Source organism: Pantherophis guttatus, chromosome 1 (assembly GCF_059756535.1).
Source record: "Pantherophis guttatus breed Tessera chromosome 1, ASM5975653v1, whole genome shotgun sequence".
Taxonomy (NCBI): Eukaryota; Metazoa; Chordata; class Lepidosauria; order Squamata; family Colubridae; genus Pantherophis; species Pantherophis guttatus.
The window spans coordinates 3936992-4065606 of NC_142063.1; the positions used below are offsets into that span (position 1 = coordinate 3936992).

General features: G+C 42.2%; 5 protein-coding genes across 5 annotated transcripts; all 5 read right to left on the reverse strand.

The window, feature by feature from the left end:
• Positions 1 to 14190: 14190 nt before the first annotated feature.
• Positions 14191 to 15168, reverse strand: LOC132712131 (vomeronasal type-2 receptor 26-like). The gene has a single exon (XM_087883565.1). It carries the CDS (start codon positions 15166 to 15168, stop codon positions 14191 to 14193), a length of 978 nt encoding a protein of 325 aa, XP_087739691.1.
• Positions 15169 to 47975: 32807 nt separating this feature from the next.
• On the reverse strand, positions 47976 to 51400 carry LOC132712128 (vomeronasal type-2 receptor 26-like). The gene is made up of 3 exons (XM_087883566.1): positions 51353 to 51400; positions 51068 to 51194; positions 47976 to 48995 (listed from the first exon to the last, which is right to left on the reverse strand). Exons 1-3 carry the CDS (start codon positions 51398 to 51400, stop codon positions 48091 to 48093), a joined length of 1080 nt encoding a protein of 359 aa, XP_087739692.1. The 3' UTR covers positions 47976 to 48090.
• Positions 51401 to 68875: 17475 nt separating this feature from the next.
• Positions 68876 to 81834, reverse strand: LOC117656168 (vomeronasal type-2 receptor 116-like). Its single transcript, XM_087883567.1, has 4 exons — positions 81602 to 81834; positions 79451 to 79742; positions 74695 to 74913; positions 68876 to 70059 (listed from the first exon to the last, which is right to left on the reverse strand). The coding sequence occupies exons 1-4, from the start codon at positions 81832 to 81834 to the stop codon at positions 69136 to 69138; spliced, it is 1668 nt and encodes a 555-aa protein (XP_087739693.1). The 3' UTR covers positions 68876 to 69135.
• Positions 81835 to 88383: 6549 nt separating this feature from the next.
• LOC132712104 (vomeronasal type-2 receptor 26-like) lies at positions 88384 to 102311 on the reverse strand. Its single transcript, XM_087883568.1, has 6 exons — positions 102247 to 102311; positions 97113 to 97404; positions 95449 to 96285; positions 92801 to 93019; positions 91308 to 91434; positions 88384 to 89474 (listed from the first exon to the last, which is right to left on the reverse strand). Exons 1-6 carry the CDS (start codon positions 102309 to 102311, stop codon positions 88570 to 88572), a joined length of 2445 nt encoding a protein of 814 aa, XP_087739694.1. The 3' UTR covers positions 88384 to 88569.
• A 3888-nt stretch (positions 102312 to 106199) lies between these two features.
• LOC132712123 (vomeronasal type-2 receptor 26-like) lies at positions 106200 to 117174 on the reverse strand. The gene is made up of 5 exons (XM_087883569.1): positions 117091 to 117174; positions 115752 to 116585; positions 109026 to 109244; positions 107959 to 108088; positions 106200 to 107104 (listed from the first exon to the last, which is right to left on the reverse strand). The coding sequence occupies exons 1-5, from the start codon at positions 117172 to 117174 to the stop codon at positions 106200 to 106202; spliced, it is 2172 nt and encodes a 723-aa protein (XP_087739695.1).
• Between the last annotated feature and the right edge of the window lie 11441 nt (positions 117175 to 128615).

Sequence of the window (128615 nt, forward strand, 5' to 3'; positions counted from 1 at the left end):
CCCAGTTTATATGAGTACTTTTGGTTTTTCTTACCTAAGTGTAAGACTTTACTTTTGTCTTTACTTTACTTTTTACTTTACTGCTAAGGTGCTTCCGTCAGGTCTTCTCAGTTCCAAGTCAGGTATCATCCATATGCAGATGATATTCAATTGTACAGCCATTGACTGTTGATTTTTTGTCCTAGTGCCTTCAAGGTGTTGGATGGGGGAGAAACAGTCTCAGTTTGAATCCTAGCAAAACCACACAGCTGTGGATGATTGGTCCCCCCAAGACTGGAACTTTTCATTTTTGGTACAGCATGATATTGCCCTGCCATGCCTGGGACTGTTGTACTATCTGGTGTCTTCCTGGGCATCTATAGTTTTCCCTCAGATATTCGATCTTGTCAAGGTGATAATTTAAGAGCTGACTGTCAAGTTTCCGAAAGATGCCCTATGATGAAAGATTCATGAGCCATGATCCAAACTTCAAAGGAAATATAGTCATTTATTAGGATCACCATTCCAGCAATACTGGGATGCAGTTAGGATTAATTCTACATAGATTTATGTTCCCCTATGACCCTGTCTCTCCCCTCCTCTCTGGCCATGTCATAAATCACATTCTCCAATTAACCACTTTGGCTGACTGTGAAACCTAACGCCCTCCTTCTGATTGCGGTCAGAAGAATGTATGGAATTCACTTCAGTTCTCCCTCCCTCCTGCTCATGGCAACTTGAAAGCTTTGCAAGTTGACACTGACCAGCAGATGCAATGATGGGAATAAATCAGCAGGTTCTTTGGCTGTTATCCCTTTAAGAGCCTGTGTAGTAAGTGGAAGCCCTGCTAGAGTGTTCGGTTCATTAGTTTAGTTTCTTCCCTGCTGTAAATGCTGTTTGTTTAGATATTGCTTGTAGCATGTGTATGTATATTATTCCTATATTCCTATTGTAGATAAAAACCACTATTTGATACAAACCACTGTTTGCTGTACTTGCTCCTGGGTTGATACATGTGGTAGACTTGTGCACACTCTAACAGATCTACTCTCGTGTGCCCTAACCTATTTAAAAATAAATATTCTGAGACGCATTTGGTGTCTGAACTCTTGCTCTCAATTTTATTGGCCTTCTAATTGTTTAAACATTAACTGATGGATGTTTCGTATTAGAAATGAACAAAGAAAACAGAGCTAAAACTCAGTACAGCTCTCCATATCTTTCATTCCTTGCAGACAACACTCTCAGGGAATTGCGCAGCAGCTGCCCAGATGAAGACAGAGACACTAACACAAACTTGTAGCCTTACATGTATTGTCAGACCTGTCCCCAAACAATCAGTCTCTTGACTTCAATTGATTGAGATGAAAAGGACTTTTACTAAAGATGTTGGCTGCAGGAAGATGAGGCAGAATCTGAAGTTCCCACTCAGCGATACAAAGAACCAAACCCATTGTTTCCCATCCATTCCTCCAACATCCGGTCTGTTGCCACCCAATCCCATGTTGTGGTAAATCCTGGCTTGTTTAGGCTGCTGGAATCTCACACCCATGACAAGTGGCCTTGAAGATGCCTGGCATCACTGGTATAAACAGCTCTGGTCTTCTTTACATGCTAGCTCCCCCTCCCCATTTCCCACCATTAGATACACAGTACCAGGGTTCCGACAGATGCCCTGATTAAATTATGAGCCTCAAGCCAAATTTCAAAAGAAATCCAGTTATTTATTAGGAGCTCCATGTCGGCACACACTCAAATGAAGCCAACTCTGATCCCACATAATTTACAGCCCTAATGATAACCCAGGGTATGTCATCAATCACATTAGCCAAAGGAGCAATTTACCAGGTTGTAGAGATCACTCCCCTCCAGCCGCTATGGGTAACCCTGGGAGACAGCCTTGAGAAAGATATGTCTGGAATGTGCTCCTGCCATGTTGCTTCATCAGTTTCCCATCCCCCTTTCCTATGGCAACTCAAGAGCAGGCCACGGATGCTTTGTGAATTGACACACTGGTGTGGATTGCCCCAAATGCCTCCCCCTCCCTTCCCCGTTGATGGCAGGATGCCAGCAAGGCACCAAGCCGATGATGAAGACCCTGACACAAATATACCTGCTCCAAAATCCTGATAGTGAACCCCAACACTGTAAAACATTAACGTGTTAAAAGTTTCTATTAAAAGGATCAAAATGAGAAAATGTCCTCCATGAAATAACAAACACAATTTTAATAGCAAGTTTTATTTCCATTCAAGAACTGGACCTCACTGGGGATAAATAGATTAAATGGAAAATAAAACACTGTATTAATGTTGCTGACACCAGATATATTGTGACCAGTGACACACTTAATAGCCAATTATTAATGGAAAAATGCCTCCTTCATCTCATGAGTTTGTAGAAATGTTATACCTGTCAGCATTCCAGAAAAAACCCAACTCCAAGTAAAGACGCAGAAGCAAACATTTTCCAAAGTTCTCTTTACTAGAATAGGCAAACTGGCACATCTGGGAAAACCTGAATCTGAAAAGCCTGGATTTTCCTTCAGTAAGTCAAAGCTCCCCAAACCATCCCCTTTTCCCCCCAGTCAGTCACATGCTCCAATCAACGTCCGCTCCATCTGGATCCAGCCTCCTGACCACTCCTTCTCCAGATGCTGGATCGCCCTGACCTTGACCAAAAGGAAAAATGCTATGTCTACTAACAACCCCTCTCCTTAATCCCCCCTCCTACTTTCCCACACACGAGAAGGTGGCAGCATTGGAGCTTCTGGCCTAATATGGCCTCCAAGTCTGACAATACCATTCTAAATAAGCTTCAAAGTCAGAAAAGTGGCCAGTTCCAGCATTAGACATTCTTGTTTCGTATCATATTTTCTCTACAGTTAAGATTGGGCCTAAGTAGGATAATGTAGCATTTGGGGAAAAAGATACAAGCCAAGAGACCAGCTGCAGAAGTCAAGATGGAGAAGATCTCCACAGCCACCATGGACTTCCCTTTGGTGCTCAGGTAGGTGGGGAGGAAGGTGATCCAAACACTGCAAAAGACCAGCATGCTAAAAGTAATGAACTTGGCTTCGTTAAAGCTGTCAGGCAATTTCCTAGCCAGAAAGGCCACTGTGAAACTCACAAGGGCCAGGAAACCCAGGTAGGCAAGGACAGCATAAAACATTGAAGTTGAGCCTTCATTACATTCCAAGATGGCCTCTCCTACCAAGGAGTGGAAATCCAAGTTAGGAAATGGGGGAGAAGTTATCAGCCAAATGGCACAAAGAAGTGTTTGGACCAGGGGACAGGCTAAGACAATGGAGTTGGTCAGTGGTTTTCCTAAGAGTTTCCTTGTCTTGTTCCCTGGCTTGGATGCCATGAAGGCCAGAACCACCATGACAGTTTTTGCCAACACAGAGGAAACTGCAAGGGAAAATAGAACGGCAAAGGCCATTTGTCGGAAGAGACAGGTGAGCTTCCTAGGTTGACCAATGAAAAGGAAGGAGCAGAGGAAGCAGAGCAGGAGGGAGACCAGGAGGATGTAGGTGAGATCTCGGTTGTTGGCCTTGACAATTGGTGTCTCACGATGCTTAAGAAAAACCACTAGGATTGCAGATGTGATTAAAGAGAGAAAAAGAGCAAGACATGCTAAAGTGTATACCAGGGTCTCTTGATAGGAAAGGAAGTGGATCTTCTTGGCAGTGCAGTGGTTCTTGCCCTTGTTGGGATATTGGTCTTCTGGGCAGGGATCACAGTGGGCTGCATCTGAAATAAAAACTCTGTTTAGTTTCTTCAGCTGTATCTGCCCAGACGGAATTCTCTGTTTCTCACAGTTGTGATCCCTATCTACAGGGGACAACTCAAAAAGAAAATAATAGAATACCTCATGATCTACCAGAAAGGGCAGATCTTCCTTAGTTCAAGATGAACTAGGAGATGAGTTGGTTATATACAGGAATGTATTGAATTCCAATGGCATTATAAATTGGCTATTGAGGCTAAGGTTAGAGGTTTTCACTTTACATTGGCATACCAATAGATTCGTCAGCCACAAATCCTGATATTTTATTTTTGTCTACATTCATATTTCTCAATGTCAGCAGCTTTCATATGTCTGGACTTCAACTCCCAGAATACTGGCTGGGGAATTCTGGGAGTTGAAGTCCACACATTTGAAATTGTAAAACATTTGAAAATTGAGAATCACTGAAATACATTATTTGTTTAAAAAACCCAAATAAATACGTACATACAATAATATTTAATAGTGATTGCCATTACTAAAAATTATAAGAACTATAAATAAGCTATAACAGGGGCGTCAAACTCCCAGTGTCCCATTGTCATCATGTGAGGTAGCGTGACTTTTCCCCCCCAGTAAGGGAGCCATACAAGTCCTCTGGGACTACCAGGTCTGATAGTCACAGTTTCTTCATCCCCGGAAGATCTACAATGGAAGGAGGTTTGTTCTACCTGTCTGATTAGAAATGGTTCCTTCTGGACAAGGGTCACATTGGTAGCAGCAAACCTCCTCACCCTCTGGAACTCTTCTCCTCTCTCCTGCATGGCACCTCTTCATGCCACACCTGGCAAAGGGCACCTTCTACAAGAGAAAAGACAAATAACTGAGATGTCCTATGTTTTTCATTTATTCATTTCCACGTTCATATTTTGATCTTCAGAATGTCTTCAAAAGAAATCCCAGGAGAGAATGAATCTTTTCCTGAATTTACAGGATTTCCTTCAATCTCACCTCTGTAGCCCAGATGATTGCATTGGAATTAATGGTGAAATCCTGGCCTGGGGAAGCACCGGGATTTATCTGTCCAATTTTCATGGGGACAAAAGATCGATTGGGGAGGAGAACCCAGTTGAGAAGATCATAACCAGCAGATCCCAGTCCATCTTCTGAGAAGGAGACTTCATCTCCAGCACTGTTGTTGAACTGGACCTTCTTCAAATAATCAAGAAGCTGAAACAAAAGAGACACTAAAAATTGGAGTACCTGACTTAGAACTATAAATGAGACATCAGGGCTTCTATCATTCTGCAATGATCATCATCTTAAGAGACAGGATTTATGGATGAAAAGCTACAAGAGGTTTTTTGTGGAGATCTGAGCAATAAGGAGTAACACCAAACACCAATAGGACAAAAGTTTCTCTTTATTTTGGGGCATTTGTATCCTGGTTACTTCGATTCCACTTTTACCAGTATGATACCTCTATACAAATATTTTAACGTCACATTCCAAATGAAATTGTTTGGCTGTGCTCCTTTGATACTTGGCTATGTACAGTTGTAAATTTTTCTTTCGCCCAAAGTGTTGTATATAACAAATGCATTTTAGGAGTGATTAAATCATTTCTATCACCACAGGGTACAATTCCACTGACTTTCTCTAGCTGATATTCAATGAGAGTAGAATGCAGGAACTGGGTCAGAATAAATGGGACCATATGGAAAGAAGAACCAAGTTTTGCAGTGACCTAGAGGTGGAGCTCTCGCCTCATAATCAGGAGGCTGTGAGATCGATCCTAGGTAGAGGCAGATATTTCTCTCTCTGGGCACAATGAGAATATATCTGCTGAAGAAAACTCCGCATTGGCGACAGGAAGGGCATTTGGCCAGCAAACACTCTGCTGGTCCAGTGGTGGGATTCAAATAATTTAACAACCAATTCTCTGCCCTAATGTTTTCTTCCAACAACCAGTTCACCAAACTGTTCAGAAAGTTAACAACCGGTTCTCCCGAAGTGGTGCGAACTGGCTGAATCCCACCACTGGCCAATTCAGTTGCCCAATCTCCACCACACAAGGGATTATGTGGTCGTTAAAAGAAGAAGATGATGATATTGGAAAAACCTGCCCTGGTATCTACTCTGATTTGTCACTACACTGCCCAGGAAGGTCCATCATTTATCCACTGATGCTGAAACTCTGATGAATTTTAGACCAAAAACCTATTAGGATCACTTGGCATACTGCTGCGTGTGTTCTGAAGTTTACAGAGGCTGCCTTCACACAACAAGCTGAAGTGTAGAACAAATGGTAAACTAAGGTTAAAATGAATTTGTCTCTTTCCAGGTTGGATTCAGGGTACGTACTGAGGGAAACTGAGGTGATTCCATATGAATTTTGACTAGGACTTCGACTGACTTGTTTAAACACCATTGTTGAAACATCATTCACAAACACACCCAGGTTTCTCTCTTCCTGAAAGTTTGGCAATAGCTGAAGTCATTTCAGGACCTTATAGGAAGGTTTTTCCTCTATGGATTTTATGGACATCTAGTCTGCTTTATTTCTCTTTCCCTCTTCTGCCCCTTCTCAATAAAACATTATGTTTAACTCATTTTTAAAATAATTTCTGTTTTAATACGTTTTGACATCTGTTGATAGTGTAGCATATATTTCTTTAATCAGTAATTGATGAAATGCACATGGAAGCTCCCTTTCTAATCATTTGTGGCCTGAGTGAAAAGTCACAGGAATTACCTGCCATGACTGGACATTTGAGATCCTCTTTCCAAGCCTCATCGTGGTTGATCGTCTTCCTGATCTATGCATTGCATGTAGTGCGTGTGCCACAGCATAAACGGCATTGTAGATATTGTAACTTTCACCTGTCATGCTTGTTTCAAATATATAAGATGGCAGATTCTGCAAATTCTCCTTTCCTGTACATAGTTTTGTCCCCTTTGGAGGGATCATTCCCAGTTTGTGGATTTTGCAAATAAAGATTTCTTCCCACCACAGTGGGAGGAAGTCATCTCCTTCTGGGTTCAAAGGGTCTAAAGACAGTAGAAAATTGTTGAATGCTGGGATTTCCCTGGTGTGCTCCCTAAAATGCAAAGCTCCATGGAAATACTTTTTAAATGGCAATATTTCTTTTGATCCCACCATGCTAAAATCACAAAAGGAAGGTAGGAGCCAAACTTTCTGTATGGATTGTCTATAACCAAGCAGGACGAGCAATACCATAGAAAGAATAATGGAGTCTCCAAACAGTGTTATCACTTCAGCTTTTTGGAACATCTTGGAAATAAGTGGTCCCACCACTTTGAAAACAGCAACATCATAATTGAATATTTCAGGGAAGGCCAGGCAGATCTCCTTCTCCTTGAGCATCGGCATCAGAGTTGAGGTGAAATGCTTTCCGCTGTCACTTTCAGAGGGAATAAGTCCGATCCAGTTCCACTGGAAATACAGGAGTAGCTGGACTAAACCCTCATACTGGTGAAATTCATTGGGATTAATCCGGAAGAAGGAAGGATAATCTTTTCTGTCTCCTTGAGAGAAGTCAAAGCCAACACTGAGCTGGAGAAAGTGAGAATCTTCTTTCAAAAACCAAGTAAAGTTTTATGGAGACTTTAGGGATCACAATTGTTTGGTTATTGCGCCACCAATTAGAGTAGCTCACCCTGAGTTGCCAGCAAAAGCTCTTTCCCTTCCTAGGAAGAGCCACCTATAACATATTTTCCATGGTTGTGACAGGTCCGAACACAAGGAAAGAAAGTATTAAGCTAACACAGAAAATAAATAGCACTGAAACGTTGGTTAGACTGTTTGTGAAAGTCAGGAAGGATTTCCCAAGTGCAGCATTTCTGAATTATCCCATTCCCTATGTCTTTGGAGTTGTACTGTATAAAAATGTATCCTGACACATAAAATCTAAAAATGAATTGAACAAAAGCATGGATTCTCTAACTCATATATCCCTGATATGCTACCCACGAGTGGTGGGTTGGCCCCGGTTTGGACCGGTTTGCAAGAACCGGTAGTAAAACCGGCCAGAGGCCCTACCCACCGCCCTGGATGTCATCATCAGCGATCTGTGCAGAAGCAAGGTGCGTAACCCTCATTTTGTGCACAGTGAAGCCCCCTTACCTGTGGCACCTTGAAGATGCTGAAGATGGAGGCCATCTGCCTTGAGGATTTTGGGTTTCCACTTCCAATGACAGAGAGCAGAGGGTTCTTCATGCCACATTTGTAGCCTGGGACCATTTGACCATGAGTGGAGAGCAAGGAGAGGCTGATTAATGAACTATTCCTCTCAGTCTGGTGATTGTCATAAATGTGGAAGCCAAGGGTGATGTTGGGGAGAAGATCCCCATTCCTGTTTACCTCTGTGACTGCAAACTTCAAGGTCAGGAACTGCTGGTAGTTCTTGGGGATGGGCCTATTGTGAGAAAATCATTGAGAAACATTGCATAGCAACTTCTACTACGTGCTGCCTTATTTTGGTGTTCTTTAAAGCAGCAAGTCCCATGTTTTATTGTGTTTGTGTTTGTTTTGTAAAGGAAAGACCTTGATTAAACTTGTGTGGCTTTGTGGAATTGGAGAAAAGCCTATTTATTCATATAATGAACTATTTTCTATCCTCTTCCCTCCCCCCGCTTCTTCACTTTCCTGCAGTGTCTGTAATCCTTCCCAATTGCTGTTCTACAACTCCAATCAATTTGGTTCTCTCTTGGAGTAGCTTCTTCAGGACTGGAAACCACTGCTGAGCAGAAGACTCCATTTTTGGGTCACAGTAGAGATTTCCATAGATATTTAATGAGCACCACTGATTCCAAAACTGTTTTATTTTTATTATGCCATATCAGGCTGAGCTTTTAATATGCCATACTGGACTGAGTTTTATTTGAATTTTGCACCATGTTTTTTTGTCCAAATTAATATTATAAGTCAACTTCTTTCCCAGGCCAGGGCAGCTTCTAATGTCTTATCCCTCTTCACTTTTTACATTGTTTCTCATCTTTCTGATGATGAGTTCTAAAAAAGATTAAGAATTATAGCCTATTTTATTTTATTTTTTAATTTATCCATCTCACTAAGTCCATCACACTGCCACATAGAGGAGGGAGTCAATTTATTTTCCAAGGCACCAGAGGGCAGGACAAGAAAGAATGGATGGAAAGTAATCAAGAGGAGAAGCAATCTGGAATTGAGGAGAAACTTCCTGAGGTAAATTAATCAGTGGAACAGCTTGCCTTCAGAAGTTGTGGATGCCTCATCACTGGAGGCTTTGAAGAAGAGACTGGACAGTCACTTCTCTGAGACCATCTGATAAATAGGGTCTCCTGCTTGGGCAGGGGCTGGACTAGAAGACCTCCAAGGTCCCACCCAGCTCATTCATTCTATTCCGAAAGGTCCCTACCAGCTCTATTCTGATTGAAATAATACTCAACTATCCATCCTTGGTCCTGTCAAATTAAGCAATGCTGTTGATATCCTGTCTCAGTGTCTGGAGCTTTGGAGGTCTGGATGGGAATAAACAGATTTCAACTGAAAACTGGAAAGACGAAGTGGCTTTAAGCTTTAGGCCCTTCTCTTTCCAGGATTTTATCAGATTTTGTGCTGGAGGTTTTGAAAAAGAGGCTCCTCTGAAAAGGTATAGGGTTTCTTGCTTGGGCAGGTTCTTGGACTAGAAGTCTCCAAGATCCCTCCCAGCTCTATTCTGATTGACTACCTAATTCCAAAACTGAGTTTTATTTTTTTTCCCAATATGCCACACTGTAAAATGACTGAACTTTTATTTGAATTTTCCACCATGATTTTTTGTCCAAATTAATATTATAATTGAAGTTCTTTCCCAGAACAGGACAATTTCTAATGTCTTATCCCTCCTCACTTTTTATGTTGTTTATCATCTTTCTGATGATGAGTTGTAAAACGATTGAGAATTATAGTATATTTTTTAATGTATTGGCTAAATTAACATGCCATCCATCTCATTAAGTTCATCTCACTGTCATAAAGAGGAGGGGGGGGGTCAACTTATTTTCCAAAGAGGAGGACAAGAATGAATGGTTGGAAACTAATCAAGGAGAGAAGCAACCTGGAATTAAGGAGAAGTCAGTTACTGCAATTCTGCATTCTAACCACTGCACCACCATGGCTCTGGTGAGTGGTCAACCAGTTGTTTCAAATTGTATAGAATTTCCTACTTGACCAGGTTTTTGGAGTAGAAGATCTCCAAAGTCCCTCCCAGCTCTATTCTGATTGTCTAACAAAGAGGCAATATTTTATGAGTTTGATCTTTATTGAGATAAATACAAAGATTTGAGCTACACAAGGACCTACAAAGATTACTAGAATAAGTATTTCTGAAAGGAGTTATTCAATCTATAACATAACAAACAATCATCTATATCTTTCTGCTGCAGGAGAAACTTACAACAGTGAAGAAGGAATCTTGGATGGGTCGGTTTTAAAGTCTGGGTCCTTGAAATAAGGAATGCTTGACAGGAGAAAATTCCCACCAATAATGAGATCACCGGGCCTGTAATATTCTTGCTGAATCTGGAAAGTGTTTGGCAAAACACCTATCTTTGACGTCTGCTTAGCATGAGCTGGAGGCAGGAGCCAGAAGAGCAGAAGTAGCAGGAGAGGCAGCCCAATCATTCTTGTCACCTTCCCTCCTACATCAAAAATCAAGGATTGTGCAGAAAAGAGCCTTGGTACTACAGTGGTTTAAAGCACCCTGTTATTAACACAGCTGCCTGCAATTTACTGCTGGTTCGAATCTCTCCAAGGCTCAAGGTTGACTCAGCCTTCCATCCTTTCTAAGGTAGGTTAAATGAGGACCCAGTTTGTGGGGGCAATAAGCTGACTTTGTATAAATATACAAAAGTATGAAGGCTATTGCTTAGCACATTGTAAGCCGCCCTGAGTCTCCGGAGAAGGGCGGCATATAAATCAAATTTAAAAAAAAAAAAATGAATTGCAGGGAGCTCCTGAAATCTCAACAGAGCTTTAGCAGAGTAGAAATTGGCCTGCAGCCTGGATGCTCTTGGTGCAAATTTATATCAATCATGTTTTCTCTTATTTTTTTGGGCTTGGACCAAAGTCGAAACTAAGGCCAGCTAAGTCTCACCAAACCCAGGAATTAGTTCTTTGCAAGACAAGGTAACATGACATATGACATAATCCTCCCTCAACAGGAAACCTCAGAGCATATTTTTGTAAAGCAGGTTTATCTTGTAAGAACTTTGTGGGTTGAAATCCAGAGGGAATGCATTGAGAAATACTGTTCTTTCGATAATTGCAAGGAAAAGCAGTATCCTTCTCACTTAAGCATTAAATTGTCCTTGTGCACCAGAAAGGGAAAAATATGTTTATGTGTTTTGTAATCCACAGAGGAAATGGACTTGAGAGTTAAGGGGAAGTTGGGTATTTGACATACAGTCCATGAAACTGAGCTACCAGCTGTCAGTGTTGGTTGGAGGGGACACATTGAGCCCAAATCTCTGTTTTTTGTTTTTTTTTAAATTTGATTTATATGCCCTTCTTCGGAGACTCAGGGCGACTTACAATGCGCTAAGCAATAGCCTTCATTCTTTTGTATATTTATACAAAGTCATCTTATTGCCCCCACAACTGGGTCCTCAATTTACCTACTTAGAAAGGATGGAAGGCTGAGTCAACCTTGAGCCTTGGCAAGATTCGAACCTGCAGTAATTGCAGGCAGCTGGTCTTAATAACCAGCTTAATAACAGGGTGCCTTAGACCACTGTACTACCAAGGCTCTTTTTCAAGATCCCTAGTGAGGCCTTCTTTGTTTGATGTCAGAACCCACCATGACATTAATCAAGCTGAATTAAGCTATTAAACCACATTTGTGAATGCTTACTTTTAGTTTGTACCCATAATAACTCTCTTGGTTATGGCCAAAGCCTTCTTAATTTAGCATTGTCTTTCTGGGTGCTCAACCAGATATCTCTACATTGACTACAAGTGGGAGAAACACAGCCCTCACTCATTATTGTTCTTCTCTCCTGCCTCTTCTATGCCAAGACATGTGGTTCACAACTCACACTAAGTCATCAAGACCAGAGGTGGGTTTCAGCAGGTTCTGACCAGTTCTGGAGAACCGGTAGCGGAAATTTTGAGTAGTTCAGAGAACCGGTAAATACCACCTCTGACTGGCCCCACATCCATCTATTCTCTGCCTCCTGAGTCCCAGCTGATTGGGAGGGAATGGAGATTTTACAGTATCCCCCCCCGCCATGCCCACCAAGCCACGCCCACCAAGCCATGCCACACCCATCAAGCCACACCCACAGAACTGGTAGTAAAAAAATTTGAAACCCATCACTGATCAAGACTGATTACCCTTCCTTTTCAAAGATTTCTCTAATTCCCTTTCAGAGGTTCGTAGCTGATAATACATCTTCTGAGCTGGACTTTGTTTCTTTCCCTGTTGATTTGAATGTTTTCCTGCTTCTAAGTAGCTTCTTCAGTCTGAGAAAGTTGGTTAGGGCAGTGTTCCCCAACCTTTTCGGGTTAGCGGCCTGATGCAGGGGCGAGGGGGAAAAGATGGGATGGTTTTGTATGAAGGGCAGGTGCATGCACACACAGAGAGATTCATTTGTGTGAGGGGCAGCTTGTGTGCCCACAGCTCACATGAGTGGGGCAGTGAATACTGCTGGCTGCTGTCCGTGCCAGTGGGGCTGTGAACACTGAAGCCCACTTCTTATGTGAGTCAGGCTGTGTGTGAATACAAGAGCACCTCTGGGTTAGGAGAATCCTATATATGTCCTCCAGAGTGGTATCATTTTTCTCATACCATGAATAAGCTCATCAGTTGATTGAGCAGAATTGGGATTTAAATGTCCCAACTCCTAAATCTTTTCCCTAGGTGGGTCATTAAGTGAGGCTTCCTTGGTGAACCTGTAGAATGGGGCTTTTAACAAATCATCATCTGGATCCAACAAAGGAACAGCAAACAGAGCTGAGACTCAGAATCAATGGTAGAATCTGGTCATTCCTTACATGGCGAGTATATTGGAAAAGCTAAAACAAATATTTGGAAAACACCACATAATTGTATCTTTCAAAGTTGGAACATTTATACCCTTTACTTAGATAAGCAATGAAATGTTTTGAACAAACAGGAAAAGAAAAAAAAAAGTCCAGTTGCCATGACTCTACTTGACTTGATTTGACTTGACTTGAACTGAATACTTTATTTGCCTAAGTGTGATTAGATACACCATTTTGTGGATCCTTTTCAGTATGGGCTCAGACCAGGGTTCAATACTAGGAAAGCATTGGTCATGCTTGCTCATCACCTTTACAGATCATGGTACAAGAGAGGTGCCATTATCCTGACTTTTCCAGATTTGTCAATGGTTTTCAATATCATTAATATCATTTGGGCCTGGGTGGGTGGGAGTTGAGAAGAAGAAGGAGGAGGAGGAGGAGGAGGAGGAGGAGGAGGAGGAGGAGGAGGAGGAGGAGGAGGAGGAGGAGGAGGAGGAGAAGGAGGAGGAGGAGGAGGAGGAGGAGGAGGAGGAGAAGGGCCTGGTGGCTCAGCAGACTGATAGCATTGTGATTAACACCAGCTGTCTGCAATTACTGTAAATTCGAATCTCACCAGGCTCAAGGTTGACTCAGCTTCCCATCCTTTCTAAGGTAGGTAAATTGAGGACCCAGTTTGTGGAGGCAATAAGCTGACTTTGTATAAATATACAAAAGTATGAAGGCTATTGCTTAACGCATTGTAAGCCGCCCTGAGTCTCTGGAGAAGGGCGGTATATAAATCAAATAAAAAAAAGAAGAAGAAAAAGAAGAAGAAGAATAGTTCAGCCTTAGCAGTTGAAGTATGAGATGCCCTAGGACTCAGATCCCTCGTCTTCCTTCTACAACCACATTATAATCCTGGGTGAGACCATTTAATGCCAAGGGTGCAGTATGATTAGCATGCTAATTGTGCCGTATCCTGGACTTCTAGTTCTGTTCAATGTCAATCATGCCTTAGTCAATTCTCATTTGGAGTATTGTAATATTCTCACCCTTGGGCTGCCCTTGAAGTCCACTTGAAAGCTACAGTTCTTCCAATTGCTTCAGGAATTTATGGAAACATATGTGCTCCAAAACCTTGATCGGGAACCTAACACTTTAAAAGACAAACATGTTAAGCATTTCCATTAAAAGGAACAAAATGAGAAGATGTACTCCATGAAATAAGGTAGACATCTTTAACACCAGGCTTTATTTTCATGGGAGGCACTGGGCTTCACTGGGAGTAACTGGAAGACATGGAACACAAAAGGCTAGATGATTGTTGCTGACAAGTGGTACATTGTGAGTAGACATAGCACTTGATAAATAATTATGAAATAGGCAAAATCCTGCTTCATGATTTTCTTTAGAAATTTGAAGTCCTTTAATGAACTCTCAAAGACAAATATTAATGTGGCCTACCCCTGCATTACTTAGATATTCTTGTTTCTTATCATATTTTCCCTGCAATTAAGATGGGGTCTCAATAAAATAATGTAGCATTTGGGGAAAAAAATACAAGTCAAAAGACCAACCCCAGAGGCCAAGATGGAAAAGATCTCCACGGCCACCATGAACTTCCCTTTGGTGCTCAGGTAGGTGGGAAGGAAGGAGATCCAAACACTGCAGAAGACCAGCATGCTAAAAGTAATGAACCTGGCCTCATTAAAGCTGTCAGGCAATTTTCTAGCCAAAAAGGCCACAGTGAAACTAATGAGGGCCAAAAAACCCAGATAAGCAAGGACAGCATAAAACATTGAAGTTGAACCTTCATTACATTCCACAATGGCTTCTCCAATCAGTGACTGAAAATCCACATTAGGAAATGGGGGAGATGTTATCAGCCAGCTGGCACAAAGAACTGCTTGGACCAGAGGACAGGCTAAGACAATGGAGTTGGTCAGAGGTTTTCCTAAGAGTTTCCTTGTCTTGTTCCCTGGCTTGGTGGCCATGAAGGCCAGAATTACCATGACAGTTTTTGCCAAGACAGAGGACACTGCAAGGGAAAAGAGAATGGCAAAAGTAGTTTGTCGGAGGAGACAGGTGAGCTTCCCAGGTCGACCAATGAAGAGGAAGGAGCAGAGGAAGCAGAGCAGGAGGGAGACCAGGAGGACGTAGGTGAGATATCGGTTGTTGGCCTTGATGATTGGTGTGTCACGATGTTTAAGAAAGACCACCAGGATTGCAGACGTGATGAAAGAGAAAAAGAGAGCAAGAAATGCTGAAGTGCATCCCAGGGTCTCTTGATAGGAAAGGAAGTGGAGCTTCTTGGCAATGCAGTGGTCCTTGTTCTTGTTCGTGTATTGGTCTTCTGGGCAAGGGTCACAGTGAGCTGCATCTGCAATCAAAAGTCTTTGTTTAGTTTTTTCAGCTGCGTCTGCCATGATGAAGAGCTCTGCTTTCGGCCCCATTTGCAGAGGTCTCTCCGTATTTCTTTGTCCTTTTGGAGGAGAGATTTCCCTGCAAAGTTTGGGGGCTGGGTCACAACATGGAACATGTGAGGAAGATTCGTGTTGGATGTAACTTCTACATTTCATTAGAGTTATAAATCCTCAGAAAGCACCTCCATTTCAGAAATCTCACTGAATCAGGGAAGGGATTCGCCATTTGGTCAAATGCATAGAAATGGAGAAGGGGAGGTGGGAATGGAGGAGAAGGAGTAGTGGGAAGGTGGATATTTTATATTTTCAGTCCAGTTTGACATAGTTAGTTCTTGCTGTGACTCTCCCCACCCCCACCTCCAAAAATCCTAACAATCTGATTTTGGATACCATCGTCCATCTCTACATTCTGGTATTCTTTTTTGAATATGAGGCAAATTCATATTCAGTTATTTACCATGTGTTATGCTTTATCCAGGTACAATTTTTTAAATTATCACAGTGCATTTAATAAAAGCCAATTTTTTTTCTCCTGGTTATTATTCCAGCCATTTATTTCTCTTGCCCTGCCAGGATTACAAACAACAGCAGCATAAGAACATAAGTCATGAGACTATGAAAAACCACAGTGATAGCCTAAGCATATAAAACATTTGCTAGACCAATTCTCGAATACAGCTCATCTGTCTGGAACCCGCACTGCATATTGGACATTAATACAATTGAGCGAGTCCAGAGGTATTTCATGAGAAGAGTCCTCCATTCCTCTGCTCTCAACAGAATACCTTATGCCACCAGACTTGAAATTTTGGGCTTAGACAATTCAGAACTATGCCGCCTATGTTCTGATGTAGCACATAAAATTATCTGCTACAATGTCCTGTCTGTCAATGACTACTTCAAGTTCAACCACTACAATACACAAGCACACAATAGATACAAACATAAGGTAAACCGCTCCAAACTCGATTGCAGAAAATACGACTTCAGCAACTGAGTGGTCAATGCTTGGAATGCACTACCTGACTCTGTGGTTACTTCCCCAAACCCCCAAAACTTTAACCTTAGACTGTCTACTGTTGACCTCACCCCATTCCTAAGAGGTCTATAAGGGGCATACATAAGCGCACCAATGTGCCTACCATCCCTGTCCTACTGTCCCCATTTATTCGTATCCTTATCCTGTATTCATAATCATGTTTATATTTATATCTGTTATCTTATACATGCTTGACAAATAAAAAATATAAATAAATAAAATAATAAAATAAATAAAAAAGCAAGCCTTGACCGATCCTGCATTCTGAGAGATTGGCCAGCCGCTTGTCTGAAGTGGTAATGGGTTTTCCTTCTGGAGCAGGGGGTGTGAATAGAAGACCTCCAAGCTCCATTCCAGCTCTATTCTGATTGATTGTTTGAAGTTTTCCCTATATCAGGTTCGCCTGATCCGCCAGTTGCGTCCCTTTCTGGATCGGGACTCGTTATGCACGGTCACTCATGCTCTTGTCACCTCCCGCCTGGACTATTGCAATGCTGTCTACATGGGGCTCCCCTTGAGGAGCACTTGGAGGCTCCAACTGGCGCAGAGTGCGGCCGCGCGGGTGGTTATGGGAGCAACATGGCGCTCCCGTGTGACACCTCTCCTGCGCGAACTGCACTGGCTCCTGGTGGTCTTCCGGGTGCGCTTCAAGGTTCTGGTTACCACCTTTAAAGCGCTCCATGGCTTAGGACCTGGGTACTTGCGGGACCGCCTACTACCACCAATAGCCTCCCACCGGCCAGTACGCTCCCATAGAGAGGGGCTCCTCTGGGTGCCGTCAGCCAAACAATGCCGACTGGTGGCCCCCAGGGGGAGAGCCTTCTCTGTGGGGGCACCTACTATCTGGAACGAGCTCCCCCCAGAGATACGGAGGATCCCGGAGCTGCACACCTTCCGCCGCGCCTTAAAGACCTTACTATTTCACCAGGCCGGCCTGGCCTAATTTTTCCCCCTCTTTTATAAAAGATTTTTAAAATTTTAAATATCTTTTAGTATTTTATATATTCAATTTTAAATTGGTTTTAAAAGTTTGGGGTTTTAAATTTGTCGGGGCCAAAATTATTTAATTTGATTTTATTCTATTTTTAAATTTTGTATGTATGTGTTTTTATTGTTTGGCTGTGCACCGCCCTGAGTCCTTCGGCAGTAGGGTGGTATAGAAATCTAATAAAATAAATAAATAATAAATAATTTTTATTTTATTTTATTTTATTTTATTATTTATTTTTATTTTATTTTATTTTATTATTATTTTATTTTATTTTATTTTATTATTTTTATTTTATTATTTTATATTTTATTATTTTGTTTATTATTTTCTTTATCACATTTGTATATCCCCGTCTATACCATCCATATCTTACTGTGCATCAAATACTTAATTAAAAAGGAAACAAATGAATACATAGAATAATATGTAATAATGATTGCTAGTATTAAAAATTATAAGAACTATAAATAAGATATTGTGAGGGAGTAAGTAAGGGAGTCATCACAGGTCTAATAGTCATAGTTTATTTTTCATATGAAGACCTACAATGAAATGTGGTTCCCCAGGTTTGTTCTACCTGTCTGATTAGAAATGGTTCCTTCTGGACAAGGGTCACATTGGTAGCAGCAAACCTCCTCACCCTCTGGAACTCTTCTCCTCTCTCCCGCATGGCACCTCTTCATGCCACACCTGGCAAAGGGCACTTTCTAAAAGAGAAAAGAGAAATGCTTGAGAAGGTCTAAGCCACGAAGATGTTTCATTTATTCGCTTCCCCATTCATATTTTGATCTCCAGAATGTTTTAAAAAGAAATAATTCAGCAGGATCTACAAGAAAGCAGGAACAGCTCTTGCGGGATGCAGACCAGTGGCACTCTCAGTCTACCAATAGATGCTGCTGATTATTACTGGGGCTTTGTCACACAAAGGAAGGCTTTTGACATTGAGTTAAGTGTCTTTTCTTAAACAGAATTATGATGGTCCAACTGAACAGGAATGGTCCATGAAAAACATTCTTGCCTGCACTTAATGGTACCCTGGGTTTCAAGCGGAAGCCATTTCCAATCCCATTACTTCCTGTCTTTTAATTAAAATTATTTTTGTATTTATCATTTTATTGTTTCTGTACTACCTATAGTTGCATTATTGGTGAGATGGGTGAAATATAAAATTTACAAATAAATAAAAGTAGGTAAGAAGGGTGGATAGATAGATAGATAGATAGATAGATAGATAGATAGATAGATAGATAGATAGATGATTGATGGATGATAGGTAGGTAGGTAGGTAGGGAGAGAGAGATGATAGATAGATAGATAGATAGATAGATAGATAGATAGATAGATAGATAGATAGATAGATAGATAGATAATAGAGAGATAGAGAGATAGAGAGATAGAGAGATGATGATAGATGGATGGGTGGGTGGATGGGTGGATGATAGGGAGAGAGGGTGGGAGGGAGGGAGAGAGATGATAGATAAATAGATGATGGATGGATGATAGGTAGGGAGATAGGTAGGGAGAGAGAGAGATGATGATGGATGGATGGATGGATGGATAGATGGATGGATGGATGATGGGTAGGTAGGTAGGGGATAGATAGATAGATAGATAGATAGATAGATAGATAGATAGATAGATACATAGATAGATAGATAGATGATAGAGAGATAGAGAGATGATGATGGATGGATGGATGGGTGGATGGGTGGATGATAGGGAGGGAGGGAGAGAGATGATAGATAAATAGATGATGGATGGATGATAGGTAGGGAGATAGGTAGGGAGAGAGAAAGATGATGATGGATGGATGGATAGATGGATGGATGGATGGATGATGGGTAGGTAGGTAGGGGATAGATAGATAGATAGATAGATAGATAGATAGATAGATAGATAGATAGATAGATAGATAGATGATAGATATGTAGGGAGGGAGGAAGGGAGAGAGAGAGAGAGAGATGATGATGATGATCATGATCATGATGATCATGATGGTATGATCATGATGATGATAGATGGATGGGTGATAGGTAGGTAGGGAGAGAGAGAGAAAAAAAATGGACCTCCTACAAATGAGACCTCAAAGGTGTTATCTCAGACTTCAGAGGTATGATTCCTCAAAGAATAGTTTTATTTGATATGTCATATTGGCACAGGCTGGTTAGAAGATTGTTGGGCAATCCCAGGAGAGAACAAATCTTTTCCTGAATTTTCAAAATTTCCTTCCGACTCACCTCTGTGGCCCAGATGATTGCATTGGAATTGATGGTGAAATCCAGGCCTGGGGAAGCACCGGGATTTATCTGTCCAACTTTCACAGGGACAAAAGATCGATTGGGGAGGAGAACCCAGTTGAGAAGATCATAACCAGCAGATCCCAGTCCATCTTCTGAGAAGGAGACTTCATCTCCAGCGCTGTTGTTGAACTGGACCTTCTTCAAATAATCAAGAAGCTGAAACAAAAGAGACACTAAAAATTGGAGTACTTGACTTAGAGCTATAAATGAGACATCAGGGTTTCTATCATTCTGCAATGACCATCATCTTTTTTTTTTAAAGTAATACCAGAATACCCAGGAGAAACAGATCCGGGTTTCTTTCTATCTTCTGCCCTGTTATTTCATCCAGCCGTTTTTTTGTCTTTTTTAATCTTGCCCCAAAATTTCCTAATCTTAGGCCAGGTCTACCTCTTCTGCCCCTTCTCAACAAAATATTATGTTTAACTCATTTTTAAAATAATTTCTCTTTTAATATGTTTTGACATCCGTTGATAGAGTAGCATATATTTCTTTAATCAGTAATTGATGAAATGCACATGGAAGCTCCCTTTCTATCATTTGTGGCCTGAGTGAAAAGTCACAGGAATTACCTGCCATGACTGGACATTTGAGATCCTCTTTCCAAGCCTCATCGTGGTTGATCGTCTTCCTGATCCATGCATTGCATGTAGTGCGTGTGCCACAGCATAAATGGCATTGTAGATATTGTAACTTTCACCTGTCATTCTTGTTTCAAATATATAAGATGGCAGATTCTGCAAATTCTCCTTTTCTGTACATTGTTTTTTCCATTTTTTAGGGATTGCTCCTGGTTTGTGGATTACACAATTAAAGATTTCTTCCCACCAGAGTGGGAGGAAGTCATCTCCTTCTGGGTTCAAAGGGTCTAAAGACAGGAGGAAATGGTTGAACGCTGGGATTTCCCTGGTGTGCTCCCTAAAATGCAAAGCCCCATGGAAATACTTTTTAAATTGCAATATTTCTTTTGTTCCCACCACACTAAAATCACAAAAGGAAGGTAGGAGCCAAACTTTCTGAAATGATATGGCTTGTCGATAACCAAGCAGGACGAGCAATACCATAGAAATAATAATGGAGTCTCCAAACAGAGTGATCACTTCAGCTTCCTGGAACATCTTCAAAATAAGTGGTCCCACCACTTTGATAACAGCAACATCATAATTGAATATTTCAGGGAAGGCCAGGCAGATCTCCTTCTCCTTGAGCATTGGCATCAGAGTTGAGGTGAAATGCTTTCCACTGTCACTTTCAGAGGGAATAAGTCCGATCCAGTTCCACTGGAAATACAGGAGTAGCTGGACTAAACCAACATACTGGTGAAATTCATTGCGATTAATCCGGAAGAAGGAAGGATAATCTTTTCTGTCTCCTTGAGAGAAGTCAAAGCCAACACTGAGCTGGAGAAAGTGAGAATCTTGTTTCAAAAACCAAGTAAAGTTTTATGGAGACTTTAGGGATCACAATTGTTTGGTTATTGCGCCACCAATTAGAGTAGCTCACCCTGAGTTGCCAGCAAAAGCTCTTTCCCTTCCTAGGAAGAGCCAACATATTTTCCATGGTTGTGACAGGTCAGAACACAAGGAAAGAAAGTATTAAGCTAACACAGAAAATAAATAGCACTGAAATGGTGGCTAGACTGTTTGTCAGGAAGGATTTCCCAAGTGCAGCATTTTTGAATTATCCCATTCCCTATGTCTTTGGTGTTATACTGTATAAAATTGTATCCTGACACATAAAATATAAAAATGAATTGAGCAAAAGCATGGATTCTCTAATTCATATACCCTTCATATGCCACCTGCCCACCCACAAATAAATTGGCTTTGGCTTCTGTGTGTTTCTTTAGTGTGTCTGCCTCATTTTGTGCGCAGTGAAGCCCCCTTACCTGTGGCACCTTGAAGATGCTGAAGATGGAGGCCATCTGCCTTGAGGATTTTGGGTTTCCACTTCCAATGACAGAGAGCAGAGGGTCCTGCCTGCCACATTTGTAGCCTGGGACCATTTGACCATGTGTGGAGAGCAAGGAGAGGCTGATGAAAGAACTATTCCTCTCAGTCTGATGATTGTCATAGATGTGGAAGCCAAGGGTGATGTTGGGGAGGAGATCCCCATTCCTGTTCACCTCTGAGACTGCAAACTTCAAGGTCAGGAACTGCTGGTAGTTCTTGGGGATGGGCCTATCATGAGAAAATCATTGAGAAACAATGCATAGCAACTTCTGTCTGGAATTTGCATTGACTTTAAATTGGTGTTCTTCAGAGTAGCAAGTCCCATGTTTGATTGTGTTTGTGTTTCTTTTAAAGGAAAGACCTTGATTAAACTTGGGTGGCTTAGTGAGATTGGAGAAAAGCCTATTTATTCATATAATGAACTATTTTATATCCTCTTCCCTCCCCCCGCTTCTTCACTTTCCTGCAGTGTCTGTAATCCTTCCCAATTGCTCTTCTACAACCCAAATCAATTTAGTTCTCTCTTTGAGCAGCTTCTTCAGGACTGGAAACCACTGCTGAGCATGATTGGGGTCACAGCATAGATTTACATAGAGTATAAATGAGCACCATTGATTCCAAAACTGAGTTGTTTTTTTTTTTTTTAATATATTACACTGAAAAATGACTGCGTTTTTATTTAAATTTTCCACCATGATTTTTTGTCCAAATTAATATTATAAGTCAACTTCTTTCCCAAGACAGGACAATTTCTAATGTCTTATTCCTCCTCACTTTTTATGTTGTTTATCATCTTTCTGATGATGAGTTGTAAAACGATTGAGAATGATAGCATATTTTTTCAATATGCCAGACCAGAACAAGTAGACACAAGCACAGTTTTTTCCCGAATGCCATCATTCTATTAAACAAATAATTCCCTCAACACTGTCAAACTATTTACTAAGTCTGCACTACTGTTAATCTTCTCATCATTCCTATCACCCATCTCCTCCTATTTATGACTATATGACTGTAACCTTGTTTCTTGTATCCTTATGATTTATATTGATATTGCATCCTGATTGCTTATTTGTACCCTATGACTATCATTAAGTGTTGTACCTTATGATTCTTGACAAATGTATCTTTTCTTTTTATGTACACTGAGGGCACATGCACCAAAGACAAATTCCTTGTGTGTCCAATCACACTTGGCCAATAAAGAATTCTATTCTATTCTATTCTATTCTATTCTATTCTATTCTATTCTATTCTATTCTATTCTATTCTATTCTATTCTATTCTATTCTACTCTACTCTACTCTACTCTACTCTACTCTACTCTACTCTACTCTACTCTACTCTATTTTATTCTATTCACTAAATTAACATGCCATGCATTTCTTGAATCCATCTCACAGCCACAAAGAGGAGGGGGATCAAATTATTTTGCAAAGCACCAGAAGGCAGGACAAGAAAGAATGGTTGGAAACTAATCAAGGAGAGAAGCAACCTGGATTTAAGGAGAAACTTCCTAACTGTGAGAACAATTAAGCAGTGGAACAGCTTGCCACCAGAAGTTGTAGGTGCTTCATCACTGGAGGTTTTGAAGAAGAGACTGGACAGTCACTTCTCTGAAATGGTATAGGGTAAGAAGACCTCTTAAAATAATAAGAAGAAAAGGTCCCTTCCATTTCTATTGTGATTGAAATGATACTCAACTATACATTCTTGATCCTGTCAAATTAAGCATTTAAACTGTTGATATCCTGTCTCAGTGTCTGGAGTTTTGGAGGTCTGGAAGGGAAGAAAAATGCTTCAACTGAAACCTGGAAAGACGAAGTGGCTTTAGGCTTAACGCCCTTCCAGTTCCAGGATTTTATTAGATTTTGTACTGGAGTTTTAAAGAAGAGACTGGACAGTCACGTCTCTGAAATGGCATAGGATCTCCTGCTTAGGCAGGGGTTTGGATTAGAAGACCTCCAAGGTCCCTGCCAGCTCTATTCTGATTGACTACCTAAGAGACAATATTTTTTGAGCTTGAGCTTTATGGAGAAAAGTACAAAGATCTGAGCTACAGAAGGACATGCAAAGATCACTAGAATGAGTATTTCTGAAAGATGTCTAAAACAAAGCAAAAAAGCATCTATATCTTTCTGCTGCAGGAGAAACTTACCCCAGACTATAAGTAATCTTGGATGGGTCTTTACTAAAGTCTGGGATATTGAGGTATTGGATAGTTGTCAGGAGAATATTCCCACCAATAATGAGATCACCGGGCCTGTAATATTCTTGCTGAATCTGGAAAGTGTTTGGCAACACACCTATCTTTGGCATCTGCTTAGCATGAGCTGGAGGCAGGAGCCAGAAGAGCAGAAGTAGCAGAAGAGGCAACCCAATCATTCTGGCCAATTTCTCTCCTAGATCAAAAATCAAGGATTCTGCAGAAGATGAATTGCAGGGAGCACCTGAAATCTCAACAGAGCTCTAGCAGAGTAGAGATTGGCCTGCAGCCTGGATGCTCTTGGTGCAAATTTATACCTATCATGTTTTCTCTTACCTGTGTTTGGGCTTTGACCAAAGTCGAAACTAAGGCCAGCTAAGTCTCACCAAACCCAGGAATTAGTTCTTTGCAAGACAAGGTAACGTGACATATGACATAAATCTGCCCCAAAAGGAAACCTCAGAGCATATCTTTGTAAAGCAAGTTTATGTCGTAAGAATTTTTGGGGTTGAAATCCAGAGGGAATGCATTGAGAATTACTGTTCTTTTGATAATTGCAAGGGAAAGCAGTATCCTTCTCACTTAAGCATTACATTGTGTTTGTGCACCAGGAAGGGAAAAATATGTTTATGTCTCTTGTAATCTACAGAGGAAATAGACTTGAGAGTTAAGGGGAAGTTGGGTATTTGACATACAGTACATGAAACTGAGCTACCAGCTCTCAGTGTTGGTTGGAGGGGACAAATTGAGCCCCTGATTTTCAAGATGCCTCAGTGAGGCCTTCTCTGTTCAATATCAGAGCCCACCATGACATTGATCAAACTGAATTAAGCTACTAAAACACATTTTTGTATGATTACTTTTAGTTTGCAGCCATAATAGCTCTCTTGGTTATGGCCAAAGCAATCCTAATTCAGCATTGTCTTTCAGGGTGCCCAAGCAGATATCTCTACATTGACTACAAGTGGGAGAAACACACCCCGCACTCACTATTGTTCTTCTCTCCTGTCACTACGCAGGCATGTGGCTCACAACACCAGGGGGCCTGGTGGCTCAACAGACTAAAAGCATTGTGATTAATACCAGCTGTCTGCAATTACTGTAAGTTCGAATCTCACCAGGCTCAAGGTTGACTCAGCCTTCCATCCTTTCTAAGGTAGGTAAAATGAGGACCCAGCTTGTGGGGGCAATAAGCTGACTTTGTATAAAATATACAAAAGTATGAAGGCTATTGCTTAACGCATTGTAAGTCGTCCTGAGTCTCCGGAGAAGGGCGGCATATAAATCAAATTTTAAAAAAAAACAAAACCTCACACTAAGTCATCAAGACTGATCACCCTTCCTTTTCAAAGATTTCTCTAATTCCCTCTCAGAAGCTAGTAGCTGCTAACACATCTTCTGAGCTGAATTGTTTCTTTCCCTGTTGGTTTGAAATGTTTTCCCGCCTCCAATAGCTTCTTCAGTCTGAGAAAGTTGCTTAGGGCACCATTCCCCAACCTTTCCTAGTGACCCAGCGCAGGTGGCTGGGGGAGAAGAGGGGATGGTTTTGTGTGAGGGGCAGGCATCTGTGCCCACCACTTGTGCGAGTGATGCCATGAGTGCCATTGCCCACGGTGAGCATGAGTAGGGCCTTGAACTCTGGATCCGGCTTCTTTTGTGACTTGAGCTGTGCATGCTGAGCAGCCCACCACTCAGCCCAGTTGCAAATAGGCCACATTCCGATAGTGGGCCGTGGTCACAGGATTAGGGGAATCCCATATATGTCCTCCAGAGTGGAGTGGAATGGAGTGGAGTGGAGTGGAGTGGATTGGATTGGATTGGATTGGATTGGATTGGATTGGATTGGATTGGATTGGATTGGATTGGATTGGATTGGATTGGATTGGATTGGATTGGATTGGACTGGACTGGACTGGACTGGACTGAACTGAACTGAATTGCATACTTTATTTGGCCAAGTGTGATTAGACACACCATTTTGTGCAGTGGTGACATTCAAAAATTTTTACTACCGGTTCTGTGGGTGTGGCTTGGTGGGCATGGCAGGGGAAGGATACTGCAAAATCTTCATTCCCACCCCACTCCAGGGGAAGGATACGGCAAAATCTCCATTCCCTCCCCACTCCAGGGGAAGGATATTGCAAAATCTCCATTCCTACCCCACTATGGGCTCAGCTAGAGGTGGTATTTGCCGGTTCTCCGAACTACTCAAAATTTCCACTACTGGTTCTCCAGAACCTGCTGAATTTGACCTCTGATTTTGTGGATCCTTTTCAGTCTGGGCTCAGACTAGGGTTCAGTACTAGGAAAGCATGGTCATACTTGCTCATCACTTTTGTAGATCTTGGGACATTATCCTGACTCTCCCAGATTTCTCAGTGGTTTTCAATATCATTGACAATGGTATCATTTGGGCCTGGGTGGATAGAAGTGATAAGCATTGCCTTGCAGTGGTTTTCCTTTTTTCTTTGCAGTCAGTTCCAGATGGTTTAGAAGAATAGTTCAGCCTTAGCAGTTGAAGTATGAGGTGCCTTAGGACTCAGGTCCCTCATCTTTCTTCTACAACCACATTAAAATTCTGGTGACACCATTTAATGCCAGGGATGCAGTATGATTGGAATGCTAATTGTGCCATATCCTGGACCTCTGGCTCTGCTCATTGTCAATCACGCCTTGGTCAATTCTCATTTGGAATATTGTAACATATTCCCTATTGGACATCCCTTGAAGTCCACTTGGCAGTTACAGATGTTCCAATTGTACAAAGCCTCAGGCATTTATGGAAACATACATGTTCTGAAACCTTGATAATGAATTTAACACTTTAAAAGACAAACATACTAAAATTTACATTAAAAGGAACAAAATGAGAAGATGCATTCCATGAAATAAGATCAATATCTTTAATACCAAGCTTTATTTCCATGCAAGGCTGGGTAATTGTTGCTGACAAGTGGTACATTGTGACTAGACATAGCATTTGATAAATGATTATTAAATAGGCAAAATCCTTCATGTTTTTTTTTTTAGAAATGTTATCCATTTAATGAAAACTCTCAAAGACAAATATAAAAGTGGCCTATCCTTGCATTAGTTAGAGATTCTTGTTTCTTATCATATTTTCTTTACAGTTAAGATGGGGTCTCAGTAGGATAATGAAGCTTTTAGGGAAAAAGATGCAAGCCAAAAGACCAGCCCCAGAGGCCAAAATGGAGAAGATCTCCACGGCCACCATGAACTTCCCTTTGGTGCTCAGATAGGTGGGGAGGAAACTGATCCAAACACTGAAAAAGACCAGCATGCTAAAAGTAATGAACTTGGCTTCATTAAAACTGTCAGGCAGTTTCCTAGCTAGAAAGGCCACAGTGAAGCTGATGAGGGCCAGGAAACCCAGGTAGGCAAGGACAGTGTAAAACATTAAAGTTGCGCCTTCATTACATTCCAAGATTGCTTCTCCTACCAAGGAGTGGAAGTCCATGTTGGGAAATGGGGGAGAAGTTGTCAGCCAGATGGCACAAAGAACTGCTTGGACTAGGGGACAGGTGATAACAATGGAGTTAGTAAGTGGTTTTCCTAAGAGTTTCCTTGTCTTGTTCCCTGGTTTGGTAGCCATGAAGGCCAGAACCACCATGACAGTTTTTGCCAAGACAGAAGAAACTGCAAGGGAAAATAGAACGGCAAAGGCTGTTTGTCGTAAGAGACAGGTGAGCTTCCCAGGTTGACCAATGAAGAGGAAGGAGGAGAGGAAGCAGAGCAGGAGGGAGACCAGGAGGAGGTAGGTGAGATCTCGGTTATTGGCCTTGACAATCGGTGTGTCACAAAACTTAAGAAAAATTGCCAGGACTGCAGAAGTCATCACAGAGAGTAAAAGAGCTAGAGAAACTAAAGTGTATCCCAGGGTCTCTTGATAGGAAAGGAAGTGGAGCATCTTGGCAATGCATTGATCCTTGTCCTTGTTAGGAAACTGGTTTTCTGGACACGGGTCACAGCGAGCTGCATCTGAAAACAAGATATTTGTCTAAGTATTTCAGCTGTCTCTGAAATTAAGATCTCTGTCTCACAAAGTGTCTTAATCATGACTTCTTTCTTCAGAGGCCACCTCAATCAGAAGTTGATACAAGGATCCATAGTGTGTCTTATAATGCACCAGAAAGAGTAGATCTTCTGTAATTCCAGGTGAACGAGGGGATGAACTGTTCCTAGATAGGGATCTGTTGAGTTCTAATGGCCTTAAACATTGGTTATTAAGTTTAAGGTTAGAGGTTTTCGTTTTACATTGGAATATCAATTGATCTGTCAGCCACAAATTCTGCCACTTGATTTTTTTGTCTACATCAGGTTTTTTTTTCTCAATCTCAACAGCTTCGAGATGTCCAGACTTCCAGAAACCATGATATCTGGGGAATTCTGGGAATTCAAGTCCACATATCTGAAATTCAGTGAGGTTGAGAAATGTTAAAGTATATTGTCAGTTGGTTTGTATAACCAGACCATAAAAGGGAAACACACATCAACATAATTATGGAGTGCAGGGGTGGGTTCTAAATTTTTTTACTACCGGTTCTGTGGGCGTGGTTTATTTTGTGGGCGTAGCTTGATGATCATGTGACAATTCTTTAGGATTTAGCAGAGGTACTGGTCTACCAGGCTTTTAACTTCTTGCAGAGCTGTACCGGTCTACCCATTTGTTCTTTGAGTGTCCTGGTCTACACATTTGTTTTTGGAGGCACCGGAGTACCCATTTGTTTTCGGAGGCACCGGTCTACTCATTTGTTTTTGGAGGCACCGGTCTACCCATTCGTTTTTGGAGGCACCAGTCTATTCATTCGTTTTTGGAGGCACCGGTCTACCACCACGCTGCCTTTTAACACTGATCAGCTGTAGGGCGGCCCTTTGAAGCCCCGCGGCAAGAATTTAAACAGATTTTTTCCTTCTAGCCGATCAGCTGGGACTCAGGAGGCAGCAATAGATTGGGGGTGGGGCCAAATAAAAGGTAAGAATAACACGGGGGGGGCGGGGTAAAAAGGTAAGAATAATGCGGGGGGGGCGGGAGGGCCCAGCTCCCGAACAAAGAGAACCGGTTCGGTGACATCATATTGTCACCGCTACTGGCTCAGCTGAACCGGGCCCAAACCGGGAGGAACCCACCACTGATGGAGTGGGAAGTGGGCTACAGAAGGTGCCCTTAGCCTGATCAAAAGTGATTCTTAGAAAAAATGGTTTTAGGAGGTGAAAAGAAAAAAGACCCAGAGGAAGAGATGGGCTGCTGCTGGTTTGGACTGGTTTGTTCGTACTGGTAGTTCCAACCATCGGCTGGTCCCATCCACCCACCCCGGTGCTATCCCGTCCTATATATCTCACTCTCTGGCTCACTCGCCCCACCCATGCAACCAAGCTGATTTCCACACCTTGCCCACTCTACTCACTGCGGCTGCACAAGAAGGTGTGCTGGAAGCCGCGCGCATGAAATTGCCGTGTGTTTGAAGCCACATGCTCACATTTTCGGTTCTGCAGTAGGCGAACCGGTTGTTAAATTATGTGAAGCTCACTTCTGCCCAGAGGCTCAATAAATAAGAGTTTTGTGCCTTGAAGTGTAAGAGTATTTCAAATATGTTCCTCCCATCACTCAGGGTAGCAGAAGAGTGTTAGCAGGCATAGAGAGACTGATCTTTTCTTTCTTCCAAAGATCTATCAATTTATCTGGGACATCTTAGCACTGAAAGAAGAAAAACTGCATTCAGTTTTGGTCGCTACGATGTAAAAAAGATGTGGAGACTCTAGAAAGAGTGCAGAGAAGAACAACAAAGATGATTAGGGGACTGGAGGCTAAAACATATGAAGAACAGTTGCAGGAACTGGGTATGTCTAGTTTAATGAAAAGAAGGACTAGGGGAGACATGATAGCAGTGTTCCATTATCTCAGGGGCTGCCACAAAGAAGAGGGAGTCAAGCTATTCTCCAAAGCACCTGAGGGCAGGACAAGAAGCAATGGGTGGAAACTAATCAAGGAGAGAAGTAACTCAGAAGTAAGGAGAAATTTCCTGACAGTTAGAACAATTAACCAGTGGAACTGTTTGCCTCCAGAAGTTCTGAATGCTCCAACACTGGAAGTTTTTAAGAAGATGTTGGATAACCATTTGTCTGAAGTGGTGTAGGGTTTCCTGCCTAAGCAGGGGGTTGGACTAAAAGACCTCCAAGGTCCCTTCCAACTCTGTTATTCTATTCTAGTCTAAATAACAAATCATAAATAACACAAATTAAGACTTGAGTCCCCAACTAAGCCACTCATTCAGGATAGTGATCAGGAAGAGTTTTCCCATGAATACCTGACATTGGATGGAAGTGGAACGGAGGCCAGGGACTGACCAATTCCAGTCCTGGAACTAATGTGTATTCTGTCAGCGTTCCAAATTAGGCTCTCTTCCAACGCTGACATGAACGGGAGGAAGCAGAGAGCAGGAGCTTGATTTATTGCTGAGATGAACTTTTACCTAGTTTTTTGTATGTTACAAATAGTGTTTCCTGGGTGACGAGGTGGGGGCCACATTCCTGTGAAAAGAACGTGCCGGGATGTAGAGATGGATCTGCATGATGGCCAATGGGACATTGGGGTTGGAGAGCGGAAGAGGAGGGGGTTGGAAGGAGGGGCCAGTTTGGCTGCAACTTGAATCAGGAATGTCGGATTCTGCTATTCTTAAAATAAAAGTGATTCATTAGAGACTTTGTGCTTGAGAATGAAGTTTATTTAAGATAGCACCGAAACCTGACATATTCAATGGTGGGAGGACAAGGCTGCCCAATTCTTGTTCCTCAATAGTAAGGATTTGAAAATGTGGGGGCAGGACAATTTAGGCCCTTATTCTGAAGATTTCTTCTGAAAAAAATTGAGTATTGGTAATAAACCTGCCAAAAGCAAAAAAGAAAATTAAATCTTATGATTATGTTAACTGCTTCCTGGGCTTGGGAATATCTACAGTGGAAGGGAGCATCTGAAGACTGCCCTGTTTATTTACTTTATTATTTATCATATTTGTATAGCTGCCCATCTCATAAGAGAATGACTCTGGGTGGTATACAACACTTAACTAAAAAAAAAGAAACAAATAAATACACGCAAAACACTTGATAATGGTTGTTATTATTTTTTTAAAAAAACTATAAAACTGTGCACATGAAACATGAAACCAAGATGTTAGCCACAGTAAGGGAACTATCACAGGTTTTCTGGAATTCCCAGGCATGATAGTCATAGTTTCTTTCTCCCAGGAAGACCTACAATGGGAAGAGGTTTTGCAGGTTTGCTCTACCTGTCTGATTAGAAACGGTCCCTTCTGGACAAGTGTCACATTGGTAACAGCAAACCTGCTCGCCTTCTGGAACTCTTCTCCTCTCTCCTGCCTGGCACCTCTTCATGCCACACCTGGCAAAGGGCACCTTCTAAAAGAGAAAAGAGAAATGCTTGAGTTGGCCTAAGCAACGAACATGCTTCATTTATTTGTTTCCGGATTCCTATTTCCATCTCAAAAATGCCTTCAAAGGAAACGGTTCATTAGGATCAACAAGAAACCAGGAACAGCTGTTGAGTCAATCCAATCCCTTAAATGCTTGCTTTGTTGGGTTCGTCAGATGGAACCTTGACACTTGGGAGATTCAGGCCAGTGACATTCCCAACCCACCAATAAATCCTTTTCTAAAAACAAAGAATAATGAAGAACCATCCGAACCAGAATGATCCATGGAAAATATATAATAATAATAATAATAATAATAATAATAATAATAATAATAATAATAATAATAATAATAATAATAATAATAATAATAATAATAATAATAATAATAATAATAATTTTATTTCTATACCGCCCTTCTCCCGAAGGACTCAGAGTGGTGTACAGCCTATTTAAAAACACAGACAAAACAACAATATAAAATTTAAAATAATTAAATAAAGTGGCTCAAATTTAAAACCCCAATAAATTTAAATACCCCAATTTAAAACTATTGTGTTGATAGTCCGGCCTGGCGGAACAACAGGGTCTTCAATGTGCAGCGAAACACCCGGAGGTCGGAGATCTTACGAATTTCCGGGGGCAGTTCGTTCCACAGGGCTGGGGCTCCCACAGAGAAGGCCCTCCCCCTGGGCGTCGCCAGCCAACATAACTTGGCTGATGGCACCCTGAGGAGACCCTCTCTGTGGGAACGGACTGGTCGGTGGGAGGCTATTGGTGGCAGAAGACGGTCTTGGAGGTACCCGGGTCCTATGCCATGGAGCGCTTTAAAGGTGGTAACCAACACCTTGAATCGCACCCGGAAGACCACTGGGAGCCAGTGCAGCTCGCGCAGGAGGGGTGTCACATGGGCACAACGGGTGGACCTGCTGAAATTTTCTGATTCAGTAGACTGTTCTGTCCCCGTCTCCACACACACACACACACACACACACAGCCAGCCGAGGGTTAAAGGAAGCATTTGGCACGCACAGTTTGTTATCAAAAACTTGGCAGCAAGTGCTTTTTACTTATTATCCCTTCACCAGATAAACAGAAATACACACAGTTTGCAAATAGTCCAGTTCAAAACAAGAAACCTTCGGTAGATTTAAGCATTGTTCAAAGTGACTAGCCAGAGTTAGTTTTTGTCCGTCACAGAGTCTTAAATGGCCACCACACTCTCTTATATAGTCTCTGGGGTGTGGTCCAGTGACTCAGCCTAATCCCTGGCACACCTCCTCAACTGCTGCAACCGTTTATCACGCCTTCGTTGGCGTGGATCCAGGAACGACAGATCGCCTCCATCGCTATCATCAGAGACACCTGGCTCCTGGCTAATCTCCTCTTCCTCGGCCGGCACCTGAGGCAGAGCCAGAGAGGAGGGGCCTGGAGAGGGAGGCCTGGCCGACTCCTCTCCTTCATGTTCGGAGCCTTCTCCCTCCGATAAGATAGGCTCGGAGGACGGAGCCACAACATAGACCTTCTTTCAAGATAGAAGAATGACTCTTACCTTGATATTATAGCATTTAGCTTCAAGCTCACCTGTGTTGCCCAGATGATTGCATCAGAGTTAATGGTGAAATCCTGGCCTGGAAGAGCCCCGGGATCTATTTGTCCAACTTTAATGGGGACAAAAGATCGATTGGGGAGAAAAACCCAGTTGAGAAGATCATAACAAGCAGATCCCAGTCCATTTTCTGAGAAGGAAATTTCATCTCCAGCATTATTGTTGAACTGGACAGTCCTCAGATATGGAAGAAGCTGAAAGAAAAGGTAACTTTAGAAATAGGAGTACTTGAGTGAAAGCCATAAATGAGACATCACAGCTTCTAGCTGTCAGGATTCCGATGGATGCCCTAATTAATTCATGAGCCTCAAGCTAAGTTTCAAAAGAAATCCAGTTGTTTATTAGGAGCAACATGTCAGCACATACCCAAGTGGATTCATCTGTGCCCCACGCAATTTACGTCCCAACTATGACCCTGTTTCTCCCCTCCTCCCAGTGTGTGTCATAAATCACATTCTCCAACAGAGCACTTTTGTGGGCTGTAGAGAACACACCTCTCTGGCTAGCTCTGGTAACCTAGGCTGTGGCCTTGAGAAAGTAATGCATGGAATGTGCTTCTGGTTGCTGCGATGTTGCTCTATCAGTTTTTCCCCCTCCTGCCTATGGCAACTCGAGAGTAAGCCAGGAATACTTTACGAGTTGACACTATCATTCTGGGATGGTCATCATCTTAAGAGATAGGTGTATATCTGAAGGTTTTTTGGGTGGAAATCTGAGCAATAAGGAATAAAAAAAAATTGTCCACTGTCCCAATATGACAAAAGTTTTTCTTTATTATTGGGCAGTTGTATGATGGCTACTTCAATCCTACTTTTACCAGATTGATACTTATATATAAAGATTTTAATTTCACATAGCAAATTTTACTGAGTGGTTTTGTTCCCTTGATACTTTACTATATACATTTCTAAATGCTCCCTTTGGCCCAAGGTCTTGTTAATAGAACAAATGCATTATTATGAATTATTGAATTATATCTATCATAATAGTGTGTAATTCCACTGACTTTCTCTAACTGATATTCAAGGAGAGCATCATGGAGGAATCAGGTCTGAAAAAATGGGGCCATATGGAAAGAAGTAATTATCCTGGTTTGTCACTCAACTACCCAGAAAAGTTCAACGTTTAGCCATTGAGACAGAAAAATGTGATGAATTTCAGACCAGAAACCTGCTCTGCATTCTGAAGTTCACACAACAACATGAACTATACAACGAATGGCAAACTAAACAGGTGCTGTGGGGTTATGTAGGATACTAAGTCATGGAAACATAAACCATACATAAACCAAGGTTACATTGAACTGGGTGTCACTCTACAGGCTGTCTTCAGTGTATCTGAGGTGGTTCAGCATGAATTTCAACTAGGACCTGTTTAAACATCATCCACAATCACACCCAGATTGTTATCTTGCTCTGGGTTGACATATCCTTTGTGCAATGGTCACCTTCTGGAACTCGAGTAATTCTTGAAGACCTTTCAGGACCTTATTGGAAGCTCTATCCATGACGGATCTTACAGAAAACTGGTTTGGGTCATTTAGAGTTGTTAACCTAACCTTGTGAAGCTTCTTCTCTGGTAATATTGTACTGTAAAGTAGGGCATACAAAACCTTTTCTAGACCAATTCTCGAATACATCTCATCTGCCTGGAACCCGCACTGTATATCAAACATTAATACAATTGAGCAAGTCCAGAGGTATTTCATGAGAAGAGTCATCCACTCCTCACAACAGAATACCTTATGCCACCAGGCTTCAAATTTTGGGCTTAGACAACTTAGAACTACGCCGCCTTCGGTCTGACCTAACTGTAGTACACAAAATTATCTGCTACAACATCCTACCTGTCAATGACTACTTCAGCTTCAACCACAATAATACACGAGCACACAATAGATACAAACTTAAGATAAACCACTCCAAACTTGACTGCAGAAAATACAACTTCAGCAACAGAGTGGTCAATGCCTGGAATGTACTACCTGACTCTGTGGTTACTTCCCCAAACCCCCATAACTTTAACCTTAGACTGTCTACTATTGACCTCACGCCATTCCTAAGAGGTCTTTAAGGGGCGTGCATAAGCACACCAGTGTGCCTACCATCCCTGTCCTACTGTCCCCATTTATTCGTATCCTTATCCTGTATTCATAATCATGTTTATACTTATATCTGTAATCTTATACGTGTTAGATAGATAGATAGATAGATAGATAGATAGATAGATAGATAGATAGATAGATACCTTCTGAAACTCGAGTAATTGTTGAAGATCTTTCAGGACCTTATTGGAAGGTGTATCCATGACGGATCTTACAGACAACTGGTTTGGTTCATTTCTCTCCCCTCAGCCCCATTCCTTTTCAACAAAATGCTATATTCAATATTTTTAACGATTGCTTTTTTAATATGCTTTCAGATTCATTGATAGGGTAGCATACAGATATTTAATCTTTTTTCTCTAAGGATTTGTGGCCTGAGTCCACAAATGGAGGTTACTTACCATGACTGTACATTTGAGATCCTCTTTCCAAGCCTGAACCTGGTTGGTTGAGTACCTGATACATACATTGCATGTAGTAAATATAAATTGTAGATAATGGACCTTATAGATAGGAGTTTCCTCAATGGATCTCACTGACATCTGATTTCATTCACCTCTTTCCCTCCCATTTCCTTTCAACAAAAAGTTATGTTTAATTCATATTTTTTATAATTGCTGTTTTAATAGGCTTTCAGATTCCTCAATACAGGAGAATAGAGATATTTAATCAGTAATTGGAGAAATGCATATGGGAAGCTTCCTCCTCTCTAAGGATCTGTGGACTGGATAAAAAAGTCAGAGAGATTACCTGCCATGACTGGACATTTGAGATCCTCTTTCTGAGCCTCATCATGGTTGCTCCAGTTCCTGATTCATACATTGCATGTAAAGCATGTGCCACAGCATAAACAGCATTGTAGATAATGTAACTTTCACCTGTCATGCTTGTTTCAAATAAATAAAGTGGCAAATTCCTCATATTCTCCTTTCCGGTACATAGTTTTGCCCCCTTTGGAGGGATCATTCCCGGTTTGTGGATTTTGCATGTAAAGATTTCTCCCCACCATAGTGGAAGTAAGTCATCTCCTTCTGGTTTCAAAGGGTCTAAAGACAGTAGAAAATGGTTGAATGCTGGGATTTTCCTGGTGTGGTCCGTAAAATGCAAAGCTCCGTGGAAGTACTTTGTATATTGCAACTCATCTTGAGATCCAATCATACTAAGATCCCAATGAGAAGGTATAATCCAAACATTCCAAAATGATTTGGATCGTCCATAATTCTGCAGAGCGAACACTACCAATGTAATAGTAATGGAGTCTCCAAGCAGAATAATCACTTCAACTTTAAGCAGAAGCTTGAAAGCAAGATGTAACCCAAACACATTAATAAGAGGAATACCAGATTTGAATATTTCTGGGAAGGCCAGGCAGATGTCCTTCTCCTTGAGCATTGGCATCAGAGTTGAGATGAAACGTTTTCCGCTGTCACCTTCAGAGGCCAGAAGCCCAACCCAGTTCCACTGGAAATACAGGAGCAGCTGAACTAGACCGACAAATTGAGGGGATTTCTTGGAATTAATCCGGAAGAAAGAAGGATAAACTGTTCTGTCTCCTTCGGAGGACTCAAAACTGACACTAAGCTGGAGAAAGTGAGAGTTAAAGACAAAGTCAGTTTTATGGTGAGTTTAGGGATCGTGGTGATGAGGTTTATGCTTCACCTGTCAGGGTGGCTCACCCTGAGTTTCAAGATAAAGCTTTTTTCCTTCTTAGGAAAAGTCACCATATTATGCCTGGTTGTGACAGATCAGAAGACAAGGGAAGGAACTATCAACATGATGTTGAGCCATGATGGTGAACCTATGGCACAGCACCCTCCCCGATGGCACACAAGCTGTCACCCCAGTTCAGCTCCACTGTGCATGCACATGTGCCTTCTGCTGGCCAGCTGGTCTTCGGTCCTCTGCCGCGCATGCAGGGTTAATGCAGGGGGGCACATGTAGGGGGCACGTGCGTATGCAGAGGGGCACAGCAATGCAGGAGCTGCAAGTGCATGCACGGGGGTGGGGTGCATGCACGGGGGGCCGTGCACGCATTGCATTTTGGCGGTTTGGATGCACACACATGCATTCACAGACACCCATGCATCAGGGGTGGGTTCTAATTTTTTTTACTACCGGTTCTGTGGGCGTGGCTTATTTTGTGGGTGTGGCTTGGAGGTCATGTGACTAGGTGGGCGTGGCTAACTGGACAGAGTCATTTCTGGAAGGTCCTCGCACTTACGACCAGTCCTCGCACTTACGACCCGACTCATTTGTTTGCTTTTAACACTGATCAGCTGTAGGACGGCCCTTTGAAGCCCCGCGGCAAGAGTTTAAACAGTTTTTTTTCCCTCTAGTCATCAGCTGGGACTCAGGAGGCAGCAATAGATTGGGGGTGGGACCAAATAAAAGGTAAGAATAACGTGGGGGGTGGGGGGGAGGGCGGGGGGGGGGAGAACCAGTTCGGTGACATCATATCGTCACCGCTACTGGCTCGGCCGAACCGGACCGAACCGGGAGGAACCCACCACTGCCATGCATGCTTTGGGCATTCAGTCTGGAAAAGGTTAGCCTTCACTGATATAGAGAATAAACTGCACTGAAAGGGTGGCTACACTTCCATGAAAGTCAGGAAGGAAATTCCTCTTGGCAAGTTCAGCACTTTGGAATGATCTCATCTATCCCTTTTAAGTTATATAAAAATGTGTCTTGATACATAAAAATGAGTTCAACTGTAGCATAGATTCTCTAACTCATATACCCCCAATGTGCCCACCTCCCAAACTTCTTTGGTTTCATCTCTGGCTTCGCTTATATGTTTCTGTGGTAAATCCCCCTCCCACTCCAGAAGAATGAAATATTTTGGGGAATATTAAAAGAGGCAGAATATTGTATTTCCCCAAAGGACAAATGAAGAAACATGTCCTTAAAGGCAGAAAGCAGCCCCAGTCTTTCTTAATAGCCTCCAGCAGATGCCTGAAGTCTTGAGAGATGGATATTTCATGCCCATTAAGAAAGGCTGGGCAAGCCTATTCACAAATAAAACACCTTCACCTCAAAGGACGGGATTAAAATTTACACCCCTCTCCACCAAAATTCTAAGGACAGGAAATGACCTTTAGGACATAATAGGATTAACCTACCACCATTAGAATAGCAGAAGACGCCAGGCTCACTACATTGCACAATCCCCTGCAGCATTTCAGAAACTGTACAAAAACCCTTGCACTCCTCAAGCTAATTTGTCAGCTGTCCCAGAACCACATGCTGGTTCTGCTCATCAATAAATGGAATCCTTCTTCCCAATCAGCCTCCATTTTATTTCTAGTGTCTTTCTCCAGCTTGGAAGTGAACCGGGTGGATTATTCTTCCTACATTTCTTTTGTTTATCTACCTCATATTGTATGCAGTGAAGCCCCTTTACCTGTGGGACCTTGAAGATGCTGAAGATGGAGGCCATCTGCCTTGAGGATTTTCGGTTGCCACTTCCGATGACAGAGAGCAGAGTGTCCTGTCGGTCACATTTATAGCCTGGAACCATTTGGCCTCTTGTGGAGAGCAGGGAGAGGCTGATTAAAGAACTATTCCTTTCAGTCTGGTGATTGTCATAGATGTGGAAGCCAAGAGTGATATTGGGAAGGAGAACCAGATCCTTGTTGACCTCTATGACTGCAAACTTCAAGGTCAGGAACTTCTGGTAGTTCTTGGGGATGGCCCTATGGTGAGAAAATCATTGGAGCTCATTTCAGAACAACGTGCTCTTGATTCTCTTCAGATATAGAACTACTGGCTCAAAATTAATGAAATGGAGATTGATAGACTCCCTAAGATATGTCTACTGGAGCGGTTAAAGTTGCAATCACAAATCTTCTGGATTACTAAATTGACAAATTATATAAAGAGTTGTGGTCTCCCTGCCCCCTGTGTAACAGGAGAACAAAAAAAAAAGAGTTGCCCAAAGAATCACGGAAATAGAAGCTCAAAACTACATAGCCACACTTAGTAAGGCTGGTAGCCTGAAATGGCTGAGCAAATATAAACATACCTTCCAAATGGACAACTATTTAAAATCACAATTGCCAAAACATCTCAGGGAGTCATTTACCCAAGCAAGATTTAGAATAGAATAGAATAGAATAGAAGAGAAGAGAAGAGAAGAGAAGAGTTGGAAGGGACCTTGGAGGTCTTCTAGTCCAACCCCCTGCTTAGGCAGAAAACCCTAAATCATTTCAGACAAATGGTTATCCAACATCTTCTTAAAAACATCCAGTGTTGGAACATTCACAACTTCTGGAGGCAAGTTGTTCCACTGATTAATTGTTCTAAAGGTCAAGAAATTTCTCCTTAGTTCTAAGTTGCTTCTCTCCTTGATTAGTTTCCACCCATTGCTTCTTATCTTACCCTCAGGTGCTTTGGAGGATAGCTTGACTCCCTCTTCTTGGTGGCAGCCCCTGAGATATTGGAAGACTGCTATCATGTCTCCCCTTCTCTTCATTAAACTAGATATACCCAATTTCAGCAACCGTTGTTTATGTGTTTTAGCCTCCAGTCCCCTAATCATCTTTGTTGCTCTTTCTGCACTCTTTCTAGAGTCTCCACATCTTTTTTACACCGTGGCAAACAAAACTGAATGCAGTATTCCAAGTATGGCCTTACCAAGGCTTTATAAAGTGATATTAGCACTTCACATGAATTTGAATTTGAACAGCTTGATACAATGGTTAGATTTGGGAGATTCCATTCTATCCCATACAATGAACGTACATGAATCTGTGGAGTTGAAGAGGTAAAAGATCTGACTCATATATTATTCAATTGCTGTGTATATAAGGGGGTGAGAGATAAGTAATTTTTTAATTTATAATAATAATAAGTAATTTAATTTGTTGATTAGATTTATGTGCCCTCCATTTTATTATCAGTGACACTATTTTATGAGCTTGACTCTGTCAGAGTGCATGACCACTAGTTTGAGACCACTCAGAAGCAAAATACAGGACAGAGAAGTTTGTCTTAGAAACAGTGGTTTATCTATAAGTTATATACACTATGTATACATACGTGTGTTAAGCAAAGCCAGGCAAGCAATCTTCTTCAACTCTACGTGGAGAACTACAATGCAGATACACGAGGAGAGAGAGAGAAAGAGAGAGAGAGAGAGAGGGAGGGAGGGAGGGAGGGAGGGAGAGATGCCCTCTAACAGCCTCCCTTATATAGACAGCCTCTTAAAGGGCAATAACCCTGCTGACTCATCATCAGCTTTAAATGATCATTATCCTGACAGACTCTTTATTGTGAAAAGCACAAAAATTTGAACTACACTAGGACATTGCAAAGATCGCTAGAACAAGTTTTTCTAAATTTTAAACAGAGCAAACATTTACATCTTTCCACTCCAGGTAAAACTTACACCAGCGTATAAGGAAACCTGGATGGGTCTTTTTTAAAGTCTGGGATGTTGGAGTAATGAAAGCTCGCCAGGAGCAAATTCCCACCAATAATGAGATCACCAGGCCTGTAATACTCTTGCTGAATCTGGAAAGTATTTGCAGATACAATTGATGTGCTTTTAGCAGAAGTTGGAGGCAGGAGCCAGAAGATTAGCAGAAGAAGGAGAGGCAACCTAACCATTCTTCTCACCTTCCCTCCTAGATCAGAAATCAAGATTTGTGCAGAAGCTGAATTGCAGGTAGCACTTGAAATCTCACCAGAATTTTAGCAGAATAGAGGCTGACTATGCAACCAGGGTGGTCTCGGACAAATTTATATCAGCCGTGTTTCTTCTTACCTGCGTTTCTCCTGTGACCAAAGTGAAAAATAAGACCAGCGGAGTCACTCTTTGCAAGACAGGCTAACGTGACATGTCCAGCCCCCACTTTGAGAAATAAAAGCATGTTTTTGTAAAGCAGGTTTATCTCATAAGATTTTCCCCCTAAGGATTCTGATAATTGTAAGGACAAGCAATTGCCCTACCCACTTAGCATTAGGTTTTCTTTGTGCCCCAGGAAAGGAAATGTTTATATATTTTTGTAATCTACAGAACAGATGGATTTGAGAGTCCAAGTTAAGTTGGGCATTTGACCTATATGAAATTGAGCATCTGCAAACAAGATAGACTTTGGCCCCTGCCATCATTTGTTCAGACAGTATGGGTGCTAATGGGGAATGGCACATGGGAATGAGTTGTACCCTATTAAAGTGTGAGCAATCAAACCAATGTGTGGATGGCAAAACTGGTATAACAGAATAACAGAATTGGAAGTGACTGTTGGAAGAAATATCCATCTGGGTTGAGTTCCAAGTGGGGAGAAAGACACTGGAAACATGCAGGCTGCTTGGAAGGATGGTTTAATGGGGAACAGGACCACATGGGTTTTAGGTCCTGGGCAGCCGAACACATGGAGTGGAGAGTGAGTGTTATTTACACCTTCTCTTGGGCTTTGAACTTCAGCTTCCTGTTGCTGTGGCAAGGACAGGTATTCTAACTATTTGCTGTAGGGGTCATGTGCAAATCCTAGGTGTTTGTATGATATAAGTATGCTTGAACTATGCTGGGTGATGTAATATCCCCAGATGCCATGTGGTGAGCTAGATAATCCTATTATGTCCTGGAGGGTCATGTCTTAATCCTATCAGCTTCAAGCTTTTGTTTTGTAGATAGGTTGGCCCAGTCTTAATGTGCACCAAATATCTGCTGGGGGCAGGGAGCTGCTCTTTGTCTTTGGAAACCTGTTTCTCCTTTTCTCATCCAGGGAAATATAATATTCTGTTTTAATATTTTCTAAAATATTTCATTCTTCTAAGAGGGGTGGGTGCTAACTTTCTTCAGGACCTTGGAGGTCCTCTAGTCCAACCCCTGCCTGAGGCAGAAGATCTTACATCAGGGGTCCCCAATCCTCCAGGCTTCGGCCCACTACCAGGCCACAGCCTATTTGGCCCACTACCAGGCCACAGTCTATTTGGCCCATTACCAGGTCACAGCCTATTTGGCCCACTACCAGGCCACAGCCTATTTGGCCCACTACCAGGCCACAGCCTATTTGGCCCACTACCAGGCCACAGCCTATTCGGCCCATTACCAGGTCACAGCCTATTTGGCCCACTACCAGATCACAGCCTATTTGGCCCACTACCAGATCACAGCCTATTCAGCTCACTACCAGGCCACAGCCTATTCAGCTCACTACCAGGCCACAGCCTATTTGGCCCACTACCAGGCCACAGTCTATTTGGCCCATTACCAGGTCACAGCCTATTTGGCCCACTACCAGATCACAGCCTATTTGGCCCACTACCAGACCACAGCCTATTCGGCCCACTACCAGGCCACAGCCTATTCAGCCCACTTCCAGGCCGCAGCCTATGTGAGTGTTCGGCAAGCACCACTTGTGCAAGTGTTATGGAATGATGGGACCAAACAATATTCTTGGGTCAACCAGAGACAGTTTTATTGCACAGTTTCAGAACCAGATTTGTATCTGCAATTCTGAACAAAGAAGAGCTCAGATACAACTGCTTTATCTTCAAGACAAAGAATTTTGCAAGCACAGCAGTTTTCCATATATGGTTAACATACATTTGTTACATCATGATTGTGACACTTTCTAATTACTAAATTCTTTCATTATTTTCTAGTTCATAAGATTATCTTAGCTAAACAACCTTCCTCAATTCTGTGATTGCTGATGCGTAGATTCATGGCTGCTTTGGCTTAATAAGTAACTTTTTCTTTCATATGGATGTCCTTGTATCCTTGACAGTTAGGCCCCTCAGAAGATATATATTACCAAGAATGGAATTTAACTGACTTAGTGTAATTTCTAAACAAGCACATTTCTTTCTTTATAATAATGTGAATAAAGAGGGCCCTTCAGTGTTCATATAGCTGACCCTGTACTATTCCTACATCATTCACATTAAAAGTATACACTTGTGCGCATACCACCGCTCACAAGAACTCCTCTCCCTCCTCCTGCCAGTCCAGCAAGTTGGAAAGATTGGAGACCCTATGCCAGTGACCTCCAACCTTTTGGGCACAACAGACCAGTTTTGTGGAGAAAGGTTTTTCTGCGGACTGGCGGAGGCATGGTTTTGTATGCTGTATGCTCTCTCCCCACAGATGGGGCTTCATTTGTTTGCATGGACTGCTTACTGTCATGCCACAGCCCAGTGCTGGTCCATGGACTGGGGGTTGGGGACCCCTGTCCTATGCCATTCCAGACAAGTGACTGTCCAATCTCTTCTTGAAAACCTCCAGTGATGAAGCAACCACAACTTCTGGTGGCAAACTGTTCCACTGGTTAATTATTCTAACTGTTAAGACGTTTCTCCTTAATTCCAGGTTGCTTCTCTCCTTGATCAGTTTCCATCCATTGCTTTTTGTCCTGCCTTCAGATGATTTGAAGAATAGGTGGACCCCCTTCTTCTTTGGGACAGACCTTTAGATATTGGAAGTTTTTCACAGCCACATAACCAGGGATGAAATGCTCCCGGTTTGGACCGGATCGCCCGATCCGTTAGCGATGGAGGCAGGTGGTTCGGAGAACCGGTAGCAAAAATCCCTGCCCCTCCCCATGCCCAGCTGAGCTGCACAATCATCAGAGGCTTTTTTTTTTTACTTTTAAAAGCATTTTTTCTACATTCTCTTTGGTCAAAAAATGCTCAGCTGGGATCGTCAAAGGCTTTTAACCCCCCCCCCTTTTTTTTTCTTTTAAATGCCTCTAACGATCAGGCAACTCAGCTTGGATCGTCAGAGGCATTTAAAAGAAAAAAAGTCTCTGCCGATCAGGCAACTCAGCTTGGATCATCAGAGCCTTTTAAAAGCATTTTTTTACATGATTTTAAAAAATGGTTTTAAAAGTAAAAAAAAAATGGCCATGCCTACCCAGTCACATTACCCCACCACCACCAAGCCACACCCATAGAACTGGTAGTAACAAATTTTAGATTTCACCACTGCACATAACAGGTGATGAATTTAGAAACTAACTTCATTTTCTCCAACTGAAATGGGGAATATAATAAAGACTTATATTCCTAGCAGTCAGTTAAGCTAACTGATTGCCCTACACTTTTCTTTTTCTCCAAGTTGATCTTATCTGCCTGCCTTCATTCCTTCAACATTCCCTTTCTGGGAGATACAGGCCTGGGCAGAAATTTTCAAAACTAGGCAATGGAAGACGGTAGAGGTGGGAGAAATACTTAGATTGAATAGCCAAGAAGCAGTTACAGATAGAGACAAAGATCCCAGAGAGGAATGTGGGAGGCAAATTTAAAAAAACATAGCAACTAAAGTATTGAAGCGGGCAAGAGACGATGGATAGATGATTTTTTTGTTGTTGTTATTGCTCTGATTTGCCTTTCCTTTTCTTTCTCTCTCTCTCTCTCTTTTACTTTTCTTTTTTTTCTAGATAGGTGACACGACTATAAGTTAGGTAGGATAGAAAGAAAATGTTTTTCAGTAAAAGGCAACATAATTAAAAGTTAGAATAAGTGATAGAAATAAGAGAAGGGGGAACATTAGTGTAGACACTTTTATATAATAAAATAAAAGTAGTAATAAGAGAAAACATGGAATAATTGAATAATGACAGATTTCAACTCATTATAATTGTGTATCATTATTAGAAATATATAAGTTGATTGAATGTAATAACCATGATTAATTTTACTATTCTTATTTGTATTAGAATGTATGACACTCAGGTGCCACACAAATCACAACATTGATTTTATATGTTTGAAAAAAAAAATAAAAAACTTATTTTAAAAAATGCCTTTCCAATGGTTTCCCTGATATCAGCCATACTCCCTTTATCTTGCAACAGTTGTATGTGAATTAAGACTGATGTGTGTTAAGATTTAACTTCATTTAGGGGTATAACTACAGATTGTACAGCATTAGAGACTAAATTGATTTTAAATTAAATATCAGCAGCTAGGCTGTTGGTAGCGCAATACTGGAAGAAGGACTTTTTGCCTACTATTGAAGAGTGGACATTGAAAGTAGCGAACCTAGCGGAAATGGCAAAAATCTCAGCGTACTTGAAGGACTATACACAAGAAAGATATGTATCGGAATGGAGAAGATGGATTGATTATATTCAAAATAAGTATCAGACAAGAAACTATCAAATAGCTTATGAATGAATGTTAAATTTTAGAAGTATTATGTTATCCATAGTAGAGTTAAGGTTTCAGGGGGGGATTTGGTACTTTAAGGATAGATAGGTTAATTTAGCTTATGATTGTTCACTGAAATATCCTGTATTTTGCTCTGGGAAGTCTGGGGGGGAGGGGGGGATGGGGGGAAGGGGTGTGGGGGTGGTAGGGAAAAAGGGTAAGGGGAATATTGGGGATTTTTTTTAAAAAAAAAACTTTTCAATAATAAAAGATTTAACTTCATTTAGGAAGGAATTTCAATTCATTCCCTTTTTGCAGCGTGGAAAGATTCGGTGCTGCAGGACAGAGTTTCTCTATGTCTCTCCCACAGATTTGCTGTTCCTCTTATGTCATCCTTTAAAAATCCCCACTGACATCCCACCTTCACTTCTGGCCCCACCTGAAACCCACAACCAGAGTTAGAAGTTTCTCTGGGAGAAAAATCATTTGGCTGCAAAACAGATGACAGACAGGAAATCGGCTCATCTTCTCAACATTTGATGGACTTTTCAGAAAAACGATCAAGGAATCAACTCTGCTTATGTTGGATATACAAGCTCTCAATGCCATTGAAAGTATTGGTTTTAACCTTGAAAGACTGCCTGAGTAGGTGGCTCAGTAACCTGACTAGGTGGCTGAGTGGCTAAGACACTGAGCTTGTCAATCAGAAAGGTTGGCAGTTCAATGGTTCGAATCCCTAGTACAGGTCTCCTGCGTGAGCAGGGGGTTGAACTAGATTACCTCTAAGGACCCTTCCAACTCTGTTACTGTTACCTGATTTGGAACAAAGGGATCAGAAGGACCAGCTTGCCCGAAGAGTTATGCTCAAAACTGAAGAGTTTGAAAGTGCAGAGGCCCTGTGTGACTCATGCTAACCTTGTGAAGTAGCTTGCTCCCAAAATTGGATCAGTTCCCATGTTCTATAAGATATTATGAGAGCAATCAACCGATGGAACAGAAGTTGTCTTCAGAAGTTGTGGGAGCCTCATCACTGGAAGTTTTCTCCTGCTTGAAGGTCCCCCTTCCGACTCTGTTAATCAGTTAATAATCCGTTCATAATTACAAATAGAATTATTCTGCAACGCATTTGGTATCTCAAGTATTGCTGTTAGCTTTATTGATTCAGTAAGTCTTCATATATTAACTGCCATTCTATGTGATGGCAGACCTCCATTTCCCATTGGTCCTGGGGATGGCCTGGCTTCGGGCCCACGATCCGCAGGTGGTGTGGTCGAGAAACGCCATCTCGTTCCCGAGCCTGCAGTGTGTCGACCACCTCCGCCACACCTGTGCCGGCCAGGACATCTCCACCCCGGCCATTGCCTTGCCTCCTGAGCTGGCGCCCTTCGCCAACGTGTTCAGCAAAAAAGAGGCGGACCGACTACCCCCGCACTGACCCTACAACTGCCCGATGGACCTGCTCCCCAATGCGCCACTGCCCGCGGGATGCCTATATTCCATGTCAGAGCCCAAGTTGGCCGCCCTACGGGACTTTCTGGACAAGAATCTGGCCCGAGGGTTCATCCGGCCTTCGTCCTCCCCTCTCTTGGCCCCGGTCCTCTTTGTGAAGAAGAAGACGGGGGACTTATGCCTGTGCTGCGATTACCGGTGCTTGAATGCCATCACGGTGCGGAATTGCTACCCCCTGCCACTCATCCCGGAGCTGATGGAGAGGTTGCGGGAGGCCTCGATCTTCACCAAGCTCGATCTCCAAGGGGCCTACCAATTGTTGAATGTTTCTTTGTAAATCGCCTTGAGTCCTTCGGGAGAAGGGCGGCATATAAATTACATAAATAAATAAATAAGGGCTCCTGAGACTAGACCATATTTGGGCAAGTGAGACAGACGTTGCACTGTAATTCCACCCCCACCCCCCATCTCTCTGTGGGTCTGCAAGACTTTCTGGAGTATTATCAATAACTAAAGAAAATTGACCCTATGTTTGTCACCTATGATACGAAAGCTTGATACCTTTAATTTACAGGATGGAATTGAAATTATGGATACAAGATTTGGGGTACAAAAAATTATGGATACAAGATTTGGGGTACAAAAAATTAGGTGGCACTTGGTCACAGAAAAGATGTACAAAAATATAGATTCCTATATCTGTAAAGTTGGAAGGGACCACTAGGATCATCTTGTCCCTCCTGTCGACTCGCAAAGCATCTTGAGTTGCCATAGGCCAGGTGGGATGGGAAACCGGTGAAATGGCACAGCAGCCAAAGACAGATGCACATTCCATGCTTATCTCTCTCAAGGCTGTATCCCAGGGTTACCTACAGCAGCCGGAGGGAAGTGACCTCTACAACCCACGAAATTGCTCCTTTGAGGAATGTGATTGATGATACACCCCGGGGGGAGGGGGGAAACAGGGTCATAATTGGAGCGTAAGTTACGTAGGTTCAGAGCTGGCTTGCTGACTCACCAGTGAAGATGGCCCCTCCGGCACTTAGCTCATGCCAACTTGCTCCATCTCATCCTCCGAATCAGCATGCGAAGATAAATCAGCCTCCGGGGCCGGAGTCACAACACTGGTTAAAACCAGGAAGTAATGACACCCAGGCAGGTGGGCGGAGCTTTGCTCCACCATCACTACCAGATCACAGAACCACCCACCACGATCGCTACTGGGTCACCTGATCCGGTCCGAACCGGGAGCATTTCACCCCTGATCTAGGGCAAAAAACATACTTAAACCTACTTATCTTTTATTTTATGTACACTGAGAGCATATGCACCAAGACAAATTCCTTGTGTGTCCAATCATACTTGGTCAATAAAAAATTCTATTCTATTCTAAACACTGATAGTGAATCCAATTCAACACATTTTAACTTTAACCCTTTTGATTCAAATAAATGAAGTAGGAAACTGTTATTTTTCCAAGCTGGTTACTGTGGCTTCACTGAGGTCAAGAGAAGTAAGTGAAAAAGGGTGATTGTTGCTGATACTTTGTATTCAGTCACATAATTTAATTTCCAATTATTTCATAGAGAAGCTCCTCTCTCATTTCATCATTTTAAGAAATCAGATGAAATATAAAAATGCCCCCAAGTCAGAATAAGTTCCCAATCCCTGCATAAATCAGAAGTGATTGTTCCTCATTATATTTTCTCTACAAGTTAGACCAGGCGTAGGCAGAATAATGTAGCATTAGTTAGAGATTTTTGTTCCTCATCATATTTTCTCTACAATTCAGATGGGGCCTAAGCAGAATAATGTAACATTTGGGGAAAAAGATACAAGCCAAGAGACCAGCCCCAGAGGCCAAGATGGAGAAGATCTCCACGGCCACCATGGACTTCCCTTTGGTGCTCAGGTAAGTGGGGAGGAAAGTGATCCAAACACTGCAAAAGACCAGCATGCTGAAAGTAATGAACTTGGCTTCATTAAAACTGTCAGGCAATTTCCTAGCCAAAAAGGCCACTGTGAAACTGATGAAGGCCAGAACAGCCAGATAAGCAAGGACAGCATAAAACATTGAAACTGAGCCTTCATTACATTCCAAGATAATCTCTCCTACCAAGGAATGGAAGTCCAGATTGGGAAATGGGGGAGAAGTTACCAGCCAAGTGGCACAAAGAACTGCTTGGATCAGGGGACAGCCTAAGACAATGGAGTTGGTCAGTGGTTTTCCTAAGAGTTTCCTTGTCTTGTTTCCTGGCTTGGTGGCCATGAAGGCAAGAACCACCATGACAGTTTTTGCCAACACAGAAGACACCGCAAGGGAAAAGAGAATGGCAAAGGCTGTTTGTCGAAAGAGACAGGTGAGCTTCCTGGGTTTTCCAATGAAGAGGAAGGAGCAGAGGAAGCAGAGCAGGAGGGAGACCAGGAGGATGTAGGTGAGATCTCGGTTGTTGGCCTTGACGATCGGTGTATCACGATGTTTAAGGAAAATTGCCAGAACTCCCAAGGTGATCATGGAAAGAGAAAGTGTGAGGGAACTTAAAGCATATCCCAAGGTGTCCTGATAGGAAAGAAAATGGATCTTCTTGGCAATGCAGTGGTCCTTGTCCTTGTTAGGATATTGATCTTCTGGGCAGGGGTCACAGCGAGCTGCATCTGAAATCAAGATTAAATGATAAGATGAAAGTTCTTAGTCTTTGTCAAAGGATTTCAGGGGCTTCTGCCACAAGCATTATTCCTCCCTCAAGGATACCGTGACTGTCCCACTGTGCATGTTGTGGACATCAAAGAGAGAAAATCCTTCTTCAGTGATGATGACCCTGGCAATAAATTAGCCAGAGACAAGGTTCTGTTCAGTTCCAGTTAGCCTGGTCAGTTTGCACTGGAAAGAAGGACCAGTCATTGGCAACTTCCCTGACTACTGAGGCTTTCAGTGTGAGAGAAATTGCCAAGTGTACATTTCCTCACATGCCTCTGCATGGCAGTGGCAAGAGAGGAGAGCAATGTTGAGTGAAGGATGTGTTTCTTCTGCTTGTGCTCTAGGTCCGTGATGGCAACCTATGTCACACGTGCCCAAAATGACGCATGAAGCCATGTTGCCTGGCACGTGCGGCCTTGCCTGTTTGACTTCCGGGTTTCCAGCGTACATGCGTGTGTTACAATCAGCTGTCCTTCGCATGTATGGCAGTGCCAAAAACCTGTGAGCACATGTGCGCTAGCCAGCTGATTGTTGGGCACGCATGCATGCTAGGACCCAGATGTTTGGCTTTTCCAGAGCACGATCCCTTCACACATGTGGCAGTGGTGAAAACTGGCCTGCTCATGTGCGTCGGCCAGCTGATCATTGGGCGCACATGTGCACTGGAACCCGGAAGTTTGGCTTTTCTGGAGCATGGCCCTGACAAGCGTGCATGTGTGCACGAGCTATGTTTCCGCGCAACCTTTTCGCCATCACTGCTCTAGGTAGAGACATCCAGTTGTGTACCCTTAAAGATAACACAGGAGGAAGATGGCCAAGAGGGATATTCTGGATTCAGAGTAAACCTCAGCTGTCAGGTGTGTCTCTGTTCAAAACTCAAGAAAAACCTCAACTCCATGTTTGTAGAGAAAGGTATTTTTACTGAGCATGAACTGAATGCAACAAAAGGAAAGCAAGATCTGATGCAATAGGAGCGAAAATTACATATTGAAAATATTCCCAAATCCCTCCCCGCAAGGACCCAGGTTGAATATCCAATCCCTAGCCCCCCAAGGCATCATGTGAGGTGCATCTTCAGATGGTCCCATCCTTCTGGTATGCCAGAACGGTTGACTTTGATGGACTATCAGCAACTCCATTCAGCTGTGCCGAAGACGATGAGAAAATTCCCCCCTTTCACGAGACATCTCCACCAGCACACTTGCCCCTCCCAAATACCTATACACCCTCCCCCCCCGTTACTATGGCAGCCAATGCAAGCAAGCAACATAGAGGCTGACATCAGCATTCAAAACTGTGTTTTAGTAGGTTGATTAAGCTCGATCAATGTCATTGTGGGTACTGTGAAAACCCCTGAAATGATCATAAGCTGTTTGTAACTTTCCCATCACTTCCCCTTATGGAAAACATGTTTATTTTTTTTTCTTAGCAGATAAACTTGGTAAGGAAGAAGATAGAGAAAAGTAATACAAGCTTTCTTACTGGTAGAGGTAAGATCCTTTGACTATAGAGTTAAATGTGATTGCTGGTTCATTCATTCAGAGATAGATTAACAGAGTTGGAAGGGACCTTGTGGGTCATCTAGTCCAACCCCCTGCCCAAGCAGGAGACCTTACACTATTTCTGACAGATGGCAGTTCAGTCTCTTCTTGAAAGCCTCCAGGGATGAAGCTCCCACAACTTCTGAAGGCAATTTCTGTTCCATCGGTTGATTGTTCTCACTGTCAGAAAATTGCTCCTTATTTCTAGATTGAATCTCTCCTTGGTCAGTTTCCATCCATTAGTCCTTGTCTGGCCTTCAGGTGCTTTGGAAAATAGGTTGACCCAAGTTCTTCATTGAGTTCTTCATTTAGGAAGAAATCTTCCAGGGTAGAATCCACTTAATCTTCCTTTATTTTTAGAGCTGCAAAATTGTCATAAATGCAGGTCTACATTAGGAAGACGGGCGCAACTGATTTGCTACCTCATGTTCTCTTTTTCTCCTAAACCTCCCCATTCCTGTTTGAGGATCTCCTTGAGCACAACTTGCCTGTTTGATTAGAAATGGTCCTCTCTGGGCAAGAAACACATCCATAGCAACAAGTGGGCTTCTCTTCTGCAACTTTCTTCGCTTGACCTGGAAGGCAATGCTTCACACAACGGGAGAAAGGCTTCGTCTGAAAGGAGAGTGAGATTAGCTTTGAGATGGAGAGCTTAGAAATGTTCAGTTTGGCTTCGGGGTCTGCATAAAAGCAGCCCCTCTTCTTCCTTCCCCCAAATTCTGATAGGAGTTTTCATCACAACATCCTGTTCTATTCTCTCAGCTTTTCTTAACCCTGGAAGAAGTATTTAGTCCCCACCTGGTTAGTCCACACAATGACATCGGGATCAATGCCGAAATCTGTCCCTGAAGGAGTTTCCGGATCAACCCATCCGACTTTCTGCCGAAGGATGGTCTTATTTGCAAAGACGATCCAGTTTAGGATGTCAAATCCTGCATATTTCATTCCATTATCTGAAAAAAAGACTTCATCCCCAGCACTGTTGTTAAAGCGGATGTTTCTCAAGAAAATATGGATCTGAAATTGCAAACCAAGCAAAGAATAATAATAATTAAAAAAAAAGGATTGAGATTTTGGAAAAAGTGAAAAGAAGAGCAACTAAGATTTATTTATTCATTTATTATTTGTATTTCTATGCTGCCCACTCTCTGAGGACTCTGGGCGGCTTACACCAAAGACAGTCTACTAAATAGCATATTGCCCCCCAACAATCTGGGTCCTCATTTTACCCACCTCGGAAGGATGGAAGGCTGAGTCAACCTTGAGCCAGTGAGATTTGATCCGCTGAACTAGCAGTCAGCTGAAGTAGCTGCAGTACTTCACCCTAACCACTGCGCCATCTCGGCTCTTATGAGATGAGAAGATGATTAAGGGCCTAAAGACAAAAATATATGAAGAACGGTTGCAGGAATTGGGTTTGGCCAGTCTAAAGAAAAGAAGGAGTAGGGGTGACATGATAGAAGTCTTTGTATTTGAGGGGCTGCTACAAAGAACAGGGGGATCAATTTATTTTCCAAAGCACCTGAAGGCAGGTCAAGAAACAAAGGGTGGAAACTAATCAAGGAGAGAAGCAACCTAGAACTAAGGAGAAATTTTCTGACAGTGAGAACAATTAACCAGTGGAACAGATTGCCTCCAGAAGTTGTGATGGGTGCTCCATCACTGGAGGCTTTTATGAAGAGACTGGACAGCCATTTATCTGAAATGGTATAGGATCTCCTGATTAAGCAGGGTGGCTGACTTGTTCCCCTTATGAAACTTCTGTTGACCAGAAATTTCTGTAACTTTCATGATATGAGAGTTAAATAATAGGGGATGAAAGTAGTTAGAGAAAAGGCAAGACGGAGGAGATCACAGGCAAAAGTTTATAAATCCTAAAACAGTGCAATGTGAATGTATGCAAGAGAAGGAAGGATTCCTCGGCCAGAAGGGAAGATGTGAAGATGAGAATTACCTGCCAGGGCTTCACATAAAGTGGGTGTGGTTTATTTCTGCCCCTCTTCAATGCCCATTGTGATTCTGATGTATATGCAGCATGTAATGCATGTGCCACAGAATAGGCAGCATTGTAGATGCTGTAGCTGAAACTGGTCATCTTTCCATCAATCACGGAGGCCGGGAGGGTTTCCAGGTTCTCCTCCCCTGTGCAAACCCTTCGGCCATCAGGTGAGGACACACCTATTTTCAAAACCTGACAGTCAAATACTACTTCCCACCATTCGGGGAGAAAGACGTCTCCGTGGGGTTCGTGTGGATTCAGAGCCCAGAGATAATCTTTGAATCCTGGCACCGGCTTCGTATGGACGGTCAAAGACAAAGCGCCATGGAGGGATTTTAGTTTCCCCCACTCGTAGTGATAGCCAAAAGCTGAAAATTCCCATTGGGTGGTCAGGATCCAGACCTTCTCAGTGGTAGCGTAGTTCTCTTCTTCATAAAAGGAGAGGGTCACTATAAGTCTGTGCAGTGCGTTAGAATCCCCTGAGACAATCACAACCTGAGCATCACTGTTCAAAATTGTCAAAAGCAAACGTATCTCGTCCCTGTGCAATTCATTGAACATTGTAAAACGGGGCACAATATGTTTCACAAATTGTACACAAATGTCATTGTGGGCGAGGGCGGCATCAAAAATCCGGATGAAATGGTCACTGCTCTCTGACTTCTGAACAACGATCCCAATCCAGTTCCACTGGAAATAGAGAAGGACCTGGACGATGGCTGCGTTCTGTAGGTGATACTGAGGATCGATCTGGTAGAAGGTGGGGAACCAAGTCTTATCCCTCAAAACAGGATCTGAGCAGCGGTAACCTAGCTGAAGGGAAGGTGCAGATGGAGGAAAAAGAAAAAAAATTAAGCATGGAAAATGGTGCCTGTGTTTTTTTGTTACTAACTTCAGACCGTCTAGATTAGCACGATTTCCAATCTAGACCCAGGGGTGGGATTCTACCGGTTTGGACCAGTTCAGCAAACCGGGATCTCTGGATGAGATCACTCCAATTCACTCCAACGATCAGGTTGCCCCACCCCCCATCCCTCTGACACTGGGCTTTACTTACTTTTATCTTCTCAGCTGATTGGTGCAGCAGAGCGGATTGCTGTGCCTCACGTGTGTTACTCCCAATTGGTAACACAGAATGTAAAACTGTGCACGCACATGCAGCACACAGTAGGAGCCCGTGAATCGCGTGATAACCGAACTGATTGTTAAACCGGCAGCATCCCACGACTATCTAGACCCCCTTCCCCCACAACCTTCCACCTTCATGAGATGTTTTCTATCGGTCACAGAATTGGGTCGGCGAGTTTTTGGCAGTAACCACACAAGGCAGAACTTATTTCCTTACATCTGCATTTCCCCCTGTCATCATGTTGTGGTCTTCCGGGTGCGATTCACGGTGTTGGTCATCACCTTTAAAGCGCTCCATGGCATTGGACCTCGATACCTTTGAGACTGTCTTCTGCCATCAGTAGCCTCCCACCAGCCAGTCCGCTCCCACAGAGAGGGTCTCCTCAGGGTGCCATCAGCCAAATTATGTCGGTTGGCGACACCCAGGGGGAGGGCCTTCTCTGTGGGAGCCCCTGTCCCTGTGGAATGAACTGCCCCCAGAAATTCGTAAAATCTTTGATCTCCATATATTTCGCTGTGCCCTCAAAACCTTGTTGTTCCACCAGGCTGGGCTATCAAGGTAAAGATTTTAATTGGGTTTTTAAAAATGGGATTTTAAATTTGGGGTTTTAAATTGAGCCTATCATTTAATAATTTTAATTATTTTTAAATTTTGTCTGTCTTTGTGCTTTTAATCAGGCTGTACACCACCCTGAGTCCTTCGGGAGAAGGGCGGTATAGAAATAAAATTAATAAAATAAATAAATAAATAAATAAATGTTACGTGCCCAAGTACCTGAGAAATCTTGAAATTGCCAAACATGGTGGCCATCTGGTATGAGATCCTGGAGTTGAGGCCCCCAAGGACAGAGAGAAGATTGTGCTGTGTATCACACTTATAGTTAGGAAACACTTTTCCCCGGCTGGAGAGCAGAGACACGCTGACATCTTGGGCCATGATTGCATACTGGTTCTCTTCGTAGATGCGGAAGCCAAGAGTGATGTTGGGGAGAAGCCGTGGGTCTTTATTGATCTCCTGAATGGCAAATGCCAAAGCCAGAATGTGTTGGTAGTTCTTGGGAATAGGACTTTGTTGCAAGTGTTAGAGGACAAGAATTAGACAGGAGCAGGAGGGAGATGTACTGTTTATTTTGTTAAGAAAGCATTATCAGGATTCTAGGAGTTAATCATAGAACAGATCAATACAAATTAGTTGATTTGTGTTATCAGTTGAACCTGTTACTATTGTCAACAGTGTATGACAAAGCCTCTTCTCTCTCTTTCAGCTCCACCTTTAAGTGAATTCATTCACAAGTTATAATTTACAGCATGAGCTCAGCTCAGGTTGGTATTGACTTTTCCAAAAATGAACTTTTCAGTCCAGTTAAGGAAACCTGGCTTATTATTTGATAATTGAGTCTGTCATCTGCACCTCTATAACTGTCTGATTTGGCTCTGCAACCCAACAAGACAGACACAGACTTCAGAGGATAATTAGAACTGCAGAAAAAAAAAATGGCTACCAACCTGCCTTCCATTGAGGACCTGTATCCTGCATGAGTCAAAAACAGGGCTGTAAAAATATTTACAGACCCCTTGCATCCTGGACATAAACTGTTTCAACTCCTACCCTCAAAATGACACTATAGAGCACTGCACACCAGAACAACTAGACACAAGAACAGTTTTCCCCCCCGAACACCATCACTCTGCTAAACAAATAATTCTCTCAACACTGTCAAAACTATTTACTAAGTCTGCATTACTACTAATCTTCTCATCGTTCCTATCACCCATCTCCTCCCACTTATGACTGTATGACTGTAACCTTGTTGCTGGTATCCTTACGATTTATATTGATTGTTTCCTAATATGATTTGATTGCTTATTCGTTCCCTATGACTATCATTAAGTGTTGTACCTTAAGATTCTTGATGAACGTATCTTTTGTTTTATGTACCCTGAGAGTATATGCACCAAGACAAATTCCTTGTGTGTCCAATCACACTTGGCCAATAAAGAATTCTATTCTATTCTATAAGACCACACCTGGAATTACTGCATCCAATTTTAGTCACCACATTACAAAAAAGAGGTTGAGACTTTGGAAAAAGTGCAGAGAAGAGCAACTAAGATGATTAAAGAGAGTAAAACATAGGAAGAATGGTTGCAGGATTTGGGCTTGCCTAGTCTAGAGAAGAGAAGGTCTGGGGGTGATATGATAGCAGTATTCCAGTATTTGAGGGACTGCCACAAAGAAGAGGTGGTCAACTTGTTTTCCAAAGCACAAGAAACAATGGATGGAAACTAATCAAGGAGAGAAGCAACCTGGAATTAAGGAGAAACTTCCTAACAGTGAGGACAATTAACTAGTGGAATAGCTTGCCTTCAGAAGTTGTAGGGGCTTCATCACTGGAGGTTTTTAAGAAGAGACTGGACAGCCACTTGCCTCAAAGTGTATAGGGCTTGAACAGGGGGTTGGACTAGAGGATCTCCAAGGTCCCTTCCGGCTTTATTCTGATTGATTGATTTAGAAAACTGCACACTTTATTTTATCCAGTCATGGGAACCTTTACAGGCTGTCAACTTCTGTCTTACATACTCAAGCACTTTTTCCCCAACTTGGCACACCTCACCTCTCACATTACCAAAGTCCTTTTCAATTAGGTGGCTTTACGAATCCAGAAAAAAAAAAAGGTGGGGGGGGGTTTAAATTGAATTGAATTGAATTGAATGCCTGAGAAGGTTAGCTTTTTCTGGCTAGAAATGAATAATGCATCTGGATGGCCCTCAGTTTGAAAGTGTCCTTTTAGTGTCTTGAAATACAGAAGTAGGGTGAGATTACTGAGCTAGCCTGTAGATTCTGAAAGAAATTAGCTCCATTGATAAATAACTTTATTGTCATTGTACGTGTATACATAGTATACCAATACAATGAAATTCACTTAACACCCACAGACCAGGTCCAACACACATAACAATCCCCAAACACACTCCCACCCACCACAATTCCCCACCCCTAAACCACCCAAACATCCACACAACAGACCAAGTAATGCTGTCCAACAGCTCACTGATGGTGGCCCTTTAGTTCATTGTTGAGTGCAATTATTATTATTATTATTTTAATTTGATTTATATGCCGCCCTTCTCCGGAGACTCAGGGCAGCTTACAATGTGTTAAGCAATAGCCTTCATACTTTTGTATATTTATACAAAGTCAGCTTATTGCCCACACAATCTGGGTCCTCATTTTACCTACCTTAGAAAGGATGGAAGGCTGAGTCAACCTTGAGCCTGGTGAGAATTGAACTCGCAGTAATTGCAGGCAGCTGGATGTTAAATGCTGCCTTAGGAGGCATTAGCCTCCTATGCCAATTATAGCTCTGGGATAAAAACTATTCAGAAAATAATAGGAGAGTAGTGAGAAGCTAGGCTTGGTGGGACAAAAGAAAGTCCTTTTCTACGTGAAATGCAGGATTACAAGCCATTAGAGTAATGAGATGGAAATGTGAATTTAGTTGTGCTATAAGATAGAGGACCCTAGCATTATTTCTCTCCAAGTTCAGCCCAAACTGTCTTCTCTGCAAAGTGTACAATAGTGGCCAAAATTGTGGAAACCTTTTGAGAAAAGTGTATTTTTTGAGGTTTGATAGATAATAACACCACTTTTTTTGGGGGGGGGGGGAGTTTCAAGATAATCCTATTCCACTGCTGGAATGGCCTGGGAATAGCCCAGACCTTCACCCAATTGAAAAACTATGGAGCCGACTAAAGAAACTTGTTAGTCAGAAGTGACCCAGCAATAAAACTCAGTTAATAGAAGCAACCATTCAATCTTGGTTTCACATTAGAAAAGCTGCAGAACTAAAAGACTTGGTTTATTCCACGGGAAGACGTTGTAATTCATGCTAAAGGTTACCCAACTAAGTATTAAGTATGACATGGGGATAATTTTTGCATTTCTCATTTTTTCTACGGTGATAATTTTTGTATATCTCGTTTTTTCCATGTGTTTCCCTTTTCTTCTTTATAATGTAAGTGCTATTCTAATAACAAATCCTTCATAAAAGTTAGTGCATTGCATTCTTGATTAAATTATCTTTCCATTGATATATAATTTTATGGTACTACTCCAAAAAGAAAAGTGCTGTTATTAGCTAGTTTTAGAAAATACACTTTTACCAAAAGGTTTCCACAATTTATGGCCACTACTGTACGTTGACTTCAGGAACATGGTGAAAAGGCTGACTCCCTACTCAAGTGATAACCTTTCCTTCACCGCTGAAGAGTCAGAGGGCTTGAGAAGGGAATTAGAGGGAGATTGATTCATCAAATAGAATCAATGTGTCTAATTCGGAAGGAACGTCAACTGAGGCTGGGTGGGATTTAAATCTTGAAGACTACCCTTTCCACATTGCCCTGAGAAAAAAGACAATCAAGAGAACACTTACAGAGAAAGGACATCCCAATCACCAGGAGGCTCGTATGGGAGCGGTAGAACTATAGTAATGGAGAGAGGTAGGTTTCCACCAATAATGAGATCTCCAGGTCTATAATAGTCTTTTTGTTCTTGGAAAGGTCTCCTCCAGAAGCAGTTTGGTCTCCGGTTCATCTGGACAGCTGCAGGCAGGGACCATAGCAACACTAAAAGCCTGTTGCAATATTTTCTGGATCAGACTCAATAAGATTAGCAAGAGTTAAAGGTTTAACTATATATTCTTTTATTTACAATAGGCATTCTATATTCACTGAATATTCACAGATAGAAGCAAGGGAAAGGGTGTAGGTAGCTCCTTATATATACAATGGGTGGAGCTATATGTGGGAGTGGTGAATTATGAATACATTAAGAAGTGAAGAATAAGTTAACCCCTGATACCCTGTTTGTACACTATTTACACATTAGAGAATAAGGCATTTACATCTGACAAATCCCCCTCTAAATGCCGATTCGTTATATAACACCAGTTACATTCAGATTCAGGACAATACAAAACATACAACTTAGAGGTTAAATATTTGTGCTGCTTAGAAGGTAAAGGCTTTGTCAATATATCAGCTAATTGTTCTGAAGTGTCGCAATGCACTGCTTTAATAAATCCATCCTGAGATAATTGTCTCACATGTTTAAATTTTATATCTATATGTCTGGACCTTTGTCCAATGGCATCAGATCTAGATATTTCAATGGCTGCTTTATTGTCTTCATGCATAACAAAAGGCAAAGCAGGTTTTTTCCAAACATCTGAAATTAAATCATTAAACCATACAAGGTTATTTGCGGCTTTGGATAAACAAACATATTCCGCTTCTGTCGTTGAAGTGGCCACTAGTTCTTGTTTACCAGTGTACCAGTAAACTGGACAGTCATTTAAGAGAAATACATAACCAGATGTACTTTTTCTGCATGAGATGTCTCCAGCCCAGTCTGCATCTGCATAACACGTAAGCTTTGGTTCTTTATTATCATTAGGTTCTAACATTAAACAAAAGTCTAGTGTACTTTTTAGATATCTTAAAATTCTTTTAACAGCTTCCCAGTGATACATTGTTGGTTTGCTGACATGCCTGGATAATAAATTGAGTGGTAAAGCGATATCTGGTCTAGTCCAATTAGATATATAAAGGAGTGAACCTATGATTGATCTATAAAATGTGTTGTCCTTGAATTCGGGAGAAGATTCATCAGTATTTCTTAGAAAGTCAGTTTGCATAGGAGTATCACAAGGTTTGGCATTGCTTAAATTGCATTTATTTAAAAGTTCTATGATCTTATCTCTCTGGGTAAGTTTGAATCCCCTTTTAGTCTTATTAATTTGGACACCAAGGTATTTGTTTACCTTGCCTAAAGATTTCAACGAGAAATGCTCATTTAGTTTAGTTACAAAAGTTTCTCTTCTCTCTTTATGTTTTCCTATGTATAAAATGTCATCCACATAAATCAATACAAATTCAATGTAATCATCACCCCTCTTGACAAAGAAACAATTATCAGCAGTGGTAGCGTTGAAGTCCATGGTCTTAAGTACTTTTACTAAACAATCATACCACCGTTTACCAGATTGTTTTAGCCCGTATAAACTCTTGTTTAACAACCAAGTCTCATTTCTGTTTGTGTATTGACTGTGAAGTGCTCTTACGTATATCTCCTTATCTAGTTTTGCGTGTAGGTACGCAGTCTGTATGTCATATTGGAATACATCAAGATTGAGTGCTGATGCTACCACTAGAGCTGTTTTGACACTCTCTGTTCTTACAGTGGGGGAATACGTATCGGTATAGTCCTCCGGATATTTCTGTGCATAACCTTGTGCAACTAATCTAGCATTGTATAGAGTATTGCCTCCCTCTAAATTCTTAATTTTATATATCCACCTGGTACCAATAATTGTTTTATCTTTAGGTGCAATTGCAGGTGTAAATACATTTAATCCTTGTAAACTTTCCATCTCTTTCCTCATTGCTAATTCCCATTTTTCTTTTTCTTCGCGAGGAAGTTTTAGCACTTCCTCATATGTATTAGGTGTTGTTGGTTCACCATCCATATGCATTACATAATCCTTGTATTTATTTGGCATTTGATTTCTGGTGTTTCTAATGATTTTTTCGGGTTTACTATCGTTATCATGCAAATATCTTGCTTCCTTTTTTGTTAGTGTGTCTGTCTTTATTTTGTGTTGGCTATTTGTCCAAGTCTTGGTTTTGTTTTTGTATTTGTTGATATTTTGCTTTTCTATAGTCCCTTTCTCATGAGATTTTGTATCTTTATATTTATTTGGGAATATTTCATTAAGATGTAATTTAGACCAGTTGGCTTGTTCATGGAACACAGCTGTTCTGGAGACTATAAATTTGTTGTTACTATCAATGAATCTGTACCCTTTAGTGCCAGTCTCATATCCCATAAATCTGAGTCTTCTGGACACATTTTCTCCCTTTCTTCTTAATTGTTTAGGTATGTGTACGTCTGCTGTGACTCCAAATATATGCATGTGTGCTAATTTTGGTTTTCTATTATACATCACTTCATATGGTGTCTTATTTACAATGCTGGACCATGTTCTATTTTGTGTGTAATTTGAATAATGTAAGGCTTCTGACCAGAATTGTTTGCTTAAGCCAGCATCTTCCAATGTGCATCTAATCATGGTTTGTAATGTGGAATTTTTTCTCTCTGCAATCCCGTTTTGGAACGCAGAAAATGGACTAGATGTGTAATGTAACATTCCTTTGTCTTTTAACCATTGGGAGAATTCTTTAGACATGAATTCGCATCCTCTGTCTGTCATAATTTGTTTTATTTTGATGTTGTGTTGTGTTTCTATGCGTTTGTAAAATTCTTTAAATTTTTGAAATGTTTCATCTTTGTGTTTTAATGTATAAACAAATCCATAGCGGCTATAATCGTCCACTATTGTCAGGAAGTAACGTTTTCTATAAGTGATTGATGGAGTTAATGGACCAACTAAGTCCATGTGTACTAAATCAAAAATTTTGTTAGTTGATCTAGTAGATTTTCTTGGCCTGGGACTAGTTTTTAGTTTTGTAGATTTACATACTGAGCATTCCAGATAATTTTCACAATTTTTATTTTAACACCTTCTGCGTGTTCAGTCATTTTTTGTACTACAGGAAAACTGGCATGTCCTAACTTCCTATGTAAGATGTGAGCACACTCATCATGAATTGGTTTACCTATTTTTGGCTTCTTATCATTGTGTGCATCTGTGTGATCATGAGATATTTTACATTCATCATTGTCACTGTTGCTAACATTCTCATCATCTATTTCAATACAATCTTCCATATTTGAATCAATGTTATGTAACCATTTTTCTTTTGTTATCAGATAAGGTAGGCCTCCTTTAATCATCACAGTGCCTGTATTTATTTTATTCTTTTCCAAAGTTGCCTTTCCTTTTGAAAAGACAATGTTAATGTCAGAATCTCTGCTTAGTTTTATGGCGCTTAATATGTTATGAGGTATTTCAGGTATTAGTAATACCCCCTCTATTTTTCCTAGACCAGGCAAGGTTACATTTCCTCTACCTAATACTTGAACCTTTTCTTGGTTAGCTACCTTAATTACAAATTTATCTTCTGCAAATGAAGACAATATATTTTTGTTATTAGTGGTGTGATTAGTTGCTCCAGAATCAATAAGCCAATTATTGTTCTCACTTTGCTGTGTGTTAGTGTTGTCTTGTTTATTTAATCCATTCAGTGAACCAGATTTTCTATCCTTTGAATTGTCTCTGCCCCCTCTATTCTCTCTGTGATTTGGTGGGCTCCTATATCTATGCCTTTCTATGGAAGGCTGTCTATAATCGTATTTGTTTCTGTATTCTGATCTATATCTTTCTTTTAAAAATTTTGGGCAATCTCTTCTATTGTGTTCCCTGGATCCACAATTATGACATTTAAATGTTCCACTATATTTTTCTTGGAAAGCTACTTTCCTATATGGTTTGTGTTCTGTGTGATTGTTAGAACGATTCCTTCTTGAATTATCTTCTGTTATCAATTTGTTGGATAGACTTTCTATGGATAAATATCCTAGATTGATTGTGTCTAAATGTGACATAAAATTGTCCCATGATGGATCAAGTGAGTTGATAATAACACTTTTCATTGTTTGGTCTGAAATCACCTCCCCCCTCAAATGCAGTTCAGCTCTTATTTTGTTCAAAGATATTAAATGCTCACTTATGGAAACCCCTGGTTTTACCCTAGACGAAAAGAAATCTTTAGATATCCTTGTGGTGGTAGCTACACTGTCACTGTGAAACAAATTAAACATGCATTGAATAATTTCTGAAACAGTCAAATTTGGCTTAATGCTGTGATACATTGCAGGAGACACACTAGATATTATTAAGAAAAAAGCTCTATGGTGTAAACAATCTATTTTTAGAGTCCAAGGTCTTTTTGGGGGACTAGTGATAAAAAACAGTAGGTTTTCCTTCATAAAGACAACCTGGAGCTGTTGATACCATTCTTGTAAATTAATGCCATCAACCCTTAGTTTTGGGAAGTCACTGGGTAAATTTCCGACATTATTGGGTCCATTACTTACAACCTGAGGTAGTCCGTGGTCTCGTAAATGCAGAAAATTGCAAAACGGCGTGGGGATGCTCGCTACGAGTCTGCATGGTCTTCTCTCCAGTTCATGTCTTCCCGGACCGTCTGCGTAGTTTCGCGCATGCGCGTTGTCCATTTCTTCTTCGGCGTCGTCGTGGAAGGTTCTCCCCATTGCGGCTTGCTCGCTCTGCTCCTCTTCAGACGAGTCGGTCTCTGGTTCGACTTTGGGAGTCCTGACGACGGTGGCTGCTCTTCCTCTTCTATTGAGGGCGTTGGTGCTTGCTTCGGTCTGCGGCGTAGGGCGGTATCGGCAGGGCTCTCTGGGTTCGGGCGTCAGCGCTCTCGTAGTCAGGATGGGAGCGGGCAGGTCTTGAGGCATTGGCTTGCTCGCTCGTTTCTTCGGTATCTTTTTAGTAATTTTCAGTTTTGGCCCAAATGCAGCAAAGAGTGTTTTCATTGCTGATTTTATTTGGTGTTTTGTTGAATCGTCCTCACTTTCTGGTTCTGATTCTTCTGAGGTGTCTGAATCTTCTTTTTCGTTTTTGTTGTCTGATAACGTTTTTCGCGCCAGAAATTTTGAATTGAGCTTGCTGATTGGCTCTGCTTCGCTCATCTTGGAGGCCTGTTGAAACCAAGATGGCTGCCATTCAAATTTTCGCGCGGGATCACCGTTTTTCTTCTTTGTAATGATTTTCTCCGCAATCATATCACTTACTATTTTTGGGTCTTTAGGCTTTTCATTAGTGATGTTTTTCTCTCTCGCTGCTCCGCTGTTCTTCAGCATATCTTGGAGGTTCGCGATGAGGCTTTCATCATTCTTCTGGCTTTTTAATAGTTTTAATATCTCTGACCTGAGTTCGTTATTCTCTATTTCGATTTCCTCCTGGTCATCAATTATTTCTTCGTCTTCAGTGGTGTATTCTTCGGACTCTCTCGAAATTGCGTTTGTGGATTCGTTGATTATTTCGTGTTCCGTTTCCATTTCTTTGCTGTAGGCCCTGGTGTTGGGCCTATCTTTCTTAGACATTTTTAAGTTTTTTTTTTTTTTATTGAGTCAATTAACCATCCTCTGCTACCAGCTTGTTGCAATATTTTCTGGATCAGACTCAATAAGATTAGCAAGAGTTAAAGGTTTAACTATATATTCTTTTATTTACAATAGGCATTCTATATTCACTGAATATTCACAGATAGAAGCAAGGGAAAGGGTGTAGGTAGCTCCTTATATATACAATGGGTGGAGCTATATGTGGGAGTGGTGAATTATGAATACATTAAGAAGTGAAGAATAAGTTAACCCCTGATACCCTGTTTGTACACTATTTACACATTAGAGAATAAGGCATTTACATCTGACAAAGCCAAATCATTGGCCACAGAAAGAGAACTTCTTCTTCTAGATCAAGCCAACAGAGAAAGTTGCAGGGAAAAGTGATGCTCTGGTGACTTCAGAGGACTCAAGTGAAGCTTTAACTCTTCAGGATAAGCATCCATCTAAGCTGCAACTCTCAAGGGACTTATTCGGAGCATGCTAGGCAAACATGTTATAACCAGACACAGATCTCTTTATGCTTAGAGAGGATTAATCTCTGAAAATCCACTGAGATGAAGTAAGAATTACTAGTGTTTTATGAATCCCAGGAGAAAGAAATGTCCACATTATCCCCATAACTTTGGAGTTCATGGTATTTTGACAAGAGGAAAAGAAAAAACTATTTCTGCAGCCACAATTGTGTGCCTCTGACTGTAAACTGGGCAACTGTAACTGGATTGTAATGCAGCTTTAGAGTTGAAAGAACTTGGGGATCACCCAATTCGATCCCCTTAATGTAGGATCTCATTGGAGCAAACTCTTTTAAATCTCTTTGGGACTGGTTGCTTTTGCTACGACTAGCAAACTCTTTGTCAGCCATGAAGCTAGCCTGACTGAGGCCATTTTGGAGTCTTCAGTGTTGCCACAATGGTGAAAGGGATAGGGAGGGGGGAATAGAGATAGCTGGGGTTTCGTAGCCAAAACAAAATAGTTTCCCCTGAGAACCAAGGACATTCCCACAGGTGGCTGAAGAGAGGAGGAGTGAAGTTTCCAAGCAACCGGACAGCAACTTGATTGGACCATGTGACTGATTGTTTGGGAAAGGGGGGGCTTTTACTTTTAATTAGGTGAAAACTGTGGGAATCAGTGGTGAAATCCAAATATTTTTACTACCAGTTCTGTGGGCGTGGCTTGGTGGGTGTGGTGTGGCTTGGTGGGCGTGGCAGGGGAAGAATACTGCAAAATCTCCATTCCCACCCCACTCTGGGGCCAGCCAGAGGTGATATTTGCTGGTTCTCTGAACTACTCAAAATTTCCACTACCAGTTCTCTAGAACCTGCCAGAACCTGCTGGATTTCACCCCGGTGGGAATCTTCAGAGTTGGTTTTCACCAGTTTGTGCCAATATGATATGCCCAATAAACCTGTTCTTTGAGGAACCTGCTTGCCTCGGTGTTCTCTTTGCTATGGGTGTATTACTTGGAACCCTTGTTAGGATATGATTTGAGCCTAATTAGTTGTCCAGGCAATATATGTGTACTGTAACTTTAATCTGTAAATGTATTATGTTACTTTAAAGGTATTCATTGTAATGCTGAGTCACGCTGTAATCAGGTAATGACTGGTTGTGAGAGTATTTAAGCAAGGTATTGTAACGTATTCAGTTTGATGATGAAGCTGCTATGATATGCTGCCATTGTGTATGGAGCTGATATGATAAGCTACCATTGAGAGGAGTTGTTATTTATTTATTATTATTTTATTTATTTAAATTTCTATACCGCCCTTCTCCAGAATAGGACTCAGGGCGGTGAACAGCCAGAATAAAAAACAATACATACAAAATTTAAAAACAATTTAAAATAATTAAATATTATTGGCCGTAAATTAAAATAACCCAATTTAAAATCAATTTAAAATTAACTCAAGCCAGCCCCGCTAGTTGAAATAAATGGGTTTTCAGGGCCCGATGAAAAATCCGGAGGTCTGTTATTGTACGTAACTCTTGTTATCTGCTAATCATTGTTTGATGGATCTGCTACCATCATGGTTTGTGAACCAGAGTGAGTTTGTTATGCTAATCAACTAATGTTTGTTTGGTAAGAAGATATCTGTAACTACTGGTCTGATTTAACTGGAAAAGACTTGGAATTTGTTTAAAGACTATGAGACTGTTTTTCTACTATAAAGTAAGCTTTTGATAAACCAGTTTGCATAACTCTTATTCATCGCTCTCAGCAACGTTTCCTTGTGCATTTACTCTGCTGGTTGGTAACACAACAACAATATCCTTAACAACCCTGACACCTTTTTCATACCAAGAACTGGAACAACTCACCATGGCCTTTGTCCTAGTGGTGTTTCCCAAACCGGCCAATGAAGATGGGTTTCAGCTATGATGTACCTAGATCAGTGATGGCGAACCTTTTCGGCACCGAGTGCTTAAATTGGAAGGCGTATCTGCATGCACATCTGCGCACGCTGGAGCCCCAGAAACTCAAATACCAGCTGGTCAGTGCACATGCGCGCACCAGCTACCGGGACTTCTGGTTTCCTGTGTGCCGGCCAGCTGGTCTTCATGTGCGCCAGAGTATGCATGCACCAAAACCAGAAGAGCAGGTGGCAATGGTATGTGCACCTACAGTGAGGGTTTTGTGTGCCACGCGTGCCATAGGTTTGTCATCATGGACCTAGATGGCTTTTATTTATTTATTTATTTATTTATTTATTTATTTATTTATTTATTTATTTATTTATTTATTTATTTATTTATCGAACTTCTATACCGCCCTTCTCCTTTCGGACTCAGGGCGGTGAACAGCCAAAATAAAAACATTTATACATAACATTACAGTTAAAAATAGATTTAAAATAATTACATAAATTTGGCCTGTAATTTAAAACTTGTCAATATAAAATCCGTATCAAAATTTTAAAACCAACTATAAAATCAAGACAGACCGGCTAACTGAAAAAAGTAAGTTTTTAGGGCTCGACGAAAAGTCCGGAGGTCGGAGATCACTCGTATCTCTGGGGGTAGATTGTTCCAAAGGGCAGGTGCCACCACAGAGAAGGCTCTCCTCCTGGGGGTCACCAGCCAACATTGTCTGGCTGACGGCACCCTGAGGAGGCCCTCTCTGTGGGAGCGAACCGGCCGGTGGGAGGCTATTGGTGGCAGAAGGCGGTCCCGTAAGTACCCTGGCCCTAAGCCATGGAGCACTTTAAAGGTGGTCACCAACACCTTGAAGCGCACCTGGAAGTCCACTGGAAGCCAATGCAGCTCGCGCAGGAGAGGAGTCACATGGGAGTGCCCCATCGCTCCCATAATCCCCCGCGTGGCGGGGGATAATCACATACTTTCTTCTTTTCTTTGTGGCTTAGCTGTATTCTGCCCAAACTCTCGCTTATTTGAGAAGATCACCAATATTTATTTATTTATTTATGTATTGGTTCGATTTATATGCCGCCCTTCTCCGGAGACTCAGGGTGGCTTACAATGCGTTAAGCAATAGCTTTCATACTTTTGTATATACCTGCTTAGTAGGGCTTTTGCCCCCCCCCCCCCAAGCATTGTTCTTTTTTTATACAAAGTCAGCTTATTGCCCCCACAATCCGGGTCCTCATTTTACCTCCCTCGGAAGGATGGAAGGCTGAGTCAACCTGGAGCCTGGTGAGATTTGAACTCGCAGTAATTGCAGGCAGCTAGCAGCTAAGTGCTACTTAACAGCACTTTAGTCCACTGCACCACCAAGGCTCTTCTATTATTTTAATATTTTAAACTAATATTTTAAATTAGTTAAGTATTTCAAAACCAATCACTTTGACCGATGGATGATTTTTTAAGGACCGAATCCAGAGCACCATTCTGATCTACACCATTCCTCAGTCCCCACCCTTTGAACCAGGAGGGGTTAACTTTTCTTGAGTGATAATTGTAATACCCAAACATCACCCTACCAGACCAAATATCACCTTAAAAGATGATAATGCCCACTTTTACATCCTCCTCCTACTCAGCCATGAGGAGTACTTACTATCAAACAAGCAGGGTATCTTACTGGGCTACCCAGGATTGGAGATAAGTTGTTTATTTCCTTGTTCAGCTTCCATCTGTGGTTTCTTGTTTTGCCTTCTGGTGCTTTGGAAAATAAGATGACTCCCTCTTCTTTGTGTCAGCCCCCTCAAATACTGAAACACCGATATTATGTCATCCCTTGTCAGTGGTGAAATTCAATTATTTTTACTACTAGTTCTGTGGGTGTGGCTTGCTGGGCATGGTGTGGCTTGGTGGGCATGGCAGGGGAAGGATACTACAAAATCTCCATTCCCATTCCACTCCAGGGGAAGGATACTGCAAAATCTCCATTCCCTCATCACTCCTGGGGAAAGGATATTGCAAAATCTCCATTCCCACCCCACTTTGGGACCAGCCAGCAGTGGTATTTGCTGGTTCTCAAACTACTCAAAATTTCCGCTACCAGTTCTCCAGAACCTGTCAGACCTACTGGTTTTCACCCATGCCCTAGTCCTTCTTTTCTCTAGACTAGTGAAACCCTGTTCTTGCAACCATTCTTCATATGTTTTAGTCTCCAGGCCTTTAATCATCTTAGTTGATCTTCTCTGCCCTTTTTCCAAATCTCAACATCTTTTTTTTTTTTTCAATGTGGTAATTTGTAATGTAATGATTTTGGGAAGCTGTGGAGAGTCCTAGAAGGTCTGGAGGTTCCAACACATTTGGTGCAGTTCTGTACACAAACCAGGAAGCCATTGTGCAAATACCACACTGATTCATTCAAGATAGAGAAAGGAATGTGGCAAGATTGTATTCTTTATATTTTCTTATTTTATGTTGAAGGGATTATGTATTATCAATCTGTATGAAAGTGATCATGAGGAAGCTGGAACTTGAAGAATCAAAAATCAGAGTAAAGACTGAAAGAAGGAACATTAATATTTTTTGATATGCTGATGATACAACTCTTCAAACATAGTTAAAAACACTGATAGTGAACTCAGCTCAAAACCTTATTAAGACTCTTTTGATTAAAATAAATTAACTGGGAAAATCTTCCGCTGGAAATTATTATCCACATCTTTGATATCAAAGTGTATTTTTATGTTGATTATGGGGGCTCACTAGGAACAACAGTCATTAATGAAAAATGGAAGAGTGGGTGATTATTGCTGATTAACAGATATTTTGTGATTAGTCACATCATTTGATTTCCAAATATTAAAAATAAAAAGCCCTTGCTCATTTCTCTACTTTTAAGAAATCACATCAAATACAAAAATGTCCTAAACTCATAGCAAAAGTTCCCAATCTTTGCATAGTCAGAGGTTCTTGTGCCTCATTATATTCTCTCTACAATTCAGATTGGGCCTCAATAGGATAATATAGCATTTGGGGAAAAAGATACAAACCAAGAGACCAGATCCAGAGGCCAAGATGGAGAAGATCTCCACGGCCACCATGGACTTCCCTTTGGTGCTCAGGTAGGTAGGGAGGAAGGTGATCCAAACACTGCAAAAGACCAGCATGCTAAAAGTAATGAACTTGGCTTCATTAAAGCTGTCGGGCAATTTCCTAGCCAAAAAAGCCACTGTAAAACTGACTAAGGCCAGGAAACCCAAGTAGGCAAGGACAGTATAAAACATCGAAGCTGAGCCTTCCTTGCATGCCAAAATAGTCTCTTTTACCAAAGAATGGAAATCCATGTTGGGAAATGGGGGAGAGGTTCCCAGCCAGATGGCACAAAGAACCGCTTGGACAAGAGGACAGGATACAACAATGCAATTGGTCAGTGGTTTTCCTAAGAATTTCCTTGACCTGTTCCCTGGCTTGGTGGCCATGAAGGCCAGAACCACCATGACAGTTTTTGCCAAGACAGAGGAAACTGCAAGAGAAAAGAGAATGGCAAAGGCAGTTTGTTGGAAGAGACAGGTGAGCTTCCCAGGTTGACCAATGAAGAGGAAGGAGCAGAGGAAGCAGAGCAGGAGGGAGACCAGGAGGATGTAGGTGAGATCTCGGTTATTGGCCTTGACGATTGGTGTGTCACAATACTTTAAAAAAATTATCAGGACCACAGATGTAATCACAGAAAGAAAAAGAGCAAGAAAAGCTAAGGTGTATCCCAGGGTGTCTTCATAGGAAAGGAAGTGGATCTTCTTGGCAATGCAGTGGTCCTTGTCCTTATTAGGATATTGGTCTTCTGGGCAGTGGTCACAGTGGCTTGCATCTGAAATCAAGGTAGAATGATAAAATGAAAGTTTTTAGTCTTTTGTCTAAGGATTTCAGGAGCATCTGCCATGAATACTGTCCCTCCTTCAAGGGAAATATGAGTGTCCCATTCAGTACTAATGGAATACTACTAATACTAATACCACTAATGTAATCCTTGGTTGTATAAACAGAGGCATTGAATCAAAATCATGTGAAGTGTTAGTACTGCTTTATAAAGCTTTAGAAAACCCACCCCAAGAATACTGCATCCAGTTTTGCTCACTACATTACAAAAAAGATATGGAGACTTTCGACAAGTTGCAAGAAGGGCAACTAAGATGATTAAAGGCCTGGAGAGCAAAACATATGAAGAATGGTTGCAGGATTTGGTTTTGCCTAGTCTAGAGAAAAGAAGGACTAGGAGTGATATGATAGCAGTATTCCAGTATTTAAGGGGCTGCCACAAAGAAGAGGGGGTCAACTTAGTTTCCAAAGCACTAGAAGCTAAGACAAGAAAAATGGATGGAAACTAATTAAGGAGAGAAGCAACCTGGAATTAAGGAGAATTCAATCATATCAATTGACCTGTGGAATATCACAGGTTAATTAACCTGTTAGAATAGCTTGCCTTCAGAAGTTGTGAGTGCTTCATCACTGGAGATTTTTATGAAGAGATTGGACAACCATTTGTCTCAAATGGTGTAGGGCTTCCTGCTTTTGAGCAGGGGGTTGGACTAGAAAACCTCCAAGGTCCCTTCCAGCTCTATTCTGAACTGAATTGAGCACTTTATGGGCATCACAAATCCTCCTTCGTTATTGATGAACCTGTGGATAAATTAGCCAGAAACAAGTGGAATAAAGGTTCATCATGGGGAATTTCCACAACTACTGTGGCTTTCAATGCAAGATGAATTACTAATGGTTTTTTCCCCCTTGCTTTATACTAGAACCTAGAAAAGACTGATAAATTTATACATCAGGAATCCTGCTATATAGTCTGTATGTACATTATCTGTTTGTTTGTGCTGAGGGGAACACAAAACGAGAGAGAACGACATACAATTGTATGCTGACTGTTCAGAGAGGGAAAGGTCCCTTTTCTTGATACAGGAAGATGAACAGAAAGGAAGAACCAGAGGCGAAATAGCACCAAGAGTTCTTTGGCTCAAATTTGTATTTCAAATTTACTCATTCAGGCTCTTTTGAAGGGAAGAGCTAGCAGATATGGATAAACAGATTTCCACGTTCTCCTAGAGGTCTATCAATTTCCTGGGAGACTGATAGTGCTGACAGAAGAAGCACACTCTAAATAATAATAATAATAAATAAAGCTTGAACCACACCATGGGATGTGTGAGATGGAGTGTGCCTTTAAACCTTGATGAGTGTGAAAAATTGCCTGTGGAAATTGGATAGCTTAGATCAGGGGTGTCAAATTCAAGGCCGGATGCGGCCTGGTGGGTGCTTAGATTTGGCCCATGGGGCTGTCCTGGAAACAGCGAAGGACTGGCCCGCAGTGCCTCTGCGACCAAAAATGCAGCTCGGGGGGGATGCGGGCAGCCTGTTGTGGTCTGCCAGCAGCCTGCGGAGCTGGCAGCGGAGTTGGACAGTGATGAGGCTGAGGAAGAACATGGGCCAGTCTTGGAGTCTGGAGACGGCTCAGATGAAGGCTCTGCGTCAGAGGCAGAGATGGGGCCAGGGCCATCGGGAAGTGATGTACAGACTCCGGAGCCTCCAGAGGCTGACAGTAGAGAGGCAGAGGAACAGGAGGAGCTTGTTCCTAGTGCACGTATGAGAAGAGCTGCCAGAAGGCAGGAGCAGATAAAGCAGAGAGGACAACTCAGGAGTAGGGCCAAGAGATGGCCCCTCCCATAAGGAAAACAACATTGAGAGGATTGGTTCTTGTTTCACTGTATTCATTTCTTGTTGGCATTTTCTGCTTCTGAACTTTTGCCAAGAAAAGCCTTTGGCAGTTTGCTTAATTATCCCAAGGTCGGTGATAAACTGAGAAATGGTGTTTTGAAGAATTTGCTTTAATTTAGTTTGAACTAGGCTGAGAATGAGTTAATTCTCAGATGTTCTAGTAAAGTCTATTTGTTTTCAAACTGTTTGTATTTAATACTAAATACTTGGGCCTGGGTCACAACACAGTCCCCCCCCCAAGCTCTTTTTGTGCTGACAGAGGGTTACAAGAGGCCATCACAGCTGGAAACAGAGCTCGGGGCCCCATTTTCACTGGCAGAGCACTCGGTTCCACCACAGGCGCCCCCGACACGAGTGACATCAAGTTGGCCATGCCTATCCTCCCCACGCCCACTCCAGTCCCCTGAGGTCAAACACAACCCTAATGCGGCCCTCAATGAAATCGAGTTTGACACCCCTGGCTTAGATTCATTAATTGAAAACATCTGCTGAAAAGTATAAATATTTTGAGGCATGTCAATTCTGCCCAAAGTGACCAAAAATGAACTTTTTGATCTACTAAGTGGCTTACTCGACCCTGGAAAATCTACATTTGAAATGTGGTCTACCTGTCTGGTTAGAAATGGTCCCTTCTGGGCAAGGATCACATTGGTAGCAGCAAACTTGCTTGCCCTCTGGGACTTTTCTCCTCTCTCCTGCTTGGCACCTCTTCATGCCACACCTGGCAAAGGGCACCTTCTAAAAGTGAAAAGAGAAATACATGATATGGTATAAGCAATGAACATGTTTCATTTATGTTTATGGGGATTCTTAGTCATCCAGGTCATAGTTGTCCCAAAGGTGCCTTTCAAAAGACAAGTGGATGTTTTGCTTCTCATCCGAGGAGATTCTTCAGCAAATCCAGCTGAAGAAGCTTCTTGGATGAGAAGCAAAATGTCTTCAAAGAAGGATAAGAAAGTCCAGTTGCCTCTTGAAAAAGCACCTTTGGAATGCTTCATTTATTCCTTTCCATATTCCTGTTTCCATCTCCAGAATGACTTCCAATGAAATGATTCACTATGGTCTATCAGAAATAGGAATGGCACTTAGACTTATATACCACTTCATAGTGCTTTACAGCCCTCTCTAAGTGGTTTATAGAGTCAGCATATTTTCCCCCAACAATCTGGGTCCTCATTTTACCCACCTTGGAAGGATGGAAGGCTGAGTCAACCTTGAGCTGGTGAGATTCGATCTGCTGAACTGCAGCTAGCAGTCAGCTGAAGTAGTCTGTAGTACTGCACTCTAACCACTGTGCCACCTCAGCTCTATCATGAAATCATGAAAAGCTCACAGAAGATTTATTTATTTTTTATTTATTTTATTTTATTTTTATAACGTCCTTCTCCAGCAGGACTCAGGGCGGTGAACAGCCAAGATAAAACAGAGCATACAAAATTTAAAAAATAGTTTAAAAGGTAATTAAATAATTTCGGCCCACAATTTAAAACAACCCAGTTAAAACCAATTTCAAATTAAAACTGAACAGATGGGATCAAGCCAGCCCGGCTAGGTGAAATAAATGAGTTTTCAGGGCCCGACGAAAAGTCCGGAGGTCTGGTATCGTGCGTATCTCTGGGGGTAGGTCGTTCCAGAGGGCGGGTGCCACCACAGAGAAGGCCCTCCCCCTGGGGGTCACCAGCCAACATAGTCTAGCGGACGGCACCCTGAGGAGGCCCTCTCTGTGTGAGCGTACAGGCCGGTGGGAGGCTATTGGCGGCAGAAGGCGGTCTCATAGATACCCCAGCCCTAAGCCATGGAGTACTTTAAAGGTGGAGACCAACACCTTGAAGCACACCCAGAAGACCACCAGGAGCCAGTGCAGCTCGCGCAGGAGAGGTGTCACATGGGAGCACCCCGTCGCTCCCATAATCCCCCATGTGGCCGCATTCTGGACCAGCTGGAGCCTCCAGGTGCACCCCAAGGGGAGCCCCATGTAGAGAGTGTTACAGTAGTCCAGGCGGGAAGTGATGAGTGCCTGAGTGACCGTGCGTAGGGAGTCCCGATCCAGAAAGGGACGCAACTGGCATATCAGGCGGACCTGATAAAAAGCCCCCCTGGCCACGGCCATCATATGCTCTTCTAAAGACAGCCGTGCATCCAGGAGGATGCCCGAGTTACACGCCCTCTCCGTGGGGGCCAGTGATTCGCCCCCCCCAATAACCAGCGATGGCACCAGCTGGCTATATCGGAACGCCGGAAGCCACAGCCACTCGGTCTTGGAACGGTTGAGTCAGAGCCTGTTTCTCCCCATCCAGGCCTGCACGGCCTCCAGGCACTGGGACATCACTTCAAGGGCATCGTTGGGGTGGCCTGGGGACACCCCAACAGACAGTCCATTCTCAACCCACCAATGAATTTTGTGGATTGGAAGTGGGACTTTGGCATGCAAAGGAAAACTTGTGACAGTGAGCTACAGTTTTTCTAAAACAAAGAATCATGCAGATCCGACTGAATAAAAAATGATCCATAGAAATCACTGTCATCTCAACTAATTCCAACAGAGTTTCAGAGGTTTTTCCCCAATACTGAGCTTTCTTGGATCTCCAGATGTTGTCCTCAAATGTGTTACGTGCAAGGCAGGTTTTTCATCAAATGACTGCTGTATTTTCTGCTTCAATAGTCCTATTTTCCAGTTAGAAGGAAATTCTGTATCCTAGGAGAGAATGCATTTTCCCCTGAATTTACATCGCTGCCTTTCAACTCACCTTTGAGGCCCAGATGATTGCGTTGGAGTTAATGGTGAAATCCTGGCCTGGGGGAGCCCTGGGATCTATTCGACCAACTTTCACAGGGACAAAAGACCGATTGGGGCATAGAACCCAATTGAGAAGATCATATTGAGCTGATCCCAGTCCATTTTCTGAGAAGGAGACTTCTTCTCCAGCACTATTGTTGAAGTGGACATTCTTTAAGTAGCCAAGAAGCTGAAAGAAAAGAAACATTCAGAAACTGGAGTAATGAGGCAAAAATCACGAATGAGACATCATGGCTTCTATCATTCTGTGATGGCCATCATCCTAGGAGATTGATGTACATTTGAGAAGCCAGAGGAGTTCCCTTGGTGGAGATCTGAGCAATCAGGTGTAGCAAATGATATCTGGCACTTTTCCCAACATTACAAAAGGTTCTTTTTTATTTTGGGGCATTTATATCATGGTTAGTTCAACTTCAATTTTACCAGACTGATACCTAGTTTTTTATGCCTGTTCCAGAATTAATAGTATGGTTTTAATCCTGTGATACTTGACTGCATAATGTTCTGACCTAGGCTTCCTTAAAAAGCATGAAGCAGAGTCTTGGTCCTGGCAAAACCCCTTTTATTTACACAACTGTGAATTCCTTTCATTCACAGTCAGCAAGGCCAGGCAAACAGTCTTTCAGAGGAATATTTATCAACACAAACCTTATCTCGCTTGGAAAGCTGCCAGATAATTAGGTTCCAAATGCAGGGCAAGGCAAAACTTGGCACAGAGTCTCTTAGAGTCACAAACAGAACTTTCCACTCTTGAAACAACCGAATGAACAAATTGTTTCCTGCAAAAGCCCACTCCCCGTTCGCTCCTCTTTTGTTTCCTGTGGGAGGGGCCAATCACCTCCAAGGTGTGGCTTTTCCCCCAAGCCGACCCTGCTTTCTTAATTGTTCTTGCCTTCTGGCAGCTCTGTGCATGCACACACTGGGAACAGGCTCCAGCTGTTCCTCTGCCTCACTGCTGTCTAGCTCCCTCTCTGCCTCCGATGGAGACCCTTCGTCTGAGCTTTCCCCAGCCCCCAGGGCTGGCCCATGTTCCTCCCCAACCTCCTCACTGTCTGACTCTGTGGCCAGCTCTGCAGGCCACTGGCAGGCCACAACACATACAGTTTTAAATGATTTCTTTGGCCAAGGTCTTGTAATTTAGAAATCCGTTTTAGAAACCACTAAATTATTTCTATCACAATAGTGTGCAATTCCACTGACTTTCTCTAGCTGATGTTCAAGGAGAGCAGGATAGAGGAACCAGGTCTGAACCAAAGTGTCTATATGGAAAGAAGAAACTGTTCTGGTTTGTCACTTCACTACCCAGGAAAGTCCAGCATTCAGCCATTGATGCTGAAAGTCTGATGGAAGTTCAGATCAGCACCAATTGCACTTGTGCTGTGTGTTCTGAAGCTTACAGATCCTGTTTTCACACAACAAGCGGAACTGTACAATAAATGACAAACTAAACCAATGGGGTGGGGTCTTTTTGGACGCTAAGCCATAGGATAAACCAAGGATAAAATGAATTGAGTGTCTCTTTAGAGATAGGATTCAGGGTATCTACTGAGGGAAACTGAGGTGGTTCTGCATGAATTTTGACTTGGAGTTCAACTAACCTCTTTAAACACCATTTACAGACACACCCAGATTGCCAACTTGCTCTGGTTGAACCTCCTTCCTGAAATGGTCATCTCTTGAAGCTTGTGTAATTGTTGAAGACCTTTCAGGACCTTGTAGGAAGTTCTTTCCTCTATGGCTCAAGCTCAACCCGTCCAAGACTGAGTGGCTGTGGCTTCCGGCGTCCCGATATAGTCAGTTGGTGCCATCTCTGACTCTTGGGGGTGAGTCGTTGGCCCCCACAGAGAGGGCTCACAACTTAGGTGTCCTCCTGGAGGCACGGCTGTCCTTAGAAGAACATGTGACGGCTGTGGCCAGGGGGGCTTTTTATCAGGTTTGCCTGATCTACCAGTTGCGTCCCTTTCTGGATTGGGACTCCCTACGCACGGTCACTCATGCCCTCGTCACTTCCCGCCTGGACTATTGTAACGCTCTCTACATGGGGCTCTCCTCGGGGTGCACCCGGAGGCTGCAGTTGGTCCAGAATGCGGCCGCGCAAGTGGTTATGGGAGCGTCATGGCACTCCCATGTAACACCTCTCCTGCGTGAGCTGCACTGGCTCCCGGTGGTCCTCCGGGTGCGATTCAAGGTATTGGTTACCACCTTCAGAGCGCTCCATTCCTTAGGACCTGGGTATTTACAAGACCGCCTGCTGCTACCAATAGCCTCCCACTGGCCAATTCGCTCCCACAGAGAGAGGATCCTCTGGGTGCCGTCGGCCAAGCAATGTTGGCCAGCGACCCCCAGGGGGAGAGCCTTCTCTGTGGGGGCTCCTGCCCTCTGGAACAAATTGCCCCCTGAGATGCGGAGGATTCCTGACTTACGCACCTTCCGCCGGGCCCTCAAGACACTTTTATTTCAACAGGCCGGGCTGGCCTAATTTTTAAATTTTTTAATCGTCAATTTTTAATTTTAAATGTCTAAATTGGGTCGTTTTATTTTAATTAGATATGAGCCAAACTATTTAATATTTTTAAATTGTTTTTAAATTTTATATTTGTGTGTTTTATGTTGGCTGTACACCGCCCCGAGTCCCTTTGGGAGAAGGGCGGTATATAAATTAATTAATTAAGTAAATAAATAAATAGATAAATAGATAAATAAATAAATATGGATCTTACGGACAAGTAGTTTGATTTACTTCTCTTTCCTTTCCTCTATCACTTTTCAACACAATAGTATACTTAATTCATACTATTGTTTTCTATGGTTTTCCCAATTGCAATGCACTGCTGTGAAAGTTGGACCATAAGAGAGGCTGAGTACCAAAGAATTGAGGCCTTTGAACTCTGGTGCTGGAGAAGACTCCTGCGAGTCCCTTGGACTGCAAGGCGATCAAACTGGTCAGTCCTAGAGGAGATCGACCCTGACTGCTCTTTAGAAGGCCAGATCCTGAAGAGGAAACGCAAATCCTTTGGTCACCTAATGAGAAGGAAGGACTCCGTGGAGAAGAGCCTAATGCTGGGAACGATGGAGGGCAAAAGAAGAAGGGGACGGCAGAGAAGGAGGTGGCTGGATGGAGTCACCGAAGCAGTCGGCATGAGTTTAAATGGACTCCAGTGGATGGTAGAGGACAGGAAGGCCTGGAGGAATATTGTCCATGGGGTCACAATGGGTTGGACACGACTTTGCAACTAACAACAACAACAATTGTTTTTAATCACTGCTGTTTTAATCTATTCTGAGATTGATTGATACGGTAGCATACAGATATTTAAAAAGTAATTCAAGAAATAGATATGGGAAGCTGAGCATTTGTGGATTGGATAAAAATTCCCAGAAATTACCTGCCATAATTGGAAATTTGAAATCCTTTTTCCAACTCTCATCATGGCGGGTCGTGGACTTGATTTGTACATGGCACGTAATGCATGTGCTACAGAATAAATAGCATTGTAGATATTGTAACTTTCACCAGTCATGCTCATTTCAAAAATGTAAGATGGTACATTTTGTAAATTCTCCTTTCCTGTACATCGTTTTTTCCCCTTTGTAGGGACTTTGCCTGGTTTGTGGAAATTGCAGTCAAAGATCATTTTCCACCACAGCAGAAGAAAGACGTTCCCTTGAGCATTGAAGGGGTCTAAAAGCATGAGGAAATCTCTGAATTTTGAGAGATCCCCAGTGTGGTCCCTAAAATGCAAAGCTCCATGGAAGGGCTTTAAAACCTTCATTACATCTTGAGATCCCATCACTCTAACTTTCCAATGGGAAGTTAGGATCCAAACTTTCCGAAATGATGTCTTGAAAAATTGCTCATGAGCAAGCGCAAAGATCTGCACATTTGCAATACTGCTGGAATCTCCAAATAGAACAATCACTTCAGACATGGACCAAGTTTTGAAAATAGGGTTGGATATCAACAGTGGAGTATCAAGAAAATCAGATTTCATCATTTCAGTGAAGGCCAGACAGATCTCCTTCTCCTTGAGCATTGGAATTAGAGATGAGACGAAATGTTCTCCATTGTCATTTTCAGGGGCCACCAGCCCAACCCAGTTCCACTGGAAATACACAAGAAGCTGGACTAAACCCACATATTGAGGAAATTCCTTGGGATTAATTCGGAAGAAAGAAGGATAATCTCTTCTGTCTCCCTGATTGAACTCAAAGCCAACACCGAGCTGGAGAAAGTGAGAATCCTCTTTAAGAGACAAAGTACAGTTTAATGGTTAATTCAAGGGTCACCATTGTGTAGCTGATTGCCACACCAGTCAGGGTGGCTCACTTGGAGTGGCAAGCTCAAGATTCTTCTCTTCTTAGGAAGAGCCACCAGATAAGACATTCTGCCTGGTTGTGATATGTCAGAAGACAAGGGAAGAGACCATCAACTTGATACAGAGAATAAACCTCACTAAAACTTATTTATGAAGAATGAGTTGAGAAGGAATTCCTCTTGGCAAGTACAGCATTTCAGAATTATCTCATTGTTTATCTTGTTGGAATTAAATAAGAGCACCTCTTGACAGATAAAATATAATAATGAATTGAACTATGCTTGAGTTCTTTAAGACAAATACTCTTGATGTGCCCCTCAAAACACTTTTGGTTTTATCTTTGGCTTCTTCTTTGTCTACTATATAAAGCATCCAGTGGAGCCCCCTTACCTGTAGGACCTTGAAGATGCTGAAGATGGAGGCCATCTGTCTTGAGGATTTGGAGTTGAGACCTCCAATGACGGAGACCAGAGGGTCCTGCTTGTCACATTTGTAACCTGGAATCATTTTGCTTCGAGTGGAGAGCAGGGAGAAGCTGTTTGAGAAAATGGATAGCTCAATCTGGACATTGCTATAGATGTTGAAGCCAAGTGTGATGTTGGGCAACAGAACCAAATCCTTGTTGATCTCTGTGACTGCAAAGACTAAGGCCAGGAACTGCTGATAGTTCTTGGGTACAAATCTAGAGTGAGACAAACATTGGGGAATATTATATGATGCTGATGAAAGTTGTCTTGCCTTTTTGGGTCTTTTTTGGGGCAGCACATCTTATGTTCCAATGGGTTTTGTTTTGTTTTTCTTTTTTAAAGGATGTTCTTTATTAACCTTGGATGACTTTGTGATGAAAGAGAAAAGCCTGTTTGTCCATATCACGGACTGTTTTCTGCCTCTTTATCATACCTCCCTGCTTCACTTTCCTCCAGTGCCTGTAAACCTTCCTAGTTGTTCCTCAAGCACTCTAAACAATTTTGGTTCTCTCTTGGAGCAGCTTCTTCAGGGATGGCTGTTGGATGCTTATCCTACGGTTGGGTAGATAATATATAGAAAACTATGTTCTGTAACTTTAACTGCTACAAAGATGACTAATTGGCTGTGCTAAGCAGACATAAAAGAAGGCAGGAAGTTCATTCACTTCTGCTCCTGCTATTAGAAGGTTGAACTGCTGAAAGGAACTTTATCTGTGTTACTGAAGAGAACTGGAATTGTAAACAAACTATGTTTTGTGTTGAACCGTGATTGTTTGAAGAAGTGTTATCTTTGTTTTGAGAAGCCAAGTTTGTTTTTTACTACAAGTAAAGACTGTTTATTTTTCTTTAAACGTTCAGAGTCTGTGAATATCTGTGTGTTTTGCTAAGCAACATATCTATTTGCTGTCTGGTCCGTTGTACTACTTTGCAGAGGGCAGTTTTACCCTCAACAGTGGCAACCATTTCTGAGCACAAGATCTCTCTCTCTCTCTCTCTCTCTCTCTCTCTCTCTCTCTCTCTCTCTCTCTCTCTCTCTCTCCCCCCCCCCTCTGTGTGTGTGACAGCATAGATTTACTGAAGGTTCATGAGCACTGCTGATTGCAAAAGCAGGTTTTGTTTATTTTAGTTACTCTAGCTTATTTACAGTATCCAGCTCTGGAAAAAGATTAAGCTTTTCTTTCGCTTTGCCATCATGACTTTCTGTCCAAATTGATGTTATAATGATGTGATGTTTCTTCACTAGGCTAGCACTGTTAGAACATAGAATAGTAGAGTCAGAAGGGACTTTGGAGGTCCCCTAGTCCAACCCGCTGCTCGAGCAGGAGACTCATTGCAGACAAATAGTTGTCCAGTCTCTTTTTGAAAGCCACCAGTGATGGACTTTTGAAGGCAAATTTGTTCCATCAGTCGATTGCCCTCACTGGTAGGAAATTTCTCCTTGGTTCTAGGTTGCTTCTCTCCTTGGTTAGTTTCCATCCATTGTTTCTTGTCTTTCCTTTCAGTGTTTTGGAAAATAGTTTCACCCCCTTGTCTTTGTAGGAGCCCCTCAAATATTGGAAGACTGCTAACATGTCTCCCGTAGTCCTTCATTTCATTATACATACCCAATTCCTGTAACCATTCTTCATATGTTTTAACCTCTAGCCCCCCCTAATCATCTTTGTACCTCTTCTCCACACTCTTTCCAGAGTCTCAACATCATTTTTATATTGTGGTATAGATTCAAGTGTAGCTTTTAATGTGTTGTCCCTTTTCACATCTTTATGTTATCATCTTCCTGATGTAGAATTCTGGAAAGATTGAGAATTGTCATCTACTTTAAGGGTTTGGTGCGTTATTGTGAAAAGATTTGAACCACACTTCTTGTCGCTGTTAGTTGCGAAGTTGTGTCTGACCCATCGCGACCCCATGGTCATTCCTCCAAGCCTTCCTGTCCTCTACCATCCTCTAGAGTCCATGAACTACACTAGAAGATTGCAAACATCGTGAAAAGAAGCATTTCTGAAAGGAGACCCTGAATCTAAAAAGAAAGCAAATATCATCTACATTTTTTCCCCATCCAAGTGAAACTTACACCATTGTAAAATCAAAGAAAGTTGGGGATTTTTGAAAGCGTGGGGTGTTGGGTATAATCACCGTTGCCAGGGGCAAATTCCCACCAATATTGAGATGACCAGGCCTGTAATAACTTTTCTGAATCTGGAAAGGGGTGGACAGCAGTTTGCATCCTCTTACTGTTTGCATCCTCTTAGCAGTAATGGGGGGCAGGAGCCAAAACAGCAGCAGCGGGAGGGGCAGCCCAGTCATTCTTGTCACTTTTCCTCCTATAACAGAAAACCAAGGTTTGTGTAGAAGTTGAGTTGCAGGTAGCATAGAGAGAAACTGTGTCACCTGGATGGCCCCAGGGCAAATTTATATCAACCGTGCTTCTTACCTGTGTGTGATCTGTGACCAAAGAGAAAATTAAGGCCAGCTGGGTATCCCAGGAATTACCGTAGTTCTTTGCAAAACATGCTAAGGTGACACGTCCCACCCTCACCTTGAGAACCAAGAGTATATTGTTTAAAGCAGATTTTTATCTTGGGAGATATTTCTGGGTAGAAATCCATAGAGGATACATTGAGAATGACTGTTCTTTCGATAATTGCAAAGGAAAGCAATTGTTCTGTCTAGTTAGCAATAGTTTCTCTTCAGACATCTGAAGAGAAAAACAGGTTAGTGTCCCTTGTCCCTAATCCACAGAGCAGATGGACTTGAGAGTCAAGATGAAATTGGATATTTGACCTACATGACCTACATGAGCCCCAGCGGTGGGTTTCCAATATTCTTACCACCGGTTCACACTGTGTGCGCACACTCGCTTTGCACGTGTGGCTTCCATGCATGCCTCCGACCTTCCATGCATGTGCTTTTCTCACTCGTGTACCTTCTGCGCATGTGCCAGGCCTCAAAAACATGCCTAAATAGGACATCATAGAGTCAGGGCGCGTGGTGGTCTTTGCCCACCTGCGATCTTTGCTACCGGTTCACCCGAACCGGTACGAACCGGCCGAATACCACCTCTGATGAGCCCCTGCATACAAGATGGATTTTGGCTTATGCCAGGGGTCAGCAACCTGCGGCTCTGGAGCTGCATGTGGCTCTTTCACCCCTCTGCTGCGGCTCCCTGTCACTCAAAATATGTGTCACAACCGCCAATGTGCGACACCCGCCAGCACACAATTTATTGAGCTTTTCAACCCCCGGTAGGCCAACCATGAATAAATCCAAGAAAAGAAAAGTTTCAGAAGAAAAGAGAACATTTAATTCAACTACTTATGCTAGTTTTGTGGCTGCTCAAGAAATAGTCAGGCACGGGAAGGATTTTGTGGCTCCTGGTGTTTTCTTTTTTTTTTTTTCTTTCTGTGGGAAACGGGTCCAAATGGCTCTTTGAGTGTTTAAGGTTGCAGATCCCTGGTATGCCATACTTTTTTTTTTTTTAATTTGATTTATATGCCGCCCTTCTTCGGAGACTCAGGGAGGCTTACAATGTGTTAAGCAATAGCCTTCATACTTTTGTATATTTTATACAAAGTCAGCTTATTGCCCCCACAAACTGGGTCCTCATTTAACCTACCTTAGAAAGGATGGAAGACTGAGTCAACCTTGAGCCTGGTGAGATTCGAACTTACAGTAATTGCAGACAGCTGGTGTTAATCACAATGCTTTTAGTCTGCTGAGCCACCATGTTCAGAAAGTATGAATGCTAATGGGACATGGTGGCACATGACAATCAATTGTACCCTGGTAGCTGTGAACAACCGTACCAATGCTTGGAATAATTCATTTATTTATACCCACATGGCAGAGAATAAAATTTGAAACTAGCCTCTCCAATATATCTTAAAACCAGCAGGAGAATCTCCATCATTTCTGTTAATTAAACTCCAGAGGACTGTTGTCTAAAAACTAGTTGCAATCAGAAAAATATGTCTGCTCTGCTTGTCTTGTGAAGTAGATCTTCCCAATTGTCCATTGATGTGGGAGGGATACCGTCAACCATAGTAAATCTCTGGACCACCTGGGGTAATAAGAATGGATGTATAGTATTATGTGTTTATGGAGATTCTCAGCAATCCAGATCCTGGTTGTCCCAAAGGTGCTTTTTGTCAACAGGCAACTGGACTTTCTGGTTTTTCTTTGAAGAGGTTTCGCTTCTCATCCAAGAAGCTTCTTCAGCTCTGTATAGTATTAGTATAATAGTATTATGTGGTTCTATGCTTTCTCTGAAGCTGGTTCCAGTCAGGCTTGGAGGGGAAAGGTCTAGACCAGTAATGGCTAAACTTTTTGGTGTCGAGTGCCCAAAGCACACATGCAGAAAATCCCCAAATGTAATGCGAGCACTGCCCAGGCATGCGCCCCACCCCCCTTGCCCATTTTGGGTTCTAGGTTGGTGCAGGCAGCTTTCCAGGCCCAAAACAGGGTGTGGGGGGTGCGTGCATGTGTGCAAAACCCCCAAATGCAATGTGAGCGCCCACTGCGCATGCGCCCCGCTAGGGGTGGGTTCTAAAAAATTTTACTACCGGTTCTGTGGGCATTATTTTGTGGGCGTGGCTTGATGGTCATGTGACAATTCTTGTTGTGGCTCCATTGCCTGAGCCTGGGCTATCGACAGATGCAGACTCTGAGAGTGAGGGAGAGGAGTTGGCAAGGCCTCCCTCTCCAGGACCCTCCTCTCTGGCAATGCCTCCGGAGGACACCGAAGGCCAAACGATAGGCTCAGAGCCAAGCACGTCCCCGCAGCCACAGGTGGACAGTGACGAAGAAGATAAGTGCTGGCTGGACCCGCGACAGAGGTGCAGGGAGAAGCGTGCACAGCAGAAGGGAAGGCGTGCCAGAGATTAGCTGAGTCACTGGACCATACCCCACAGGGTATAAATGTGGGTGTAGTGGCTGGTTCAGTTTGTGACGAGCAAAAACTGGAAATACTCCACGATCTCTGTGTTACTGGACTTTCCCTGCTTTATCGGACTGCATTTGGATTAATCCTTGTATTGTTGACACTCTACCTGTTTTATCGGAATGCTGGCAGTCTAATCTTTGTTTTGTGTGAGTAAAGTCTGAATTGGCAGCTAGCCACTGGGTTGCTGCCAGCTTTATCTTCAAAGAGTTTTGTCGTGTGGCTTATTAACTCCAGGCCATCTGTGGGGGTGCGGGGACAGAACAATTCTTTAGAATTTAGCAGAGGTACTGGTCTACCAGGCTTTTAACTGCTTGCAAATTCTACTCATTTCTTTTTGGAGGCACCGGTCTACCTATTTGTTTTTGCAGGCACCGGTCTACTCATTTGTTTTTGGAGGCACCGGTCTACCACCACACTGCCTTTTAACACTGATCAGCTGTAGGGTGGCCCTTTGAAGTCCCGTGGCAAGAGTTTAAACAGTTTTTTTTCCCTTCTAGACAATCAGCTGGGACTCAGGAGGCAGCAATAGATTGGGGGTGGGGCCAAATAAAAGGTAAGAATAACGTGGGGGAAGGGCGGGCAGCAGAACCGGTTCAGTGACATCATATCGTCACCGTTACTGGCTCGACGGAACCGGGAGGAGCCCACCATTGCACCCCGCCCCCCCCCACATGGGTGGCAGAGACCGAAGACCAGCTGGCCAGCGGGAGGCATGCATACATTCGCAGTAGAGCTGGGCTGGGGCAACAGCTGGTGTGCCCACAGAGAAGGCTCTGTGTGCCACTTGTGGAACATGTGCCATAGGTTTTCCATCACAGATCTAGGCTATCCCCTAATATTCAAGGTGCCTCAGTGAGATCTTTTTAATTGGAGGTCAGTGTCATGAGGACATTGATGATATTCAACTGCACGACCATGGACTAACCAAGCAATAGCAATAGCACTTAGATTTATATCAGGGGTGAAATGCTCCCGGTTCAGACCGGATTACCCGAACCGGTAGCGATGGAGGTGGGTGGTTCGGAGAACCGGTAGCAAAAATCCCTGCCCTCCCCCCATGCCCATCTGAGCCGCGCAATCATCAAAGGCTTTTTTTTTTTAATTTTTAAAAGCATTTTTTCTACAACCTCTTCGGCCAAAAAAATGCTTTTAAAAGTAAAAAAAAAAAAAAAAACCGCTGATGATTGTGCGGCTCAGCTGGGATCATCAGAGGCTTTTAAAAGCATTTTTTCTACAACCTCTTCGGCTGAAGAGGTTATAGAAAAAAATGTTTTTAAAAGGAAAAAAAGCCTCTGCCGATCAGGCAAGTCAGCTGGGATCATCAGAGGCTTTTAAAAGCATTTTTTCTACAACCTCTTCGGCCAAAGAGGTTATAGAAAAAAATGTTTTTAAAAGGAAAAAAAGCCTCTGCCGATCAGGCAAGTCAGCTGGGATTGTCAAAGGCTTTTAAAAAAAGAAAGAAAGCCTCTATAGATCAGACAAGTCACCTGGGATCATCAGAGGCTTTTAAAAGCATTTTTTTTACAACCTCTTTGGCTGAAGAGGTTATAAAAAAATGGTTTTAAAAGTAAAAAAAAAAAAGTTGGCCACGCCCACTCAGTCATATTAACCCCCCCCAAAAAACCACGCCCACAGAACCGGTAGTAACAAATTTTACATTTCACCACTGACTTATATACTGCTTCATAGGGTTTTACAGGATTCTCTAAGCAGTTTACAGAGTCAGCATATTGCCCCTAACAATCTGGGTCCACCTCTGAAGAGCTTATAAACTATGAGAAATGTTTTCTTTGAGTAAATCCATAGTCACACACCTGGCATTGAGGTTTCTTGAATAAAATCAGAATGGGGATCATAGTCAGGTGCTCTTATTTTAAGAGCTTCTTTGTAGAAGGCGAAGTGAGGGTTTATTTTAAAAGCAAACATTCTCCAAACTTGGGTGGCTTGACATTTGAGGTGTCCCGGTGTTTAATAAAAATTATGAGCAATTAAAACAAAAACAAAAACACTAGAAAAGATAACTTGAATCACAATGCTTCTTGGATATTCATGTGAGAAATAGTATTGTTTTTGATTTTCATGTCCATTTTAATGATACTGGACGTATCTAATACAACTGAACCACAACAGGAAAATTCATGTGACAGATTTTTATTTTTTTAAAAAAAAAACAAGAACTGGTTTTCAAGTCTCTCAAGAGACTTAAGAGGTGAGTGTCAGGTTTCGTTGCTATCTTAAATAAACTTCATTTTCAAACGCAAAGTCTCTAATGAATCTTTTTTATTATTATTTAAGAATAGAGAACGACATTTCTGAACTCTTTTGCAGCCAAACTGGCCCCTCCTTCCAACACCCTCCCCTTCTGCTCTCCAACCCCAATGTCCCATTGGCCATCATCCAGATCCATCTCTTCGTCCCAGCACGTTCTTTCACAGGAATTTGCCCCCCTCCCTCCATCACCCAGGTAACACTATCTGCTGTATGCAGAAAACTAGGTAAAAGTTCATCTCAGCAATAAATCAACGCTTCTTCTCTTTCATTCATTCCAATCATGTCAGCGCTGGAAAAGAGCTAATTTGGAACGCTGACAGTGAGTGGACATTATTAGGCTCATGGTCCTTAACTTTCTGCATGGAACCTGTAATGTGGTTGACTCATTCTTTGTTCCAGGGAAGTATCATTTCACCATGGACAAATCAGACTTGATGCAAGCTTCACTCATGAAGGGTCTATATAAGTGCCAAATAAAGCCTTGATTTGGGAAGGAAGAACAAATGCAAAAAAGAGCAACAAAGATTATTAGGGGCCTCGAGGCTAAAACATATAAAGACTGGATGCGAGAATTGGGTATGTCTAGTTCAATGAAAAAAAGGACCATAGAATAGAATAGAATAGAATAGAATAGAATAGAATAGAATAGAATAGAATAGAATAGAATAGAATAGAATAGAATAGAATAGAATAACAGAGTTGGACGGGACCTTGGAGGTCTTCTAGTCCAATCCCCTGCTTAGGCTGGAAACCTTCCACCACTTCAGACAAATGATTATCCAATCTCTTTTTAAAAATTTCCAGTGTTGGGGCATTCACAACTTCTGCAGGCAAGTTGTTCCACTTATTAATTGTTCTAACTGTCAGGAAATTTCTCCTTAGTTCTAAATTGCTTCTCTCCTTGATTCGTTTCCACTCATTGCTTCTTGTTTTACCCTCAGGTGCTTTGGAGAATAGCTTGACTCCCTCTTCTTTGTGGCAACCCCTGAGATATTGGAACACTGCTATCATGTCTCCCCTGGTCCTTCTCTTCATCATACTAGACATACCCAGTTCCTGCAACCGTTCTTCATATGTTTTATCCTCCAGTCCCCTAATGATCTTTGTTGCTCTTCTCTGCACTCTGTCTAGAGTCTCAACATCTTTTTTACATCGTGGCGACCAAAACTGAATGCAATATTCTAAGTGTGGCCTTACCAAGGCATTATAAAGTGGTATTAACACCATGGGTGACATGATAGCAGTGCTCCAGTATTTGAGGGGTTGTCACAAAGAAAAGGGGGTCAACCTTTTCTCCAAAGCACCTGAAGACAGGACAAGAAGCAATGGATGGAAATTAATCAAGGAGAGAAGTGACTTAGAACTAAGGAGAAATTTCGTAACAGCGAGAACAATCAACCAATGGAATGTCTTGCCTCCAGAAGTTGTGATGTTTTTAAGAAGAGATTGGACAGCCATTTGTCTGAAATAAAGGAGATTGGACTAGAAAACCTCTGAGGTCACGTCCAACTCTATTATTCTATGTTTTATGATTTTCACCTCTTTGAGGGCACCTCTTTGTTACACTATTAGTTTGGAGGAGAAACTCTCCAGTACGCAATGTTATCAATGAATACTGGAGTGTTAATTTCCAAGTTGATTATTGCAGCCTCTCTATGGACACCTGGCATTAATAAAAAAAAAGAGTGGGTGATTGTTGTTGATTAACCAATACTGTGTGAACAGTCAATCACACAATTTCCAACTATATAATGCACAAGTCCTTTTCTCACTTATCCCTTTTGAGAAATGTCCAAAAATCAAAATACATTTCCCAATTCCTTCATAAATCAGAAATTCTTGTGCCTCATTATATTCTCTCGACAATTCAGGTCAGGCCTCAGTAAAATAATGTAACATTTGGGGGAAAAGATACAGGCCAAGAGAGCAGCTCCAGAGGCCAAAATGGAGAAGATCTCCACGGCCACCATGGACTTCCCTTTGGTGCTCAGGTAGGTGGGGAGGAAGGTGATCCAAACACTGCAAAAGACCAGCATGCTAAAAGTAATGAACTTGGCTTCATTAAAGCTGTCAGGCAATTTCCTAGCCATAAAGGCCACTGTGAAACTGACCAGGGCCAGGAAACCCAGATAGGTGAGGACAGCATAAAACATTGAATCTGAGCCTTCATTACATTCCAAGATGGCCTCTCCTACCAAGGAGTAGAAGTCCAAGTTGGGAAATGGAGGAGAGGTGACTAGCCAGATGGCACAAATAATTCCTTGGATGAAAGGACAGACTAAGACAATGGAGTAGGTCAGTGGTTTTCCTAAGAGTTTCCTTGTCTTGTTCCCTGGCTTGGTGGCCATGAATGCCAGAACCACCATGAGAGTTTTGGCTAATACAGAGGAAACTGCAAGGGAGAAGATAACGGCAAAGACAGTTTGTCGGAAGAGACAGGTGAACTTTCCAGGTTGACCAATGAAGAGGAAGGAGCAGAGGAAGCAGAGCTGCAGAGAAACCAGGAGGATATAGGTGAGATCTCGGTTGTTGGCCTTGATGATTGGTGTGTCACGATGCTTAAGGAAAATTGCCAGGACTGCCAATGTGATCACAAAGAGAGAAAGAGAGAGAGAAATTAAAGTGTATCCCAAGGTATCTTGATAGGCAAGGAAATGGACCTTCTTGGCAATGCAGTGGTTGTTGTCATAGTTGGGGTACTGGTCATCAGAGCAAGGGTCACAGCGAGCTGCATCTGAAATCAAGAGTCTCTGTTTAAGTATTTCAGCATCCGCATTGAACATTATCCCTTACTCAGCCTGACATGACAATCCCTTTTCTGCTGTGGCCAGCCCACAAAGATGGAGATGGAATGAGTTGGTGTGAACTTTATCTGGCATCACAAAGGGCAAATCAGTCTTCATTCAGGATAACCCTGGAAATAGGAGCACAGTGGCTCACGGGGTTAGGATGCTGGGCTGATGATTGGCAGGCCCACGTTTGAGACCTAGTTGTTGCCACGGGATGGGGTGAGCTCCTTTCACATGCTTCAGCTCCTGTCAATATAGAACAGTGATGGCTAACCTTTTTGCCATCGCGTGCCATTAGTGGGGGGGAGGGTGGTTGTGCGCATGCATGCCCACACCCATAATTTTATGTGCCCTGACCCCGCACATGCGCATGCAACCCCCCCCACTCCTGGCACGTGATGGCCCGGTGGGCCCAGTAGGCCCGTTTTTCTCTCTCCCCAGGCTCCAGAGCCTTTCTAGGAGCTTCGGGAGGGTGAAAATGGCCTTCCCCACCCCCCAGAGGCCCTCTGGAGGCCAGAAACGGCGGTTTGCCAACTTCCAGTGGGACCAGAAGTCCTGTTTTTTGCTCTCCCCAGCCTCCAGAGTCTTTCTAGGAGCCTGGGGAGGGCAAAAACAGCCTTCCCCACCCTCCTGGAGGCCCTCCACAGGCCGGAAATGGCCCGTTTGCTGACTTCCAGTCCCACGAGTGACAGGTGCACAAATGCTCACTGCTTGAGCAAATGCAGTAGCAACCATTCCCCTTCCCCCTCAATCTGCAAAAATGTTGGGGAACTCTGATTTATAGCATGCTCTGGCCACTTTGCAATCTCAGGATATCACATGAAAAATGAATAACATGGAAACCGATTTCAGGGGTGTTGAAGGAAAAAAAAGATCCAGAGTCACAAGAGAAATGGGATCTCTTTGGCTCAATTTCTCTGCTTTGGATTTCAAATCCTTTCATTCAATCTATTTTTGCTAAAATTAGTTCGTAGACATGGATAGACAGATCTCCTCTTTCTCTGACCCAGTGGTGGGTTGCCCCCGGTTCAGACCAGTTCTATAGAACCGGTAGTAAAACTGGCAGAAGGCTCCTCCCACTGACCCTGATGTCATCAGAAGCAATCTGCGCATGTGCAGAAGCAAGGCATGAGTGAAGCGAGTGAGCACATGCAATCCCATTGTGAACCAGTAGTCAAGGTAAGTAGAACCCACCCCTGCTCTGACCCATCTGTCAATTTCATAGGAGATTGATAGTGCTGACACCCTAAAAAATAAAAGCTTCAACCATACACTCCATTTTTTCAGGAAAAGGTTGGTTGTTGATTTCCCCAGTGGGGTGTGAGACTAGGAGTGGAAAAATCTAATAGGAAACCTGTAAATGGTGCCCTGAAACTATCCTGCATTAAACTGGTGAGGAACATGGTCAGGATGGCTTAGATCTATAGATCCGTCTTGCATAAAATGAAAGATTCTGCTGAAAACCAGGAATGCATTGAATCACGTCAGTTCTATCCAAAATGACCAAAAAGATTAACATTTGACCTCTGAATTGCAGCATTGATCTGTTATGATCAATATTTGAAGTCTACACCAGAGAGCCCACAACCTGTGGGCTGCTGCCCTCTAGTGGGCTGTGAGGGGTTTGCAAGCAGGCCATGGAAATGGGCAGTGAGTCCACGCGCATCCTTACTGGAGCTGTGTGCATGCGCTTGCCGACCGCTCATGCGGAACCGTCCCCTGTCTCTCCCTCCCACCGGTCCACAAAGCCAGAAACAGGAAATGCTGGTCTATATTACCTTTTTGATTAGAAATGGTTCCTTCTGGACAACGTTCACATTTGTAGCAGCAAACCTGCTCGCCCTCTGGAACGCTTCTCCTCTCTCCTGCCTGGCACCTCTTCAGGCCACACCTGGCAAAAGGCACCTTTTGAAAGAAAATGTGTAGGAAGGGACATAGAGGCTCAATGGCTCAGCGGTTAACATGCTGAGCTTGTAGATTGAAAGGTCGGCAGTTCAGCGGTTCGAATCCCTAGTGCCGTGTAACGGGGTGAGCTTACTTGTCCCAGCTTCTGCCAACCTAGCAGTTTGAAAGCACGTAAAAAATGCAAGTAGAAAAATAGGGACCACTTTTGTTGGGAAGGGAACAGCGTTCCGTGTGCCTTTGGCATTTAGTCATGCCGGCCACATGACCATGGAGACGTCTTCAGACAGCGCTGACTCTTCGGCTTTGAAACGGAGTTGAGCACCGCCCCCTAGAGTCAGGAATGACTAGCACATATCTGCGAGGGGAACCTTTACCTAAAAGAAAACTATTTCAGATGGTTGAAGCAATGAGTGTGCTTCATTTATTCCTATTCCTACATCCATCTCCATAATGTCTTCAGAAGAAATGGTTTGCCAGGGGATCAGAAACCAGAGAAAACTCCTATGGGATTGAAGCCATTGGCACTCCTGACCCACCAATGGATACTAGACCTTGTAAATAGGACTGCATCCAGTTATGGTCACCACATTACAAAAGAGATGTTGAGACTTTGGAAAAAGTGCACAGAAGAGCAAGTAAGATGATTAAAGATCTGGAGGCTAAAATATATGAAGAATGGTTGCAGGAACTGGGTATGTCTAGTCTGATGAAAAGAAGGACTGGGGAGACATGATAGCAGTGTTCCAATATCTCAGGGGCTGCCACAAAGAAGAGGGAGTCAAACTATTGTCGATAGCACCTGAGGGTAGGACAAGAAGCAACGGGTGGAAACTATTCAAGGAGAGAAGCAACTTAGAACTAAGGAGAAACTTCCTAACAGTGAGGACAATTAACCAATGCAACAACTTGTCTTCAGAAGTTGTAGGTGCTTCATCACTGGAGGTTTTTATGAAGAGACTGGACAGTCACTTGTCTGCAATGGTATAGGGTCTCCTGCTTGAGCAGGGAGTCGGACTAGAAGACCTCCAAGGTTCCTTCCAGCTCTATTCTGATTGATTGACATCAGCATTCAAAAGAAAACTTAGGACATTGAGATACATCCTTTGTATGAAACAAAAAATCATCCAACTAAAGAAATCATTGTTGCCTGTTCCAATGGCATCTTAAATTTCAAGTAGGAGTTCTTCCTAATCCTTTCCTTTCTTGGACTTTTCAGAAACCAAATCTAAAATGCGTTAAACTCGAATGCAGTTTTTTCACCTCGTTCCTAAAATAGTTTCTGATTTGTTTTCCAGTTAAAAGGGTGCATTTGCCTCCTCTGGAGTGAATGAATCCTTTGCTGAATTTCCATTTCCTCCCAGCTCACCTTTTTGGTCCAGATGATTGCATCGGAGTTAATGGTGAAATCCTGGCCTGGGGGCGCTCCGGGATTTATTTGCCCCACTTTCACGGGGACAAAAGATTGATTGGGGAGGAAAAGCCGGTTGAGAAGATCATATCGAGCAGACAACAATCCATTTTCTGAGAAGGAGGCTTCCTCTCCAGCACTATTGTTGAATTTGATATTCCTCAGATAGGGGAGAATCTGAATGAAAATAGACCTTCAGAAATTGGAGTAACATACTAGAACATACTAGAATAACAGGAATAACTAGAAAAATAGGGACCACCTATGCCGGCCACATGACCATGGAGATGTCTTCAGACAGCGCTGGCTCTTTGGCTTTGAAATGGAGATGAGCATTGCCCCCTAGAGTCAGGAACGACTAGCACCATATGTACGAGGGGAACCTTTACCTTTACCTAATGTTCAAAGAATAGAATAGAATAACAGAGTTGGAAGGGACCTTGGAGGTCTTCTAGTCCAATCCCCTGCTTAGGCAGGAAACCCTATACCACTTCAGACAAATGGTTATCCAACATCTTTTTAAAATCTTTCAGTGTTGGAGCATTTACAACTTCTGGAGGCAAGTTGTTCCACTGATTAATTGTTCTGTCGGGAAACTTCTCCTTAGTTCTAAGTTGCTTCTCTCCTTGAGTAGTTTCCACCCATTGCTTCTTGTCCTTCCCTCAGGTGCTTTGGAGAATAGCTTGACTCCCTCTTCTTTGTGGCAACCCCTGAGATATTGGAAGACTGCTATTATGTCTCCCCTAGTTTTTCTTTTCATTAAAGTAGACATACCCACTTCCTGCAACCTTCTTCATATCTTTTAGCCTCCAGTCTCCTAATCATCTTTGTTGCTCTTCTCTGCACTCTTTCTAGAGTCTCAACATCTTTTTTACATCACGGTGACCAAAACTGAATGTAGCATTCCAAGTGTGGCCTTACCAAGGCTTTATAAAATGGTATTAACACTTCATGTGATCTTGATTCTATCCCTCTGTTGATGCAGCCTAGAACTGTGTTGGCTTTTTTGGCAGCTGGTGCACACGCCTGGTTCATATTTTAATGGTTGTCCACTAGGACTCCAAGATCCCTCTCACAGTTACTACTATTGAGCAAGATACCACATATATTGTACCTGTGCATATTTGGTTTTTCTTGCCTAAATGTAGAACCTTACTTTTTTCACCATTGGATTTCTTTTTGTTAAATAGTGCCCAATATTCAAGTCTGTCAAGATCCTTCTGTATCTTAAGCCTATAGTAACTGACTGAAAGCCAAACATGAGATACCATGGCTTTTATCATAATGTGATGGCCAGCATTTTAAGAGCAAGGAATGTGTCTGAGAATCTAGAAGAGTTCCCTTGGTGCAGTTCTCAGTAATCAGGAGTAATATCGAATGATTCCATTCCCAAAATGACAATTCATTCTCTTTACCTTTGGATATTTAAAGTTGGACATTTAGTTGAAACTCTGATGAATTAATTATTCATCAAGACTGATGAATTATTTATATTCCAAAGCACCAGAAGGAAAGAGAGAAACAATGAATGGAAACTAATCAAGGAGAGAAGCAACCTAGAATTAAGGAGAAATTTCCTAACAGTGAGAAGAATTAGCCAGTGGAACATGTTGCCTTCAGAGATTGTGGGTGCTCCATCACTGGAGGCTTTTAAGAAGAGACTGGACAACCACTGAAATGGTATGAGGTCTCCTGCTTGAGTAGGAGGCTGGATTAGGACCTCCAACGTTCCTTTCAGCTCTATTCTGAATAGAATAGATCTTCATACTTAGCTGAAAGGTTTGATGAATTAAAGACTAGGAGCCAATTAGGGTCATATTAAGTCCTGCTGTATATACTGAGGTTGGCAGAGGTTGTTTTAACACAACTTGCAAAGCAATATAAGAAATGGCAAACTAAACAAATAAGGTGGTGTCTTATTGGAGACTAAATCAAGGTTGAAATCATTTGAGTGTCTTTTTACAGGTTGAATTCAGGTTAGCTACTGAGGGAAACTGAGCTGCTTCTGCAAATATTCCCACTAGGACTCCAACTGATCTGTTAAAGAATCTTGCATAAAAGTGCCCAGATTGTCATCTTGCTCTGGGTTGACATGTCCTCCTTGGAATGGTCACCACTGACTCTCAGGCAATCATTGAAGATCTTTCAGGAATTTAGAGGAAGTTCTTTACTCTATGGATCTTATTGACAACTGGTTTGGCTTACAAGGAGAGAAGCAACTTAGAACTAAGGAGAAATTTCCTGACAGTTAGAACAATTAATCAGTGGAACAACTTGCCTCCAGAAGTTGTAAATGCTCCAATACTGGAAGATTTTAAGATGATGTTGGATAACCATCTGTCTGAAGTGGTGTAGGGTTTCTTGCCTGGACAGGGGGTTGGACTAGAAGACCTCCAAGGTCCCTTCCAATTCTGTTATTCTATTCTAACTTCTCTTCCCCACCCCACCACCATTTTTGACAGTTTTTAAAATAATTGCTGTCTCAATCTCTTCTGAGTTGTATTAATATGGTAGAATGCAGAAACTGAATCAGTAAATCAAGACATGTATATGGGAAGCTTCCTCTCTAAGGATCTGTGGACTAGATAAAAAGTCTCTGAAATTACCTGCCATGACTGGACATTTGAGGTCCTCTTTCCAAGCCTCATCATAGATGGTTGGGCTCTGGATCCATACACTGCATGTAATGCATGTGCCACAGCAAAAATGGCATTGTAGACATTGTAACTTTCACCTTCCATGCTTGTTTCAAAAATGTAAGAAGGTAGGTTCTGTAAATTCTCCTTTCCTGTACATCGTTTTTCCCTCTTTCGAAGGATCTTGCCTGGTTTGTGCACCGTGCAGCTAAACAACATTTCCCAGCATAGAGGGAGAAAGATGTCTCCTTGTGGGTTCAAGGGGTCTAAAGATAGGAGGAAATGCCTGAATTTTGAGACATCCCCTGTGTGGTGCCTAAAATGCAAAGCCCCATGGAAGGGCTTTACAACTTTCAATATGTCTTGATTCCTGACCACGCTAAGTTTCCAATGGGAAGTTAAGATCCAAACTTTGCAAAATAATGTCTTTCTCAAATGTTCATGGATACTCATTGCCGCCTGTACATTTCTAATACTGTTGGGGTCTCCAAACAGAATCATCACTTCAGCTTTAGACCATGTTTTGAAAATATGAACAAATTCCAACATTGGAGTAGCAAGAAAATTCAATTTCAACTTTTCTGTGAAGGCCAAGCAGATCTCCTTCTCCTTCAGCATTGGCGTCAGAGATGAGATGAAACGTTCTCCACTGTCGTCTTCAGGAGCCATAAGCCCAACCCAGTTCCACTGGAAGTACAGGAGCAGCTGGATTAAGCCTACATACTGAAGAAACTCATTGGGATTAATCCGGAAGAAGGAAGGATAAACTCTTCTGTCTCCCTGAGTGAACTCAAAGCCAACACCGAGCTGGAGAAAGTGATTGATTAAAGCTTTATGGTGATTTTAGGAGTCATTATTGTATTGTATGAATTCATCATTGTCATCATTGTCATCATCGGGACTTTGCCAATCTTCTAGTCCAACCCCCTGCGCAAGCAGGAAATGCTATACCATTTTCAGACAAATGGATGTCCACTCTTAAAAGTATGGAGTGATGGAACAACCACAACTTCTGAAGGCAAGCTGTTCTATTGGCTGATTGTTCTCAGTGTTAAGAAATTTCTCCTTAATTCTAGATTGGTTCTCTTCCTTGCTTAGCTTCCATCCATCATTTCTTGTTTTGCCTTCTGGTGCTTTGGAAAATAGGTTGATCTCCCTCTTCTTTGTAGCAGCCCCTTAAATATTGGAACACTGCTATCATGTGTCCTGTAATCTTTTTTTTTCTCCAGAGTAGACATACCCAATTCCTACAACTGATAGTGACTTTGATAGTGATTTCAGGGATCACCATTGTATGGATTATTGCCCCACCAGTTAGGCTAGCTCACTTTGAGTGGCAAATTTAATTTTCTTACCTTCTTAGGAAGAACGGTTACATATTAAGCAGAAGAGATTACATAGATTGCTTGGTTGTGACATGTCAGAAACCAAATGGAACAATCTATCAATCTAATAGAGAGAATACACTAGATTGAAAGGATGGTTACTCTTTTAAGAAAAATGTGTTAGGAAGGAATTCCTCTTGGAAAGTGTGGCATTTGCCCCTCCTGTAAACAACTTTGGTTTCATCTCTGGCTACTGTGTGTACTTCTCTTGTTGTCTACCCCATGTCATATCCAATGAAGCCTTCTTACCTGTGGGATCTTGAAGATGCTGAAGATGGAGGCCATCTGCCTTGAGGATTTGGATTTGAGACCTCCAGTGACAGAGAGCAGAGGGTCCTTCATGTCACATTTGTAACCTGGAACCATTTGGCCTCGTGTGGAGAGCAGGAAGACGCTGTTTGAGGAAATTGACATCTCAGTCTGAGAATTGCTATAGATGGTGAAGCCAAGGGTGACGTTGGACAAGAGAACTAGATCTTTGTTGACCTCTGAGACTGCAGACACCAAGGCCATGAGCTGCTGGTAGTTTTTGGGTATGACTCTGTGAGAATGAGAAAATCATTGAGAAAAATTATGGGAAAGCTTATGAGTGCTGGTGGAGTTTGTTATGCCTTTTTTTTCATTGTTCTTTGTAGCAAGAAGTCTACAAATTTAAACAGCCTTTTTTTTCTTAAGTATGTGCTGTGATTGATATTTGATGGCTTTGAGAGAAAGGAGACATATCTATCTATCCATATAGACAAATCAGCATCTGCATTTCCTGTGTCAGATGAGGAGAGCACATCTTTCTCCTTCTGTCCTGGCCACTTTTTACAGAGGCACGATTGAGAGCCTTTTAACAAACTGCATCCCTGTTTGGTTTGGTGGCAGCAGTGCCTCAGATAGAAAGTCCCTACAGAGAGTGGTGAGGACAGTGGAGAAGATTATAGGACGCTCGCTTTCTGTCATTCAGGATACTGCTTATAAGCACTATGTGCTTAGAGTTGAAGCATTATTAAAGACCCCACACACCCACTTTATGGTGTGTTTCTGTTGCTCCCCTCTGGGAGGAGGATTCGAAGTATTTCTAACAGGACTCCCAGATTCTGTAACAGCTTTGTTCCCTATGCCCTCCATCTGGTAAATCACAAGATTCATTTTTCTCACCATGTACATATATACATCCGAACTAGACTGTCTTGTTTCTCTGTGTCATATAATATATGTGGGTATATGCATAAATTTTTATTTATTTCTTCATTCATTCATTCATTCATTCATTCATTCATTCATTCATTCATTCTGTCATGTTTATGTAGTGTTTATTGGAGGTGGTGACCCTTTGAAGAGCTGTATGCAACAAAATTTCATTTTAATGTATGTCGATTAGTGTACATTCAAAGTGACAATAAAGTTATTGTTCTGTTCTGTTCTTTTCTGTTCTATATCCAAGGTCATTTTATACTCCTCTATTGTCCCTCTCTTCTTCACTTTGCTGCAGTGGCTGTAATCCTTCCCAAGTGCTCCTCCAGCAATTTAGGTCTCTCTTGGAGCAGCTTCTTCCACTCTGGTAACCTGGGCTGACCACAAAACTCCAGTCGGGGATCACAGTATAGATTTACTAAATATTATTATTCATGAGCAATGCTGATTCCAAAATTGAAGGTTTTTTCCCCTCTAAACTCTTTCACGTTATAAATGAGTTGACCTTATCTTTGAGTTTCCCACCATGGTTTTTGCTGCTCAAATTAATCTTATAAGTCAACTTCTTCACTAGACCAGCGCAGCTTCTTTTGTGTTGTCCCACCTCACTTTTTATGTGGTTTATCATCTTCCTGATGAAGAGTTCTGGAAAGATTGAGAATCCTACTCTATTTTATGAGTTTGGCTCTTTATTGAGGAAAGCACAAAGATCTAAACTACACTAGGGCATTGCAGACATCACTATATGCTTATACTGGAGGATTGACAATGACGTATTTTGGAAAACGGAATAAGCAAAATGAACAAATGCATAAGAAATTAGAGGAGGAGTACAAGAAGTGAGAGATGGAGTTACAGAAAAATCCACAAGATAAAACAAATTAAGAATCTGATGGACTTGAAAAAACACAAGTTGAATTTAATGGAAAATGAAGAGTTGGCAAACAAAATAAAATCTACAAAGCAAAGCTTTTTTGAAAATGAAAACCTCACTAGAACAAGTATTTCTGAAAGGAGTCTCTGAATCAAAGGTGGTATTCAGATCGTTTGGACCAGTTCAGGTGAAATGCTCCCGGTTCAGACTGGATCGCCTGATCTGGTAGTGATGGAGGAGAGTGGTTCGGAGAACCGGTTGCAAAAATCCCTGCCCCCCCCCACCCAGGCCCAGCTGAGCCGCATGATCATCAGAAGCTTTTTTTTAAAAAAAAAAATTAAAAGCATCTTTTCTACAACCTCTTCGGCCGAAAAAATGCTTTTAAAAGTAAAAAAAAAAAAAAAACCTCAGATGATTGTGTGGCTCAGCTGGGATCATCAGAGGCTTTTAAAAGTATTTTTTTTACAACCTCTTTGGATGAAAAAATGCTTTTAAAAGTTAAAAAAAAAGCCTCCGATGATCGCGCAACTCAGCTGGGATCATCAGAGGCTTTTAAAAGTATTTTTTTTACAACCTCTTCAGCCGAAGAAATGCTTTTAAAAGTTAAAAAAAAAAAGCCTCCGATGATCGCGCAACTCAGCTGGGATCATCAGAGGCTTTTAAAAGTATTTTTTTTACAACCTCTTCAGCCGAAGAAATGCTTTTAAAAGTTAAAAAAAAAAAAGCCTCCGATGATTGCGCAACTCAGCTGGGATCATCAGAGACTTTTAAAAACATTTTTTTACAACCTCTTTGGCTGAAGAGGTTGTAGAAAAAATGTTTTAAAAGAAAAAAAAAGCCTCTGCTGATCAGGCAGGGATCGTTCAGAGACTTTTAAAACCATTTTTTAAAACAATCTCTTCAGCCAAAGAGGTTGTAGAAAAAATGGTTTTAAAAGTTAAAAAAAAAAAGTTGGCCATGCCCACCCAGTCACATTACACCCCCCACCACAGAATCGGTAGTAACAAATTTTAGATTTCACCACTGATGTGAAGCCCACCTCTGCTCTGAATATAAAACAAATCAAATAATTATTTACATCTTTCCCTCCATGCGAAACTTACAAATTATGTTCTCGAAACACAGATGGGTCTTTGTGAAACTCGTGGGTTTTGAATGAATATACGGCTCGCAGGGGAAAATTCCCACCAATAATGAAATCACCAGGCTTGTAAAAGTCTCTCTTAGTCTGTAAGGTGTTTGTCAACACACACCCAGTTTGTTTCCGTTTAGCAGTAGTTGGAGTCAGGAGCCAGAAGAGGAGCAACAGGTAAGGCAGCCCAGTCATTTGTGTCGCCTTCCTTCCTAGATCAGAAATCAATATTTGTGCAAAAGCTGAATTGCAGGTAGCATTTGAAATATCACCAGTGCTTTAGCACAATGGAGATAGCATGCGCCACCTGGATGGTCCTAGGGCAAATTTATATCAACTGTGCTTCCTCTTACTTGGGTTTGGGCTGTGACCAAAGAGAAAATTAAGTCCAGCTGAGTCTCATCAAAGCCAGGAGTTTGTTCTTTGCAAGATAAGTAAGGTGACATGTCCTTCCCCTACTGGGAGAACTTCAAGCATATAATTTAAAGCAGGGTTTTTTTTTGGGGGGGAAGACTTTTGTGGGTAGAAATCCATAGGCAATAGATTAAGAATTACTGCTCTTCTGATAATTGCAAGGAAAGTAATTGCCCTACCCACTTAGCACTAGATTTTGTTTTGTGCACCCAAAGGGAAAAACAAGTTTAGAATAGAATAACAGAGTTGGAAGGGACCTTGCAGGTCATCTAGTCCAACCCCCTGCCCAGGCAGGAAACCCTACACCACTTCAGACAAATGGTTATCCAACATCTTCTTAAAAACTTCCAGTGTTGGAGCATTCACAACTTTTAGAAGCAAATTGTTCCACTGATTAATTGTTCTCACTGCCAGGAAATTCCTCCTTAGGTCCAAGTTGCTTCTCTCCTTGAATAGTTTCCACCCATTGCTTCTTGTCCTGCCTTCGGATGCTTTGGAGAATAGCTTGACTCCCTCTTCTTTGTGGCAGCTCCTGAGATATCTCCCCTAGTCCTTTTCATTAAACTAGACGTACCCAGTTCCTGCAACCGTTCTTCATATGTTTTAGCCTCCAGTCCCCTAATCATCTTCGTTGCTTTTCTCTGCACTCTTTCTAAAGTCTCAAAGTTTGAATCTCTTGTTAATCTACAGAGCACATGCATTTGAGACTCAAGGTGAAGTTGGGTACTTGAGTTATGTAAAGCTGAGCATGTGCACACAAAATGGAGTTTGGCCTCTTCCATAGTTTTGTTGACCAGCATAAGTGTTAATGGGGTGTTATGGCAATGTCGGTCAGTTCTATCCTAATAAGGAAGACTAAGGGAGACATGATAGCAGTGTTCCAATATCTCAGGGGCTGCCACAAAGAAGAGGGAGTCAAACTATTCTCTAAACACCTGAGGGTAGAACAAGAAGCAATGGGTCGAAACGAATCAAGGAGAGAAGCAACTTAAAACTAAGGAGAATAGAATAGAATAGAATAGAATAGAATAGAATAGAATAGAATAGAATAGAATAGAGTAGAGTAGAGTAGAGTAGAGTAGAGTAGAGTAGAGTAGAATAGAATAGAATAGAATAGAATAGAATAGAATAGAATAGAATAGAATAGAATAGAATAGAATAGAATAGAATAGAATTCTTTATTGGCCAAGTGTGATTGGACATACAAGGAATTTATCTTAGGTGCATATGCTCTCAGTGTACATAAAAAGACAACATACGTTCATCAAGAATCATAAGGTACAATACTTAATGATAGTCATAGGGTACAAATAAGAAATCAGGAAACAATATCAATATAAATCTTAAGGATACAAGCAACAAAGTTACAATCATGCAGTCATATATGGCAGGAAATAGGTGATGGGAACGATGAGAAGACTAATAGTAATAGAAATGCAGCCTTAGTGAATAGCTTGACAGTGTTGAGGGAATTATTTGTTTAGCAGAGTGATGGTGTTTGGGAAAAAACTGTTCTTGTGTCTAGTTCTTCTGGTGTGCAGTGCTCTATAGTGTCATTTTGAGGGTAGGAGCTGAAACAATTTATATCCTTTGTCCTATTCTTTGAGGGCCATCATTTTAGGAGAGGAAAATACAAGAGGAGTTTCTTTGGTGGAGATCTAAGCAATCAGAAGTATGACCAAATATTTGACTCTTTTCCAAACACTATGGAAAACTCATTATCTTGCCCTGCTGGAGTGATTGATTTGATTGATTGATTGATTTGCAGTCATTCTACTTACAGCGTTTGGACTGTCCAACTCCACTGCCAGCTCTGCAGGCTGCTGGTGGACAACAACAACCTCATGCTCTTGCTAATAATGAAATGGTGCTATGAAAGTTTGTTTCCTTTTTCTTGTGAAGTATGTCTTCAGAATTGTCAATGGTATTCATGGGAAAGATATCATTATACATGGTAAACCTCTGGATTGGCTGAGGTAATATGAATGGGTGTACAATGTTATAGGGTGGTCTCCTTTTTCCAAAGTTGATCCCAGTTAGTTTGGTTGAAGGGGAGATACTTGAGACTAAACCCTGAATTTTAAGGACATTAGTGACGCCTTCTCAGTTCGAGGCCAGGTATCATCCTTATGCAATGGCCATACTCTTGGAAGTACAATCATGCATAGACCTGCTCACTGATGGAACACACATTTTGTGCCTTCCCAACCTGCTGAGCAAGAGGTTTGTGGCATGGAGAGCAACAGCTGGGGAATTTCCAAGATGCCTGGTGAGCTAGATGAGTGGCTGAGCTCAAGATGTGACCCCCTTCTATGATTCAGAACCATAAAGCCTGGACTTGTCCTTATTTTAAAGAAGGAGACATTCTCTAAATGCAGAAGATCCAAGCTCCAACTTAGACTTTCAGGTAGGGACACCAAAGATTCCGAAAGCCAGCAAAGCTATCACCAGAGTCTATGACAATTCACCATGGCTAACTCTCCATGGCCAACTTTCCATGGCCCTGGAATAACTCGTGGCAGGACAAGAGTTACACTAGTATCAAAGAAATGGTGGACTGGAATCATGAAAGAAAGGATGCAAAAGGAGGGACATAATGAAATGTGGATGATAAATATTAAAATAATTTATTTTAAATAATTAAATTGAATTGTTAAATTGTCACGCAGTGAGTTGCCCCATGGTGAGTTGGCCGTGTCGAGTTGGTCGCAACAAATTGGCCAAAGCAAGTTGTCCCATTCCGAGGTCACCTATCGTGACCCAGGCCCAACTAGTTAAATGCAAACAGTTTGAAAACAAACAGGCTTTATTAGAACAGCTGAGAATTAACTCATTCTCAGTGTAGTCCAAACTAAATTAAAGCAAATTCTTCAAAACACCATTCCTCAATTTATTACCAACCTTGATGTAATTAGGCAAACTACCAAAGGCTTTTCTTGGCAAAAGTTCAGAAGCAGAAGATGCCAACAAGAAATAAATACAGTGAAACAAGAAGCGAATTCACTCAACGTTGTTTTCCAGCAAAGAGGCCAACAGCCATTGCTGGTCTTTTAAGCCTTATGGGAGGGGCCAATCATCTCTTGGCCCTACTCCTCTCTGCTTTAGCTGCTCCTGCCTTCTGGCAGCTCTTCTCATCCTCCTGTTCCTCTGCCTCTCTAGTGTCAACCTCTGGAGGCTCCGAAGTCCGCACATCACCAAGTCAGTATAGTATAGACCCCAACAGATATATAATATACATTAATAAGAAAGAAAATAAGAAAAAAAAAGTATTGGAATGATTTAAGAACAGTGTCAGACCCAACCCTCACTGTATTAGCAGTTGATCTTTATTTATTTATTTATTTATTAGTCATATTTCTATGCCACCCACTCTCCGAGGACTCTGGGCGGCTTACACCAAAGACAGTATACTAAATAGCATATTGGCCCCAACAATCTGGGTCCTCATTTTACCCACCTCGGAAGGATGGAAGGCTGAGTCAACCTTGAGCCGGTGAGATTTGATCCGCTGACCTGCTGAACTAGTAGTCAGCTGAAGTAGCTGCAGTACTGCACTCTAACCACTGCACCACCTCGGCTTCTCATCTTGAGCATGATCTCTTCTTCTGGCACTTCTTCAAATGTCTGTAGAGATTCTCAATCATCCAAGTCATGGTTGTCTCAAATGTGCTTTTTTTTTTCAGGAGGCAACTGGACTTTCTTGTTGTTGTTGTTTTTTTTGAAGATGTTTCACTTCTCATCCAAGAAGATTCTTCAGCTCTGACATTCCCCACTATCCTGTCAGAGGTGAAGAAGCTTCTTGGATGAGAAGTGAAATGTCTTTAAAGAAAAAAACAAACAAACAAGAAAGTCCAGTTGCCTCCTGAAAAAAAAAAATCTTCAAATCTTTTTCCATTAACAAACTTGTCTTGGGAAAGTCATCTCCATGTAAGAGAGGAATTCCCTGCAAGGCTCTTATTCTTCCTTGGGTATGGTTGAGAGCACAGGAAAAATATTCAGAGGGTCATATGTTTGATACATACAGGCTGTCCTGTATGGCAAGTATAAAAAGATACCACTGATTGAAAGACTCTATTCCTGTGACTCAGGAGAGGTGGATATCATTGGTCACACACTCCTTCAATGTTCCTTTTACAGAGAGATTTGAAAAAAAAAATCCTTCCAATAATTGCTAGGTATCCTGGCCTTTCTGACACTCCAGCCATCTCCAGTGGCTGCTTAAGGATGAACAGTCCATAACTGGGTACCTACGAGACCACCTTCTGCAACCTATAACCTCCCACCAACCAGTAGGCTCCCACAGAGTGGGCCTCCTCAGGGTACCATCACTAAAGCAATGTCGACTGGGGGTTCCCAGGGGGAGAGCCTTCTCTGTGGGGTCACCTACCCTTTGGAACAGGATACCCCCAGGGATAAAAATAATCCCAGATCTTCGTACTTTCCGTCGGGCACTTAAGACCTTCCTCTTTCACCAAGCTGGGCTGGCATAATTAATTTTTTTCTTTCCTTTTCCTAATTGTGTAAATTTTATTCTGAAGATCTTAACTTAACTGATAAGCCAAATTGACTTAATTATTATTTATTGCTTCTATTCACATTTTTATATATATGTTTATTTTGACTGTTCACCGCCCTGAGTCCTTCAGGAGAAGGGCGGTATAAAAAATTAATTAATTAATTGATTGATTAAATAAATAAATAAATAAATAACTACAGCACAGGTGGCTAAATTCTGTGCCACAGCACTAGGGATTCATTGGAAACATGTGTCTAATCCAACATAGCTACCGTATTTTATACAGCAAATGTGGCAAACCCTTTGCACTGCTTATTCCATTCCCTTTTAGTATTAAACTGACTACGGGCCTCATAGGTTATGGATTGTAATTTTACTATAGTTAGACCATGTGTAATTGACAGACTGGATTTCATCATAGATTTTATCTGTTATTTATTATTTTATTCTAGAATTTTTAATTGGATATTCACCTAGTGTTTTTACTTGTTCTGGTTTCTGGGCTATCACTGTAATAATCTGAAATTAATTACCCCTGACCTAGAAGATGAAATGGAAATGAGGAGTTACTAGGTTGGGATGCAAACATCTGGATGACCACTTGGTGGTATCAAAGAGGTATGGAAAACAGAATTAAAGCACTTAATAAAATTTGCACTCTAAAAAAATAAAAATCGCTAACAGGATCAGTTAGTTGATCACTAAAATGAACTTTGTGATTAGCCAAATCATGTTTTCCAGTTAATAGACAAAATCTCCTCTCATTTCAGAATGTTTTAGAAATCAGATCAAATCAAAAATCAAATCAAATTAAAATCGAACTTTTGAATGCCAGCATAAATTAAAGATGTGTGTGTCTCATTATATTTTCTCTACAATTCAGATTAGGCCTCAATAGGATGATGAAACATTTGGGAAGAAAGATACAAGCCAAGAGACCAGTCCTTGAGGTCAAAATGGAGAAGATCTTCACAGCCACCATGGACTTCCCTTTGGTGCTCAGGTAGGTGGGGAGGAAGGAGATCTAAACACTGCAAAAGACCAGCATGCTAAAAGTAATGAACTTGGCTTCATGAATACTCACTATTATGACCAGTTATAGCACTTGAGTAAGGCATTATTAAATGGATCTGTTTCTTCTTCTCTGTCATGTTTTAGAAATATCATCAGATACTAAACATGCCTCAAAGATAAATATGTTTCCCATCCGTGCATGAATCAGAGATTTTTATTTCTTATCATATTTTCTCTACAGTTCAGATCCGGCCTCAGAAGAATAACGTAGCATTTGGGGAAAAAGATACAGGCCAAGAGACCAGCCCCAGAGGCCAAGATGGAGAAGATTTCCACGGCCACCATGGACTTCCCTTTGGTGCTCAGGTAGGTGGGGAGGAAGGAGATCCAAACACTGCAAAAGACCAGCATGCTGAAAGTAATGAACTTGGCTTCATTAAAGCTGTCGGGCAATTTCCTAGCCAAAAAGGCCATGATAAAACTCACGAGGGCCAGAAAACCCAGGTAGGCCAGGACAGTGTAAAACATGGAAGCTGAGCCTTCATTACATTCCAAGATTGTCTCTCCTAACAAGGAGTGGAAATCCAAGTTAGGAAATGGGGGAGAAGTTATCAGCCAAGTAGCACAAAGAACCGCTTGGACAAGAGGGCAGGATACAACAATGCAATTGGTCAGTGATTTTCCTAAGATTTTCTTTGTCTTGTTCCCTGGTTTGGTGGCCATGAAGGCCAGAACCACCATGACAGTTTTTGCCAAGACAGAGGAAACTGCAAGAGAAAAGAGAATGGCAAAGGCAGTTTGTCGGAAGAGACAGGTGAGCTTCCTCGGTTGACCAATGAAAAGGAAGGAGCAGAGGAAGCAGAGCAGGAGGGAGACCAGGAGGAGGTAGGTGAGATCTCGATTGTTGGCCTTGACGATCGGTGTGTCACGATGCTTATGGAAAATTGCTAGGACTGCCAATGTGATCAAAGAGAGAGAAAGAGTAAGAGATGCTAAAGTGTATCCCAGGATATCTTCATAGGAAAGGAAGTGGATCTTCTTGGCAATGCAGTGGTCCTTGTCCTTGTTGGGATATTGGTCTTCTGGACAAAGGTCACATTGAGCTGCATCTGAAAACAAGAATCTTTGTCTTAAGTATTTCAGAGGCACCCACAGTTAGCATTATCTCCAATCCAGCCTATGATCTCATGTGTGACTCTTTTCTGTTAGGTCCAATTCAAGAAGAATGTAAAGAATAGACAATTTATGATGCCTTTAATGGCAAATTGTCCTTGATTCCAGATGCCTGAGAATTAAATGCTTGGGGATTAGAATTCCTTCTCCTGTCACTGGGCATTTTCATTATTATTTTGGCTTTCTTTGTGAGTGAAGAATTGGCACTTCATTTCCCCCGCCCCCCCCCCTTTTTTTTACATATATATTTAAAGCCTAAGATGATTGACTGATCTATCAGTCAGGAATCCTGCTTTTTGCTGTTTTATCTCAGGGGCCAAACCTAGCACTACCTGACTCTGTGGTTACTTCCCCAAACCCCCATAACTTTAACCTTAGACTGTCTACTGTTGACCTCACCCCATTCCTAAGAGGTCTATAAGGGGCGTGCATAAGAGCACCAATGGGCCTGTCCTACTGTCTCCATTTATTTGTATCTTTATCCTCTACTTATAATCATGTTTATACTTATATCTGTTATTATACATGTTTGACAAATAAATAAATGACCAGAAAGCTCTTAATATTTTGATCTACTGAACGTCTTCCTTGATCCATTCGAAGAGTCCTCTACCTATCTGATTAGAAATTATATTTTATTATTTATACTTTCCAGAAATCACCCAAAATTTGATTTATATGCTGCCCTTCTCCGGAGACTCAGGGCGGCTTACAATGCGTTATTGATATATATTGATCCAACGAATGGCTTCCTTGATCCTGAAAGTTCTACCTTTCCAGTATACTCTACCTGTCTGATTAGAAATGGCCCCTTCTGGACAAGGGGCACATTGGTAGCAGCAAATCTGCTCGCCCTCTGGGACATGTCTCCTCTCTCCTGCCTGGCACCTCTTCAGGCCACACCTGGCAAAGGGCACCTTCTAAAAGAGAAAAGAAAGACTGGAGATAGTGTTATTTGATCACCTGATTGTAGGGACTCTCCAATGGCCATGATTTTGAGGACCAGGCATAAGTACCATCCATTTAGTGCTGTCATGACTTCAAATGGTCACTAGAGGAATGGTTGATCAACGCAATTATGTTCTTGATTTTTGCCTTTGAGTTACAATCACTCAATCAGAATCAGAACAGAGCTGGAAGAAACCTTGGAGGTCTTCTAGTCCGATTCCCTGCTCAAGCAGGAGACACTATACCATCTCAGACAAGTGATTGTCCTATCTCTTCTTAAAAGCCTCCAGTGATGAAGCATCTACAATGTCTGAAGGCAAGTTGTTCCATTGCTTAATTTTCCTCACTGTTAGGAAGTTTCTCCTTCATTCTAGGTTGCTTCTCTCCTTCATTAGTTTCCATTCACTGTTTCTTGTCCTGCCTTCTGCTGTTTTGGAAAATACGTTGAACCCTCCTCTTTTTGGCAGCCTCTCAAATACTGGAAGACTGCTATCATGTCCCGCCTAGTCCTTCTTTTCTCTAGACTAGCCATATCCAAGTCTTGCAACTGGTCTTCACATGTTTTAGCCCCCAGGCCTTAAATGTCTTAGTTGCTCTTCCCTGCACTTTTTCCAAAAAAGTTTTATCAAATGTGAGGACCAAAATTGGATGCAGTATTGTAGCTTTAGCCTTACCAAGACTTTGTAAAGCGATGTTAATAGTTTACATGATTTTGATTCTATGTCTCTATTTATACAACCAAGGATTGTATATTCGAACATGAATCTGATTCATAAAAAGCAGATCCTTCACCACACAACTTTTATCCTTTGTGAGTCAATCCACATCTTTTCCAGTGCGAAGGACATTCTTTATCTCCATTAGAGAATGAATCTTTCCCTAAATTCAGAACATCTCCTTCCAGCCTACCTTTGTGGCCCAGATAATTGCATCCAGGTCAATGGTGAAATCCTTGTCTGGGGGAGCCCGGGGGTCTATTTGCCCAACTTTCACTGGGACATAAGAGAGATTGGGGAAAAAAATCCAGTTGAGAAGATCATATTGAGCTGATGCCAATCCATCTTCTGAGAAGAAGATTTCATCTCCAGCAATGCTGTTGAAGTGGACATTCTTCAAATAGGGAAGAAGCTGAAAGAAAAAAAGATACTTAGGACCTGGGATAATTAAAAATGACAAGCCATGGTTTCACTTCATTTCACTTCTCATCCAAGAAACCTCTTCAGCTCTGACTGGATGGTGGGGAATGGAAGGATTTATACTTCTTACAGACAGCTGCTCATTTGCATCCTTTTAGAGAGTTGTTGAGGGCACTTGGAGGTTAATCGCAGAGCAGAAAACATCCTTCAGCCAAGAAGGCTCCACACCCATTTGTACTACTCAAGTGACCCTGAGGACACAGATAAACCTCCAAGTGGCCTCAAAATTCTCTGTAAAATAATGCAAATGAACAACTGTGTGCAAGGAATATAAGCATGGAAATATTCCATGTGACGTCACAGCAGCCGGAGGAGGCAAGGGATTCTTCTCCCGAGCCGATTCTCTGTTCGCTGTACCTGGCGGCTTCATTGAAATTTCTTTGAAGTCAACACTGAGTGGGAAAGCTTGGTGGAAAAGAGGGGAGTTTGCCAGCTCCGTGTGGAAAGTGCAAGCTGCACGAAGAGACTGAAGTTCCTCCCCGATGTCGGCACAGTGAGAGGATGCCTGTTATGGCACCCCGAGGCTGTGGCTATACTGCTTGAGGAAGTCTATTCATCCAAACCAAACTGAAAGACTGATTCAGTAATTTGAGACTGTGATTTGATTGGAAGCCGCAAGGTAGTGGAGTTTAAATTTTTTCCTACTCCCAGAGCCTAAACTGAGTGCGGTGGCAGTGAAGTTAGTTGGCAGTTTGAGAAGATTATCTACTTTGGATTATAACTGATTACTGCGATCTGATTTCACCCTGTTTTTACGATTGGTGAATTTTGAGTTTTGACTTACTGTTTGGGAATGTGATCCCCCACAGACCTTGGAAGAAAGAGTGCTGTGCTTCCTTTGATTTTCCTATCTTTGACTTAATACTAACATTTTCTGTTTTTTGAAAAATGCCATTTTATGAGCAATCACTTTTGAATTTGCTTTCGTTGCAAGAAGAGGTGGAGAACTGGAAAAGTTGGTGTCTGCTGCCATCTAGTGACCAAAATTGCTAACTACACCTAGATTCATTATAGTTGGACTTTCCCCCCCCCTTCCTTTTTTCCCTTTTCCTTTCCTTTCCTATTTCCTTTTAGATAGCCAGTAGGAATTAGATACCCAGTAGGAATTAGTGAGCAAATTTACCCCTAGTGTGGTTTGGACATTGGACGTAACGAAGTAAGAGTGAATTTTGATAATAGGTGGTGAAACCATTTGGTGTTGTATGATTGCTTGGAAAGACTTTTTAGGAATATCCAAAATGGCTACCATGACTACTACTTTGAAGAAGAAGGCAATTACAACTTCTTCAGCCTCATCTCCAGCCACTACCTTTGTGACACTACGAAGATCATCTGAAGACGTGGCTACTCCGGGAAAAGCATCGACGCAAGATATTCTCCAGTCTATACAGGAAACATTGATTAAAAATCAAGATTCAACGTCAAAAACCTTGGAAGAGCTGAAGAGGAATGTCGAAACATTAACTACTGAGACAAGGTTGTTTTATGCAAATTTTGAGGAGGTCCAAAATACTTTGACTAATCATGGGGAACAGATTCAAGCTTCCGAGATAAAGACCAAGAAGGTGACATGTAGGATGGAGTGGTTTGAACTCCGGCAAGCCTTGGCTAATAAAAAAATCAAGGAAGAGATCATATTCCTCGAAATGGAAAGATCTGGCTACTTCTTACGGTTTCAGAATGTCCCTGAAGAGAAAGGTGAGTGCTTGGATGTACTAATGGGAGAGATCGTTGCAGGAATTACTGGAAAAGATTTTGCAGAAGTTTCAAGAGATATTGACGATGTGTACCGAGCATATACCAGCTATGCTCGGTGCAACAAGCTCCCTAAAGAGATCCATGTTCAATTTACTAGAACAGCACTAAGAGATGAAGTGTTTCGGAAAACGAGGGACCAAGCTTTTACCTACAAAGATAACCGACTAACAGTATTGCCCCAGCTCCCAAGACGAGTACGAGACATTCGGAGGAAATATGACTTTTTGACAATATGGCTGAGGAAGCAAGGGATACGTTATCGTTGGCTTCTACCGGAAGGCCTGATATTTTCCTGGCAAGAACAGAGGTTATGATTGGAATCCATACAGGAAGTGCAGGACTTCGCAGAGGCCTATATTAATCTTAGTGACCAAGAGAGTGAAGGTGGTAACCTAGGTAAGAGCCAAGAAGAGGTAGCCCAGGAAACAACAGCCACAGAGCATATTGGACATGACAAAGACACGCCCCACTCTGGAGAAGAAAGAGGAACAAATTTCCAAATGGAGACCAGATCCCAGAAACTCAAGAATGCAGGTAAGTAGAGGTATGGATGAGGTGCTCAACCTGTTTTCTGTTAACATCAATGGTCTGAATGCTCCCATTAAGAGGAAAAAGGTCTGGGCTAAACTTCTAAAAGTTAATTATGATATTATATGTTTACAGGAGGCCCACATAAGGAAAGATCACTCTAAGATTTTAATTTATCTTAAACTGGGGAAGTTGTATGTATCCTTGGCTGACCAGAAGAAAAGGGGAGTTGTTGTTTACGATCAGAGAGGCCTGGTGAAACGTCAAGTATATGCAGATACTGATGTTAGAGATTAGTATTGGCCAAAAAATAGTATTGTTAGTAAATATATATGCCCCTAATGTTAACCAAATGGGTTTCTTTAAAGATTTGTATAAGAAAATTAATGAATTAAATTACGAGCATGTATGCATAGTAGGTGATTTCAACGCGATTGTTGATACTTCAATTGATTATGATCCAGAAAAGGGCTCTCCTAAATATAAAAAAGGACATAGGAAGGTACTCCCTAAAACATGGGATAACCTAAAAACAGAAATAGGGTTAAGAGACGTCTGGCGAGACTTCCATCCTATGCAAAAACACTTTACATATTTCTCCCCCAGGCATAGATCGTGGTCTAGGATAGATATGGTCTGGTCAACATCAGATTTGAAAGAAGACATAAATTCAGTTGAAATAGGGACGAATATATGGGCAGACCACCACCCCCTGGTAATAAAATGGAAGGGGTCCACTAGAAGAGCGAGATGGTCTATGAGGGCTGAGATCATGAAAGACGAGGGATTTATAAATATGATTAAAAAAGAATTAGATCATTTTTTTACCAAAAACAAGAGAGAAGATACTTCCCTTCAAAATATTTGGGATACTGTTAAAGCAGTAGTTAGGGGATTGGTAATAAAATATACAGCTACCAAATGGAGAAAGGAGAAAGCCAAATGGATTGAGTTACTGGCTGAATTGGAGAAAGCTGAAGGAGAACTGCGTTTAGATCCGCATAATAATTTGATTAAGGAGAAAATTGACTTGATTAGGCATGAGTTATCTATTCTAGACCAAAACGATTTGGCGAATAAAATCCAGAAATGTCGACAAAATCAATTTGAGCATGCTAACAAGCCGGGCGGTGGTTGTCATATAGATTAAGAAAAGAGGCAGAATCTAGAAAGATTGAATTTTTACAGGACTCTATGGGAAACTTGGTAGGTACTACAGAGCAAAAAGCAAAGGTGGCCCAAGATTTTTATACCTCCTTATATAGCTAAGAAATCCATCAGGAAGATAAACTCAAGAGGTATCTCCAGAATCTACAATTGGAGATGATTCCGGATTACTGTAAAGAAATTTTAAATGCAGAAATTACAGTTGGGGAAATAGCAGTAGCTATCAAGAAACAAGCCAATGGCAAAACTCCGGGACCGGATGGGATTCCTAGTGAATTTTATAAAGGAGTCTTTGACTCACTTAGCTTGTACATCAAAGATCTATTTAATGAGGTTTTACTATACCCTAAGATACCCCAGTCCTGGACGGAAGTCTACATTTCCCTAATCCCGAAACCCGAAACAGATAAAACTCTGATCCAGAACTATAGACCAATCTCGCTCCTGAATGTGGATTATAAGATTTTTGCAACAATACTAGTTGAGAGACTCTGGGTGTTCCTGTCCCGATTTATCCACCAAGACCAGAATGGTTTCCTGCCTCATAGGCACCTAAGAGATAACATAAGGGTGGTATTGAATGCCTTAGAATACTATGAGACACATTCTGATAAACCAATGGTAATGATTTTTCTGGACGCCCAAAAGGCTTTTGACAGAGTCAGCTGGAATTTTATAATACAACAATTGGAAGTGATGGGTTTTGGGCCTCAATTTACAAGGGCAGTTCAAGCCATCTATTCTAAACAGTCGGCAAGGCTATTGTTTAATGGATCACTATCAGATGAGATACAGATTTATAAAGGTACCAGACAAGGATGCCCTCTTTCACCGCTGCTATTTATTTTAACACTTGAACCACTTCTTAAGACGATCAGGCAGGATTCGGAAATTAAGGGCTTAAAAGTTAAAGGGGAAGAATACAAACTCCAAGCATTCACCGACGATTTGGTTTTCATATTAGAAGATCCCCTTAATACGGGACCAAAATTACTTACGAAATTAAATGAATACGGGGAGGTAGCGGGATTAAAAATCAATAAGGATAAAACCAAAATGTTAACAAAAAATTTGTCAGGTGCCCAAAAGGAACAGATCCAAAGTATTATGGGGATTAATTGTGTCAAAAAACTTAAATATTTAGGTATTTGGCTTACAAATAGATGTTCTTCTATCAAAGAGCTCAAATATTCTAAATTATTAATAGACACAGCGAATGAAGTGGAGAGATGGCGGCATATTCAGATCTCATTTTTGGGTAGAATTGTTGCGATAAAAGCCCATGTTTTACCGAAATGGATCTTTTTATTTCAAACGGCTCCTGCAAGATTGGATAAAATTTTTTTTTAGGAAATTAGACCAAATTCTAAGTAAATTTATTCGGCAGAGTAAAAAACCACGTATAAAAAGAAAAATGCTGCAAGAGCACAAAACAAGGGGCGGCTTGGGGCTCCCTATGTAGGAGCTTTATTACCAATCTTCATCCCTGGTTTGGATAAAAGATTGCGTGATCCTCTCAAGAAAGCGCATTTTAGCAATTGAAGGATCTGATTTGCAGCAGGGATGGCATTCCTTCTTGTGGTCTCAGAAAGACAAACAATCCAAATATTTTACAAATCATTATATTAGAGGAATTTTATTAAGGGTTTGGGAAACGGTGAAGAAGCAAGTTTACACACAGATTCCTAAATGGGTGTCTCCGTTAGAGGCAGTGACCCTTCCGATTGTGCACAACACAAAGAGGAACTGGGTTTATGGTGACTTGTTGGATGAAGTCGGGAGACTTAGACCTAGAGCCGATCTCCAAACTAGAGGATTAGATTTAGATTGATGGTCCTATGCGAAAATTCAAACTAGATTCGCTAGGGATAAACAGGAACATGGTATTTCCCTTCATTTACAAACTTTTGAAAAGTTTCTCCTAAGTGGCCGAATGAAATTTATTTCCAACGTTTACAATTTTCTTCAATCCAATTTTATGGCGGAGGAGATTGTAAAGGACACGATGATTGCCTGGGGGACAAATATTGGAACAACAATTCAGCTTGATGCATGGCAAAATGTATGGAACAAAACTATGAAACTGACCCTTTCTTCCCCATTCAAAGAAAACTTTTATAAGATGATCTACCGTTGGTATCTCCCCTCCGCCAGAATCGCTAAGATGCTCCCAGGATCCTCTGATAGATGTTGGAAATATGGGTCGGCCAAGGGTACTTTCTTCCATCAGTGGTGGATTTGTCCGTCGACTAGACGTTATTGGGGGAAAATACAGCAGTGGCTGCTGGAAATAACAGGTGTGAGTTTTCCCCTTCACCCAGACCTCTACTTACTAGGAATAAGACCGGACCACATTGACAACAAGGATTGGTACATATTTGTCCATGTCTCAACAGTGGCGAGAATGGCATTTGCCCAACTGTGGAAAGATGCAGATGACCATCTAATAATAAATAAGATTCTTCGATGTGCTGAGATGGACAGGTTAACATATATAATATTAAAAGATAAGAAAGACTCAATATATAATAGAAGTTGGGACAGATGCTTTGTCTGGCTTAAAAAAAGGTTAAACCTAGAAGATAGGTGATAAGATCGTTTTATTAGATTAAATAGATACTTAATAGGCTATATAATTCTTTATCATTTTGAAAAAACAGGCCAATTGTTTTGTAGATAATTAAAAGAACTTGATTGTATTGAAATGTCTGGTTAGGATGATATTAGTTAATATTAATTGGAGAGTGAGTTTAACTCTCGGTTAGTCATGTTTGTTGTTTCGTTTCAGTCTTGTGTTTATGTGTTCCTACATTTCATTTCTTATATTGTTTTCCAATCATTATTATGTGTTAATTTTACTGTAAATATTTAATAAAGATTTTTTTTTTTTTAAAAAAGGAAATATTTACTAAGTTGATCAAGAAACATCCACGGGATCTTTCTTCTCTAAAGATCTTTCAAATGGATGAAAGGTCACTGAGATTACCTGCCATGGTTGCACACTTGAGATCCTCTTTCCAAGCCTCCTCATGGCTGGTCGTGCTCCTGAGCCAAGCATGGTATCTAAAGCATGCGCCACAGCATAAATGGCATGGTAGATATTGTAGCTGAAATCCATCATGTTCACTTCAAACATGTAAGATGGCAGAGTCTGTAAATTCTCCTTTCCCGTACAGGGTTTTTTCCCCTTTTGAGGGATCTCTCCTGGTTTGTGGATCTTGCAACCAAAGAACCTTTCCCACCATGGAGGGAGAAAGACATCTCCTTGGGGGTTCAAGGGGTCTAAAGACAGAAGAAAGTGCCTGAATTCTGGGACATCGTGGCTATGATCCCTGAAATGCAAAGCACCGTGGAAATGCTTTACGGTATTAAAGAATTCCTTAGGTTCTAGGACACTAACATCCCAATGAGAAGTCAGGATCCAAACTTTTCCAAATGGCACCTTAGTCTTATGTTCATACACGGGCAAAATGATATATAGAGTTACAATTTTACTGGAGTCTCCAAACAAAACAATCACTTCAATTTTAAACCACGTTTGGAAAAATACTATTAATGTGAGTACCGTATTAAGATCCATATTTAACATTTTAGTGAAGGCCGGGCAGATCTCCTTCTCCTTGAGCATTGGCATCAGAGTTGAGATGAAATGTTCTCCCTTGTCAGTTTCTGGGGCCACCAACCCAACCCAGTTCCACTGGAAATACAGGAGCAGCTGGATTAAACCCACATATTGAGGAAATTCCTTGGGATTAATCCGGAAGAAGGAAGGATAATTCTTTCTGTCTCCTGGAGTGATTTTGAAGAAATCAAAACCAAACTGCAGAAAGGAGAATCTTGTTTTAGAAAGGAGTTTTTGAAGACAAGTTCAAAGGTTATGCTGATGTAAAGGATCACCATCCTGTGGTTTTTGGCTCCCCCAGTCAAGCTGTTTGACTTTGGTTGGAGTGAGAGTTCTCCAGTTACGTGAGAAGCCAAGAGAAAAAACCATCAACCTGATTCACACAATAAATCGGACTGAAGAGTGGCTACACTTAGAAAGAATTAGTTAGGGAGGAAATCATGGAGTGAATCATTTCAGAAAGACCTTATTGTTGACCTCTTTGTCATGGGGGCATCAAGAAAAATATCCTGACAGACATAATTCAAAAATAAACTATTCAACTCTTGCATGAGTTCTCCAAATCATGGACCCCTGATTGCCCAAAAATAACATTGACTTCGTCTTTGTATTCTGAGTGCGCTTCTGTTCTGAATCTGCTCCCTACTGATATCCTATGAAACGCCCTTACCTGTGGGACCTTGAAGATGCTGAAGATGGAGGCCATCTGCTTTGAGGATTTGGTGTTGAGATCTCCGATGACAGAGAGAAGAGGGTCCAGCTTGTCACATTTGTAATCTGGAACCATTCGGCCTCGTGTAGACAGCAGAGAGAGGCTGTTCCAGGAAATCCTCGTAAAAATCTGTCTATTGTCATAGATATGGAAGCCAAGTGTGATGTTGGGGAGGATGGCCAAATCCTTGTTGATCTTTGTTACTGCATGTACCAAGGCAAGAAAGAACTGGTAGTTCTTGCAGACAATACTATAAAATAAAACGCTTTGGAATATTACAGGGAAATTTGTGTGTTGTGATGTACTTTTCCTTCTCTATCTGTGTGTGTGTGTTATGTATTTTCTCCTAGACTTTGGGAAAGGGGAATCCATTTCTTGCGATCCTTTGGTCAAAGGTTGTGGTTAAAATATTATATAGATGGTACTCTCCTAACATCATGGTAAGTGCAAATAAGGGCTGAAATTACTAAAGGACATTTAAAAAGAGCATTAATGATTCCAAAAGTAGGTTTGCCTTTTTTAAAAAAATACAGAATAATAGATTTGGGACACTGGAGGTCTTCTAGTCCAAAACCCTGCTGGAGCTGGAGACCATACAGCATTCCATACAAATGGTTGTCCACTCTCTTTTTGAAAACCTTCAGTGATGGTACAACCACAGCTTCTGAAGGCAACCTATTCCATTGGTTAATTCCTCTCAGCATTAGGAAATATAGGTTTCTCTTTTCCTTGGTTAGTTTCCAATTATTGTTTCTTGTCTTGCTTTTGGTGCTTTTGAAAATAGTTTGATCCCCTCTTCTTTGTAGGATCCCCTCAAATATTAGAACAGTACTAAATCTGATTTCTAAAGACACCTCCATTCTGTAAAAGGATTAGGCTTTTCTTTGAGTTTTCCATCATGACCTTCTGTAAAATTTAAATTATAATGAAAAGAAGGACTAGGGGAGAGATGATAGCAGTGTTCCAAGATCTTAGGGGCTGCCACAAAGAAGGAGTCAAGCTATTCTCTAAAGCACCCGAGGGCAGGACAAGAAGCAATGGGTAGAAACTAATCAAGGAGAAAAGCAACAGGGTTTCCTGTCTAAGCAGGGCGTTGGACTAGAAGACCTCCAAGATCCCTTCCAACTCTATTATTCTATTCTAATCTATAAGTCTTCACTCAGTTGGCATAGTTTCTAGCCTGTAACCCCTTCCTCAATGTTTATGCTGTTTCATCTTGATGAAACTGGAACATTCTAGCCTATTTAATGCATCTTTATCTGGGGAAGGACCAAGGCTTCTAAACTTCATCAGAACATTGTGAACATCACTAGAAGAATAATTTCTGAAAGGACTCCCTGAACCCAAAACAAAGAGGACAATCTTCTCCTCTTTCCCTTTCAGATGAACAAGGCGTTGAGTTAAGTTGCTGCTGCCATGGGAGTGAGGATGGATAGATGAGATATATGGGCTTTTATGTTGCAGATTTCTAAAGTTGTGAGCTGCCCAGAGTCACCGTTATGTGAGATGGATGGCCATATAAATTTGTGTAATAATAAAATAAATAATACCGGTCTGAAAGTGGCCTCAGTGATGGCTCACTGTTGAATTCCATCTTTGTAAAGTCGGCAAAGGTTACCAGGGGCAAATTCCCCCCAATAATGAGATCACCAGGCTTGTAATAGTCCTCCAGAATCTTCAAAGGGTTCCTAAGTATACATACACTTTGCATTATCTTATCAGTCGTTGTTGAAGGCTGGAGCCACAGGAGAAGCAACAGGAGAAGCAGCCCATTCATGATCCTCACCTTCCTTCCTGAATCAAAAATCAATGTGTCAGCATTCCGAGTAATGCACCCATTGAAAGGAGAACTCTGAGGCAGGTAGATTCCTCAAAGAACATGTTTATTGGATACATCATATCGGCACAGCCGGTGAAAACCAACTCTGAACATTCCCACGGTTTTCACCTAATTAGAAATAGAATAACAGAACTGGAAGGTACCTTGGAGGTCTTCTAGTCCAACCCCCTGCCTAGGCAGGAAACCCAACACCACTTCAGACAAATGGTTATCCAACATCTTCTTAAAAACATCCAGTGTTTTAAAATTAAAAGAATAAAATTTCCCCCCTCCCAGGTGTCACCAGTCACATTTTCCAATGAATACAGCTGGCAGGCTCCTCTCCTCCTTCATCAGCCACCTATTACTATGACCTTGGTTCCCACAGGAAAAACTTTTTATTTTGACTGTTACAGTAGGTGGGCTAACTACTTCCCCCCTCCCTTTCCCCTCTCAGGCTTCGTGGCAGCTATGAAGCAGCCCAAGATGGCTTCAGCCAGGTCTGTTTCAGAGTTGACATTATGTTCATCAAAAGCTGGATTTAGTCCCCAGGAAATCTCACTCAGACTTGAACACAGCAGTCTATGCAACTTGGGTGGCTTCAGGGCAAATTTATATCAAGAATGCTTCCACTTACTTGTGTTTGAGTTGTCATCAAAGAGAAAATTGATACCCATTAAGTTTCACTGTTAGCAAGAAATTACTTCTGTGCAAGACGCGCTGAGGAGACATTTGTAGCCTCTCTTTGGAGAGCCCAGAGCTTATTTCTTTCAAGCAGGTTTTATCTTGGAAATATTTTCTGGGTAGAAATCCACAGGGGATACATTAAGAATTATTGTTGTTCTGATAATTGCAAGGCAGACTAACATCCTACTTTACTTAGCAATAGTGTCTCTTTGTATACTAGAAGAGGAAAAACATGTTTGTGTCTTTTATTGATGCAAGGATCAGATGGACTTGAGGGTCAGGATACAGGTGGTATTCGGCCTACCTGAAACTGAGTACCTGCACCCAAGATCGAATCTGGCCTGTGCCTTAGTCTGTTTGGACAGAGTTAGAGTCAAGGGGAAAAGTTCCAGAATAACAGAGTTGGAAGGGACCTTTGAGGTCTTCTAATCCAACCCCTTGTCCTGGCAAGAAACCTGTTGTGACTCTGACCCCTGAGCCCATCTTATCGGAGGGAGAAAACTCCGAAAGTGAAGGAGAGGAGTTGGCAAGGCCTCCCTCTCCAGGACCCTCCTCTCTGGCAATGCCTCAGGTGTCTCCCGAAGGAGAAGAGATTGGCCAGGAGCCAGGCATTTCCGATCAGCCACAGTTAGACAGCGACGGAGATAAGTCTTGGCTGGATCTCCGCCAGCGTCTGAAAAACAAGCGCACGCAGCAGAGAAGGAGGCATGCCAGAGATTAAGCTGAGTCACTGGACCACACCCCACAGGGGATAAAAGGGGGTGTGGTGGCCATTCAGGCTTTGTGATGGACAAAACTGAACAAGTCATTGTCGAGCCTCGGTTGGGTCTCACCATCACTGGGGAGGACGACGAGGAGGGGGCAAGTTGCTGGACTCTCCGGGGGCGTGTCATCAGCTGTTTGAGAAGTCTTTACCACTCGCGCACAAAACAAAGCAAACTCTTTCATCAGAGATAGGGGGGGCATGGAGTTTGCAGATGATGCTGCCTTGTGATGTAACAGAGGCGCGCTCCTCCTACAGGCCAGCTAGGGGAAGGAGGGATGATGTTGACTGTTTGATTGCTAATTGATTTATTGTGCTCCTCCTACAGGCCTGCTAGGGGAAGGAGGGGTGATGTTAACTGTTTAATTGCCACTTGATTTATTGCTGCGTATATAAAAGGCGCTACACTGCGATTGTGTGTAGCGCTAACTTTAAACCTTGTTTCCGGCTTGTGCCTTTCTCCTGCCTGTGTTTGCTGTGCTGAACCTAATTAAAGGATTGCAACTGCTTTATTCCATTCTGGTGTTGGCTTGTTTCCAGTGCAGTTCAGTGGACTGGCCGAGAGAAAGTTAGCGCTCCCCCACCCACCAATTTCAACTGCCTATGTTCCCTAGCTGCGGTCCTGCAAGAAAGGCTGTCAGTGATGGCAGAAAGGACGGTGCTAGGTGATTCGGAGTTGGAGGTCCCTCTAGAGGCTGACGTGAGGAGGTGGTTGTGGAAGAGGAGAAGCTACAAACAGCAACCCCTCACCAACCGGTGGTCAGACCCAAGCTGCGCCAGCCACGTGAGGAGGACTGTGTGGAGACGGCTGGTGCGCAGAGTCAAGGGCTAGACCCTTCGGGACAGGTTTCCGGTGGGGGCTGGTGGCCTAGTTCTATTCATACCGGGCCCCAATGGCCATCTACCCCCCCATTGGGTCCGTCATTTAGAGGTTGGCGGGAGAGACGTTGGACAGACGATGAAGAGGCGGACTGGGGCTATGATACTACAGGGCCTGAACCCAGTGCTATGGATGCCATAAGAGATCGGTTTGGAGAAGGGAGTTTCCGGGATGCCCCGTCTTGGCAACCCTGGGCCACTGGGGCGGAGCCGTTACAAGGCACGTCTTGGCAGGATGAGGGCCTTTCCAGGCCAGAGGCTCGGTTTCGCATCACTAGCCCCAAATTCCGAAGGGAACAGGAAACTGGAAAAGGAAAGGGCCAAATCGAAGACCGGGACTACCACCTGCCTAAGAGGGAGGATAGCACCAGGGGCTCCGAACAACCATCAACCAGAAGAGAGGTAGGAGCTGGAAGGTGGGCACAACATCCTGTGGGGGAACGGAGGCCCGTTGGAGACCTGAGGAGAGATGGGGAGAACAGACCACCTGTACCGCCCCCAGCACGGATCCTGGTTCCTGGGATGTGGGCATCACCTCCAATCTGGGGCCCTCCTTCACTGCAAGCCACCTTTGATGGGAGCCCAGCCCATGTGGCGTTGTTCTTAAGCCAGGTGGTTAGTCATCTAGACCAGTATGGTCACTGGTATCCGTCACAATGGGCCATGGTGGTAGCCATTACGGCTGTGTTAACCGGCGATGCAGCAGACTGGGTGGCGGGATTACATCGCAACCATGCTAGAGAATTGGTGGACATGGGTAGGTTCTTGGAAGCTCTCCGGTCTGCTTTTGAGGATGACTCCAGTGTACAAATCGTGGAAGGAGATCTTGTAGCCCTCAAACAGCGGGGTGTTCCTGCAAAGGACTATGTACGTGATTTCTGGAAAATTGCTAGTCGCTTAAGTGACTGGCCTGAACGGATGCTAGTCCAGCAATTTCGGATGGGGCTGGATCATGAGTTACGTCAAGCCTGTGCGTACCGAGGCCTGGCTCCGCACCTGGCTGTTTGGTTTAAAGCCGCTATTGAACTGGACATTACACTCCGGGAGTTTAGGCCTCGGTCGGAAGTTAATGTGGGACAGAGATGGGTTCCCATGGAGAGGACCTCAGAAAAGCTGCCAACCACGCGGGTTCAAGTACCTCTGCCCAGCAGTGTCCCACCTGAAAGGTCTCAGCGACCGGCATTTCGTTGTTTTCGCTGCAATCAGATAGGACACAGAGCGGCTGAATGCCCTGTACCTCCATTACGAGTACAGGTCCAAAAGCCGGCTACGGGGGTAGCAACCAGAGGCCGACCTTGGCAGCCACAAGAACGTACCCAAGCACTTCAAGGACCAAAGTCCGTCATAGACCATCAGGCTCGTGATATTACACCAACCACTGTGGCGGGGAAATTCCCGGTGGTGTCGGGGGACAGTGATGTCGATGAGCTGGAGGACCCTATGGTGAGCAAAACTGTGTTCCCTTTTGTCATACATGTGGTGCTGAGGAATCCCCGAAGCACAATGGGTTTTCAGTATGGCGCTTTAATAGACACTGGATGTACCTGTTATCTGGTGCGGAGAAGTGTGGTGGATGCTCTGGGCCTACAGATAAAAAAGCTAAAAGTTCCTGTGAAGTTCGAACAGATGGACGGGTCGTTATTGGGGGGGGGGCACCACGTAACTGAACAAGTGTTGTTGGCGATAGGTGAACATCAAGAGTCCATCCAGTTTATTGTGGTTGAAAAAATGATAGAGCCAGTTATTCTGGGTCTCACATGGTTAGATAAATGGCAACCTCACATCTGGTGGGAGGGGGGTTATCGTAAGCTTAGAATCCCTTTGGGACCTGCTGTCCCGTCCCCTGCTTCTTCAGTGGGACAGTCGAGTGAGGGACAGGACAATAGCTGTGCCTCCACAGAGGTGTTGCTTACACCGGACTTTCCTATTGTTTACCAAGAACTTTCAGCCGTGTTTAGTGAAGAGGAATGCGAAGTACTACCCCCCCCATCAGACTACGGATTGTGCTATCGAGTTGGTGCCTGGGGCTAAGTTACCGAAACCTCAAATGTATTCCATGACCCAACAAGAATTATCCGAGTTATGACAATATATCGACAAAAATTTAGCTAGAGTTTTCATTGTCCCTAGTAGATCTAGGATGGCTGCCCCAGTCTTCTTCAGGGAGAAGAAGGACGGTGGGGTTCGGTTATGTGTTGACTTCCGAGATTTGAATGGAGTATGTATAGAACATCTATACCCCCTTCCGCTTATGAAGGATTTGTTAGCTGCGCTATCTACAGGACGGGTATTTACAAAACTCGATTTACGGGAAGCGTACTACCGAGTACGTATCAAACAGGGCGATGAATGGAAGACCACTTTCAACTGCCCTCTTGGTAGCTACCAATATAGAGTTATGCCGTTTGGACTTCAAGGCGCTCCAGAGGTGTTCATGCAGCTTATCAACGAAGTTTTGCATGAACATTTGTATAGAGGAGTTCTTGTTTATTTAGACGACATTCTAATATATACGCGCACCTTGGAAGAACACGTTGTGTTAGTCCGTCAGGTTTTAGAGAAGTTGTTAGCTGCTAAACTGTTTATAAAACTTTCGAAATGTGAGTTCCATAAGTCAAAAATAGATTACCTCGGGTACAGGATCTCAAGCGATGGGATAGAAATGGATCCACGTAAAGTCCAAGCTATAGTTGAGTGGCAAGCACCGAAAACCAGGAAACAACTCCAAAGTTTCCTTGGTTTTGCGAATTTCTATCGCCAATTCATCCCCGCATTTGCCGCTATAGCACTACCGTTAACAGACCTGTTACGCACTAAATCCCCTGTGATAAAACCAAGGCCAAGCCAGTTATTGCAATGGACAGCTCAATCTCAAAGTGCGTTTGAACAGTTGAAATATCTTTTCACCAGAGAACCGGTACTTAAACACCCTGATCTGTCTCGTGAATTCATCGTTCAAGCCGATGCTAGTGACGTTGCTGTGGGAGCTGTGTTGCTGCAAAAAGATGAACAGGATAGGATACACCCTTGTGCTTATACCTCACGCAAATTAAACACCACAGAGCGAAGGTGGGCGATCTGGGAAAAGGAGGCCTTCGCTGTCCGTTGGGCTCTACTTACGTGGCATCACATCCTGGAAGGGGCTACTATCCCATTTGAGGTATGGACAGACCATAAAAACTTAGAGGCATTACAAATGCCTAGACGTCTGTCCCCAAAGCAACTACGCTGGGCACAATATTTTCGAAGATTCAATTTCAGACTCAAATATGTGCCAGCAGGAAAGAACTTCCTCGCCGATGCACTTTCTCATATGCCACAATATAACAGTAAGCGCGAGGAAGTAGTGGAATCTCTTATACCACCTATTGAGAGTGGGCATGCGGTTGCGGCGGTGTTACGGAAAGAAGCGTCTTTCTTAACGAATCTTCGGATAGCTATCAGCCAGGATACGTGGGTAAATCAAAACCAAACGTCAGTAATCCTACGAGATGGATTAGGGTGGAATGGGGATCGTTTATACATTCCAGAACCTCTTCGAGCTACAGTTTTAAGACTGTGCCATGATGCCAAATCAGCAGGTCACTATGGTTTCCTTAAAACACTTCACCTGATTAGACGTCAATTTTGGTGGCCACGAATGCATGGTGAAATTGAATGTTACGTAAAAACGTGCCCAACATGCGCGGCAGCAAAACCATGGTCAGGGAAACCACTCGGTCGATTACAATCAGTGGCTGATCCTAGTCGTCCGTGGGAGGAGGTGGCGATGGATTTTATAGTGGACCTACCGCCCAGCAATGGACATACCGTTATTTGGACAGTAGTAGACCTATTTTCAAAGCAGGCGCATTTTATACCCTGTCGGGGTTTACCATCTGCCCGACGATTGACAGACATGTTTATACAACATATCTACCACCTTCACGGGGTCCCGAAGCATATTTTATCAGATCGGGGTGTCCAGTTCACCGCCCAGTTTTGGAGGTCTTTCATTCATAGGATAGGGTCTACTCAAGGATTAAGTTCAGCCTTCCATCCCAGTACAAATGGAGCAGCTGAACAGGCTAATGCCGCTGTGGAACGATATCTACGTTGCTACGTTTCGTATCAGCAAACTGATTGGTCTGGCTTACTCCCGTTCGCTGAAGTCACGTACAACAATATCAGCCACCATAGCACGGGATTTTCTCCTTTCCAAATCATCTATGGAAGAGAATTCCCTGCCATACCTGAGGTAGAACCTCCAGCTACAGGGGTATCTACGCATTCCGGTTGGACCGACAAGATCCGACAAACGTGGCCAGCGGTAAAAACGGCGCTTCAAAAAGCAGCAAATGAATACAAACTTTATGTTGATAAAAAAAGAGCCGACCCAAAACTGTTTTCTGTATGGGATCACGTGTATCTATCTACAAAATACTTGAAATTGCGATTACCTAGTAGGAAACTAGGTCCCAAATACATAGGTCCTTTTCCTATAACATGTGTGATCAACCCTGTCACTGTCATGCTTAAGCTACCTTCACTGTTAGGAAAAATACATCCTGTTTTTCATAGCAGCCTCCTTAAACCTGTCAAAGAGGAAAGGCCCACACATCAGCCTCTTTCCCCGGGACCGAGTCATTCAGATCAATATGAGATAGATAAAGTATTGGATTCACATCTACATAGAGGCAGGTTACAGTACTTAGTACGGTGGAAGGGTTATCCACTAGCACAAGCATCTTGGGTGGCAGCTCCAGACGTTCATGCCGACCGGTTGCTCCGTCGGTATCATCGTAAATATCCAAATAAACCAGGTCCCAGTGGGTAGAACGGTTGCTATGCTAACATCTTTATTTTATTTCCTGCAGGTGGATTCCTGGTAGAGAGGAGCTGCCTGTCAAGCCTCGGTTGGGTCTCGCCATCACTGGGGAGGACGATGAGGAGGGGGCAAGCTGCTGGACTCTCCGGGGGCGGGTCATCAGCTGTTTGAGAAGTCTTTACCACTCGTGCACAAAACGAAGCAAACTCTTTCATCGGAGATAGGGGGGGCATGGAGTTTGCAGATGACGCTGCCTTGTGATGTAACAGAGGCGCACTCCTCCTACAGGCCTGCTAGGGGAAGGAGGGGTGATGTTAACGGTTTAATTGCCACTTGATTTATTGCTGCGTATATAAAAGGCGCTACACTGTGATTGCGTGTAGCGCTAACTTTAAACCTTGTTTCCGGCTTGTGCCTTTCTCCTGCCTGTGTTTGCTGTGCTGAACCTAATTAAAGGATTGCAACTGCTTTATTCCATTCTGGTGTTGGCTTGTTTCCAGTGCAGTTGGGTGGACTGGCCGAGAGTCATACTGTATCTCTGGAACTTCGTTATCTGCCTTCCTTGGATTTATTATGGACTGGACTTGACAATACTTTGGCTTTGTGAATTTATTTTGGTTTATCTGACAGAGGAGGAACACCTCCCTCTGTGAGTAAAGTTTTTGGCAAGCAGCTACTGGGTTGCTGCCAATTCTGTTATCGAAGGAAATTATTGTCTGCAAGTTTATTTTAACTCCTGGCTGACTGTTTGTGTGCATGTGTGAGACGGGGACAGAACAAAACCCTATACCATTTCAGACAAACGATACTCTTAAAAACTTCCAGTGTTGGAGCATTGACAACTTCTGGAGTCAAGTTGTTCCATTGGTTAATTGTTCTAAATGTCAGGAATTTTTTCCTTAGTTCTAGATTGCTTCTCTCCTTGATTATGTTCTGATCCATTGATTCTTTCAGAAAACAATTGAAAAGTAGGAAGGAATTCTACAAAGCCTCAGGAAACAAATGCTCACATTGAACCTAATCCTTTAAAACACTAAAATATTTTTTAGAATTCAATTAAAAGGAATAAAAGGCATGCTTCTGGCTTTGTATAACAAGCTGGGATGACCAATGCAGGTTGAAATGGACAGTCTAAAGAAATTTAAGGTATTTACGCCTGCAAATCCTCCAGCAAACAAAAAAGTCATTGGCACCCGATGGGTCTACAGAATCAAAAAGAAGCCAAATGGTGAGTCATTGTACAAGGTCAGACTTGTAGCTCAGGGTTTCGCTCAACGTTATCCTGAGGACTACACAAATACCTACTCACCGACAGTCCGGACTGAAAGTGTAAAAATTGCTTTAGCCACCGCCACTATTCTTGGCTTAGAAGTTTTCCAGTTCGTTGTTGACACGGCTTATCTACATGCTAGATGAGGAGATCTACGTGAAAGGTCCTCCAGGGTTCTGACAGCAAGAAGGTGATACCTGGTTTCTACACAAAAGTCTTTATGTTCTGAAACAGTCTGGTTTAATGTGGTACTTATGTCTTACTGACAAACTAAATTCAATGGGCTTTATTAAGTCTGAAACTGATGAATGCGTGTTTACAAAAAGATCTGATAATATATATGAGATAGTTCTTGTTTATGTTGATGATATTGTTTATATTGGTCCAAATAAGCAGATGAGTGAGAATTTTGCTAAAGCTTTGCAGAGATATTTCACATTGAAATCTTTAGGTCATGTTAACACTTATTTAGGTGTTCAGGTCGTCAAAACGCAGAAGGGGTTTAGTCTCTCACAAGAGGATAAAATTGAGCAAATTTTGCATCATTGCAACATGAAAGATGCTAATACAGTACGCATACCCATGCAAACAGATTTTCACAACTTGGCACATGAACCAAGTCCTGAGTTCGAGGATCATACACTCTATCGTTCAGTTATTGGGTCACTGTTGTATATTAGTAGTTGGACTAGACCCAACATTGCACTTAGTGTTAATCTCTTGTCCCGACACGTAGGTAAAGCAAAACAGTTTCATTGGACATGTGTAAAGAAATTATTGAAATACCTAAAGCACACTAAAAATATGAGGTTATTGTCAGAACGGACATATACTGATCATGCAGAATTATGTAGTTATGCAGATTCTGATTGGGCGAGTGATAAGAAATCACATAAAAATACTTCAGGTTATATGATGTTCTTAAATGGATGTCCTATTTACTGGCATGTGCCAAAACAGAATTTTGTTTCTTGTTCATCTACTGAGACTGAATATGCTTGTTTTTCAGATGCATGTAATTCCCTAACATGGTTTGATGCTTTGGTCACAGATATCTGGACACACCCGATCTGACTGATCACCGTGATGGAAGACAATGAATCTGTGGTTCATATTTCTGAATCACGTTTCACGGGTTCTAGGTCCAGACACATTGACATCCGTTATAAAAATATAAAACAATTAGTGAAACAAGGTTTTGTAAAATTGCAGTATGTGCTTACACATGATCAGATTGCTGATATCCTCAACAAACCGCTTCCAGCAGCTCAACACGAGTATCTGTGTAAGA

Coding starts and splice junctions, on each gene's coding strand:
- LOC132712131 (XM_087883565.1), bottom strand. CDS start 15,168: ATGGGGCCGAAAGCAGAGCTCTTCATCATGGCAGACGCAGCTGAAAAA.
- LOC132712123 (XM_087883569.1), bottom strand. CDS start 117,174: ATGGTTCCAGATTACAAATGTGACAAGCTGGACCCTCTTCTCTCTGTC. Junction 116,586..117,090: donor CCAAATCCTCAAAGCAGATG/GCCTCCATCTTC, acceptor TCCTTTCTGCAG/TTTGGTTTTGATTTCTTCAA. Junction 107,105..107,958: donor GGCCATTTCTAATCAGACAG/GTAGAGTATACT, acceptor TCTTGTTTTCAG/ATGCAGCTCAATGTGACCTT.
- LOC132712104 (XM_087883568.1), bottom strand. CDS start 102,311: ATGAGGTTGTTGTTGTCCACCAGCAGCCTGCAGAGCTGGCAGTGGAGT. Junction 91,435..92,800: donor CAATCATCTGGACCAAAAAG/GTGAGCTGGGAG, acceptor TTCTTTCAAAAG/GTGCCTTTTGCCAGGTGTGG. Junction 89,475..91,307: donor AACCATTTCTAATCAAAAAG/GTAATATAGACC, acceptor TCTTGATTTCAG/ATGCAGCTCGCTGTGACCCT.
- LOC132712128 (XM_087883566.1), bottom strand. CDS start 51,400: ATGTCATTGTGTGGACTAACCAGGTGGGGACTAAATACTTCTTCCAGG. Junction 51,195..51,352: donor GACTAAATACTTCTTCCAGG/GTTAAGAAAAGC, acceptor CTCTCCTTTCAG/ACGAAGCCTTTCTCCCGTTG. Junction 48,996..51,067: donor GACCATTTCTAATCAAACAG/GCAAGTTGTGCT, acceptor TCTTGATTTCAG/ATGCAGCTCGCTGTGACCCC.
- LOC117656168 (XM_087883567.1), bottom strand. CDS start 81,834: ATGACTGGGCTGCCCCTCCCGCTGCTGCTGTTTTGGCTCCTGCCCCCC. Junction 74,914..79,450: donor GCATCTTCAAGGTCCTACAG/GTAAGGGGGCTC, acceptor CTTTTCTTTCAG/CTTCTTGGCTACTTAAAGAA. Junction 70,060..74,694: donor CAATCATCTGGGCCTCAAAG/GTGAGTTGAAAG, acceptor CTTTCATTTTAT/CATTCTACCTTGATTTCAGA.